The sequence below is a fragment of the Pongo abelii genome, chromosome 19 (assembly GCF_028885655.2).
Source record: "Pongo abelii isolate AG06213 chromosome 19, NHGRI_mPonAbe1-v2.0_pri, whole genome shotgun sequence".
Classification (NCBI taxonomy): Eukaryota; Metazoa; Chordata; class Mammalia; order Primates; family Hominidae; genus Pongo; species Pongo abelii.
Window position 1 is genome coordinate 13,107,551 of NC_072004.2, and position 144,179 is coordinate 13,251,729.

At 38.1% G+C, this 144,179-nt stretch overlaps 1 long non-coding RNA gene across 1 annotated transcript; it reads left to right on the top strand.

Moving 5' to 3' along the window:
* The first annotated feature begins 2,767 nt into the window (after positions 1 to 2,767).
* On the top strand, positions 2,768 to 66,437 carry LOC129051446 (uncharacterized). The gene is made up of 5 exons (XR_008515730.1): positions 2,768 to 2,871; positions 37,624 to 37,722; positions 38,481 to 38,603; positions 63,083 to 63,269; positions 65,850 to 66,437. It is a non-coding gene; the product is annotated as an uncharacterized LOC129051446 (long non-coding RNA).
* The last annotated feature ends 77,742 nt before the right edge of the window (positions 66,438 to 144,179 follow it).

Below are 144,179 nucleotides of genomic sequence, written 5' to 3' on the forward strand. Positions count from 1 at the left end.
TCTAATTATTGACTATTGCCTTTCTGCGTGACAGATAAGAATTTTCATTACTTTTTTTTGGAGACAACATCTCACCCTGTTACCTGGAGACAGACAGGCTGGAGTGCAGTGGTGCAACCATGGCTCATTGCAGGCTTGAATTCCTGGGCTCAAGTGATCCTCCCACTTTAGCCTCCTGAGTAGCTGAGACTACAGGCACATGCCTCCATGCCTGGCTAATTTTTTGGAAATTTTTGTAGAGATAGACTCTCACTATGTTGCTCAGTCTGGTCTTGAATTCCTGGCCTCAAGTGATCCTCCTGCCTTGGCCTTCCAAAATGTTGGGATTACAGGCATAAGCCACTGTGCTCCACGAAACATTTTCATTACTTTTACCACCAGCAATCTGGTACACTAATTATAAAATGCTTATATTATTTCCTAGCTCCTTTAGTCACATCTGCAAATTCAAACGTTAGCCTTCAATTCCCATTTCTCCATTCTGTAGTATCGCAAAGTTGTCTCTCTTATCCTTTTCTCTGCTAGTTCTCTTCCCCTGCTACCTCCCAAACTTTATTCAGGTTTCTATTATCAAAGTTTATAATATTTACATGCTGTTATGTAAGTAACACTGCTTCCTCTGCCAGAATTGATTCTAAAAGTTGAAAACTAACCCACAACACTTATCATTCATAGGTATGCAATTACTGTTCTCTGCAGAACGAAGTAATGTGTTGTGATTACATTTTGTGGCTATATGTAAAATATGATGATCCTTGGGACACTTACAGGACAATCTTTCTCTAGGTTCAAGTTCAAATGTGGTCTGCTTTTTCTCTATTCCATAATTGCCTTTATCATCTTCTCACATTTCCCCAGTTTTCAATCCTGAGAGATAGCCTATCCATTTCCCCTACTCAGCCCCTCCCTAACCTCACTCTGTATCTTAATTGGTTATGATCCAAACCTGTTGCTGTCATCCTGAGATGGTTATCATACAGAGCTAGGTAATTCCAGAGTTTACCCTCTTTTTCCCTTCCTTCCTTTCTCTCTCTCCTTCCTTCCTTCCTTCCTTCTTTCCCTCCCTCCCTTCCTTCCTTCTTTCCCTCCCTCCCTCTCCCTCCCTCTTTCTTTTCTTTTCTTTTTCTTTCTTTCTTCCTTCCTTTCTTTCTTACTTTCTTTCTTTCTTTTCTTTCTTTCTTTCTTCTTTCTTCTTTCCTCCTTTTCTGCATTGGATTGATTGTCTGAAGATTCCACATCTTTCTCTATCTTGGTTTATCCTCTTGTTTTATAAGTCATTTTGTAAGAATAGGTTCATTGGAGGTAAACTTTCTGACCTCTTTAAAATCCTGAAAAATATGTTACCCTTACATTTCATTGATGTGTGAATCAGTCGGAACACAAAGAAAATGGATGTTATTCAATTTGTTTATAAAGTCACTTACTCAACAAATGTTGAATAAGTATTATGTACCATGCACTAGAAACAAAAAGATGAATAAAACACAGTTTTGCCCTGGAGTTGTTCCTAGTGTAGTGACAAAGACAAATATACACACTTAATTATAATACAGTGAGGTAACTGCTCTTTCAGAAACATGTAATATTAAAATATGTACTCTAGATAATTAGATAATAAATGCATTGGCCAATCATAAAGAAAAAGGTGTGACTGTGACTTGGTTTTTGAGAAATATTAATAGCTATGTTCTAAATATTTGACATATCTCATTTCATTCTCACAACAATCCCTATGGGGTAGGCTTTTTCTCTTTTTTCTTTTTCTTTTTTTTTTTTGAGACAGAGTTTCGCTCTTGTTGCCCAGGCTGGAGTGCAATGGTGTGATCTTGGCTCACCACAACCTCTGCCTCCCAGGTTCAAGCGATTCTCGTGCCTCAGCCTCCCGAGTAGCTGGGATTACAGACATGCACCACCATGCCCAGTTAATTTTGTATTTTTAGTAGAGATGGGGTTTTTCCATGTTGGTCAGGCTAGTCTCAAAGTCCCGGTCTCAGGTGATCCACCTGCCTCGGCCTCCCAAAGTTCTGGGATTGCAGGTGTGAGCCATGTGCCCAGCCCTTTCTGCTTTTGTTTAAAGATGAGAGGATAGGGTCTCAGAGGGATTGAGTATATTGCCTATTATTATAGAACAGGTACATGGAAAACAAATGGCTATCATACAGAGCTAGGTAATTTCAGAGTTTACCCTCTTTTTCCCTCCCTTTCTTCCTTCCTTCCTCCCTTTCTTTCTTCCTTCGTTTCTCTCTCTCTTTCTTTCTTTCTCTTTCTTTCTTTTGCTTCCTTCCTTCCTTCCTTCCTTTCTTCCTTCCTTCTTTCCTTCTCTTTCTTTCTTTCTTTCCTTTTTTTTTTTTTGACAGGATCTGGCTCTGTGGCCAGACTGAAGTGCGGTGGTGCGATCACAGCTCACTGTAAACTCAAACTCCTGAGCTCAAGCGATCCTCCCACTTTAGCCTCCTGAGTAGCTGGGACCCCAGGTGTGTGCCACCATGCCTGGCTAATTTTTTAAAATTGTTTGTAGAGACGAGGTCTTCCTATGTTGTTCAGGCTGGTCTTAAACTCCTGGCCTCAAGTGACATCCCACCTTAACCTTTCAAAATATTGTGGTTTTGGGGGTAACCACTGTGCTGGGCAAGAGTTTACTGTCTTATTCACTCCGTTATTTTATATCCCAGTAAGTGTTCAGTAGAAGAAGACAGAATGGTGGCTGTTGTCCTAGAGATGGTTTCCTGGAGACAGTGAGGTAGGAACACAGTCTTGAAGGTTTTTCAACATTTGAATAAACATAGAAGATGCAGGGCAGAGGATTCCTAGTTAAATTCCCTGGCAGGGGGTTTAACTAGGGTGAACCGAATTGCAGTGGGTGAAATTCAGGTGTGTAACTATCTGTATTCTTTTTTAAAAAACACTTTTACAAGAACTTTCTAAGCTCAAGAAAATGTCTTAATGAGGATTCTTCCTTCTCTCCTTCCCCAGGGTTGTGTAGTGATCCTAAAAGTTCAGCTGCCCAGACCATCAGAGAGGTCCCTCTTCTCCCCTCCCCCTGGGTGGTGGCTGGGATGTTTGTCCTCTCCATCCACATGGCTTCTGGAGTTTGGCAGCTCAGCTGGTTTTGTTTTTCCTTGAGAACCTTACTGAGCTTTTCCTGGGTTCATCACCAGCCATCCCTCTGTGGTCTGACCGCATTCTATCCCAGAGAACTAAGTGAGTCCTCACTGCTCAAGTGATCAACCTGTAGTTGCTACAGTCTGGGGAAAATCTCTCCCCTTCTCTGTTGGCCTTCAAAATCTCTCTCTCTTTCTGTCTCGCTCATATACACACACATCTCCTCTCTCTGAACTCCAAACATGATCTTTTCAATGAACTCAGGCTTCTGAAAACATGCAGATCTGTTGACTTGAAGCAATGTCTGTTTTCAGCGCTACAAGAGTCACGAAGGCGAGAAAATGGGAAGGGAGAACACTGAGAAACAGAACTGAGGGCAGGCTAAGTGGGTGCAGCCACTCAGGGAGGAATTTGACCATATCTGGTGATGCTGAAGACACACGTGTTCCAGGAGGGCAGCTGGCGATTTTACTGGGGCACAGCAGCATTCGCTGGTTTTTGTATTGTCTACAGCTGCTTTCAGGCCACAGTGGAGAGTTGAGAAGTTGTGACAAAGACCATTTGGTGTCAAAAGACTGAAACATTTCCTATCTGTGTTGCTGACCTCTGCTTCAGATGAACAACTCGACTTCTAGATATGCACGGTTGACTCTCACAGATGTGTTTTAGGGGACACGTTCCCTACAGTGCTGCTTGTAGTAGAAAAACCTGGAAACAAAAGAAGTATCTTTCAATGGGTAAATACATTATAGTGTTCTTCGGCTGTGGAATACAACAAAGAAAGAAAAACGAGTGAACTAGGACTGAATCCATCAACATAACTACAAATACCCTGAACAAAATGTTGGCCAGGCACGTTGGCTCACGCCTGTAATCCCAGCACTTTGGGAGGCCAAGGTGGGCAGATCACTTGAGTCAGGATTTTGAGACCAGCCTGGCCAAGACGGTGAAACCCCTTCTCTACTAAAAATACAAAAAATAGCTGGGCGTGGTGGTGTGCACCTGTAATCCCAGCTCCTTGGGAGGCTGAGACAGGAGAATCGCTTAAATCCAGGAGACGGAGGTTGCAGTGAGCCGAGATCATGCCACTGGGCTCCAGCTTGGGCCGTAGAGCGAGACTCCATCTCAAATAAAACAAAACAAAACAAAATTAAAAAACCAAATACTCTGAACAAAATGTTGAGAGAGAAATGTGTACCATATGATAAATTTATTTAAATTTTAATGAAATCAAAAGGCATTATACATATTGTTTACCAATATATGTATTTATATATGTACTCTCTATGTATGCAATATATATTTTATATATGTTATAAAGAGAGGGAGGAATAGAGACAGGAGAGAGAGAGAGTAAGAGAGAAAAAGAGATATATTAAACATCTGTGTAGACTTTAAAAAACACAAAATATTATCCATACTGTTCATATATACATATATGGGTATGTGTATATGTGTGTGTGTGTGTGTGTGTGAGAGAGAGAGAGAGAGATCTCCAGAAAAGGTGAGGAATAGTATTGGTGAGAAGAACAAAAGGTGATCTACCTATAATGTTTTATCTCTATTATTTAAAAAAAAACGAAGCTGAAATGGCAAAACTTTAACATTTGTTAATTCCGGATAGCGGGTACACAGATATGTAAGTTTATCATTTTCCCCGCCCCTGTACTTTAAAAGCTTCTTAAAAAACTCACTAAGGGCTTAGCAACTTGTTAGAAACTCAGGCCGTGAGAAGGAAGAAGACAGGAGAAAATGATCCTGGGACATACTTGTAATTTTCTTCCCTGGTTCAGCTCCGTGGCTGAACACAGTGGGGGAGGTCACCCCTCCGCGTCTTTCCGTCTAGATACGCAAGGGTGTTTGACATCCTATTCCCATTTCTCTTGAAGAAGCCCTGCTGTTTTACTGCAGTTTCTCTGCAGCAAGGACAGCAATGCAGCTTTACAAGGAAGACCTTTTGTCTGCTTGACTTTCTGTGCTTGGATGTCAGAGACCCACTCTGCCCTTGGTTTGCACTTGATCAGTTGCCTCCATGTTTAAGAATCGTCAGTGGAAATCCTCCAATCCTCTGTGATAAACCTGCTCTCTAAGGAACCCAGTGGGGGCAAAACTGTGTTTATTTATATCTCTGAGATCATCAGAAGTGTCTACAAGGTACTTTAAAACTGGTAGAGTGAAAACAGTTACTTGAGCTTGATGAGTTTTGTAAGAGCTGTTCCTGAGGGCTAGTTAGGTTCTCTAAATTTCCAGAGCTGTTTAACCGTGTTAACAAGCGTGAAAGAAAACTAGATTCTAGCTTAGGCCTGCTTTATACATTAAAAATACGAAACATGATTTTTTTCTTTTTTTTTTTTTTGAGACGGAGTCTCGCTGTGTCGCCCAGGCTGGAGTGCAGTGGCACGATCCCGGCTCACTGCAAGCTCCGCCTCCCAGGTTCAGGCCATTCTCCTGCCTCAGCCTCCTGAGTAGCTGGGACTACAGGCGTCCGCTTCCCCGCCCGGCTAATTTTTTGTATTTTTAGTAGAGGCGGGGTTTCACCGTGTTAGCCAGGATGGTCTCGGTCTCCTGACCTTGTGACCCGCCCGCCTCGGCCTCCCAAAGTGCTGGGATTACAGGCATGAGTCACCGCGCCCGGCCTAATTTTTTTTTTTTTAATTGAGATTTGGGCTCACCTACCTTTTGAAAAGTTTAAAAAGCAAGTATAGTGAAAGTTCTAGTTTCATCAACTTGGACAGAATCACTGCTTAAGTAGAATTGAAAGAAGCTTTGGGAGAAAGAAAGTGTGTCATCTCACAAACCCCTAGGGAGGGGGCCCTAGACACAGTTAGATGTGAAACCTTGTCCCTAGGTCTTCAAATTTCAAAAGCTTTAGGGAAGAAAGACCTGTTATTCCAAACCTGAATCATTATGAGGGACAAGAACCAGGAAAGAAAAGAATGCCCTCAGAAATGAAATTCTGATAATATAATTACAAATGATTTTTGATGAAGAAAAGAGGGAGATATCTTTAAAAATCAAAACGGCTGTACTGTCTGATTAATTCATAGTTTAAGAGAACATGTACAAGAGATATAAGCGGAGGCATAGTACAAGGGACAAATGGAGAATAGTGGCTGGTATGAATGTGCAAAGGCAGAGAAGCACCGAGGCTTGGAAAAGCCTCAGAAGGCAGGAGCTTCCTCACAGATGTCAGAGAATTACGAAGAATGGATGAAGCCTCTCTTTGAAGTGAATGTGAAATAGATAACACAGAAAAAACAGAACGACTATGGTATTTTAAAACTTATTTTTAATCTGTTTTCTGTATTTACCAATCTCCAAATTTGAAAGAAACTGAACAAAATTCTTAAAGTGGGAATTGAATCTCTGCGAGATAGTAATCATATACGCAATACGAACATTTTAATTTCTTTCCTTTTCATGTTTTTGTCATCAGAATCATTCTTAGAAAATGAATTGACAAGTTTTCTCTCTTTTCTATGCTCTGAAACCATTGAACTGACAAAAAAGGTAACTTTTAAACACTTGACAGAATTCATTTTTTTTTTATTGAGATGGAGTCTCGCTCTGTAGCCCCAGGCTGGAGTGCAGTGGCAGGATCTCGGGTCACCGCAACCTCTGCCTCCCAGGTTCAAGCGATTCTCCTGCCTCAGCCTCCCGAGTAGCTGCGATTACAGGCGCCCGCCACCAAACCCAGCTAATTTTTGTATTTTTAGTAGAGATGGAGTTTCACCGAGTTGGTCAGGCTGGTCTTGAACTCCTGACTGCAAGCAATCCACCTGCCTTGGCCTCCCAAAGTGCTGGTATTACAAGCATGAACCACTGTGCCCGGCCCATCAGAATTCATTTTTTTAAAAATTTTATTTATTTATTTATTTATTTTTGCTCAGAAGACTTAGACCAAAGTAACCTTGGTTATGAGCTTCCAACAGAATTCGTTTTTAAAGCTGCTTAAAATTAGGACTCTTTGTATGGACAGGTCTTGAAGAGATTTCTTTACTATTTTTTCTATCATTATTAGGCTTTTAAATTTTACATGTATTTAGTGTCCATTTTTATAATTTATGTTTTCCTGGAATTTTTTTATTTATTAAAATAAAAAGCATTTTTCTTTATTAAAATAAAATATGTAGCGTTTGTTTAGGGTTTTAAAAATTGTCTCTATCCATGGTTATAAATGGCTATAATATTCCTGTTTTCAGACTCTGACTTGTGTACTTCTGTTTTTCTCTTTTTGATTCATTCAACATTACTTCTGTTTTTCTTCAGTTTATTGACACTTGCCTTTATCCTTATTCATTTCTCTTTTTACTGGATATGTGTATATTTTTAGGCCTCTCACATGAAAAGATTTTAGTTCTTGTATTTCCATTTTTCCTTTTGATAATGAAAGGCATTTAAGAATAATTTCTCTAACCTTAAACGCTATTGTTATTTCCTAAAGAGTCTGTAATTATAGGTTTAAAATTTTTTAATTTCAAAATATTTTTGAGTTTATAGAAAATAGCAGGCTGGGCATAGTGGCTCACACCTGTAATCTCAGCACTTTGGGAGGCCAAGGCTGGTGGCTCACCTGTGGTTGGGAGTTCGAGACCAGCCTGACCAACATGGAGAAATCCCGTCTCTACTAAAAATACAAAATTAGCCAGGCATGGTGGTGCCTGCCTGTAATCCCAGCTACTTGGGAGGCTGAGGTAGGAGAATTGCTGGAACCCGGGAGGCGGAGGTTGCGGTGAGCTGAGATTACGCCATTGTACTCCAGCCTGGGCAACAAGAGCGAAATTGTGTCTCAAAAAAAAAAAATACACAAACTAGATTTTTTTTTTTTTTTAAAGAAAGTAAGAAAATTGCAAAAATAGAGAATCCCCCAACTTTTTTTTTTTTTTTAGGCAGAGTCTTGCTGTGTTGCCCAGGCTGGAGTGCAGTGGTGTGATCTCTGCTCACTGCAATCTCTGACTCCTGGGTTCAAGCGATTCTCCTGCCTCAGCCTCCCAAGTAGCTGGGATTACAGGCACCCGCCACCACTGGCTAATTTTTGTATTTTTAGTAGAGACAGGGTTTCACCATTTTGGCCAGGTTGTTCTCCAACTCCTGACCTCAAGTGATCCACCCACCTCGGCCTCCAAAAATGCTGGGATTACAAGTGTGAGCCACCATGCCAGGCCAGTCCCCCAAATTTTTAAATATAATAGTTGGAGATGTGTTGGAGATATGTGAAACAGGCCTGATTTATACATTGAAGATATGAAACATGAATCTTTTCAGAAAAATTTCTATAATCATGATACAGTTATTAAAGCCAGGAAATTAACATTGGTACACTAACACTAAGTAAACTACAAAGTTTAATCAATTTTTTCAGTAATGTTTTCCAATCCAGGGCGCCATATTGCATTTAGGTGTCAAGACTCCTTGACCAAACTATATTGTTTCTCAGTCTTTTTTTTTTTTTAATTTTGAGACTTTGATGCGTTTGAAAAGTACCCATAAGTTAGTTTGCAAATTGTTGTTCCATTTGGGTTTGTCTGATGTTTTCTCATGATTAGATTGAGGTAATGAATTTTTGGCAGGAATACTGCAGAGGTGATGTGCTTTTTCAGAGTACATTACATCAGAAGGCACAAGGTATTAATGTGTCTTATTACTGGTGATGTTTATTTTGACCACTTGGTTGAGGTCTACTTGGGTTTCTTCAAAATAAACTTACCATCTTCCCTTTTGTCATATATATCATGGAATATACCTGTAGAGTATTCAAATATCCTAATTCCCCTCAAACTTTTACCATTCATTTTATTATGCATTAAAGGATTTTGTCTATAATTACTATTGGTTACTTTCCATCTTCAAATATCCTATCTCCCCCCAAACTTTTGCCAATTAATTTTATTATGCATTAGTGGATTTCATCTATAGTTATTACTGTTGGTTATTTTCCATCTTCCTCATTTCTTTTGCATTTATTAGTTGGAATTCTCCTGTAAAAGAATAGCCGTCACTTCTCTGCCATTGACTTATTTATTCAATTATTTATTTATACCTGTATGGTCTCATGGATATTGATTTTAATAGATTGATTATAATCTAATACTACTGTTGTTTTCTTTGTTGTTCAATTGCTTCTAGTTTGGGCTACTAGGTGCTTTCTCAGATTGGTTCCTATGTCCTTTTTACAAGCCCCCATCCTTGCTTCAGCACTTTCTTACTTTCTAGCACCACAAGATGTTACAGGTTCATCATGTATTTTTCTTGTCTCAACCCAGGAATTAGCTACTTCTCCAAGAAGCCCTGTCACCTTTTATTAAAGAATAGTATTTAGAAACTAAGGTCTAGGCACAGGATGTGCTCATTGTTACTAAGATTTCATTGCTTCTAGGCTCACTCCATGGAAGGAGCTTAAGAATACTACATGAATATGTATTAACCCGTGTAGACACAGAAACCTGTACCTATCAGTCTACTTACATAGCTATTAAAAAACACCCTATGAGTTCATTTTGATACCTTCAATTCAAATGCCACACCACAGGGCTGGGCACAGTGGCTCACCCCTGTAATCCCTTTGGGAGGCCAAGGTGGGCAGATCACCTGAGGTCAGTAGTTCAAGACCAGTCTGGCCAACATGGTGAAACCCTGTCTCTACTGAAAAAACAAAAATTAGCTGGGCGTGGTGGAGTGTGCCTGTAGTCCCAGCTACTCAGGAGCCTGAGGCAGGAGAATTGTTTGAACCTGGGAGGCAGAGGTTACAGTGAACTGAGATCGTGCCTAATTATTGTCATATATTTCTTTTTTCTTCACCCCTGAAGAGTTAGTGATGGTGACAACTGCAGCTGTGGGTTTGATGGCTATAGCAATGGTAGTGCGGGCAGTCATTGTTTTTTTGGTTTTTTGTTTATGAAATGATTGAGGGAACTTAAAGTATTGTTCCTGAAGAGGTGAGAACTTGGGGTAGTGACAGTTGCCTTCGACTCTATGATGTGCTTTTTATGTAGAGAAACTGCTGGACTTTTTCTGTATTGCTCTAAACTTTTGAACAATAGGCAGTGGGCATTGAAAGGCAGGTTGATGCATGGTGTGGTGGTTCATGCCTGTAATCCCAGCACTTTGGGAGTCTGAGGTGGGCAGATCACAAGATCAGGAGTTCGAGACCAGCCTGGCCAATATGGTGAAACCCCGTTTCTACTAAAATTACAAGTAATTAGCCAGGCGTGGTGGTGGGTGCCTGAGATCCCAGCTACCCAGGAGGCTGAAGCAGGAGAATCACTTGAACCCAGGAGGCGGAGATTACAGTGAGCTAAGATCTCTCCACTGCACTCCAGCCTGGGCTACAGGGCGAGAGGCCGTCTCAAAAAAAAAAAAGAAAAAAGAAACACAGGTTGATAACAGCTTAATATGTGGAAGAATTTCTAACGATTGTAAGTGGCCAGCGGTGGAATGAGCTTTCAGTGAGGAAATGGGTTCAGTGTTAGATGTAGGTAGATAAAGAGGGTCACTTGCTAATGGTGACATAGAAAGTAACCTATATGGGGCAGGAAACTGGGAGCGAGAGTGATCTCTGTGATCCTGTTGGACACGAAGATTCTCATAGTCCTATATATAGTCCTATATAAGTTGTTACAAAGTGAAAAACATTATTGGGAGTTCAGTCTTCTGAGCCACAGGCCACCTCTCACCTCTTTTAGAGTGACGTCATGCTTAAGAGCAGGGGCTACATAATCAGCTTGCCATGGGCCACATTCTGGCTCTGCCTCCCGCTAGCTCTGTTGAACACGAACAGATCACTTACCGCTTTGTTGTGTGAGTTAAAGGAGATAATGCATGTAGGGTGGAGTGTCTGCCTGGTGCATAGGGAGGGCACTATTCATCACAGCAATTGTTATAACAAGTTCCCTCCCTCAACTGCCTTAATCTCTTTGCCTTCATTTTAGCATGTTCTATTGTTTTCATTTTGTATTACCTGACAGTCCTCGCTACATTGGGGAAGACGTGATATCTTGGTTCTTTTGTCCAGAGACTCGCTGCGTATCTTGGAGCTCCTTTTGGGGAGACCCATCCCTTAGACACATTCTGACTTACTGTAGTCTTACTTTTTCAGCTCTGCTACATGCAATATTATGTTCTCCAAAATTGGGCAGGTAGGAAATCCTTCATTCTTTCCTTCACCTTTGTGGGCAATGAAGGAGCCAAAATTCTCTCACCATCGTGAATATCTACCAAGAGCTTTCATAATGTTGCTTGACATTGTTGTCTGCTCTGGGAACCAGATAAACAAGTTTATTGCACTTCAGCCTAAATAACCTAAGTCATGTGTTCATTATCTTGTCTTGGGCCTAGCTTTGGTATTAGTGTTGGCTTAATATCTGAAGAAGATATTTTGTTTAAATTCTCACTTTGATAAAATTTTGGACCCAAGGGGATTTTTTTTTTTCAAAGCAAAATTTTACAAGCTCTCATGCCTTGCTCCTTAGAGCTCCATCCAGTCTGCATCCACGCCTCTTCATTTACCACCAATAGAAGCCTGGTCTCAGGGTGGGCCACACAGTCTGTTTCCACTTTCTGCACTTTGGCTGACACCTAAAGGGGAAAGTTCCCTAAAACCATGACTTGGTGAGATATCTTAGCTGCCACTTCCGAGGGAGTGTTTCATAATATTGTCCAATCACCTGGTGTCTGGTATAGGAGGGCCAACACAAGTGTCTTCAGGCTTTGTTTTTCAGAACCAATAATTCCATGAAATGCGAAAGGAAAGGTTGATTTCTGCAAGTCCCTGCTTTCAAGTTTCACTGCAAACCATTTGCACAGGAAGTCAAAACATCTGTATTGGAAGGGTTTGGTCATTTTCTGAAAAATTTTATCTTTTCATTAATCAAACATAACATATTTTCTTCCGCTTGGCAGGACTAAAGCAATCTGGAAAACTGGAATTGTAGGATCTTAGAGCTGGACGGAACCTTATGAATCATCCAGTCTCATCTTTCCTCAGTGCAGGAATTTCCTTAGAAACATTACAAATGGCTCTAAATTGTTTCCTGGGTTGAGGTCTCGGTGCTTCCTAAGACAGAACATCTAATTGTAGGCTGATTTTTATTGTTAGATACCTCTTTCTTTTTTGCCATGGGTAAAATGTCACTAATAACTTTCTAGTAATTCATAAGGATGGGCAAAGATTTCATGACAAAGAGACCGAAAGCAATCGCAACAAAAGCAAAAATTGACAAATGAGATCTAATTAAACTTAAGAGCTTCTGCATAGCAAAGAAAACTACCAACAGAGTAAACAGCCTACAGAATGGGAGAAAAGTTTTGCAAACTATGCATCTGACAAAGGTCTAATACCCAGCATCTGTAAGAAACTTAAATAAATTTACAAGAGAAAAACAAACGACCCCATTAAAAAGTGGGCAAAAGACATGAACAGACACTTCTCAAAAGAAGACATATATGAGGCCAACAAGCATATGAAAAAAAGCTCAATATCACTGATCATTAGAGAAATGCAAATCAAAACTGCAATGAGATACCATCTCACACCAGTCAGAATGGCTATTATTAAAAAGTCAAAAAATAGTAGATGATGGCAAGGTTATGGAGAAAAAGAAATACTTTTACACTGTTGATGGGAGTGCGTATTAGTTTAACTAGTTCAATTAGGTTTCTGGAAAGCAGTATGGCAAATCTTCAAAGAGCTAAAAGCAGAACTACCATTTAACTCAGCAATCCCATTACTGGGTACATACCCAGAGGAATAAAAATCATTCTGCCATAAAGACACATGCACACAAATATTCATTGCAGCACTGTTCACTATAGCAAATACATGGAATCAACCTAAATGCCCATCAATGGCAGATTGGATAAAGAAAATGTGGTACCTATATTGCATGTAATATTATGCAGCCATAAAAAAGAACAAGATCATGTCTTTGGAGGGAATATGGATGGAGCTGGAGGCCATTACCTTAGCAAACTAACACAGAAACAAAAAACCAAATCTGCATGTTCTCACTTATAAGTGGAGCTAAATGATAAGAACACATGGACACAAAGAGGGGAGCAACAGACACTGGGGTCTACTTGAGGTGGGAGGGAGAGGGGAGGAAGAGGAGCAGAAAAGATAACTGTTGGTACTGGGTTTAATACCTAGGGGATGAAACAATGTGTAGAACAATCCCCAGGACCCATGTTTACCTATGTAATATGTACCTTCACATGTACCTCCAAACCTAAACTAAAGGTTAGAAATAAATAAATAGGGCCAGGCGCAGCATCTCATGCCTGTAATCCCAGCACTTTGGGGGGCTGAGGTGGGTAGATCATGAGGTCAGGAGTTCAATACTAGCCTGGCCAAGATGGTGAAACCCCGTCTTTACTAAAAATACAAAAATTAGCTGGGCATGGTGGTGGGTGCCTGTAATCCCAGCTACTTGGAAGCCTGAGGCAGAGAATTGCTTGAACCTGGGAGGCGGAGGTTGCAGTGAGCCAAGATCGTGCCACTACACTCCAGCCTGGGCGATAGAGCGAGACTCTGTCTCAAAAAAAAAAAACATTAAATAATTAGAAAAATGAGTGGGAACACACACATACAACACAACACACACACACACAACACAACACACACACACACACACACACACACACCCCTTTCTAGTCATTTGTGTTAGGCCAAAATTTGGCCCCAGTGATCTCTGCCTCTTGGTGTTATTCCTGTGAATGCATTATATTACAAAGGGACTTTGCAGATGTAATTAAGGTTGCTAATCAGTTTTTTTCTGAATTATTGTGCAGGCCTCATCTAATCACATGAGGCCTTGAAAGCAGAGCTCTTTCTCCAGCTGGTAGCATAAGGGAAGGTCAGAGATTCATGGCGAGAAAAGGATGGGATGTGCTGTTATTGGCTTAAAGATGAAACGTGTCATGTGCCAAGGAGACTGGGACCTCAGTCCTACAAGAACCAGAAACAAAATTCTGCCAACAATTCAAAGGGGTTTGTACCCTTTGATTTCAGCCTTGCAGGACTCTGAGCAGAAGATGCAGCTGAATCACACCATGCCTGGACTCCTGACCCACGGACCTGTGAAATAATAAATGGGTGTTCTCGTTACTTAAGACAGGACCCCCAAAGTCATCAGTGACTCTTGACTGTCCTTCGCATCCACATGCTAGTTATGACCTGTGCATTCTGCTTCAGGGTAGCTCATACAGTGCCCCTCCTGTCCCTCCCAAATGCCACTTACAGTACTTCAGCCCCTTCCTGAGACTATGGCCATGTCCTTGCCACCTGGGGTACTCCTCCACCACACTACACATGAACAGTATAACACATGGGTGGCCAACCATCCAGTTTGCACAGGTCTGAGGGGCTTCGCAGAATGTGGAACTTTCCGTTTTAAAACTGGGAAAGTCCTGGGCAAATCAGGATGAGTGAGTGGATCACTCTGCTGTTGGTTGTCTGCACATGACTGAGATGCCTCTGTCAAAAAGGCTGGTCATGCTAGATATTTGTTTCTGGATCCTTCTTTGCAGCTTGGGCTTTGGCATATAATTTAATGTTGGTCAATGGTATCAAAGGGAAATCTTCTGGGATGTGAATTAACAGAGATGCGCCAAAAGAAATGACCATTCTTGTTGGTTTCAAGTGTTTTTGTATAAAGTTATGATGCCTGGAGCTGATCATGAGCAGTTAAGCATAAGGACCAAGTCAATATGCTGATGAGAAGAAAGAGGGAAGGAGCCGGGCTCCTTGAACGCATGGCTGGCCTACTGCACCAAGCCTTCAGCCATTTCCTTCTGGACATTGTGTTATGGAAGAGAATATCATTGCAGCCACCTTTAGTCAAGGATTTTGTTTCTTGAAGTTGAAAACATCCTAATGGGTAAGATACCATGGCTATTACTCATTCTGCCTCCTGAACACCTGTTTATATATCTATGAGCACTGCAGAATACAGCCTTTCATAGTACTTTGGTCATATTTGCATTGCCATTTTGAGTCCTTATTTGAAATTCTAGTGTACAGAAGTAGTTTTCTCTCAAATACAAGTGCAGTAGGTGCAGCAGATAGCAGAGCAACATAGAGACTTTGATAATGAAGATTAGGAGAGACAAGGGAAGTTGAAGGGAAGCAAGCCAGAACTTCAGAACTGTTCTCTTCCCTCTTTAAAGACAAAAGGTGCTGAGGAGTATATGACAAGTTGGCAGTTCATGTGGGGCAAGACATTATCCAGAGCAAGGCTTGGGGGATACAACCCTGCAAATTGGGGGAAGTGGGTGGAAAATATTACCTGGCATTGGTTAATGTGTATTTATGTATTCAGCATATCTAATTGCCCTATTCTGAGTCTTAGAGACAGGCAGTCAAGGGAAGAGGGGGCCTACAACTCTGGGCCATAAGTGTGAAGTTACTGAACATTTAGATCCAAGACGAGTTCTGAGGGGAAGCTGCAACTCCATGTGCATTCCATCAGCAACAACACGCAGTAGATTTACAAGCATCTCGACGGATGTGTTAGTAAGCACCAAATATGAATGAAAACTAATCTTTTCCATTTCAGAGAAATGGTAATGTTCATATTTGGTGAAGAGCATTTATAATTATGAATGTAAGCATATTTATAAGAGCTTTCATGAGCTCATTTGTGACTGCGATCCCCCAACTGTATTTGAAGATCTTAAGTTCAGATATGTCAGATTTTCCTTCTGTGAGGTTTTCAGGGGGATGACCCTCACATTTGGGCATAGGGTTGCAGAGCAGAGAGCGGATTTGTCTCTGCCTCTGCAGGCACGGTACCGTCTTTGTGTTTGTGTCTTCAATGTTTATCAGGGACAGGTGATAAATATTTTTCTACAACCTAAATCTTGTTGGATCTTATTGCTCCATTGCCTAAAAACTTCCAGTAGCTCTCACTGCCTATAGAATTAAACCCTTAGCATGATGTACAAGGCCACATGTCACATCTCAGCTTATCTGGCCAGTCTCCTCCCCAGATCCTCTGCCATTGCCTCCTGTACCCTCTGATGTTGTATAAGGAGTAGTCACTGTTCACCAAATACAGCAGGCACTTCCTCACCTGTGTACCTTTACTTATACTGCCGCATTCGATGGCGTACCCTTTAGTCCATGTATTCCTGGTAAAGTCCTACACATCAAGCTGGACACTCAAGTCCAGCTCCTCTCTTTCTCTTTGTGCATACGCCTTAAAAGCAGGTGAGCACCTGGCAGAATGCCTGGTATGTCTGGTGTACTCAATAAGTGCCTGTGGCATTGAGTTGAGATGAGATAAATTGCAATCCACCTCTTTGCAAGTTTGAAGATGGGCACTAGCTCTTTCCTGAACATACACAAGACAAATCCATTGCCTTTTCCACACAATCAATTCAATATTTGAAGGTAGCCATCCAGCATCTACTTAACCTTTGTTTTCCAGACTCTTCCAGTTATTACAATGAATATATGAGTCACTGATGATCAATCCTTATTAGTGTGCAGAGCTTTTTATGAATTTATGTCATTTGACTCTCAGACAACTTCATGAGGAAAGTAAAGCAGATATAAATCTGTCATGATCCCCATGGTAGAGATGAGGAAATTCGGTTCTACAGAGGACAAGTGACTTGTGCAAGGCCACATGGCTATTCAGTTGAATAAGGGGAATCAGAAGAATGACATTCTCATGTTCTTTTATTTGCCTTTTTGAGTCCTAACCGTCCTGGCCTTTCTATTCTGAGGCACCTCTAGTGTGGATTTAAAGGGTTTTTGTTAGTTTGTTTGTTTACTTTTGGTCCTAAAGTTAGACAGGAGTTCTGTTTTTCTTTCTATGGTTGTCTTATTTGGCATTGGATGGAAGTTGAGGGGAGATAGAAAGCCTGGTTGTGACTCAGCACTCTGTGTCCTAGTGCAAAATGGGCACGAGGGCTTGTGAACATCAGGGTGTTTGCTAAGTGTTACTGATCAGTACTGGTGATAGAAATTTTTGCACTTTTTTTTTTTTACTCGAACCACATGGGGATCTCCATCTGAAAGCTGCCAGGCGGTGATTAGAGCCAACTTCTGACAGAGTTTCCATGTATAAGCACCCTAATTGTTCACAAGTCCCGCAACAAATGTGCATCATTTTAGCCAGGTGATCTCAACGGCCTCCCAAAGTTTAAGAGTCGTTCTTTGGAGTCCATGGAAATACCACCTTTTCATGTGACAACCAACAGGCTTGAATTTCTCTTTCTTCTCCTAAATTGTGTGTATGCAAATGTGTGCTTTTGTGTGTGTTGTTTTGTGTGTTGTATCTGTGTGGTTAGTGCGTGTGTGCTGTATCCCTGTGTGTTGTGATGTTTTGTTGTGCATGCTGTGCATGGGTACATGCATTGTGTTGTATGTGTCTTGTTGTGTGTGTGTAGGGAGTATATGTGTTGTAGCTCTGTGTCCTGTTGTGTGTGTTGTCTGCTTGTATGATGTTAGTTGTGTGTGTGTGTGTGTGTGTGTGTGTGTTGAATTTGTCTCTGGTGTCTGTGCGTTATATTACTGTGCGTTGTGCTGTGCATGTTGGGTAGGTGTGTTGTGTTGGGTGTGTATATGTTGTATCTGTGTTGTGTTGTGTGTGTTGGCCGCTTGTATGATGTGTGTGTGTGTGTGCGTGTGTGTGTGTTGGTGGCAGAGGGAGAAAGGATTGAGGAGGACGAATCTGTCTTCTTCTTAGGAATGGCAGGGATGTTGAAAAATCTTCTCTAAAGACCCTAATCTTTTCACCCAAGATTAAGCAAATAAAATTGTTGGCTTGAAGAAGTCAGATTCTTGATGACTCCAAAGAGACAGCAGCAAAGTGAGTCAAGAAGCTTAGCTTCCTATCAGCAAAGAGATAAAGGGGCTTCAGCTCTGAATGACAGTTTGAGCAATATACCCTAATCCGATTACCAGGGAATTCAGTGTCACTTTATATTAATGGTAGATTTTTAAAAATGAGGGCTAAAGAGTTAGTGTTCATTATCCAAAGACTTCAGTTATTCCTTAGGATGAAATCACCCTTGCCTGAAACTCAGGGTTAAGGGGCAGGAGACTGGGGTGAGGCTGGGGCGAGGGGCAGTGGCGGCTCATCTCCTAGAAGGGTCCTTTGTTCCCCCAGGCTTTGTTTAAGCTGTCAGCTTCTCCTCTGCTCAGAAGAGAGAAGGAGGAGTGGAGCCCAGGGGGATGTGGCAAAGTGAGGGGGCTGAATGAAACACCAAGTAAATTCTGCTTTGAGTTTTCTAGCTGGAAAATTGTCATATTGAGTACATTTGCTGCCTCCTTTAACCTCCAGCCTAAAACAATTCCTTATTTTAAAATTGTCCTATGGGATTTAGCATCTTTTAATACTTTATTTGGTATTTGGAGGAAAAGAAAGGCAATGTGGTGTGAAAGAATAGAAAAGTATTTTTCCATTACAGAGCTAATTAATCTCCAGGGATTTCAATGGAAAGCCTAGTGTGAAACCGGGCAAAAGAATACAATTTGCAGGTAACCAACATACTCTTGGGTCCTGAATTCTGGCTTTTTGGCTTCTCTGTTTCAAATCCAAACCAAGTCCTTAAAGACCAAGGCTCACTGCTTAGCTGGAGCACTGATATTTTGTGTGTTTCCTTAATGAAAGACTGATTTCTAGACCAGGTACCCAGAACTTTTATGGACTGGATTATGCTTTGAAAATAGTCTCACCTGGAAAGTGATTGGCAAACATTTCAACTATTTCTACCCTTGGCCTTAGTTGGGAGGGGATTCCTTGTGAATCTTGGGCAGTAAGCTTGAATGTGGTCTTTATGAAAGTGACTCCCAATATTCCTCTAAGATTCTAATATGACACTAGATTTGGACTGAGCATTCAGTTCACTTACCTGAGTGAAAATAATTCGCTTTTAACTCTGGTTAGAAATCAAACTTATGAAGACAAGGAGGAAGCCTTATATGGTTCCATGGAACTTCCTGATCTCAGAGAACCCTTAACTGGAGTCTGTTTTTCCTAACATACACAAAAGTATGTGAAGCAGTCTCATGTAGAAGGTTCTCTTGTTTTAGCAGCTTGAGGGTAAAGGCAAATGTCTTCCCTAAACTCATAGGAATTCCCAATTTGTTCTATAGGGAGATTGGTAATTCCCAAATCTTGTTGATTATCATCACCATGAGGGTACTTACCGAAATACGGAATCCTAGTTTAATTCTAGACCTAATCAAATTTTCATGGGGCAGGGCACATTTTAAGAGCTCCCCACTTGAAGCTGGTGATGAACCAGGTTGGGGAGCCACTGAGGCAGGACATCTTGAGGCAGAGGAGGACTCCTCAGGGAATGTAGCTGAAGTCCTCAAGATGGTTTGGTCCCTTATTGTCTAATGATCTTGATCTTTAAAATTTTTTAATATTAAAACCTTATTTTGATATATATAACGTCTAGTTTGGAAAATCTATAAAGGGTGTAGCTTATGTCAGAAATATAAATATTTCTATGGTTCAAATCATTGCCCTTTATATTTTCCAGCTGATGAATGTAAGGCTTACAAAAAGCAGACAACTTGGTCAGGCTCAACCATGGACTAAGTGGCAGAGCCATATTTCAAACTCAGTTTTGTTAGATCCCAAAGAGTCCATGCTCTTTCTCCTACATCATGCTTACAAGTAAACAGGAAATACATGGGTCCTGAATTCCATGGCTCCTCTTGTCCAGGTGGATTTTTAACTAAGGGTGTGTCTTTTTACAGCCTTCTAGTTTTCATTGTAGTTGTTGCTTATGATTACAGATTGCTCCAGAGGAGAATAGGGTCAATTCTTTCCGTTTGGCATGCAGGTCCTTAGCTATTTGTGAGGGCTGAACCAGAAGCTGTAGGCACTGATGTTACTGGCTGAAGTCCCACTGGAACATGTTGCTCTTCATATTTACGTATGCTATTTGCTACATTTCTCATTATCCTGAATGTAAGATGTGTGCTTGCACTCAGTGCAGTTGAAAGAAGTTAGGCTGTTTGATTCAGCAAGAAAATCCTCTTCTTCCCTAAGGAGTTCATGGTTTACCTGACAGAGCACTGTAAAAATCGGGTGAGGTATTCTGCATTCAGAAATAATGGTAGGGTCTCAAGTCAGGGAAGGGAGTCACTGGGCAGTGCAGATGTGTACTTTGAAATAAGGCTGGTTTGATTCTAAAGGCTGGAGAGAAAATGGATGTCATGATAGAGAATAACCGTACTGATATGGTTTGGTTGTTTCTCCACCCAAATCTCATCTTGAATTGTAGTTCCCATAATCCCCATGTGTCATGGGAGGGACCCAATTGGAGATAAGTAAATCACGGGGACAGTTTCCCCCATGCTAGTCTCATGATAGTAAGCTTTCACAAGATCTGATGGTTTCATAAGGGGCTTCCCCCTTTGCTCAGCTCTCATTCTTCTCCTTCCTGCTGCCATGTGAAGAAGGATGTATTTGCTTTCCCTTCTGCCATGATTGTAAGTTTCCTGAGGCCTCTCTCAGCCATGCTGAACTATGAGTCAATTAAACTTCTTTCCTTTATAAATTACCCAGTCTCAGGTATGTCTTTATTAGCAGCATAAAAACAGAATAATACAGGAAATTGGTACCACAGAGAGTGGGGTGCTGCGGTAAAGATACCTGAAAATGTGGAAGTGACTTTGGAACTGGCTAACAGGCAGAGGTTGGAACAGTTTGGAAGGCTCAGAAGACAAGAAAGATGTGGGAAAGTTTAGAACTTCCTAGAGACTTATTGAATGGCTTTGACCAAATCCTGCTCCTCTTAGATGGAGATGAGGAACTTATTGGGAACTGGAGTAAAGGTCCCTCTTGCTATGCAAAGAGACAGGTAACATTTTGTCTCTGCCCTAGAGATCTGTGGAACTTTGAACTTGAGAGATGTGATTTAGGGTATCTGGTGGAAGAAATTTCTAAGTGGCAAAGCATTCAGAGGAAACAGAGCATAAAAGTTTGGAAAATTTGCAGCCTGATGATGGGACAGAAAAGAAAAAACCATGTTCTGGGGTGAAATTTACATCAGCTGCAGAAATTTGTATAAGTATGAGGAGTCAAATGTTAATCCCAAGACAATGTGGAAAATATCTTCAAGCCATGTCATAGATCTTCATGGCAGCATCTCCCATCACAGGCCCTAAGGCCTAGAAGGGAAAAATGGTTTTGTTGCTGGGCCCAGGTCCCCCTGCTCTATGCAGCCTTGGGACATGGTGCCCTGCATCCCAGCTGCTTGAGCTCCAGCCACGGCTAAAAGTAGCTAATGTACAGCTCAGGCCATTGCTTCAGAGGTTGCAAGCCTCAAGCCTTGGTGGCTTACATGTGGCGTTGGGCCTGCAGATGCACAGAAGTCAAGAATTGAGGTTTGGGGAGCTCTGCCTAGATTTCAGAGTACACATAGAAATGCCTGAATGTCCAGGCAGAAGTCTGCTGCAAAGTCAAAGCCCTCATGGAGAACCTCTGCTAGAGCAGTGTGGAAAGGAAATGTGGGTAGTAGCCACTACACAGAGTCCCCACTGGGGCACTGCATAGCGGAGCTGTGAGAAGAGGGCTACCATCCTCCAGATCCCAGAATGGTAGATCCACTGACAGCTTGCACCGTGCACCTAAAAAAGCTGCAGATATTTAATGCTGGCCTGTGAAAGCAGCCAGGAGTGGGGTTGTACCCCGAAAAGCCACAGGAACAGAGCTCCCCAGGGCCATGGGAGCTCACCTTTTGCATCAGCCTGCCCTGGATGTGACATATGGAATCAAAAGTGATCAGTTTTGAACTTTAAGGTTTAATGACTACCTTACTGGGTTTCAGACTTGCATGGGCACCTGTAGCCCCTTTGTTTTGGCCAATTTATTTTATTTGGATTGGGTGTATTTACTTAATGCCTGTACTCCCATTGTATCTAGGAAGTAGCTAACTTGCTTTTGGTTTTACAGGCTCATAGGTGGAAGAGGTCTTGTCTCAGATTAGACTTTGAACTTGGACTTTTAAGTTAATGCTGGAATGAGTTGTGAATTTGGGGGATTCTTGGAAGGGCATGATTATGTTTTGAAATGTGAGGACATGAGATTTGGGAGGGTCAGGGGTGGAATAATATGGTTTGCCTGTGTCCCCACCCAAATCTCATCTTGAATTGTAGTTCCCATAATCCCCACGTGTCATGGGAGGGACCTGATGGGAGGTAATTGAAACATGAAGGTGGTTTCCCCCATGCTATTCTTGTGATAGTGAGTAAGTTCTCACAAGATCTGATGGTTTCATAAGGGGCTTCCCCCTTCATTTGGCTCTCATCCTTCTCCTTCCTGCTGCCATGTGAATAAGGACATGATTGCTTCCCCTTCTGCTATGATCATGAGTTTCCTGAGGCCTCCTTCAGCCATGCTGAACTGTGAGTCAATTAAACCTCTTTCCTTTATAAATTACCCAGTCTCAGATATGTCTTTATTCGCAGTGTGAGAATAGACTAATACATGTGCAGTCTGAGTTGATAATGAGTTGGTGAAATTGAGTGGAGACCTTGTTACAAATGCAGCAAGGGAGAACAAAGAATGAAGAAGGGAACAAAATGGGTGAAGCTGATTGGAGACGAAAGTTACAAATTGAATCAGTGGGAACAAAAAATGGATTGGAGACAAATTGTTAAAAATCGAGCCAGTGGGGACAAAGTATAAAGAAAGAAACAGAGATGGATGGTGGACTTGGGATTAAAAGAGATGAGGTAATGAAATGGCCATATGCTTCAAAATGGAAAATTTAGAGGAGAACTAACCTCTGTCAATGTTTGGAAAAATTCTCCAGATTTACTTCAAGAGTTGTGGCAGTTGCCCCCCCAAAAAGAACTTTCCCATCTTTACTATTCTGTTGATGAAATAATGAGCACTAAGTAAACCTTGGATAATAAGTAGATAACATATAGTATACTGATGATAGTATATTCCAAAATGACGTACTCTCTGCATACTTTATACATATAAACTTTTTCCCTTTATATGTCTGAAGCAAAGCTGGGTGGAGAATGAGATTCTCATGGAAAAACTAATGCAGGAAGTGCCTAAACCTGGGTTGAACTGGAGGGTAGGGGACAGTGGCTTTTGATAGGAGAATTTTTTTCTCCTCATTAACTCTGGGGGGCAGGAAGGCAGGCAGTCCTTGGAGCACCATGTTTGAACAGACAGTAGGTTTACTACTGTCTTTTCAATGAATTCATTAAAAAACCTTTTAAAAATATGAGAATTGGAACAGTTAAGTAAGTAAAGGAAAGGAAACAGCAAAGCTAAGTCATAGCCCATAGATGTCAGTAGAATCAAAAGGATCTGGCTAACAGGGAGTGGGATTCCAAGCTGCTTCCACTAACAAGAATAGGGTTTCATTGATGCTGCTTCTATGTTTTGTTTGAGGCAGAGGCTGTATAAGCCCATTCAGCAGGAATCTCGGCCTTTGGATTTCCATATCAAAGACAGACTGTAGCTCTCTGCTTGCCTTGGTGGCAATTTGACAGCCAATATCCTACCTCAGATCAATGCACTCTGCCAGTCATGACCACAATGGGGACTTCCTAAGTTATCTGTGCTGAGAAATGTATTCTTTTCAAATTATTTGCGAGGCAAATTTCAGCAGGGAGGAAAAACCCTCCAGCCTTTTGGCTCTGGAGGTGAGATGAGACTCTATTACCAGCTGAGCTCACCTCCCTCTATGTTTTCTTCTGGCATCAGAATTAAGTAGCATCTAAGAGTAAATAACTGCGAAAGAAAGGTATTTTGACATTTCAGCTTTAACTATTGTTTCCAGCACTTCAGTTGATTTTGTAAAATGCACAAAGGCTCAAATGAGGATAAATTATTCTCTGGAGGCAGGCCACACTCAGAAAAAGTATCTAGTTTTCTTTCCTTTCCATCTTTCCTTCTCTCTTCTCTTCCTCTCATTCTTCCTTCCTCCTAATTTTTCTCCTTCCTTTTTTTAAAAAGCACAGATAACTTAGGAAGTCCCCATTGTGGTCATTACTGGCAGAGTGCATTGATCTGAGGTAGGATATTGGCTGTCAAACTGCCACCAAGGCAAGCAGAGAACTACAGTCTGTCTTTGATATGGAAATCCAAAGGCCGAAATTTAAAAAAAATTCTTTTTATCTTGTTCTCTGCATAAAAAAGGGCACAGGAACAACAACACATCATACAAATGTGATTATTATATTCCAGGAACCACTAGATGGCTTGGCCACAATGGGCTTTCTCTAGGAAGGTTAAGGAGAACTTCATTTATTGTACCATGTTTCGATTAGTGTTGCTCCACTACACCCTCAAATAATATTTTTAAGGCTCGAATTCTTATCGTAGACATAACTTTTAGATATTGGACTATTAGAAGAGCCAAATCTTTCAAAGAACTCTGGCTGCATTTGGATAGCAAAGAGGCTTCTATGTCATTGAGTAATTAAGCCATGCATTCTTGTGCATGATTATATGATAACCATTCATAACTTCTTAAGATCCTTTCTTCCTTTTGTTGCCATACCTTTACATCAGTGTTTCTCAGACTCTAAGTATCTAGGAACACTGGTGCTCCTTCTATAAGAAGTAAGTAAGGGTAACTCTAGATAAGCAGTCTCTGGTTGTGTAAGTTTGGGAAATGTCACAACATAGTCTAAAGTCCCACAAGGCAAATCTATGTATCAAAGCCTCCATAAAGACCTGCAGTAAATAAAGCTTCTTAACTAGGTTAACCCACTGTTTCATTTAGAGATTTGACCAGAGAACATTAACTTGTGTATTCTCCGCTAACAATTGTAAATCTAGGGCACTGTTTCAGTCTACTTTTCTCTTCTCTGCTACTTCTTGCCTCTGAATCTTCTTTCTCCTTTAATACCAAGACCTGGAATTTTTCCAGTACTCAACTTTTGCTTCTAGGTCTTTTCTCCTGTGCATTGTTTTGAGAGTTTTATAAATTTCTGTGCATTTATACAGAATATAAACTCAACTCAGTGGAAGGTCTTGGTCCTTCTCTTTTGTTCCCATTTGCATTTCCAACTGATTTTCTTATAAATCCATGCAGAAGTCCCACCACTTCACTCTCCTCAACTGAACTAAATTCATCTTTTTTCTGCAATCTACTTTTCACTTCCAGTCTCTCTATATGTTAATGATACCACCATGCTGCCTTGACAGGAGGAAATCTTGAAGTCATGTTTAACTCCTTTTTCCCCTCTTGGAAATATGATTACTGACATTTCCCATACATATCTTAAGACCTCTTGCTTCTATGGAGAAACATTTAACATTAAAAGGATGATAGCAATCTTTATTTATTTACTTAAATCTTTATACAAGTTTGAGGAGTCCAATCTGTGAAATTAAATAACTGCAACTAATGGTTGGTATCATAAAATGTAAGTTAAATTGGAATAGCATTACTTAGGGAACTCTGTTGGAATTCTCTATCCTCCAGCCTCCCACCTACCCCAACTTAGAGTCCAAATAAACACATGAGGAAAATGAACATCAGAATAAAATTAAAAAGAAAGCAATACTCTTTCCCAAACTGGGAAAAAATGGAAGTTGGTGAGGCATACATTTTGAGCAACTGTAGGAACATAGGGAGGGGGGAATGCATTGAGTCAGTCATTGAGTCCAATGCTGATACATGCACTGCTCTGCCACGCAGCAGGGAGTCCTGGTGTCTGTGGCTGTAGGTTTTATTGGGGCAGCAATGCTTATTAATTGGGTTTCATAATATTTGAACTCTCTGTGTGGTCTGGTGAATGGGGGGCCCCCTGCGTTCCCTTCAGCTTGTTCTTTAAAATGTACCTTGGCCACATTAGCTAAGCTCCTCATAGAAATTATTTCTTTGAGTTCTGGAGTTCTGTTGCCCGGCTGCCACCTCCCACTGCTTTTTTTTTTTTTTTTTTTTTTTTTAACCTTATGCACAAAAGCTGTGCATGGTCACCAAATAAAAATACAAATTCACCAAGAGAACAAGTAAATAACACCTGTAATTTTATGCAACCAGGTGGCTTGGTTTGTATCTTGCCACCTATGTCTCTGCTCCTGTGTATATATGTGTGTTTCTTTACAAAGATCATTCTGCTATCTTTTCCTAATCTGCATTTTAAGATTTATAATATATTTGAAAATCTTCCCACACAATAAATGTACTTCCACAGCCTTATTTGTGAGGGCAGCATAGTATTTCATTTCCAAAGGTCCTCTGATGTTTTCTGGACGGTTCAATTAATGAAATTTCTTCTGTCATGAACAGTGTTGTTATGAATTCTCACAGCTAAAACTGTGTGCATGATTTTGGTTTTTTATTTGGATGAAGTATTTAAAGTGAATTTTCTAAATTAAGGAGGCAAACTTTTAAGTTTTATAAAGTATATTCTGAGAAATTAACCTCCAAAGAAGCAATTATTATTGCTTCTTTCTCTTATATAAATGTTTCATATGCTTCAAATTAAAAAAAGTCATTTTATTGTTATTTTTATTTATAATTGTTTTATTACTTATTGTGTTGAATAAACCATTACATCTTCATTCATTATTAATATTACTTTACTAGTTAGTAATTCATGGGAACTACTAGCTCAAGTCTTTTCTCCTTTTCTACTGGGATATTTAATTTTTGTTACCAAGTTTTAAGGGCCTTTTCTATATTAATGGCAGATATTTTATAGTGAGTAAGGATTTGTTTGGCATTTATTCTGTGCCAGAAATCATTCTAAGCTTTTACTCATATTATCTTTGTTTTAAGCCTTATGGCTTCTTATAAACCAGGTACAATTGTTATTTCCTTTAATTTTGGATGAAGAAATGAAGGCAGCATAAGAAGCTTGTTGAAAGGTACATGGTTTATAAATTTAAGAGCAAAAACTTTACAGAAGCAATTTGGTTCTTATCCTGCTTGCTATCCAGCCTTTTTAAGAACATGAATATGTGTGTATATACATATACATGTATATGCACATCTTTACACACACACACAAACATTTCCTTTCTGATTGTGTTTGCAAGGACGTCCAAATTTAATAACAGCAGTGCTGATATTCATGTCATTTCTGATTTTCTCTTTTTAATTTTTTAGAAATGGGGTCTCAAGCTGTCATTCAGGCTGGAGTGCAGTAATGTGATCATAACTTCCTGCAGCCTCAAACTCCTGGGCTTAAGTGATTCTGCTGTTTCAGCCTCCTGAGCAGCTGGGACTACAGGAATGCACTTTCGTGCCTGACTAATTAAATTTTTTTTTTTTTTAGAAATGGAGTCTTACTATGTTGCTCAGGCTGGTCTCTAACTTTTGTCCTCAAGTGATCCTTCTGCCTCAGTTTCTGGGGTTTCTGTTACAGGTGTGAGCCACTATGCCCAGCTTCTGATTTTAATAAGAAGGTCTCTAGACTTCCAAGGTTAAGAATGATCTTTGTGAGGTCGAGATGGGCATATCACCTGAGGTCAGAAATTTGAGAGCAGTCTGGCCAACATGGTGAAACCCTGTCTCTACTAAAAATACAAAAAAAATTAGCCGGGCATGGTGGCGGGCACCTGTAGTCCCAGCTACTCTGGAGGCTGAGGCAGGAGAATTGCTTGAATCCAGAAGGTGGAGGTTGCAGTGAGCCAAGAATGAGCCACTGCACTCCAGCCGGGAGACAGAGCAAGACTCCGTCTCAGAAAAAAAAAATAAATAAATAAAAAGAATGATCATTGCTGTTGGTTTCAGATAGATATATGGTTTCACATTAATTTAATATATTTTATTCTTATTTTACAAAAAAACCATGATTTTAAAGACGTTAACAGCAACTTTTTTATTTAGAAACTTTTTTAACATCTAAGAAAATGACTATCTTCACTTACCCACAGTGGATAGTTTCTAAGACCTCTGGTCTGAAACTGAGGATGGTACTGTACTCTATATGTATTGTGGTTTTTTTATATCTTCATACCTATGATAAAGTTCAATTTAAAATTAGACACAGTAAGAGATTATTAATAATAACTAATAATACAGTAGAAGTATTATACTGTAATAAAAGTTCTGTGAATCTGGTCTCTCTCTCTTTCAAAATATCGTACTGTACTATACTTCCCCTCATACGGTGATATGGTTTAGCTCTGTTTTCCCACCCAAATCTCATTTCAAATTGTAATCCAGGGGAGGTAACCGGTGAGAGGTGATTGAATCATGAGGGATGGATATCCCCCTTGCTCTTCCCATGATAGTGAGTGAGTTCTCGTGAGATCTGATGGTTTAAAAGTGTGTGGCACTTCCCCCTCACCTCTCTCCTGCCACCATGCGAGATGTGTCTTGCTTGCCCTTCACCTTCAGCCATGATTGTAAGTTTCCTGAGGCCTCCACAGCCAAGCAGAACTGTGAGTCAATGAAACCTTTTTTTTTTTTTTTAATAAATTACCCAGTCTCAGGTAGCTCTTTAGAGCAGAGTGAAACAGACTAATACACCTGGATACACTGGAAAAAGGGATGATTCATGTCCTGTGTGGAATAGACTGGATAGCAAGAAATTTCATTATGCTAATCAGAACAGCACCAACTTTAAAACTTATGAATTGCTTGTTTCTGAAATTTTCCACTTAATATATTTGGACTGTGGGTAACTGAAACTGAGAAAAGTGAAATCGTGGAAAAGGGAAAACTGCATATGCTTTAGAAAATCTTCTTAGATTCATTGATATAATTAATTATGTTCATAGTTTTTAAAAAAGACTGATCCATTTTCACAATTCTGGAGAAAGACTATTGTGCTGTCTTCAATGTATGTAATTGATTGATTGATTTTCTTTATACCCTTGTCTAAGACTATGTGATTTATTTAATATGTGGCTAGGTTTGTTTTGCTGATATTTTCCTTACCAGTTTTCTTGTATATTCATAACTAAATATTTGTGTAAGTTTTTTGTTTGTTTGTTTGTTTGTTTTTGAGGCAATGTTTTTCAGATTCTGTTATCAGGATTCTGCCAATTCTCTGTCCATTTACTTGCTTTGGAACAATTGCAATGCCATATGAAGTATCTGTCTCTTGATATTAGCTAGGACTCACTAGTAAAATTCCTGAGTCCAGGTTTATTTGGAGTTCCTTAAAATCATTAACGACTCTTTTGGCAGCTATTTCTGTTTTCAACCTTGTGTCAAGTTTGGAACCTTAGTTTTTGCTGGAAAAATCTCATTTCATTGAAATATCACATCAGTAGATTTGTACATAGTGTTTTATATTAAAATTTTCTCTTATATCTTGGTTACATGCCCTTTCGCCTTTATGATTTTTTTTTTGTTTTGGAGTTAAGCTGACTTAGAGCTCTGTCCACTTTACTGTCAGTAAATCAGCTCTTGGACTTATTAATCAATCCATCTTTTATTTCTAGTGCATTACATTTTTCCTTTATCTTTATTAGTACTCTTTAATACTTAACCTGTTTCCTTTCTGTAAATTTCCTGTGTTGTATGCTTAGGTCATTGATTTTCATTCTTTCTAGTTTATAATGAAACAATTTAAAGCTTTGTTAAAGATAAATAATGTCTTTAACTTTTATTTACTTTATTTGGTCTAAAATATGATGAATAGTGCTAATTAAAGCAATAAAAAAACTGAATCTAGCCATCTCCCTACTCATACTTACTAATGATATAACTCATATCTTTTGTAAACTTTTTAAGGGTACTACTTAATCTTACAATGACTTAGAGAGTTTAATTACAGCTTTTCACTTCAGTGTTTTGTCAGTTTTTCCAAACATTCAAGCAATTTTTCCTTTATACATTTCAATATATGCCATTTTGTTCATACAGATTCAAATCAACTAACTTCTCTGTTAATATTTTCTGCTTTTATTATTATTTTTAACTGACACCTAATAATTGTATGTATTTATGGAGTAGGGTATGATGTTTTGCTACATGTATACAATGTATAATGATCAAATCAGGGTAATTTGCATATCCATCACATCAAGTGCCTGTTAATTTTAAAGTTTATGAGTTTAAAGTGACTCTCCTTTTCCCATTTTATAGCTTTTGCTCAGAATTTCACTTGGTTTAATACTAATTTGGGGACTCCTGCTTCTAGGGGTGCCAGTTGTCTGATTCAACATTTTCATCAGTTTAATCTTTCTGATGCCCTTTGTCGAGTATGATACAAAAGTGCCTGCTGGATTTTGCCACAAGAAGTCCATTGGCAGTGGTGAATCAGGGGGTTTCAGTGGAAACAAGCCTGCCAAACTTCAGAGTACTGAGCGCTCCTGGCTGTGTGGAGCTACTGCAAGCGACTCTTCCCATGAGTGTGTCTGTGAAGAGGGTGTGATATGAGAATGAGAAAGGATGAGATACATAAAAAGAAAAACAATTTGGGGTAGAGGGTGCAGGGAGAGAATTAAGCACCTTTAAATGCTGATGGGAAAAGCCCCAGTATAGAACATGTTGAAAGCTCAGGTGAGAAAGTAGATCATTCATGAAATTAAATCCCTGGAGGAGCTGTTGAAAATAGGATCTAGATCATAAGGGGAGGGATTAGTTTTATGCAGGAAGAGAGATGCTTCTTCCATCGTCCTAATTAGGAAGGTGAACACGACCCTTTAGAAACACCAGGAAGCTTGAGGTGACAGCAAAGGAGAAAGGGTTTCCTTCTGTCTTGTGACTTCTATTTTACCATAAAATAGAAGGCCAGTTTTCTGTTGAAAAGAAGAAGGGATATGATAATGTACAGATTTTCAGTGGTATAAGTTTGAAATAGTCACCCTGAAAAATAAGTGGTAGATTTTTGTTTTGTTTTGTTTTGTTTTGTTTGAGATGGAGTTTCGCTCTTGTTGCCCAGGTTGGAGTGCAATAGCGCCATCTGGGCTCACCGCAACCTCCTCCTCCAGGGCTCAAGCGATTCTCCTGCCTCAGCCTCCCGAGTAGCTGGGGTTACAGGTGTGGGCCACCGTGCCTGGCCAAGAGGTAGATTTGATGAAACAAAAACAGACAAATTGTCACAGATTGCTGAAAACTCAAGAGAAGGCAGAAATCATGGATTTGAGGTCATACTGCTTGATGAGGTTGTATAATTTCCTTCACTGTTATTTAGGAGCCTGGAAGTAAGAGTGGAGAAAGTGAAAAGTTAAGTTGATCCATGGTGCATGGATTTTGCAGGGCCGATGGAACAGAATCACAGCACAAGGGAGCTGAAGATATTGCTGAGAGTGGCTGAAATGATAGTGGGATACAGAAGGAAAAAGAACGAGGGCTGGGCTCAAAGAGTGAACTGAAGTGGGGGAGGTTCTGGAACTCAGTTCTTCATGAGATCAAATAACATATGCCATGAAGTAAAGGAGAGAAAACTGAAAACGTAAGAAGTGTATTTTCAAAAGATAATTTTATTTGAAACATAATGATAACAGTTGGTCCTGCTGTCTTCTGTTTTTCTGTTCTATGCGATAAGATGCTTTACTCAGAGTCCTTGAAATCTACAAATTACCAAAACTTACTCAAAAAGAAATAGAAAAGCCAGTCCAGGTGTGTTAGGATACGCCTATAATCCCAGCGCTTTGGGAGGCTGAGGCAGATTGATTGCTTGAGCCCAGGAGTTCAAAACCAGCCTAGGCAACATAGTGAGACGCTGTCTCTACAAAAAATAAACTAGCTGGGTATGGTGGTACACATCTGCAGCCCCAGCTACTCAAAAGGCTGAGGCAGGAGGATCAGTTGAGCCCAGGAAGTTGAGGCTGCAGTGAGCCATGATCATGCCACTGAACTCCAGCCTGGGAGACAGAGTAAGACCCTGTTTCAAAAGAAAAAAAAAAAATAGAAAAGTTAGAAAGCTCTATATAAACAAAATAAATTTAATTTAGGATAAAAACTTCCCACAAACAACCTTCAGTTCCAGATGGCTTGTCTGGTGAGTTACATAAACATTTAAGAAAGAAGTAGTACCAATTTCACACAAACATTCAGAAAATACAGAAGGGAAAAATTCCTAACTAATTCTATAAGGCCTATACTACTCTGATATACAAATCAGAATAGGATTACAATGAAATAAAAATACAGACCTATATCTTTTATAAAATTAGGTTAAAAATTCTTACCAAAGTTTCAGCAAATCAAGTTCAATAATATAAAAAAAAAAATAGTATATCGTGACCATTATCCTGGTAATAAAGGGTTGATTTAACATCTGAAAGTCAATCAATATATTTCAACACAGTAAACAAGCAAAATAAGCCAGATGATTATGTCAATAGATGCAGAAAAAATATTTGACAAAATTCAACGCTTATTTTTAATGAAAGCCATCAGTAAGTTATTAAGAGAGAAAGCTTTCTCAACCTGAGAAACTAAGATGGTACTCAGTGATGAAAGCTCAATTCTTTCTACAGGAACAAGGCAGGGATGTCCCCTTTCCCCACACCTATTCAAAATTGTGAAGTTCTATTCAATGCAATAAGGCAAGAAGAAATAAACAAATGGCATTCAGAGTGGAAGGAAGTAAAGCTGTCTTTATTTGTAAATGTCTTGTTGGCATATATAAAAATCCACAAATGAACAAAAAGTTACCAGAATTAATAAGAAGTTTAGCACATTTACACCAAGTCAAAAATATAAGAATCAACTGTATCTCTATACTAGCAATTAACTATTAGAAATTGAAACAAAATTTCACTACAGTAGCATCCAAAGATAAAATATTTAGGAGCTAACTAAATGAATGATTTTCATGACCTTATATATTAGAATGTATACAACATTGTAAAGGAAAATGAAAGGCCTGAGAAAAATGATTAGATGTACCATGTTTAATATCCTAGCAGGCTTTTTGTTGTTATTTTGGGTTAATTTTTTAATAGACTATTTTTTAGAGGAGTGTTAGGTGCACAGGAAAACTGAGCAGAAACACATTATACTTCCTGCCCCAACACAGGCATAGCCTACTCCACTACCAACATAAACACCAGAGCGGAACAGCTGTTACAATTGATGAACCTACATTGATATTTCATCATCCAAAGTCCATAGCTTACATTAGGGTTCACTCTTGGTGGTGTATAACCTATGGATTTTGAAAAACGTATGATGACATACATCCACCATTATAGACCATGCAGAATAGTTTCACTGTCTCAAAAATCCTTTGTGCCCTTCCTATTCATACCTCCCTCCTCCTACTCTCTGGAAACCACTAATTTTTTACTGCCTTTATGGTTTTGCTCTTACCAGAATGTCATATAGTTGAAATTATACAGCACTTAGACTTCAGATTGGCTTCTTTCGCTTAGTAACATGCCTTTAAGTCTCCTCCATGTCTTTTCCTGGCTTGGTAGCTCACTTATTTTTAGTGCTGAATAATACTTCATTGTCTGGAGATACCAGTTTATCCATTCACTTAAGGCCTCTTTTTTTTTTTTTTTTTGTTTTTTTTTTTTTGAGACGGAGTCTTGCACTGTTGCTCAGGCTGGAGTGCAGTGGTGCGATCTCGGCTCACTACAACCTCCGCCTCCCAGGTTCAAGCGATTCTCCTGCCTCAGCCCCCCAAGTAGCTGGGATTACAGGCACCGGCCACCACGCCCTGCTAATTTTTTGTATTTTTAGTAGAGACGGGGTTTCACTATGTTGGCCAGGCTGGTCTTGAGCTCCTGACCTTGTGATCCGCCAGCCTCAGCATCCCAAATTTCTGGGATTACATGCGTGAGCCACTGCGCCCGGCCCACTTAAGGACATTTTGTTGCTGCCAAGTTTCAGAAATTATGAAGAAAGCTTCTGTTAGCATCCATGTGCAGGTTTTTATGCGGACATAATTTTCAACCCATTTGGGTAAATGCTAAGGAACGAGATTGTGAAATCACATGGTAAATGTATGCTTTATTTTGTACAAAACTATCAAGCTGTCTTCCAAAGTGATTGTACAGTTTTGCATTTCCATAAGCAATGAATGAGAGTTTCTGGTTTCCCACATCTTCATAAACATTTAATGTTGTCAGTGTTTTGGATTTTGGCCATTCTAACTGGTGTGTGGTGATATCTCATTGTTGTCTTAATTTGCAATTCCCTGATGACACACGGTGTTGAGCATTGTGTTTTTAAATCTATTTGGCATCTGTATGTCTTCTTTAATGATGTGTCTGTTCAGATCTTTCATTCATTTTAAAATTCATATTGCTTATTTTCTTATTACTGACTTTTAAGAGTTATTTGTATATTTTGGATAACAGTCCTTTATGAGGTATGTCTTTTGCAAATATTTTTATTACAGTTTGTGGCTTGGCTTTCAATTCTATTAATAATGCTTTTTGCAGAACAAAAGTTTTTAATTTTAATGAAGTCTAGTTTATTACTTCTTTCATGGATTGTGCCATTGGTGTTTTATCTAGAAAGTCATCACCAAACCCATGTTACCTAGATTTCTCCTATGTTATCTTCTAGTTTTATAGTGTTTCATTTTACATTTAGGTCTATGATGTCTTTCTAAGCTAATTTTTGTTAAGGTTATAAGGCCTGTGTTCGGATTCACTTTTTTTGCATGTAGATGTCCAGTTATTCCTGCACCATTTGTTGAAAAGTCTGTCTTTGTTCCATTGATTACCTTTACTCTTTTGTCAAAGATCAGCTGACTATATGTGGGTCTATTTCTGGGCTCTACATTTGTCTACTCTTTCACCAATATCACACTATTTTGATTACTGTAGCTTTATAGTAAGTCTTGAAGGCTGATAGGGTGAGTCCTCCAACTTTGTTTTCTTCTCTTCTAGTACTGCATTTATTCTGGCTCTTTTGCCCATAATATAAATTTTAGAATCAGATTGTTAATTCCCATAAAATAACTTGCTGGAATTTGGATTGGGATTAAATTGAATCTGTAGATCAAATTGGGAAGAATTGACATTTTGATAATATTGAGATATATGAATGCAGACTATATCTCCATTTATTTAGTTCTTTGATTTCTTTCATCACAATTTTATAGTTTCCTTCTATAGATTCTGATTATATTTTGTTAGATTTATATTTCATTTAAAATTTTAAAATTTTCATTACATATTGAATTTTCAGTGCTGCTAATGCAAATGGTGATGCAGTTTTGTTCATTTTTTTCTTGAATGCTGTCTGTTTTCTCCAATATAATGCTTAACATATGAATAATAGTTGTTTTAAGTTCCAGGTTTGATAATTCCAACATCCCTGACGTGTCTGTGTCTGATTTTGATGCTTGCTCTGTGTCTTCAAACTGTGTGTGTGTGGTTTGTTTTTTGTTTTCGTTTGTTTGTTTGTTTTTGCCTTTTAGTATGCCTTGTCATTTGTTTTGATGGTCAAAGATGATATACTGTGTGAGGGAGGGAGAGGGTTCTGTATTCCCATGGTTAGGTCTCAGTGTTGAGTTAGCTTGTGCCTCTGGATTGTGAACTTCACAAGTGCTTCTCAGTCTTCCCTTCCCTCCCACATGGGACAGAATGGCTAGAGTGGGCTGACATGGGGTATTTCCCCTCCTCTAGGTCAGCTAGCCTCTGATAAAACCCAGAAGGTTAGGCTCCAGCTAGTTTCTCCTAGGGGCAGACGTTGTTAAGAACAGAATGCTCTGGCACATTTCAAAATGGTTTCTTTTACCCTCTCCCTGATGGAAGCACCAAGGGATTTTTTGTGATTGTTTACATCAGTGAATTGAATCAGTTCATTGAATTCAATGAATTCAATTCAATTCAATGAATTCTTGTAGGTAATAATCACAAAAGTGTGTGGGCTTCTTGATGACTGGGTCCTCTGGATTCCTAAACTCTCAGACTTGTCCATACTGAGCCTTCAGAGATTCTTCAATTACAGTATAAGTTTTCCTATCTAGGCACTCTTTCTGGAGCAGGTTTCTGCTTGTGGGTTTCTCCTCTGGTGAGCTGTGATTCTCTGCATCCTCCTGTCTCTTTCCAACTTTGGGGCATGCCCTGTGATCTCACTCTGATGAATCTAAGAAAAGTTGTCAATTTTTCTGTTTGTTCAGTTTTTACTTATTGTTAGAATAAAGTGACAATTTCTATGCTCCTTGCATGCCAGTTGGAAACTGGGAGTCAGAGAAGTATAATATATTTTTATAAATGAAGAATTTATCAGTTGTCTTGTCATACCTCTCTACAAAACATATATTTAAATTATTTCTTTTCCTTTGACTACAAGGCTTCAAATATTAAGTTACCATCATAGTCAGAAAGTAATTAATTAAACAATATAAACATGTTGCAAATTTGGTAAATAATTGTTAACCATGAAGAATAAAATTTTCTAATTTAAAACAATTTGTTAACCCAGTCCTTTGCCATTCACCTTCTTAATTTCAGGGAGGTACACCAAGAAGTCTTTACTGAGGCTATTGAAATGATACTAATTTTACTTGTTTTTCATTTATAGGCACTTTTTAAAAAAGTTAAAATTAGATGGAGCTCAGTTTGAACATCCCTACAAAAATTGAAATCATGCCTTTTAGTATTTCCTCCAGAAGCCAGTGAACAACTACTTATTTATTCATCTCAAAGTTTAATTCTCTCTATCATCTCAAAATGCCTTTACAAATAATAGCCAGATACTTGAGAATTTATATATAAATATACATACAAATTATATATAACATATATACAAATTTTATATAATATATAATATATGATGTATGTACATATACATGTGTATATATATACACACATAATTTTATTTTATGCTTGAAAACAATTTCACAGAATTAGAATAATATTTAAAATTTGAGAAGGAGCAAGTAATTCAAATTAAATAAAGGCATTTTCTAAACTTTAGGACATCACTGGATGTATCATTTACATTGCATACTGGAATATTTTGTCTTTATATACATACATTAATAGATAGTCTCTTTTTCAAGTGGGAGGTTACTGTGCTTGTGGAAATAATATGCAAATAAAGGAAAGAAGATTTGGGGTCACTAGTAAGCTAGTAAATGAGGAGCTTACAACTGACATATTCGTGGTTGCTGTAAAGTGCTATGTAATATACCAATGAAACAAATACAAATCTGAGAAGTACATGGTCAAAGTGGATGAATAAGCAGATGGTGAAAAGCAGTCAGCAGGAGACTCTTCACCAAGTAAAAAGTAAATATAGATTTACAGTAGCTCATGACCTACTATCTGAAGTGAATGCAGTTATTTCTTTTGTGGAGCCTGAGTATTTACACAAGGATTTATTCAATAATCAAGAAAACATAAAATTGTGTCTTACTTCTAATCTACTCTTACACTCAAAGTTGCAATATTGATCCTTTGAAAGAAATCTTGAATGTTTTCACTTCCTTTTCCTTGAAATGACACAAAATGTGCCCTCACTAAGCTCTTTGTTTTTCCTGAGAATGGTAGCCACGCAGAGGGGATGTGCTCGTGCCAGGTTGGTATTCTCACTGATGTGGGCATGTGTGCGTGTGCAAATTCTGACTACCCTAATATTATGACAGATAGACAGAGGTAAGGCATGGATCCCTGCCCTGAGTTTGTGGCTTTGTTAAAACTAAGATTCCACTGCCTTTAGTATGTCATCCTGACAATTTCTTTTCTTTGCTTTCACCAGATTCCCTAAGGAGTGATGTATGCATTGAACTTGTCAGAGGATAGAAGAGGTGAAGTCATTAAACAACAATCGCCATGTCTCCTGCTGCCCCAATCTATAGTATGTCTGAATTCAGATATCTCAACATAGTTCACAATACCCTGCTTTGACTTTAATAGAAATATTATAGCATGAGAATGACTCGAAACCCTGCATGAGTTTCTGGGGCCTTGATTAAAAGAAGTTTTGCAGACACCAACCTTTTGAATGATCTGCCCTCGAGACATTTTACACCCTGGGGTACTGCAACACAGTAAGATTTGGGATGAATGAGAGACATATCTTTCTTTTATAAAATGGGAGAAAGTGACACTAAAAGGAGCAGTGATAAAAGAAATCACCTGACACGGTACATTTTTAGGCAGCTTCATTTCAGGAAGGAGTCCAAGGACATTGGGAATCTGCAGTTTGAGTCACTTAAATTCTCCTTGGCTACATACCTCTTGGGAAGTGCTTGCATCCCCCCAGAGGAAAAATGCCTCAGCTTAAAACAACTTCTCAGTAGATACCAACCTTCTTCTTTACCTATGTTAGTTTCCTAGGGCTATTATCACAAATTTCCACAAACTTAGTGACTTAAAACGACAGAAATTTATTCTCTCACATTTCTGGAGGCCAGAAGTCTGAAATCCATTTCACAGGGATAAAATCAAGGTGACATCAAGTAGGGGGGTGCTCCCTAGGGAGGCTCCAGAGTACAATTTGTTCCTTGCCTTTTCAGCTTTTGGTGGCCGCCGGCACTTCTTGGTGTATGACTGCGTCACTCTCCAATCCCTGCGTCTGTGGTCACAATATTTTCTTTTATTCTTCTGTGGCAGATCCCCATCTTGCTTCCCCCTGTATAAGAACACCTGTGACTACATCCAGATAATCCAGGATAATCTTCGAATCTCAAGATCCTCAACATAATCAAGTCTGCAAAGACCCTTTTTCCGTGAAAGGTAACATTTATAGGCTCCAGTTGATTAGGACCTGATGCCTTGGAGGCCGTTATTCAGCATACTGCTGTAATTAATACATATTTTTCATCTGCTTTAATTTATTTTCTGCTGTGCCTTCAGCACAGAAATGATATACACTGAAAGAAGATAACTAACAGTTACATTAATTTTTTAAGTTCTGGCAGTGGTGAGTTTTCTTGTGTTCTGGACAAATGTTGCTTGTTGGTCTTTATTTTTATAAAAGTTATGAATTTTGGTCTGTGTATGTGCGTGCACACATGTATGAAAGATGTCCTTATGGATATTTAATGATGCATTGGTCAATGTATCACTAAAATATCAGGTGCTCTTTAAAATTTTGGAAAGCAAAGTAAAGCGAGCCATACCAAAGAAAGATAATGCTCATCAAGTCAATGTACCGGGTTCTGATTTTCACAAAACCTTGAACACTAAATTACATTTCCTGGTGCCCAGGCCCTTTTTAGGTACTCCTTAATTCACTCGCTCCTTAAGGTAGTAAACCCCAATAATTATCAATGATCCTAGATACCATGGAACCAACGCCCAGTTCTTTGCTGGGCTGTTGCAACCATAGATACTTAGCACCATTTGGTCCTGGGTTTTTGGGGTTCAGAGGCATTTACCCCATAAAGATCATGCATTCTAGAGAAAGCCAAACTCTCCAAGAAATAGAAATGATAATAAAATAAAAGTGTTATTTGGGCATGAAAGGCTTCTTATTAACTAAATAGGCCTGTTGCATACCAGACAAAGTACAGCAATGGTATCTTCAGCACACAGCCCAAGACCAGCTATAAATGATCCATTCAAGTCACTTAGGGTCCATGTGTTAAAGGACTTCCAGATGTCCTTGAAGGCAGACTCTCTGTTCTATAATCTGGATCTCATCCACCATATGGTGCTGATTTGGTTGTCGTGATGGAGCAAGGATGAAACACAGGCTGCTTTGCAAGCTCCCAAAGAGTTGGAAAATTGTTTAAGGCCTCATCATTTATCAGGTTGGAAGTCCCTATGGCAAACACTTCCTGACTTCAGTGAAGTAAGGAGATGCATGGTACACTCTAAGGACAGGCTGTTTATGAAGAATATAAATTATTATCTCAATGCCCTAGAAAAACCCCAGATATTTTGGGATCTTAGCAAAATTCTCAGTTCTTGGCCAGATGTTTTTAGCTAAATTGGAATTGTTAAATGTAAAATAATTATCAGAACCTTCAGCACCTATTCATCTTTAGGGATCTTACTTCATCACTAAAGGTACTTACTTCTCTTAATTATGGCCAATGGCCACTCACACAGCAGTGTTTCAGTGATACTTAAAGAATTAGAGACAATTAGAATCAAATGGGGCATTTAGAGAATATCTATTTCAACACTCCTATTTTCCAAATTAGGAAACGGGCATGAATAAGGTGAATAATTCATCCTTGACTCACAGCTGGAGTCAATGCCTCCAGATTTCTGGCATAGAACCCATTATACTCCTAGGGATGACCTCTCTGCCATGGGTGTCCTCTTAAACAAGGTTATCTTGCTGGGCGCAGTGACTCAGGCTTGTAATCGCAGCTGAGAGACTGCAGTGGGAGGATCACTTGAGGCCAGGAGTTCGAGACCAGCTTGGGCAACATAGTAAGACCTCATCTCTACAAAAAAAATAAGAAGAAAAAAATTAGCCAGGCTTGGTGGTGCTACCCTGAGTAGCTATGCCTGTAGTCCTGACTACTCAGGAGGCTGAGGCAGGAGGATTGCTTGAGCCCAGGAGTTGGAGGCTGCAATGAGCTATGATTACACCATTGTATTCTAGCCTGGGCAGCAGAGTGAGACTTCATGCCTAAAAATAAGTAAAATTAAAACGAAAACAAACACACAAAAACACTGAAACCCTCTGATTCTGAACTGCAGGCAGGTTGAGTTAGACACGCTCATTGGGAGGAAAATCCAGAGCCACCTTGTCTAAGTCTGTTATTGCTGCTATAACTGAATACTACAGACTGGGTAGGTTATAGAGAACACATTTATTTCATATAGGTCTGGAGGCTTGGAAGCACAAGATCTAGGTGCCAGCATTTGGTGTCTGGTGAGGGTCTTCTTTCTGTGTCCTCACATGACAGAAGACAAAAGGGCAAGCTAATATAATGCTAATATAAGGGCCTTAATCCCATAAACGAGGGAGGAGCCCTCCTGGCCTAAATCACCTCTTAAGGACCCCACCTCTGAATACCATCACCTTGGCAACACCTAAATTTTGAAGGAGACACATTCAAACTATAACACAACTGTAATCATATTCTTGTCTGCTTTGCTAATGTTTTCAGCCATCAAAGTCCATGAAGCAATGTTCTGACCCATCTGCCTGCTTCCAGTTGCTTGCTCCTTCAGCCTCATTTTCACTTTTCTACCAAATATAATGTCCTCTATTCTTCAGTCTTCCCCGTCAAAACCCATCAGTGGCTTCCTGTTGAATAATGATCAAACTTTGTCTTAGGGCATTCAAAGCCTAGCACCAAAACTGGCAAGTAGGTTTTAATTAGTGCACAAGCCCTGATGGATTTTTGTCCTTTCTGCCTGGAGCTTTGTGTTGAAAAAGGATCTAAAGGTACATCTGAATTCAATGAGAAGGTGTGTTGTGATTGATTAGGGATTGCTGCCATGACTTTTGTATCTGAGAGCAAAAGCCCAAGGCCAAGCATTTCTTATCCCTGCCCAACACGAACGACCCAGTCTCATCTTCTCATCTATCATTCCATCTCTGTGTCTCACTGTATTATCAAACTGTTTGCTCCAGCAACTTCAAACTATGTTCAGTTAAGGGTGAGTAAAAACGTACAGCAATATATTCCTCATTAGAGTGTCAGATATTTAAGAATATCCATATATTCTACTTCTTTAAAACTTTCATACCTGCCCCTTCTTTGCCATCTCCACTGCCTCTGACTTAGTTCAGACCCTTGTTAACTCTCCCTGTTCTGTTTTACTATTGTCCTACCTGACCATCATTTATTGTGAATTAAGACCCTCAGTGACTCCCATTTCAACTTCCTTAGCTTGGTTGGAAGCCCCTACCCCCTAAGCTCACACACACTTTAGCCAATGCTAACTTTTCCAACATTATCTCTGCCCCATTTTCCAATGCAACCTGCAATGGCAGTCAACTTTCAGTGCTATTTCCTTGAAGGCAAGGTTCATTTCTTACTTATCTTTGTATCCCACATCACCTATTATGTTGCTTATAATACTGTGGATATTCAATCACTATTTGAATGAATGGATTAGTGAATGAAGAATCTTGAGGATCTAGGTTTTGTAGATCTGTTCTAAGTATAAGAAGTGCTGAAAATATGCTATAACATCTGAGACTTGGAAGTGGGAGGGGATATTGAGAGCCTTGGCCGCACAAAGAATGGCTCACCAGAGGTAAACAAAAGTTCTGGAAAAATTACCTGGCTAGGTAAGCCAGACCTAGACCTGCCAGCCTGGGGAACTCTAACTTCTGTAAGGAAGGCTCAGACGTTAGACTTTTGCAAAGCCAGCTTCTTCCTTTCACTCAGGTCTCACTTCAAACACTACCTCCCCTATCTATTGCATTACCCCATTTATTTTCCTCAAGGAACCTTTCATCTATCTTCCTTATTGTTTTGACTCTTTATCTATCTTCCATCTTTCCCAGTAGTGTAATATCAACATGAGAGCACAGGCTCTTTTGTTTTGTTTACAGCAGTGTCCCCAGCTCCTATGTCTAGTACTATTTAATTTGTCGAATAATTGGATCAATAAATTCTCAGTACTGGTATTCACTCAGATAAGAGAAGGGGGCAAATGAAGCAATCTGGGTGTTGACCAATAACTTGGGGATGGATAGGAAGAGAATGATTATCAAGAGAATTAGTCAATGCGTTCTTGCTCCTAGCCTCAGGAAGAGGGCTGGCAATAATTAAGTCAAGCCCCTACGAGGTCTAGAGCTTGGGGAAGGGTGAGGCTTGGAATGCTTTGAAGGGAAAGTGGCAAGATAACTCCTGCGGGTAAGCAACCTTGTGGGGATAGCAAATGCTCCACAGGTATCAGATTCTGGATCAACTTGGCAGTCCAGAAAAATTGCAGCCATGGGACCTGGCTCTGGGTGGACCATGGTTTTTAAGTCATGAGATTAATAAGAGAGCTTTGATGTGGGTATTACATATGTCCCAGTGTTGCTGGTCTTAAATCAGGAATTACAGGAAGCTTAAGTCCACTAATGGAGTCACATACTTCTAAGATTAGGGGGCTGGGGAAGGCTACAGAAAGAGAAAAACAGAGAGGGGATGAGATTCAGAGAAGGAAACTAGTAACTGTTGAAGCTTACTGTGTGCCAATCACTGTATCTGGTTACTTACATGAGCCATCCCATTTAATCCTCTTCAACCCTGCAAGGTAGATACATCAGCTCCATTTTATAGATGAAGAAACTACATCTCAGCAAAATTAAGGAAACTCCTAAAGGAGGTAACACAAATAATAGAGAAACCAGAGTTTAAGCCCAGACTTAGACGACTCCCAAATCCATGCATTTTCTTTTCATTCAAATACAGTAGTTTTCTATATTGCTCTGCCCCTTTTTCTTCTGTGATATGTGTGACAGATAATCACACCACTGACATACTTCTATGTGACTATAAATCATTGAAGGTATCATCTGAGACTCTCACTCTTTCTCACGCAATAGTGCATATCAGAATGTGACTATGATATCATGGGAATAACCTTAAATTTGTGTTAAAAAATAGATGATTATTAGATTTCCAATCTGCAATAAAAACTGGGCATGAGACACTAGGATTTGAATAGGCAAAGGCTGGAAATGGGACATTTAATTGTTCAAATCTTTTTGGGTCACCATACTTGGTATGGAGTTAAATTTTCAGGGGGAGCTGGGATTGCTGTCATTAAAATTTATTAAGACAGGCACAGTGAAAAGAGGAATTGGTCTGAATTTGGTACTCAGCCTGATAAAGTTGTCCTGGATCAATAAGTGGGAAATTAGCTGGACTGAATCCACAGTTTGGGCAATTAGTGAGGGAAAGCTATTGTTTTTTTTGATAAGTCGGAGTGTATCATGGATTTAAAACAAGAGTCAGGCTTCGTTTTGATGCAAAAAGTGTCTGATTTGGGCTCTAAACCTACACATGGACGACTTCACCTTGTTTGAATTGCTCTCTGAGTTCTATATAAAAAAATTTTGGGAATTTGTTGATTTCATATACAATAACAACAAAATTGCAATGGTCATTTTGTGAGCTCCCAGAACTGGAATAAAAAATTATCACAAATTTGGTGACTTCAAATGACAGAAGTGTATTCTCTCAAAGTTCTGGAGGCCAGAGTCCAAAATCAAGCTGTGGGAGGGCTACACTACCTCTGAAGGCTCTAGGGGAGGAGGTTTCTTTGTATCTTTCAGCTTCTGGTGGCCCCAGATATTCTTTGGCTTGTGGCCACTTGACTCCAATCTTTGCCTCCATCTTAATATGACCATCTTCTCTGTGCCAGTCTTCTCTTCTGCCTGTCTCTTATAAGGACGTTTGACAAACCTCACTTGTTACTAGATTTTGGTCTCATTTGGATAATCTAGTGTGACTGAAATATCAAGATCCTTGAGCTAATTACATCAGCAAAGACTTTTTTTTCTAAATAAGGTCACATTTACAGGTTCTAGGGATGAGGAGGTGGACATATTTTTTGAGAGGCCACTGTTCAAACCACTATTGTCATATTTTTCCACGTAGAGGACATTAAAATACAAGTGAACAAATTTACATAATGTACAGAATGTACAGAAATCACCTGATTTTTTTTTTTGGAACGCAGAATGTATTATAACAGAGACCAGATATCACAAAGGGTATTAAAACAAATCAGGTGACTGTAGACGTCTGGAAGTACGATTCCAACCAGGAGTGAGACAATGATGCATCTTCTGGAGAACTTCTTGTTGAAAGGCTTGGTAGAAATGTGAGAAAGACTTGACTTCCAAGTAAAGAGAAAATGAATGAAGTGGGTTTTGTAGCAGACAATGTTAGCTGCTAACCTAAAACCCCCTCTTCATGCCACCTGACTTCACTGGGGCAGCTGGACCAGCTAGAAACTAGCTTTCCCAGCCATCTATGCAATAGGGGTTGCCGTGCAACTCAGTTCTGGCCAGTGACACATAGGCTGTGTATTCCTAACTTATCATTTGAGAAAAAGAAATCCTTATTTTTCAAGCCAGTGTTTGCCAGGTGTTCTGGTCCTTGTAGTTCAAAGCATTCCCTATTGATAGAGTTGCCTTTCTAGAAGAATTCAGTCCTTTTTTCTAAACAGGAAAATTCCTAACTACATCACAATCTCCAGGCTTAGAAGATGAGAAACCTGAGAATGGAAATGTTTCCTTCTGACTTAGACTGACAATAAGCTTACCATTGGGTTTGGTACCTGGATTTACTGACCTCTCATCTTCAAGGTGCTGGTCGGTTGCTCACTACATATAGTCTTAGGGTAGCCTACTTGTAATTAAAGGCAAACTGTCCATACTGAAGCTAGTAGAGGAAGCTTTGCCAGAGAACTCTGCTTATGAAATCTACTCTCATCATCCAACTAGCATTTTAGATAACCAGCAGTTTAAAGAAGGTGACAAAAAGGGAAAAATGCACCTGGGAAGAAATATGTGAATTCATGATGGTCCTGAGAGTGGCCTTCAAGTTTTGTGATTATACCTATGTCTCATGGTATGATCACATTTACTCAATTTTCACATATGCATATTTACCATTCTTTTCCACTGAATATTCTGCCCTCCATTTTTGTGTTCACATATGTGAGTTAATACATATATATGTTTTTAATTATATGGGAGTATTATGCCATTCTTGCAAAGAAATACCTGAGACTGGGTAGTTTATAAAGAAAAGAGATTTAATTGGCTCACGGTTCTGCAGGCTGTAAAGGAAGCATAGCAGCTTCTGCTTTTGAAGAGGCCTCGGGAAACTTACAATCATGGTGGAAGGCAAAGGGGAAGCAGGCTCATCTTAGATGGCTGGAGCAGGAGCAAGAGATGGGGGAGGTGCTACATACTTTTAGACAACCAGATCTTGTGAGAACTCTATCACACTATACAGTACCAAGAGGGAGATGATGCTAAACCACTTATGAGACACCTCCAACACTGGGGATTGACTTGACCTGAGATTTGGTGGGGACACAGATCCAAACCATATCAATAAGTAATACATAAATACCTTTCTCATTGTAAAAAAAAAAAATCAGTAGCGCAGATAAAATTAAGAACGTCATTGATTATCCTACCCTCGATTCCCAGTAACCAGAGATAATGACTCATAACTCTTTGGATACTCTTGTAGGTTTTTATTTATGTATTTATAAAATACATGTCTAAAGAAATTTGTAACTCTATTTTCAGATGTTTGCATGCAAGCACTTAATAGAAATGATGTCATGTAGTAAGTACTGTTGCAGTATCTTGCTTTTTAAAAAACCAAATGTCTTGTATGTCTTCTCATATCCATACATATGAATCTTGATTATATATTTTTAACAGTTACATAGTATTACCTAATGTGGTGATTTTAAAATTTGTCCACAAATTCTTCTATACTCCCTTTTGCAAGACGTGGAGCATAATTCCTCTCTTGTTTATTGTCAGTTGAACTTAATGACTGTCTTCTAATGAATAGAACAAAATAGAATAATAGCGTGTAACTTCAAAGACTAGATGGTAAAAGAAAGGCATTGGGATTTCTTCTTTGCTCTTCTTTCTTGAATCTACTTCCCTGGGGTAAGCCAGCTGTTATGAACGTTCAACAGCTCTATGGAGGTGCCCACTTGAAGAGGAACGGAGGCCTCCCTCCAACAGCCATGTAAGTGAAGAAGACTTCGGTCCCAGTCAAGCCTTCAGCCAACTGCAGCCCTAGCCAACATCTTTACTACAAACTCATGAGACCATGAGCCAAAACCACCCAACTACCCAGCTTAGCCATTCACAAATTCCTCACCCATAAAACTGGAATATAATAAATATATGCTGTTTAATGTCATTAACTTTTGGGATAGTTTGTTACATAACAATTGATAAATAATACATCTAGTATGGTTTTAATTGACTTTATTGATCTATTCCCATATTGATAACATTTATATTTTTGTATTATAGGGGTACTAGCTGCCATCCTTTTCTTATTTCTGATCGTAAGAAAATGTTTCTAATATTTCATTTTTAGGTATGACACTTTTTGCTGATTTTGTTTGATACTTTTTACCAGGTTAATAAAATTCCCACAATAGCCCAAATTTGGAAGCAACCTAAGTGTCTATCAACAGATGAATGGATAAAGAAAATGTGGTACATATACACAATGGAGCACTATGCAGCCATACAAAAAGAATGAGATCCTTTCATTTGCAACAACATGAATGGAACTGGAGGTCATTATGCTAAGTGAAATAAGCCAGGCACAGAAAGAGAAACATTACATGTTCTCACTTATATGTGAGACCTTAAACTCAAAGCAATTGAACTCATGGAGATAGAGAGTAGAAGGTTGGTTACCAGAGGCTGAGAATGTAGTGGGAGGGGGAGGGGGAGATGGAGATGGATGGTTAATGGGTACAAAAAATAGAAAGAATAAATAAGACCTAGTATTTGGTAGCACAACAGGGTGACTATAATCAACAGTAATTTAATTGTACATTTAAAAACAACTAAACAAGTATAATTAGATTGCTTGTAACACAAAGGATAAATGCTTGAGGGGATGAATACCCCATTTCACATGATGTGACTGTTATGCATTGCATGTCTGTATCAAAACACGTACTCGGTAAACACATACACCTACTATGTACCCACAAAAATTAAATAAAATAAAATTCCCTCATAACTTCAGTTTGCTAGGTCTCCTACATAAATGATAAATGAATGGTAAATTTTATTGGCTTCTTTTTCTTTACTTATTGAGATGACCAATTTTCCAAACCTATTAATAGGTGGAATATATGAATAGATTTTATATTAATTAAGGTTAAAAATACTTGTGTTTCTGGGATATATCCAGCTTGGTCTTGATGTTTTTTATACATGTATAGATTAGGCTTGTTTTATAATTGAATCAATTTATAATTTTTAACCCTATGATCATAAATAAGGTTGGCCTTTAATCTTCTTCTATTGTCTAAATCAGGTTTTTGTATCAAGATAATGATAGTCTCATAAAATGAGCTGGGGCTATACCCTCTTTATTCTCTAGAAATTTCCTTTTAAATAGGGAATTTTTAAAATAGGTTTGGAAAAAATTTGTGTATGGTTTTCCAGTAAGATTTTTTGTTAATAAGCTTTTATTTTGAGCTTATTTTTGATTTATGGAAAAATTACAAAGATATTACAGAGAGTTCCCATATATCCCTCACTCAATTTCTCCATCTCATATAACATCTTAACATCTCATATAATAATATTACATTTGCTAAAACTAAGGAATTGACATTGGCATATTATTATTAACTGAATTTCATATGATATGTGAAATCTCCCAGTTTTTATTCTGGGTTCTTTTTCTCTTTCACGATCTAATTCAGAATAACACATTGCATTTAATTATCATGTCTCTTTAGTCTCCTGTGGTCTGTGCAAGTGCCTCAGTCTTTATTTGCTTTTCAAGACCTCGACAGTTTTGAGTAGCACTGGTGAGGTATTTTGTAGAATGTCCCCCAGTATGGGCTTGTCTGTTGTTTTTCGCTTGATTAGACTGGTGTTATGGGTTTTTGAAAAGCATGCCATGGAGATGAAGCATGCTTCACATATCATCTCAAGGTGAAAGGTGGTATCCATGTGATATCACTGGTAATGTTAACTGCATGCCTTGTCTAAGGGTTTTCTACTGTAAAGTCACTGTTTTTCTCTTTCATATACTATTTTGTTTTTTGAACCAAATCACTAAGTTCAGCCCATGCTTGGTGGGCAGGGGAATTAAGTTTGGCCTCCTGAAGAGGGGGCAGTATCTACGTATATTATTTGAAATTCTTCTGAAAATAAATTTGTCTCTTCTCCTCCATTTGTTTGTTTATTGATTTATTCAATCATTTATCTGTATCAGTACAGACTCCTGTATATTTATTTACACTTTGGGTTATAATCGTATATACTTTATTTTGTTTCTCCCATTGTTCCACTTTAGGCTATTGGGAGATCTTTCGGGTTGGTTCCTGTGTCTCCTTGACATTCCCCCATTCTTTTATTCTCTTGAGTACTTCGTTATTTCATATTACTACTGATGCTCCAGGCTTGTCTTCTCGTTTCCCTGCCCCAGTCCTAGAAACAATTTCTTCAAGAAATCTTTGCTCCTTTTGTTGAAGAATGCTATTTAGGAAGCAAATTCTGGTTTTAGGGTGTGCTTGTAGCTACTGGGTTGCTATTATTTCTGCTCTGTGATTTTTTTTAAGCAGATTTATTGAAATACAATTAACATGCCATACAAATCAACCATTTTAAATGTACAATTCAATGGTTTACAATATATTCACAGAATTGTGCAATCAACATTAAAGATAATTTTAGGATATTTTCATCACCTCAAGAAAAAACCTCATGCCTGTGTTGTTGGGCTAATTAAAAAGAAGAAACCCTGTCATATTTGTGTATCACTTCTTTATTTTGCCCTTCCCTTAGCTCCAAGCAACCATTAATCTACTTTTTAATCTTTACAGATTTCTTTATTTTGAACCTTCTTATGGGTTGAGTCACATAATATGGGGCCTTTTGTAATCGACGTCTTTCACTTAGCATATGGTTTTCAAGGTTCATCCAAGTTATAGCATGTATTAGTACTTCATTCCTTTTTTGGATGAATAGTATTTCATTGTATGTTTTTACCACACATTGTCTATTCATTCATCCACTGATGAACATTTGAATTCTTTTCACCTTTTTGCTGTTGTAAACAATGCTGCTATAAACATTTGCATAACTTTCTGCATAGATGTATATTTTGGGGTTTATACTTAGGAGTAGAATTTCTGTGTTTTATGGAACAATATGTTTAATCATTTGAGGAACTCCTAGACTGTTTTCCAAATAAACTGGACTTTTCTATATTTCCGCTAGAAGTGTATGAGGGTTCTGATTACTCCATATCCTTGCCAACACTTGTTATTTGACATGTAAATTTTACACAATCTAGTGGGTGTAAAGTGGTATCTCATTGTGGTTTTGATTTTGCATTCCCCTGAAGGCTAATGATGTTGAGCATCTTTCCACATGTTTGGTGGCCATTTGTATGTCTTCTTTGGAGAAATATCATATCATATCATATCATATCATATCATAATCTCTTCATATACTTTGCCCACTTTTTCATGCATTCTAGAAATTTAAACATAAAGGCACTCTCAAAAATGGTGAAGGTATTTTGGGAGGACAATCTGGGAGGATCACCTGAGCCCAGGAGTTCACTAACAGCCTAGGCAATATAGTTAGAACTTGTGTCTACAAAAAATAAAATAAAACAAAACAAACAAAAAATGGTGTAGGTTGTAGTGAAGGGAATTGACAGGAGATTCATAAGTGTAATGAAGGTATGTCCTGAACTGTAGGCCAGCTAGTTTACAGAAATAAGATAGCTGGAAGGAGCCTTCTGCAGTCAGGATAAATATAGATTATTTAAAAATTAAAATAAATATAAACAGAATAAATATCTTGGTACATATTTATACAATCAATCTCAGCCGAGTGTAGTGGCTCATGCCTATAATCACAGCACTTTGGGAGGCTGAGGCAGGCAGATTACCTGAGGTCAGGAGTTTGAGACCAGCCTGGCCACCATGGTAAAACCCCATCTCTATTAAAAATACAAAAATCAGCTGGGTGTGATGTTGCACATCTGTAATCCCTGCTACTTAGGAGGCCGAGGCGTGAGAATCGCTTGAACCCAGGAGGCAGAGATTGCAGTGAGCCGAGATCACGCCACTGCACTCTGATGGCATCAGAGCAAGCGTCTGTCTCAAAATAAATAAATAAATAAATAAATAAATGCATACATATTTTAAAAATCAATTTCTTTGCCATCTCTTTAATATCTTGTCACTGGTATTTTCTAAAGAATGTGTTTTTAAATGTGACTCTTTGAATAAATTTCTTTCAATTACCTTCAGAATTGGTAAACTTTGGCAATTATTGCTTTCATTTCAATTAACATAATAGCAGAGCTTATCTGAACTCAATTTTAAATGATATGTTCACCAAAGATATTTTTAAGTACATTTCTGCTTCTAGATTATTAATTTAGTAGAAACATTATTTTTTCATGGTACTATGTTCCATCACAACTTATATACCTATAATCAATGTAAGCGAAATTATTTTATACTAAAATTTTAATTTTTAAATACAATTTACAACGTAATTCACAATAATGTCAGACACTTTATTTTTTAACAAAATAAAATTCCAAAAGGTTTACATTGATTCCTGGTTTTCCAGGCAGTTCATTGTGTCATTTATAAATAACAAAATCTGTGTCTTTTATTTTTCTGTCTGTATTGGTCTTTAGCATCCACGTGGACCTTCTGAACAAAGCTGAGTAAGAGAAGTGATAGAGGATTGCCCTGTTTCTAACTTCAGCTGGAATGCTTCTAATATTTCTCCATTAAAACTGTTGTACAGGCCGGGCACAGTGGCTGAAGGCTGTAATCCCAGCACTTTGGGAGGCCAAGGCGGGCAGATCACGAGGTCAGGGGATCGAGACCATCCTGGCTAACACAGTGAAACCCCGTCTCTACTAAACACACACACACACACACACACACACACACACACACACACACAAATAGCCGGGCGTGGTGGTGGGTTCCTGTAGTCCCAGCTGCTCGGGAGGCTGAGGCAGGAGATTGGCATGAACCCAGGGGGCGGAGCTTGCAGTGAGCCGAGATCGCGCCACTGCACTCCAGACTGGGCGACAGAGCAAGACTCCATCTCAGGAAAAAACAAAAACAAACAAACAAAAAAAAACTTGTACATACTTTGGTTTAAAGAAGATACTCCTTTTCAAGTAGAAGAAATGCCCGTTGACTCTAAGTGAAGATTTATTTTAAATCAGGACTCAATATTGGATTTTATCAAATGTTAAACCTTTGTTTCAACAAGTTACATTAATGCCTTTCAAAAATATTAAACCATCTTTCTATTCCTGAGTGTATCCAAGTAAATCCCCCATAGTAGTGCAGAGACTAGGTTTCCTTTAAATGTGGAACAAAAAGCCAGACAATCTTTGGTAAAGTGTTGTTGAGGTGGAAGCGGAAAAGATTCCTATGTAACAGCAAAAGTACAGAAAACAGACTAAATATCTGTCAATATGACAAGAGTTAAATAAATTATGGCAGTGCTCATACAATGTAATAAATTATAATCACAAGAATCGTGAGAAAGCTCTCCAATTACCTAAGTGGAGAAATTGCCAAGATACCTTGTAAAACCCAATAGGTAGTTTTAGAACAGTATGCATAGTGTGCTAGCATCTGTGAATTTAAAAGGGTTTAGAAAAGACCATCTATAAAATGGGAGAAAATATCCATAAACTATGCATTTGACAATATATAAGGAATTCAATTGAATAGCAACAATCAAATAATCCAATTTAAAAATGGGTAAAAGATCTGAATAGACATTTCTCAAAAGATGATATACAAATGGATAACAAGTAGATGGAAAAAGTTCAGCATCGCTAATTATCAGAGAAATGAAAATCAAAACCACGATAAAATGTCACCTCACCCCAGTTAGGGTGGCTATTATCAAAAAAACAAAACAAGACAAATGACGGTAAAGATGTGGAGAAAGGGGAACTTTTACACACTGTAGGTGGGAATGTAAACTAGAATTGCCACATTGACAACAGTATGAAGGTCCCTCAAAAAATTAAAACTACAACTTCCATATGATCCAAAAATCCCACTACTGAGTATATGTCCAAGGAAATGAAATCAACATGTCAGAGAGACATCTGTATCACCATGTTTATTGCATAATTATTCACAATAGCCAAGATATTGATAGACACAGGAGACAGTCAAATGCCACCCAGGTCATTGAGCACAGATGTTCTACTATGCCAGGACCCCAGCTATCACTGTTCATATTCTCTGTATCACTGTTTATATTCTCTGTAAAGTTTTGATTATGAAAAGGGATTTATGAGGTTAGTCTTAAGCTGTAGCCAATCTGGTGTGCTTTGCATGTCTTTCTGTATGGTTCTGCCAGAAAGAGGGGTACCTTAGGATGGGGCACAAGCCTAGGACTCCATATTCCTACTGTTCACGCCAGCCTGGCAGACTGATCAGTAGCAAATTTTGCTGCAGCCCTCCATCTTGTTTTATGTCCTTGGGAGAACCACGTGGCAGTGTTTGTTTTAGCCTCCACCATTTTACAAATGCAGCCTGGGTTCAATCTTGGCTTAGGGAATGAGTTCTTTCTAGTTAGATATCTTTGTGACCTTTGCCATTTCTTGATTCTCTTCCCCTCCATGAACTGCCTTGAACTTTTCTTTCTCTGAGCACCTGGGAGGTTACCTTTGTAAAGTTTGAAAGCTGGAAATATTGGCTACTTGGTGCGGCTAAAGTTGGGTAATAAGGGATTTAAAAGGATTTTCTTAAAGAGGGCTCAGCTTAGTTAAAAGTGGATATCCAACATATAGGTATATTTAAAAGGCCTTTATGTTTTTCTCTTCTTGGATCTTGTTTGGCTGGAAAAATGTTTTTTCTCAGTTGACTGAACTCTTTCTTCATTTTGTCTTTCTACTCTTAATGCATGCATAAGGGACCCTAAGATAATTTCTGATGGCCTGGGACTGCTTGAGAAAAACAGAAAAGGTGCCATAGACTCCATTTTGGAAGAGATCTCTGTTTTCCTCATGGACCTCCTGGAATTAAAGGTGGTCCATGCTCTCAAAATGTTTTTGTCTTCCAGCTATACCTCTTTATTAGGCCCTAGAAACTGCATGTTTTCTTAGCCTTGCTCTTAAAGGGCTGAATCCAGATGTGCTAATTGGTCCTAATAGTCCAATTAGGAGATTGGCAAATGAAAAATCTTATAGCTGCTGAATCTTCTGCCTATGTAGTTATATATGTGTTGCGTGTGTGACATTAATAAAAAAAGAGCTCTAATTAATTGACTTAAAGAAGGATAAATGCTTGGATCAAATATTCTTTTAAAGGAAGATAAAAGCCGTGGTACCTTTTGGTTCACATGAGTTTAATATTTGAGAAATAAAAACAGCCTTAAAGATTATTGGTAAAATGTAGATGTCATGAAAATGCAAATTTGTGCCTAGGGTTAAAGGATTGCTTTGAATTAGATGAGATAAAGCTAAGTTTAAACAAGTTGTAGATGGATTGTAAAAATTAATCTTGCAAAAGAAATTCCATGTGTGAACATACTGACAAAATTCAAAAAGGTATTATATAGCTTTTCCATAAATTGAGCATTGAAATAAAAGCACAACAAGGTTCTTCTAAGGCACCAATCTGCTGTTTAGCAAAATTTGTAAAGAGTTATGAAAAGTTTTTGCTTTTTTAAAATTTCTGAGTCATCATTTTGGCAAAATGAATAATTTATGGTAATCTGGAATTCTATTTCTTAACATCAAGTGTTTTAAACTTCTAACATATTTAGCAGACTTCTCCAAATCAAACTTCAGTTTCAAAAATTGTCTTTTTTGATTCCTACCTTTTGGATGCTACAGAGGGCCCTTGGCTTCTCCAGAATTTGGTAACTAGTTGTGAGCATTCTTAACTTATGGCAATATAGTTGTTTGCATTAGTGCAATCAGAATCTATTTTCTTTTGCAACAGGATGCAATTAGAGAAACTGGTTGTTCTCCCAAGGCCTTGACTGGAAAGGTATGCTTCCCTTTAAGGAGTCAAACTTGACTTGCAGAGCTAATAAAAGCCATTTGGGAAAACTGGACTTATACCTTGTCTACACAGTCTCTGTACAGGGTTCCTAACCTGTGGTGAGTAAAGAATCTCACTTTCTAACAGGCCCAGGAACCCCTTGTTCTTGGGACCTCAAGAAGAGAGGAGTTTACCCATCTCACAGGTATTTGAGGATACAAACCCATGGCTGGGCTCGGCTTTAGAAAGTCCTATCTGAGATTCCTTGTGGAACAGAGTTCCATCAAATCCAATCTAAAATGCCTATGTAAAAATAATTATTCTTTCTGCCCTTTATGCAAATAATCAGGTCAAGTATAAGACTGAAGACTATTTTGCAAACAACTCAGTCCTATCATGATTTGTTTTTAATAAAAATGAGGTCTGAAGAGAAAGAAATTATGTTTCAAAACTTAAATGTTTGCCATTAAATCCTAAACTCATTAGTTTTTAAGTTTTTTGCCTACATTTTAGACTAACCCTGCATATTCATGTGAATCAACCAGTGATCTCCGACTGCAGCTGAGAAGGAACAAAAGGGATGGGTAATTTAAAAATCTCGATTAATATTCTAGTTCTGAGCAGTTATCCTAAAATCCTGCTGGATGAAGGAAATAAATAGGGATGTCCATCACCCAGAGATTTTTTTTTTTTTTTTTGGGAAACTAAGACTAAGGGAACTAACTGAAGTCAAGCCTCATGCATCCACATCTTAGCAAACGTAACTATAGCCACCAGTTATCTGGGCATGTCATGGAACATCCTGTTCTCTCCCTTTTTGGAGGCAGACTGAATTCCACAACTTCATCTTAGCATTTGGCCTATGATAAGGAGTCTATGTAACCTCCCCAAGCACACTTTTGTCCCAATTTCAAGCTTTGGGTGGAAGCTGTGGGAAAGAAAACTGGAGGTGAGGGATCCAGAGGCAGACAATAACAGAAGTTAAAAGGCACGGTACAGATGAGCATGACTGATTCCCGCTGATTAAGCCAAGCCTCCCATTTCATTGATAAAGATCATGCTAGTATCCATGGAATAAATTAGGTCTAGGGAACTCAAAGGTTACTGACAGCAGGGGAGATAGCACATACATGGGTAAGATGGACAGTCCCACCCTCTAAGCCCCCCTGTTAACATGGGTGAAAGCTGCTTTGACACCCATGGGTGGCACCCTGTCATGCTTGCTGGGACTCAGGGATACAAGGGCAGAAGAAAGAAAGAGGGACCCCTCACTTTCTCTCCCTCATGTATCTCAGGTATTTGCTAGGAAGAAAAAGGAAACAGGGATGCCAGATCCCCTCTTTCTAGATGAGTAGCCATTCATCTTCAGTCTGTACTCCTTTCAAATGCATCTGGAACCCCTGGGACTCCTTTGAAAAAATGGCTTCTTTTTTTTCTTTTTCCTTCTCTGTCCTGTCTTCACTGATAGGTAATTGTGTCTCCATACTATAGGACCCTCCCCTCAGATGCATTCTCCAAACTGGGGAAAGTTAATTTCCCAAACCTTAAACTGGTTGGTTTAGGATTGGGTTCCTAAGGGAACCCAGATTTTTTTTTCCAGTCAGGCTTTTGGCCTCCCTCTCCCTGTTTCAATTGGTAAAAGGTCTTGGGATTTTTCAGCTGTCCTTACTCCACCCTTGTTTCATTTTGATACATGTTTTCTAATAACCTGGTTGATTTCTTCTCGCCTTCAGTCTGTCAAACTCTAAACTGTCATGCAACCGGAGCCTCGGATGATGGCCTCTTTTGCCAGGGACTCTTAAATAGTCCCCTGAGGGAGATCTGACTGCTGTTTTCCCAAAACAGCACCTTCTGCTAGCAGGGAGCAGTTAAGATTGGTCTTCAACCTTATCCTTATTCTAATGGCAGTTAGATGCACTTCTTTTTTTTTTTTCTTTTAATTATACTTTAAGTTTTAGGGTACATGTGCACAATGTGCAGGTTTGTTACATATATATATATACATGTGCCATGTTGGTGTGCTGCACCCATTAACTTGTCATTTAACATTAGGTATATCTCCTAATGCTATCCCTCCCCCCTCCCCCAACCCCACAACGGGCCCCGGTGTGTGATGTTCCCCTTCCTGTGTCCATGTGTTCTCATTGTTCAGTTCCCACCTATGAGTGAGAACATGTGGTGTTTGGTTTTTTGTCTTTGCGATAGTTTGCTGAGAATGGTGGTTTCCATCCTCATCCATGTCCCTACAAAGGACATGAACTCATCATTTTTTATGGCTGCATAGGCATGGGCAAGGACTTCATGTCTAAAACACCAAAAGCAATGGCAACAAAAGCCAAAATTGACAAATGGGATCTAACTAAACTAAAGAGCTTCTGCACAGCAAAAGAAACTACCATCAGAGTGAACAGACAACCTACAGAATGGGAGAAAATTTTTGCAATCTACTCATCTGACAAAGGGCTGATATAGAGAATCTACAATGAACTCCAACAAATTTACAAGAAAAAAACAAACAGCCCCATCAACAAGTGGGCAAAGGATATGAATAGACACTTCTCAAAAGAAGACACTTATGCAGCCAAAAGACACATGAAAAAATGCTCATCATCACTGGCCGTCAGAGAAACGTAAATCAAAACCACAATGAGATACCATCTCACACCAGTTAGAATGGCGATCATTAAAAAGTCAGGAAACAACAGGTGCTGGAGAGGATGTGGAGAAATAGGAACACTTTTACACTGTTGGTGGGACTGTAAACTAGTTCAAACCATTGTGGAAGTCAGTGTAGCAATTCCTCAGGGATCTAGAATTAGAAATACCATTTGACCCAGCCATCTCATTACTGGGTATATACCCAAAGGATTATGAATCATACTGCTATAAAGACATGTGCACACATATGTTTATTGCAGCGCTATTCACAGTAGCAAAGACTTGCAACCAAGCCAAATGTCCAACAATGATAGACTGGATTAAGAAAATGTGGCACATATACACCATGGAATACTATGCAGCCATTAGAACAGGGAATGATAGATACAAGAGACAGCCAAATGCCAACTGGTCATTGTGCACAGGGGGCTTGCCCAAATATGTCCAAAGTGAAAATTCCATCCCTTAACACATGTGCAGGAAGGGAAATAAGTTAATGTGGAGTGGCTCAGAGTGAGGACTCACCTGTGCACTGGGAGAGTGGGTTGGAGCCACAAGGAAATCATATCTTATGTAAGGGGGAGGAGCCTGGCCTCTCCAGCTTGTGTGTGGTGGTCTGGTATTGAATCAGTGATGTGGAAGCCTGTTGGCAGGATGCCCTTTTTTTCACTGAAAGCTTTCTTTTAATAAATTCCCGTCTCCTCACCTTTTAATATGTCCATGTGCCTAATATTTTCTGGTCATGAGACAAGAACCCAGATTTTAGCTGACCTAAGGAGCAAAAAATCCTGCATCAATATAGAATAAATCTTAATGTCCATCAATGGATAAATGGATTAAACATGTTGTATATAGACACAAAGGAATACTATTCAGCTGTAAAAAGAATGAAATCCTGTCATTTGTTACAACATGAATGAACCTAGAGGATATTATGTTAAGTGAAATGAGCCAAGCACAGAAGGATAAATACCATGTGATCTCACTTATATGTGAAACCTAAAGAAGTCAATCTCATAGAAGTAGAGTGGAATAGTGGTTACCAGGGGCTGCGGAAAGTAGGGGGCAGAGGAACGAAGAGAGGCTGGTCAATGGGTACAAAGGTACAACTAGATAGGAGGAATATGTTCTGGCGTTCTACTGCACAGTAGTGTCACTATGGCTAACAAGGATGTGTTGTATATTTCAAAATAGCTGGAAGAGCAGATTTTGTGTATTCCTAACACAAAGAAATGATAAATATTTCAAGTGATGAATATGTTAATTACTTAGATTTGATCATTATACATTGTATATGTATCAAAATGTTATTCCATTCCTCATAAATACGTACAATGATTATGTGTTAATTAAAAAAAAACTTTTTATTTTATTTTATTTTTTTAATTACTGGGGAATGTATATATATTTGCCACTTTCAAACTCTGTCTGGAATTCACCTTATTCTTACCACCCTCGTTGTGGCCACTCAGGTCCAAACCCCCCTCATCTTTTACGGGGGTCACAGAGATAGTCTCCAGAGGGTCACTGCTTCTACCTTTTCACTCCACTGTTTGTTGTCAACAACGCAGTCAGGACGTCCTTAAAAGAAAAATCAGATTCTGTCCCTCTTGTGCCCTCTGAAGTCTTCCTACTTTCTTCCAAGTAAGAGCCAGAATCCTTAGTTGGCTTACGGAACCTCCTCTCCCATTGCTGTCATTCCATTCCCCCTGATCTAGCCAAACTAGTTTTCACAGTCTCACTCAAGCACACTGGGCATGTTCTTATGGGGTTTTGTTGTTTTTGAAAGAATCCTGTTGTTCCCTTCCTGGACGTCTGGCTCTTCCCAGGGTGGCCACATAATAGCTCCCCCGGTGCCTCCAAGTCTTATCTTTAAGTCATTTTCTCAGTGAGGTCTATCTTTACCTCCACTTCTAACATTTCAACCACTCCCACATCAATATTTCACAACTGTCTTTTCTGCTTTTTTCCCCCTTTGTAACACTTGTCATCAGTTTTGGTTCTTACCTCTCTCTCTCTATTCCTGTCTCCCTAATTGGAATGAACATTCTACGACGGCAAAATGATTCTGAGGAAGCCTCTTTGTTTATTACTGAATTGTCGCAGTGGGTGCTCAACAAATGTTGTTTTGAAGGAATAACTGAATGAAATAATAAATATAATTAACATTTCAGGAAAACTACAAAGGAAACTGATAACATAGTTGCCTTTGGGGAAAAGAACTGGGTGGTCATTGTTAAGAGGAAGATTGGCCGGGTGCGGTGGCTCACGCCTGTAATCCCAGCGCTTTGGGAGGCTGAAGAGGGCGGATCACCTGAGGTCAGGAGTTTGAGACCAGCCTGACCAACATGGAGAAACCCTGTCTCTACTAAAAATACAAAATTAGCTGGGCATAGTGGTGCATGCCTGTAATCCCAGCTACTTGGGAGTCTGAGGCAGGAGAATTGCTTGAACCTGGGAGGTGGAGGTTGCAGTGAGCTGAGATGGCGCCATTGCACTCCAGCCTGGGAAACAAGGGCAAAACTCCATCTCAAAAAAAAAAACAAACAAACAAATAAAATAAAATAAAATAAAAGAGGAAGATTTCTCACTGTGTATCCTTTTGCAGTATATTACAAAATTAGAATATTTTACCTACTGAAATATATATATAGAATTAATTCAAAATTTTAAAAATATTTCTTTAATTGGCAACCACTGTTACTCAAGAAGCCAGCCTAATTGGCTTATTAATTTTCTGTGTGTTGCCAATCGAATTATGAATAGTGTTCCTTGATTCTAGTTTTAATATACATTTGTATAAGGAGTGAGCTTGAGGGTATATGAATATATTTCAGAGTCATGTATATTTTCTGTGAACTGAATGCATATACTTTGCTCATTTCTTTGTTAGGTTGTTTTTTTTAGGTGTATTGATTTGCAGGAAATCTTGAACATTAGTGATAATAGATGCAAATATGTTTTTCCATTTGTTGTTTGTTTTTTGCCTTTACCAATAGTAGTTTTGTCATGCATAAAGTCATGGTTGTATGTAGTTCAATTTATCTTTTTTTCCTGAAAATAGTTTATTCTTTCCTATGGAACAGTTTAAGTAAAATTGCAGTTATCTGTCCTTCAAAGATTTGGAAGCTTTTTCCCGTGAAACTTATGCAGAGTGTAGCTCATGACACCTATCTCTATTTCTTCTACAGTAATTGGTATGTTTAGAATTTTTATATGTGCTGGTGTCAATTTTTTAATAAATTATATTTTCCTAAAAAGATTTTGAGTTCTCAAATTTATTTTCACAAAGTAGAACAAAGTAGTTACTTGTCATTCTTTAATTTCTCATTGTATTTGTGGTTATTTCCTCTTGTTTCTTGTTTTGATACTTGAGCTTACTTTAAGTTAGATAAAAGTTAATTTATTTTAATTTTATTTCCAAAAGAACCAGATCTTGAAATTATTTGTTAATTCTTCTATTTTATGTTTTCTTTTCTTTCTTCTTCTTCTTTTTTTTTTTTTTCTTTCAGATAGGGTCTTGCTCTGTCATCCAGGCTGGAGTGCAGTGGTCCTTTGATGGCTGACTGTAGCCTTGACCTCCTGGGCTTAGGCTATCCTCCCACTTCAGCCTCCTGAGTAGCTGGGACCACAGGTGTGCACCATCACACTTGGTTAAGTTTTGAATTATTTGTAGTAACAGGGTTTCCACATGTTGCCCAGGCTGGACTTGAGCTCCTAGCCTTAAGCCATCCTCCTGCTATAGCCTCCCAAGTGCTGGGATTACAGGCATGGGCCGCCATGCCCAGCTTGTTTTGTTTTCTAGTTCCTTACTTTCTTTTTAAATTAATTTATTTCTGTTTTTCTTAGCTTTTTGTAATTTTTTAATTTTTTGATTTGAATGTCTAACTTATTTATCAATCTTTTATTTAAAAATGTTATTGGAGACTATACATTTTCCTCTGAGCACTACTGTAGCTGTATTTCATAGAATTTAATACACAGCATTTTCATTATTGTTGATTTTCAGGAATTATACAGATTAAGTTGCATTGCATCTTTGATCGAATAATTGAGTTGAGAGGGTTTTAAAATTTCTAAATGGCTTTTTGTTTTCTGGCTTGATATTAATTTATAGTTTTCTTCTTTTTGAAATGTCTTTCTGGGCCAGGCGCGGTGGCTCACGCCTGTAATCCCAGCACTTTGGGAGGCCAAGGCGGGCAGATCACGAGGTCAGGAGATCGAGACCATCCTGGCTAACATGGTGAAACCCTGTCTTTACTAAAAATACAAAAAGTTAGCTGGGCGAGGTGGCGGGCGCCTGTAGTCCCAGCTACTCGGGAGGCTGAGGCAGGAGAATAGCTGGAACCCCAGGGGGCGGAGCCTGCAGTGAGTCGAGATCGCGCCACTGCACTGCAGCCTGGGCGACAGCGAGACTCCGTCTCAAAAAAAAAAAAAAAAAAAAAAATTTCTGTTTACTAATGGCTTAATAGATGGTTAAATTTGAAAAATATTGTTTTCACATAAAAAGGTCTAATTTTTTTCTTTATAATATACAGACCATGGTATGTTTTGTTAACTCCATTTTATATTATTTTTTCTTCCCTCTTCTTATTTATTGTTTGTCTGTTTTTATCCTTACAGTCTGAAATAGATGAATTGAAACATCCTCTCCATAATGACTGTCTCTTATATATCTCCAATAGTTTTTGCTTTATGAATATTGATGCTATGTTAAGAACAGTCACTCATAAGTGCTTTGTTTCATTAATCCCAAAGCACTTTTTGTCCTCCTCTAAGGTTCTTTGCACAATTCAACTTCTTTTCTTAAAGACCACACCCCCTTGGAACCAACCCAAATGTCCAACAATGATAGACTGGATTAAGAAAATGTGGCACATATACACCATGGAATACTATGCAGCCATAAAAAATGATGAGTTCATGTCCTTTGTAAGGACATGGAGATGAAATTGGAAATCATCATTCTCAGTAAATTATCACAAGGACAAAAAACCAAACACTGCACGTTCTCATTCGTAGATGGGAATTGAACAATGAGCACACGTGGACACAGGAAGGGGAACATCACACTCTGGGGACTGTTGTGGGGTGGGGGGAGGGGGGAGGGATAGCATTAGGAGATATACCTAATGCTAAATGGCGAGTTAATGGGTGCAGCACACCAGCATGGCACATGTATACATATGTAACTAACTTGCACATTGTGCACATGTACCCTAAAACTTAAAGTATAATAATAATAAAAAAAAAAAACGAAAAGAGCCAAATCAAAATAACCAAAAAAAAAAAAAAAAAAAAACAGACGACACCCATCCTTCCCTTTCATTGACTTTTGTCAGTCTACGATAGTCAGTCTTTCAAAATCATGTTTTAGTTAGGTTCCATATACAGAACATTTGTTTTGTGATTCAATCCAAATGGCTTTTTTCTATTGATGGATGAATTTAGTTCATTTTTATTTAATGATATGCCCCAGATTTGGTCTAAGTTATGTTATCTACTTTATGTTATGTTTTCTGGTTTTGTAACTTTAAAATGTTACCATTATAAGTCTACGTGTTTTGTTTTGTGGGTGTGTTTTATCAGGCATTGGAAGGGTTTGACTACTTGTTCTAGTGGTTACTTTAAAAAGTATAATTTTTGCAATCTTACTATGCTTCATAATTTTTCTAAATTTTGTATTATGAGGAAGGAATAACTTTCTTACCACTCATCTCACTTAATTTTAATTGATCATATTATTTTTTATGGTGTATATTATTATTCTTTTAAATATACTTACACATCAATTGCTAGATTTGTGGATCTTAATTTTTATCTTTGACCCCTAGTTGTTAAAGATTATGAACTCATGCACCTGTATTATACAGAACTAATCCTGAATTTCCACCCAGGGATAAATACCTGAGGCAAGTGTGAAGTATAGTAGTTACATCATCCAGTGTCACTGTCCTGGGGACACAGAAGGGAACATCTGGCTACCAAGAATGGACTCTGGCATTCTGTCTGTTTTTACAGACCTACCACCTGGCCTGACTTGTGCTATGCAGATCCTACAGTTATGCTAAAATCTGGGGTATGGTGAGTAAGCAGTGGTGTGATATATTTTGTGGGAGTCCAGTTTTCTCAAGTAATGAGAATCCAGCAGTGCCTAGCCTTAAATTCTAGTTATGTATTGCATTAATATAGCATATCATTAGAAGCAGGAAGAAGGTAAAGGAAACACCAAATACATTTTCTATTGTGCCACTTCACCTGAGTTTGCTGCTGATGGAGGCCCAGCACTCCCCTACTATAGCTTTAAAAGGCAACACAAAGCTTATTATGGTTGTGGCTCATCCAGACTCCCACCCAAGTACAGCAAGCAACAGGCAGTGACTCAATGTTCATTTTAAAAAATCTAAGTCTCGGGCCGGCCATGGTGGCTCATGCCTGTAATCCCAGCACTTTGGGAGGTCGAGATGGGCAGATCATGAGGTCAGGAGTTTGAGACCAGCCTGGCCAACATAGTGAAACCCTGTCTCTACTAAAAATACAAAAAATTAGCTGGGCATGGTGGCGGGTGCCTGTAATCCCAGCTACTTGGGAGGCTGAGGCAGGAGAATGGCTTGAACCTGGGAGGCAGAGGTTGCAGTGAGCCGAGATCACACCACTGCACTCCAGCCTGGGTGACAGAGCAAGACTCCATCTCAAAAAGAAAAAAAAAAAGAAATATTAAAGTGTGCATATATTTAGCAAAGAACTCATGTCCAGAATATATGATTCAATTTTACAAATCAACAAGTAAAAATGGGCAAAAGACTTGATCACGTACTACCCAAAAGAAGGTAATCCAAATTGTCAATAAGCATATAAAGTGTTGGTGCTGAACATCATTATTCATTGAGGAAATGCAAATGACAACCCAAATGAGATACCACTACCCCCCACCTGAATGGCTAAAATTAAAAAGTCTAACAATATTAAGTGTTAGCAACAATGTGGGTTAACTGAAACTCTCCTACTTGACTATTGACACTGTAAAGTGGTTCAGCCACTTTAGAAAACTGTTTGGCTGTCTTATTTTTATTTTTTTCAAAGTTAAACATATTCCTACCCTACCTGATCCATCAAATCTCCTTCTAGCTATGTACCCAAGAAAAATCAGTGCATATGTCTCAAAACACATTTGCAGAAAAAAATGTTAAAAGCAACTTTATTTCAAAAGACAAAATTTCAACAAATGTAGTTTAATGATCTAATTGGCATTCATTTGTGATTCATGAGTTGGGCAGCATCTCATCTAAAAATAGAGAGGTGCTTTGCTGTGCATGGCAGAATAGCCAGTTTTGATCAGGTAGCTTGAACAACATAGTATAAAGGAGCAAGAAAACAACATAGTACAAAAAGTGGATTTGTTACTATCAGGTTACTGAAGTTTACTTTCCTTATAAGGGTTAGAGCAGAGGAGACTTCCTTATTGTGTTGACAAATGCCGGACTGTTCAGGGATTTGGCTGTCATCTCTCCTGACTTCTTGGAAGGTCAGATAAACTTAGTTTTGATTTGATGACATGGAACTTGAGCACAAGTGACTTAATTTTGGTTTTGTATGTTGGAGCCTAGGGCAGGAGCTGAGTCCAAACCAGTGGCCTCCCATATATTTTATTTAACAATTATAATGGCCCAAACTATCAACAACTCAAATGTCCACATCAACAGGAGAATGGATACACTGTGATGCATTTGTGCAGTAAATACTTCTCACTGACAAAAAAGAATGAACTGCTGATACATGCAACATGAATGAATCTCAGTCGTTAGGTAGAATGAGAAAAACTCAGCCACAAAGGCATGGGTACTGTGTGATATCAGAAGAGACACCACTAATCCATGATAATCAGAATCAGAATAGTGGCTTGTTCTTGGAGAGGAGTGGTAAAAGGACACAAGGAATTTTTTTGTAGAAATAAAATATTTTATATCCTGTGACATCCAGTGTGCAATGTGCAATGATAACATGCATTTTACTGTTTACAAATTATGTCAATTAAAAAAAGACGAAAGGAGAAAAGAAAAGAATAAAGTATATGCCCCAAGCTTATAGAGCACCTACAAGACCTTGGGTTTATACTAAGTTCTCTTTGGCTTCAGCCCTTTTCCCTTCCTGTTAGAACACAGAGCTTTCCAGGGGTCACCTGGTTTGTTTCCTGACACTGCTGCTGGGTGTCACCTCATCATAAATCCATCCAATGTTGCTGCACATCACTGCTTCCTGGTCCTCAGGAGGCTAATGTTCCTGACGGGTGCCATCTGACCATGTCACTACCTGAAGAGCTGGCCTGCTTCACAGGCAGGGGGACAGAGTGGCACATCAGAGTGGCTTTCTGATGTGCACTGCTATGCATTTTACCTAAAATTAAGTGCTAAGGAATAATAGTGGGGCTTTTATGCTACACGCATGTTTTCCTTTCCATTAAATCTCAGATATGCTGTTTGCATATCTTAGTTCAGGCTGCTTTGAAATCCATAGGGGGAAAGAAACCCTTCATTAAGTTCAGCAGCATAGTCCGGCAATGCAGCAGCACCCCTATTTATTTTTCCTTCTGTAAATATTTGTGCTCTCTCAGGCTAAGGAGTGGCCTGTGCTAGAGACTAAAATATCCCCATTTATATCCTCCAGGTGCAGCAGGAAACGCCTGACCTCTCACCCTGCCCCTGCAATGACCTCAACCTCACTTATGGGGACCACCCTCTGGGCTGCCCTAACGCAGACCCATGATCACCTCTCCAGGTTGACTGCTGAATAGCAGGAGAAGATGAACCTGAAATTGAATGGTTATTGCAACCCAGTTTTTTCGGTCGAAAGGTGAAGGTTACTTAGCTTTTGTTGCTGCCTTCAAGCTTGTTAATGAAAAGATGGAAAAACAATATTGACAACAGTGAAGTCCAATTTGTTCAGAAATGGAACCTGATTTATTATAGAAATGAGACAGAAGACAAATGAAAAAGTAAGATATGAAATAAGACCAATAATAGGAAGAAAATTGCAAAAGTCTTAAAGAAATATTATTACTTTTTCTGCTAAGTCCATCCATCTGGGTTTTCAAATTTCTGCGATTCACAAGAGGATCATGACATGAATGTTAATCCAAAATAAGAGTTCCTATTGTAGCTGCTGAATGTATTTGCCTAACTATCTCTCACTGTTAACTCAACTTGCAGCTAAGGAGGTTTTGTTTGTTCATTTAATAAACATTTATTGAACTGCATAATAGTCCATGTATTTGGTTTATGAATTTAATTTTTAAACTTTCAATTTTCCATCTCTAGAAATTTACTTCCTTTTACATTTTCCCAAGTTTTTATCTTACTAATTCATGTCAAAGCTGTGATGCTCAATGTATTTCTAAGTTACCACTTATGTAAATTGCCCTATCTAGCTTATAAGACCATGATGAGGAGCAAATGAAGCAATCTTGGTAAAAATATATGAGAATATTTTTCATTTTGAATACATTATTTGACTTTTGATGGAAAAGAAAAACACCAAAGACATTAATTTATCTTTATAACTTTAATAATAAGCTTATACAAATTAAAACAAAAATACAAAAACAGAACAAAATAGGGAAAGTGAACTAATATGAGATCAAATTTTTTTTACTAAAAAATGTGATTGTGAATTTAAAAATGCAATAAAGTGTATAAACATTGGATGAAGGTCATAAACAGCAAATAGCACTTGGAAATATCTTGTCATATTCTAAAAGTCAAAGGAATTCTCAAAAAAGTCCAAAGACAAATAGTATAAGCCGTAATTTCTCATCACTTTGCAATAAAATTAAAAATTAACTAAAAAGGGATAAGATGGGAAAAAAACCCCAAATCAAATACAAAGAGATTTTAAAATACTTTCTGAAGTAACTTGTAGAATGAGAACTTCAATGATAGCCTACTTATGAAATAATGATTTATCTACCCATCTCCCTTTCTCTGGATGAGAGCTTGGCGGAGGGTAGTGAGTGACACATTCACCTGACTTCTTGTTTCTATAGCTCTTCCAGTAGCTGGAAAGGTACAATCTGCAGTTGACTCCTGAACAGCATGGGGGTGTGGGGCGCCAATCCCCTGTACAGTAAAAAATGCAGGCATAACTTTGGACTCTCCATAGTTATATGGACTACTAATCAACAGGACTACTAATCAACAGGACAGTAGTCAACAGGACTACTAATAGCTTCCTGTTGACAAAAAGCCTTACTGATAATATAAAGTCTATTAATACTTATTTTGTGTGTTATATGTATTACATGCTGTATCCCTACAATAAAGTAAGCTAAAGAAATGCAAATTTTCTTAAGAAAATCGTAAGGAAGAGAACATGTATTTACTATTCGTTAAGTGGAAGTGGATCATCACAAAGGTCTTCATCTTCATTGCCCTCAGGTCGAGTAGGCTGAGGAGGAGGAGAAAGAGGAGGGGTTGGTTTTGCTGTCTCAGTAGTGGCAGAGGAGAAAGAAAATTCACATATAAGTGGACCTATGCAGTGCTAACCCGTATTGTTCAAGGTTCGGCTATATTTCATTTTCTTCTGCAAGATAGGACCACTTGTACTAAATACTCAAAGTTTAGCCCCTGAAGCCTATATCATTCATTATGTAGGAGAAGGATGAATTAGAGACTCTTTTTTTCAAGACAAAGGTATGTCTTGCTGCAAAATCCTACACTTAAATGCCAGAAGCTGAACATTCATTGTTTCAGTCTTCTTATCTGAATTCCTTTCGCAACAATTCCTAATTACTTCCAGGGCAAGTGGGATGCCTGACGGGAACAGGGGTGAATGTTATTTTTTAGGCAAAATAGCAAAGCCCATTAAGAAATTTACAAATATTACTACTATTGTACTTTTTTATTAGAAAAATGGTAACATAAGAACTGAATTAAATGAGGAAGCAGAAGCCAGGGAATAATAAAATGAAAGTAGCAATTAATAAAACAGAAAAGAAAAAAGTGAAATTGATAAATTAGTCAAATGCTAGTTCTTTGAAAGGGATAATAAAATATATAATGTTAAGGTGGAATAGTCTTAATAAAAAAATTAGAAAAAATAGGCAATCTGAGAAGCAGAAGGGATATAAAATCAGATATCAAGAAGTATTAAAACTACACAAATAATACAATATAACACTTTATGATAATAAATTTTAATGTTGATGAAATGTTCACGTTTCTAGGAAGTATAAATTGCCCAATTAAAAAATCAGATTAATAATAATAAAACCTAGTTATCCATAAAAAAAAATTTATGAAAAAAAGAGGCTAAACACAGTTTTATGGTCAGTTTTTCTTGATTTTTATGAAACAGTTACTTATGTGCTGGAATAGGCTAAATCTTATTAAAAAAGTAAAAATCTTTCATATCTCTCATGCTAGAGCCTAACAATATATAATAAAAATACAACATAGGGAATGATCTGTTTGAAAGAGCAAAAATCTTGTAGAAAAATAACAACAGTCTAGGCCCGGCGCGGTGGCTCCTGCCTGTAATCCCAGCACTTTGGGAGGCTGAGGCAGGCAGATCACGAGGTCAGGAGGTCGAGACCAGCCTGATCAACATGGCGAAAACCCGTCTCTACTAAAAATACAAAAATTAGCCGGGTGTGTTGGTGTGCGCCTGTAATCCCAGCTACTCAGGAGGCTGAGGCAGGAGAATTGCTTGAACCCAGGAGGCGGAGGTTGCAGTGAGCTGAGATCATGCCGCTGCACTCCAGCCTGGGTGACAGAGTGAGACTCCGTCTCAAAAAAATAAAAAAGAAAAAAAAAGAAAAATAACAACAATCTACATAAAGCAGTACATTAGGAAGACAATTAATGCGTAATCAAATAGGATTTGTCATGAGACTCTAAAGGTAAATATATAATAGAAATATATAATAGGAAAGCTGTTAACATAATTACTCGCAATGCAAATTCACAGAATTCTATGATCCTATATATAAATATCAAAATATTATAGATAAAATTCAATATTATATTGAAATATTGTAGATAAAATTCAATATCCACAACTGATAAAACTTTTTGTAATCTAAAGAAATTTTCAAACATCACAGAAACCATCTACCTTAAATTTTGTCATATATGATGGTGAAGTGTGGTATGTGGTGAAGTGTGATACATGATATGATGGTGAAAGAGTGATATACCTTTTCAAGTCAGAAGCCAGATAAAGATGCTTTGATATGAACAATTTTTCTTAATATTTTTCTGAAAGTTCTTTTAATCAATTAGATTAAATAAGAAAACAATATGAGGAGAAGTTATAACTATTGAAAATAAGGACAGAAGTTTTTATCCATTGATAATAGGATAGCATACCTGAAAAATCCAAAATGAAATGAAAAGTACCTGAAGATAGTAAGCAAATTCAGAAGATTCTGGGAGTAAAGAAATAGAACTATAGAATGAAGGATGTCAAGCAAGACGGGAGAAATCACAGCATGTTTGTATGCTGATGGGATGATACTGAACAGAGTGAAAACTGAGTGACATAGAAGAGAATTGATTGGAAAAAGTCACAAGCATGAAGAGGGTGAGAACGAAGAGAGAGGACCCAGAACCTCATGGCTCATGCCGATAAACACATCAAGGATGAGGCAGACAGAATCACCAACAGAAGATCCAGTGAGGTTGAAGGAAAACCCACAGCATTCGGTCACAGAGGCCAGGAGAGGAAATGTTTTCAAGAGAGGGGAGTCTATTGCTGAAAGGTTGGAAATGTGGAGGCCAGAGAAAGTTGTGGATTTTTCAGCAGGAAGGTATTTGATGTCTTCACAGGATCGTGTGATGTGGTGGAACACCACAAGAAGAATCCCATCTAGGTAGGTTAAATAGTGAGTGGGAGGTGAGTATGTGTTATCAGTAATTGATTGCAGACAGCCCTTCCAGAGATTTTGATGTGGAGGGAAAGCAAGATTATGAGGATGTGAGGTTTTGGACAATATTTTTTTCCAAAGAGGATGGAAACTAGATCATGCCTATTTGCCAATGAAAATAATCCAGGAGGGGGTCAATTAATTGTGCTGTAGAGAGGGGATCATTGCTGAAGGGAAATATTTGAGAATAGGAAAGAGAATGGCTTCTGCACAAATGGCTAGAAAACCCTGTTCTTAGATACCAAGATACATGTTACTGCCAAATGAACCTCTGCAAAATAAATAGTAGTTTTCAACTAAAATTTTAACACTTAAAATATTTAATTTGATAAAATTAAATTCCTGAAAATAGGTAAGATGATTTGGAAAAAAAGGTCATAAGGAGAGTGTTGCTCTAATATATATTAATACACTTTATAAAGTTTCAATTATTTTATAATGTAAGGAATAAGCAAACTGCTCAGTGGAATAGAAGAGAATTCTAAAATAGAATTTCTAGAAGTGAGTCTCAAATAATAATAATAAGTTAGCATGTGTCAAATCAGTGGAGAAAACATTATTCATTAAATGTCATCTCACTCCTTGTTGACTCCCAACTAGTGACTCATTAAAAAAAACAAGGTTAGATCACACTGTTAAATCATATGTTAAAATAAATTCCAGATAGATTTATGCTTTAATGAACACTATAAACATGCTAAAATAAAACACAGTGAGTTTCTAAGCATACTTTCAAAGGCAAATTGAGTTGTAAATGGACTGATAGGTGGATTATGTAAAAATTAAAATCCTCATTGTAAGATCCAAAAATGGTAAAGTCTACATGGCTATGAAAAGCATGCTGTAGAAAAGCATTTTATGATAAGGGTAAAATAAATGACAAAAATAATGTATTTCTAAGCCACAAACTAAAAGATTATGAAAGAACCTTCTTGTATGATCCTTATTTTGCAATAAAAATATTTGTATATGTACACAGCAAAGACTGGAAGAAAATATTTAAAAAAATTAAGTATCCTAGAAATGCAAGTCAGAGACACTTTTCATATTTGCTCATACACTTCACTAAGGGTTAAAAATATTATGAAACCAGCAGAGAGAAAGGATATGTCTCAGTGGGGAAGGGTCCTCAGTTGCCTCCTATGCCTCATTAGAACACAGCCAGGGTAGCGGTGATGGTCAGTGATTATTTGGTGTTATCAGATCTGTAGGGACTCGAACAAGGGGACTCCAGGACTTTTATTGTTTACCCTGCTGGAATGGCTACACCAGGACCCAGAAACAATTTGTTACCATGGCAATTTTACTGCTTAAAAAGCTATTGCATGTAGGACTAATGTCTGAGTTCTGAGTTGTTAAATAATTGGTGGTTTGTATTTATGTAACCACCATTTTCTGTACCTGTACTATGAGTTATGATTCTTCCTTTTGTGTGTACCTGTTTCAGGACCTAGAAATTTTTATTACTTAGGGGCTTTCCATGTGCAGATGTGCCCATGATCTACCAATGTCTGATCTCCAGTCCAGCCTACCATCTAGCTCAATTCTCATTTTCCTAACTGATTATTTAACATTTATAGATAGCTGTCCCACCATCACTCCAAATACAATATGTTCTTCATGTTCTTCCCCAATAAAATTGCTTACATATCCTAATTTCTCTCTTTTCATCAAAGATTTCTATTGTTCATTTTGTAATAAGGCTCGGTATCTTGGTATTGTATCTGCTTTTAAAAATTCTCTTGTCCCCTATCTCCAAGCAGTTGCCATCCACTGCTGTTTATTTGTTTGAAATCTCTTCTTGGCTGGGTGTGGTGGCTCATGCCTGTAATCCCAGCACTTTGGGAGGCGGAGGCAGGCAGATCCCCTGAGGTCAGGAGTTTGAGACCAGCTTGGCCAACATGGCGAAACCCCATCTCTACTAAAAATACAAAAATTAGCCAGGCATGGTGGTGAGTGCCTGTAATCCCAGTTACTCAGGAGGCTGAGGCGGGAGCATCGCTTGAACCTGGGAGGTGGAGGTTGCAGTGAGCTGAGATCATGCAATTGCATTCCAGCCAGGGCAACAAGATTGAAACTCCTTCTCAAAAAAAAAACAAAAAAACAAAAAAACAAAAAAAAACTCTTCCCTCTGATTCTGGCTGTTTCCACTTCAGTCTCGTATCTCACAACTCCCCCACCCCATGTAATATTAAATGCTTTGTGCTTCCATTCTCCTTATTCCCCTAAGTGGGGTGGTTCTATACTTAGGTAGAGTGGGTAGGAATTTTCACGGCACTGAAGAAGCCTTCTACACCCAAAACTCTCAAGCTCAGTTGGCTAGAAATTCATCACTGAGTGCCCACTCCATTGACATCCAGCTGAGAAGCTGCTTGTGATCACCATTAACTAAAAACGATACACGGTGATCATGTACTCTGGACAGCTCAGCATGAAGAAAAAAATAAAAATAGGGTGAATTGAAGAATTCAGAACTTCACCTTACATAGTTTGGAAATGCCATGGAAATTCACCAACTTGATGCTTTGTTTCAACTTTAAGAGCCTTAACACAATTAACTTTGTCAGTCGTTTACATTTTAGAGTAAATGGATTTCTTAGGATTTTTTGGAAGAGCTAGTTATGATAAGGTTGAAGATAAAAGTAATTATAATTTAGTGTTGGAGAAAAGAAGTTATCAAAAAGGAGGATGAAGAAAGAGGAAAGCTGAAAAGCAGTCTTTTTATTCTATACAATTTTAAATGCTAATAATAAATATTGAACTCTATTTCTATTCATTCAACAAGTATGTAATAAGGTGTGCATTACGTGTCTGGCTCTGTTATAGAAAAATGGAAACAGAGAAGTAAGCAAAACAGACAAGATTTTACTTTCTTGAAGTTTATATTCTAGTAAGAGAAAGATAATAAACAAATACATAATTAGTAAACAAACAAATAATTAAATACACAAACTAAGTGAAGATAGTGATACTTAATATGAAGAAAAGAAGACAAGGTGCTATGATAGCCACAGAAAGTGGTCACCAAGTGGATTGGATGGTCAGAAAGGGCCTCTCAACAGAGCTTATTTTTAGCTGAGACCTAAATGACAAGAAGACACCAGTCATGGAAAGATCTGAAATAATAACACTACGAAGAGGGAGAATAGCCTGCCAAAGATGGGAAGGAGCTCGTTGGGTCTAAGGAGGAGGAGAAAGGCTGGTATGGCTGGAGAGAAAGGGAGAGAGGCATGTGAGATTAAGTCAGTGGCAATCAGATCATGCAGAGTTTTGACGAAGATGGTGATGAATTTGTGTATTATTTTAAATGAGAACTCCATTGAAGGGCTTGATAGCAACATGACATGCTATGATACGGACTTTGAACATAGCACGTGGGCTACTGTGTGAAGAATGGATTGTTGGGGGAAAGATGACAACTACTGAGTAGGCTATCAGAGGAATCTAAAGGAGGGACAGTGATGGCTTGGCTCAGAATTGTGGAAGTGGAGTCTGAATGTGGTTGGATTTCAGATATAATTTGGATTTGGGGTATTATTCCTGCGAGATTAGATACTGGTTGAGAAAGGAAGAGGGATCAAGGATGGCTTAATGTCTTTCTTTGAGCAACTGGGTTACTCACTTTCTGAGATGAGAGAGATGGATAGGAGTAAGGAAAAATAAAAAGTTTTATTTGGACATGTTGAGATGCCCACTTGACATTCCAGTGGAAATGTCAGGTTGTAGGTTATGTGTGTCTGGAGCTCCACGTAGAATTCAAGTCCAAATACATAAATCAGAGCACTACCAGCTTATTAAAAACATTAGACTGGGTAAGATTGCCTAGGAAGAGTGGAGGGAGGAAGTAGAGAGACAGAGAGAGAGAGAGAAGAGAAAAGGAGAAAAGTAGAGCTTCAGGATCACATTAACCTTCCAAAAATATTCTTTTTTCCTTTTATTAGGGCATTTTCCTACTCTCTTGCTCAAAGGTCTCCAAAGCTTCTATATTTCCATTAGAATTCTATTTACTTTAATGTTTAAAATGCTGAATGAAAATCCTATGTCCTTTCCAATTCTTCCAGTCTACACTGATCTTTCCATATTCTGGCAGTTTTTGTACCCTTTGGTATACTGAAGAATTGACCCTATCTAAAGTAAGTTCTGGCCTTTCCTCTTTGCTACTGAAGATGATCTCTAGCCCTTAGAATGTCCTGCCAGATAGAAGTGTTTATGTTTGCTTAGCTACAGATCTAACAATGTGATTAATGTTAAAGCCTTTGGGCCCACATGATATCGGTTCTGGCTTCTGGAGGACCAGGTTCTAAATATGTTAACTTGATTTCCAGGAGGTTTGTACACAGTGTATTAGTCAGGTTTCTCTAGAGGGACAGAACAAATAGGTTAGATGCATATATAAGGGGGAGTTTAATAACGAGTATTGACTCACATGATCACAAGATGAGGTCCCACAATAAGCTGTCTGAAAGCTGAGGAGCAACAAAGCCAGTCCGAGTCCCAAAGCTGAAGAACTGGGAGTCTGATGTTCGAGGGCAGGAAGCATCCAATATGGCAGAAAGATATAAGCCAGAAGACTAAACCAGTCTAGTCTTTCCACATTCTTCTGCCTGCTTTTATTGTGGCCATGCTGGCAGCTGATTAGATTGTGCCCATTCAGATAGAGGGTAGGTCTGCCTTTCCTAGTTCACTGACTCAAATGGTAATCTCCTTTGGCAACACCCACAGGGACACGCCCAGGAACAATACTTTGCATCCTTTAATCCGGTCAAGTTGACACTCAGTATTAACCATAACAGTCAGCCATGCAGGCAATATGGGCTTGGGCCTCAATACAAACTCTGGACACCAAGGACCTGCCTGGACTTCCCTGGCTGACCACACTCCCTGCATGTGGCCAAACATTGTAGGAGGAGTTAATGTTGTCTATGACTCCATGGGGAAAGGATGACTAGAACTCTGTGTATTAATATTTCCTGGGCACTGCCCAATGTGTCTCTTCTCTTGGCTGATATTCATCTGTGTTCTTTCCCTGTAATAAACCATAACCATGAGTATAAACAGCTTTCCATGAACTCTGTCAGTCTTTTAGTAAATTATCAAGCCAGAGGGAAGTTTTGGGAACCCTCCTGATATGGTTTAACTGTGTCCCTATCCAAATCTCATCTTCAATGGTAACTCCCACAATTCCCACGTGTTGTGGAAGGAACCTGGTGGGAGGTGACTGAATTATGGGGGTGGGGTTTTCCTGTGCTGTTTTCGTGATAGTGAATAAGTCTCATGAGATCTGATGATTGTATAAGGGGGAATTTCCCTGCACAAGCTCTCTCCTCTTGTCTGCTGCCATGAGAGATGTGCCTTTCACCTGCCACCATGATTGTGAAGTGTCCCCAGCCATGTGGAACTGTAAGTCCATTAAACCTTTTTTTTTTTTTCCCAGTCTTGGATATGTCTTTATCAGCAGCATGAAAACTGACTAATACACCTCCAAATTTGTATTTGGTGTTAGAAGTGAGGACAGTCCTGTGTGGGGACTTTCCTCTCTAACTGGGTAGTTGGCATAACTCTTTGCACCTTATTTTGGTAGTTAATTAGGTTTCTATTTTCTTTGTTATTTAGCTATTTTATGTGCTTTGTGTCCTTCTTCGAGGGAGCTGATCTCCTATAGGGCACTTATTTCTTTCGTATCCTAGCACCTTAACACCTAGCACAATCTGGGGACTCCTAGTATTTACATTCATATGTGTATTGAATTTAATTGTTGTGTTGAGTCGTTATCTTGCTTTTTCTTTTAGAAAAAAAATTGTATATTGCTCAAGAAATACTTGGAGAAATTTAATCTTTATTTAATTTCCTTTTTGTATTTATTAAAATGAGGGCATTGTCTATGTGTGTTTGACCAAAAGGAAGATATAGGAGGGAACAATTTTTCAGAATGTGATTTTCTATTCTGTTTGAGCTCCACTGGGTAAATAATGTAGCTGCAATGTCCTGATGCATAGGTTATAGATTTGGGGGCCTCCTGCAACACTATGAAGAGCCCCAGAAGTTCAGAAACAGGTACTGCTGTGTTTGGAAGAGAAGATGATTCAGGGGGAACCCCTGAACCCCTTAGTTCTCTGTTTGGTGTAGTTGTACTTGTCCTGTAAACCTGTTCTCTCCAATATGGTGGCCACTATCCACGTGTGGCTACTGGATGCTTGAAATATGGCTAGTCCGACTTGAGATGTACTATAAGTATAAAATGCACACTGGATGTTGAAGATTCAGTAACAAAAAGAAAGTAAAATGTTTCATTAATGATTTGTATAAACTGATCTGTTGAGATGATAATACTTTGGATCTATTGGGTTAAATAAAACATATTATTAAAATTAATTTCACCAGCTTCTTTTTACCTTTTTTTTTTAAAAAAATGTGGCTGCTAGAAAATTTAAAATTACTTATGTGGCTTACATATTTGAAGTGCATCATATTTCTGCTGGACAGTGCTGATCTAAACTCTGAAACAGTTGCTTCCTATCCAGTCCTGCGACTGGGGCATTTATCTTTCTTTCCAGGTGGCAATAACTCAAAGCCTGCAGGATGCAAAAAGTTCTCTCCCCTTGTTTGGGTGCTAGGAAAGAATGCACGGTTTCCCTGCCTGCTTTTTTGTGTCTAATAGTTATTTTCTTTATGGAATTTTTAAGAGATAGGGAAGATGAAGGAAAAGAGTGAGATCTTTGTTTTCAGTGGTCATCCTTCCAGATTTTCTTGAAAAAGCATCTCTAGAAACAAAAGTTTGAGACGCATAGCAAGAACTTAAAAAAAAAAGTCTAGAAATCATCTTAAACATATCAAGTCTTCTAAGACTTATTTAAAATAGAAGCTTCAAAAATGTTACTTATTTTCCCCCTTTTAAGTTTTCCGAAAAACGTTCCAGAGCCTAGCAGAGATTGCATATGCCAAGATTTTGTGAAAAGGACTTTTATTGCAAAGTTACTAGCTCTGAGAATTTGGTTTTAATAAAGAATCCACATAATCTTCCATGAAATGTCAGGAATGTGCTATTTCAGTAATAACCTTACCTGTGTCCTAGGGCACAATGAATGAGAATCTCCGTAACGGAGAAAAAAAAATTGAGAATTGGCAGGTGAAATGCTCTAGTCATGATATTAATGATTTCTTCAAAGAAGAAGTTGTCTCCCGACTTTATTGAAAACTCATTAAATGGTTGTCAATTTTATGAAAGGAAATATCTATTTTATTTCTCTAAGTGTATAGAGATAAGGAGATTTTTTAAATATATAACTGCAGAGGCTATCTCTGGACAAGTTTAACAATCACTAGTAAATAACCAGAAGATGATATGCTAGCCATGGCCAGATGTGAACATTCTGCACACGCCCCTCGTGGTGTGCAAATGGTTGGTCATTTTCTGGTGGTTATCAACTGTGAGTGGTCCTGACCCTCACAAGTGCAGCGAGTTTAATCATATCCCGTTTTAAAGCCAGTATAGTCATTCAAAATACATTTTTAAAGGCTTCCTATGAAAAGCATAAAAAGAAAAAAATCTTTTAACCATAATTTAGTAATTCTCCAGCCTTGATTTTTGGCTTTCCTTGCTGCCTAAGTGGTCATATATTTTATAAGCCTTGCTAATTTGCTGTTAAATTTGCTATTTATATGATCCTAGATGATTTGTTGGACTTTATTGAACAAAAAAGATTTTTATTAGCAGCCAGTGTTTTCAAAGAGGTGGTTTTTTCACACCATCAAGGCCACTTTCTCAACTTATTGACAGCTTTATGAGTGTAGCTGGATAAAGAACAGTTTCCTGTATCCAAAAGCGTTTTGCATTCCATGGGGCAAAAACTTGGACTTTTAATTAGGATATAAGAGCCTTCCTTTCTCTCCCAACATTCCCCGGGGGCAGAACGGCAACACTTGCATTTAGACAGTTAATCACTTTTCCAGACTTCAGCCCACTGAAATTAGGAAGGTTTTGAGGTCAAATGCTTACCTGGCTCTGGGCCAGCCCAGGATGGTATTTATTTCTGCACATCTGCATTTTGTATACATACACACACTGTTTCTCCTTTCTAACTAATTGAGGGTATTTTGCCTACTGCAGAAACTGTCAGATGAATCCTGTTTAGAATCTTATTTGAACCTGCATTTGATATTTTTCACAAGAGAATGAAATATACCCTAGACTTTTCCCATCTGAGATAGCTTTCTGCATTCTCCTCATTCCCTCATTCTTGTCCTGACCTCACTATCCAGCATGTTTAGAGGACTTTTAAGGTTTTATGTATCTGTTACATTTTTCTTTATTGTTATAATCCTACCCAGTACAATGTTTTTCCTTTTTCAACATGGTATTAGGGCTTTGATTGTGAAAACAATGAGACACCAAACAGTAAGTGAACATTTTGGGTCTCAAAGTGGTAGCCTGGTTGATATAATTTGCTAGCATTTGTGTGTCTTTCTCCCCTTTGGGGGAAGCACGTGCCTCCAGAATATGCCAGTTGGCTGGCTTGGTTTTCTTGCCCCATCCTTGCAGAAATTTGCTGTCAATATTCAGACTAAGTGGGCTTCTGTTGGGTATATGAAAAAGCATAATCTTAGAGTCTTGACTGGTGGCACTGAGCTAATAATAAAGACACTAGGACCACTTGAGACCTATTTACTTAAGAAACTGGTAGTTTTTTGATATAAAGATGCTCCTCAGGAAATTTTTCTGAGTTGCCCATTTTTTTTGTTTATTTTGTAACTATTTGAGAAGACCTATTTCTTGACTGAAAAATGAACAAAAATTAACAACCCCCACTCTGCCCAAAACATGAGTTTTTATCCATGGCTCAAAATCTGGTGTTTTAGCAGTGCCACTGGTAAACTTCTGCCAAATTTTACTATGTTTGAGATTGTAAAATAGAGACCTACCATATTATCTCAAGATTAAGATATGCATGCATCTGAGTACTTGGCAATAATTTTATTATTATTATTTTTGTTTTAGATTTAGGAGGTACATGTGTAAATTTATTACATGGCTATATTGCATGATGCTGAGATTTGGAGTATGATTTAATCACACTAATAGTGAACATAGTACCCAATAGATAGTTTTTCAACCCTTGCCCTCCTTTTCTCCTCCCCACATTTGAAGCTCTCAATGTCTATTGCTTTCATCTTTATGTCCATGTGTACTCAATGTTTAGCTCCCACTTATAAGTGAGAACATGCAGTATTTGGGTTTCCATTTCTGTGATAATCCACTTAGAATAATGGCTTATAGCTGCATCCATGTTGCTGCAAAGAACATGTTTTTTTTTCCTTTTTATAGCTGCATAGTATTCCATGGTTTATATTTACCATATTTTCTTTATCTAATTCACCAAGGATAGGTACCTAAGTTGATCCCATATCTTTGCTACTGTGAATAGTGCTACAATAGACGCATGAGTGCAGGTGTCTTTTTGTAGAGTGATTTACTTTCTTTTGGGTATATACCCAGTAATGGGATTGCTAGTCGAATGGTAGTTTTAAGTTGTTTGAGAAATCTTCAGACTGCTTTCCACAGTGGTTGAATTAATTTACATTCTCACCAACAGTGTGTAAGCCTTTCTTTTTCTCCATAGCATCATCAACATTTGTTATTTTTAGACTTTTTAATAGTAGCCATTCTGACTAATGTGAAATGGTATCTAAAATTCATATGGGACCAAAAAGAAGCCCAATAGGCAAAATAATCCTAAGCAAAAAGAACAAAGCTGGAAGTATTACATTATTGGACTTCAAACTATACTACAATGGTATAGTAATCCAAACAGCATGGCTTTGATACAAAAAGAGACATATAGATCAATGGAACAGAATAGAAAACCTAGAAATCAAGCCATATGCCTACAATCAATTGATCTTCAACAAAGTCAACAAAGTCAACAATGGAGAAAGGACACCCTATTCAATAAATGCAAACTAGATATCAAAGGAACATACCTCAAAATAATAATAGCCGTATTATGAAAAACCCACAGCTGACATCACATTGAATGGGCAAAATCTGAAGGCATACCCCCTAAGAATTTAGAACAAGACAAGGATGTCTACCACTCTCATTATTCAACATAGTACTGGAAGTCCTAGCGTGAGTAATCAGGAAAGAGAAAGAAATAAAAGGCATCCAAATAAGAAAATAGGAAGTTAAATTATCTCTCTTCACTGATGATATGATTCTATACCTAGAAAACCCTAACTATTCCACCAGTATTCGTAGACCAAATGACTTCAGTGAAGTTTCAAGATACAAAATCAACTCACAAAAATCAAAAGTTTTTAACTATCTTCTCATGCTTTTTATTTCCATCTTATCCTCGGTGAACACACCTACATATACACACATTAACACACAAACATTCGCAAACATCTAGGCAATTTACAAGTAGCAAGAAAACCCAAACTAATTCTGAATGTATTGCTCTATGAGCCATTTACTTAGAATGTGCTGACCACTGTGTTGAAGTAATGGGAAAAGTCACAGGATGCAGTAAGCACACTGAACACATTCTGATTTAGAGCTTGGCTGTTCAATTATTTGCACAAAGCTTTTAGAATGCCAATATTTGCAACTGTCACAACTAATGCTGAGAGTTAGTCTGTTTGCTTTTCTAACAGATTATGGTGAAAGTTAGATCTCTTCTAATCCGTATGAAATACATATTTTCTTTACAGGCTACTTTATATTGATAATCACAGAGCCTGAACTCCAGCATCTTTGGGGGAACCCACTCTGCTCTTCTTGAAATCAATAAGATAGTAAAATTGAATTTTAATATCTTCCATTTCTACCCTTATGATTCCGGAAATTACATTTTTTTTCTTCCTGCTCTAGGCAATCACTCTGCTTGCTCTATTTTTAGCAACTTATCTCCTGGTGTTTCCTTTTCTGCTACAAGTTCCTTCTCTCACACATGGGTGATCGTCATCCTGTAGAAAGGAAGTTAACCCAGGAGCTAGGGAGTCTCTGGTTAGCTCTGCCCCCTATTAGCTGTGATGACTTAGGCAGATCAGTTCCTCTGGGCCTCAAGTTCTTTACTCACCTAGAGAAAGGAATTAGACCAAATGTTTCCCATGGTACTTCCCAACTGTTAAATTTTGCTATCCCCCAAAGGCAGCTGCATACATTGGAATTCTTGGTGCAGAAATAGGCCTCCAGGAACAATACATCTAGACTGGTTTCAGAGCTTCACTTTCCACCATTTTGCTATAGGGTGTGTTTCAGAAAAAAACTCTCAAACTGTATTGTCCTCTGTTCTCACCACAACAACAATCAACACAGAAGACTTCTGTGTCCAAATGTGGAGGTTTCTCCCCACCAAAAAACATGCAGTCAGTTGTGCAGCAGACACCAGCTGAGTATCTTCCAATTCAATCCCGATGTTATCTACCTGGATCCCACAGGTTGAGGGCTCCATACCCAAGACCAACTCCTCCCTCCCACTAGTCATAAGTCTGGGTCTCTAGAACTTTTGATGTCTTCATTTGGCTTTATGTTGGGTTCATGGGAACCCCTCTGTGGGTTCAGTTAATTTGCTGGAGCAGCTCACAGAACTCAGGGAAACACTTACTTATGTTTACCAGTTTATTACAAAGGATATTTTAAAGGATACAAATAAACAGCCAGATGAAGAAATGCATAGGGCGAGATCTGGAAGGGTCCTGAGTGCAGGAACTTGTGTCCCGGTACAGCTGGGGAGTGCCACCCTTCTGGCATGTGGATGAGGTCTTGTTAGCTGCTGGTCCACTTTCACATGTTCAGACATCTGGAAGCTCTCTCAACTCTGTCTTCTTGGGTTATTATGGGCTTTATGATGTCAACATTCCTTCCCACACGATATAGAGCAGTACCCTGGAATGACAGTCATATGACCCACAATCACAAAGGCAGGGAAAGATCGGAGTCCTGACTTGGGTCAGGAAAAGGAAAAGCAGGAGAAGGATAGAGAAATTGTTTTCTGAGACCTAACACACCCAGCATTATAACAAAAGACTGTAACAAGAGCTATGAGAGTTATGAGCCAAGACCCTGAATGAAACTCTATGCATGTCTCATAATACAACAGTGCCCTAGAAGATTCTTGTAGCCAATTTAATGCATTTGATGTATGAAATATTTTGGAATTTTTTTTAAGATTCCATCTATGTATTTCACTTTAGCTCTTGGATTTTATGACCTTCCTAGTCAAACAGTGCACATTTTTCTTTTTTTCTTCCTTTTTCCTCTCTTTTTTTCTCTCTCTTTCCATCTTTCCTCCTTCCCTCCTTGTTCCCTTCCTTCCCTCCCACTCTTCTTTCTTTTTCCTTCCTTCCTTTCTCTTTTCCTTTCCTTCTTTCTTTCTTCTCCCTCCCTTTCTCCTCCTTCCCCTTTCCTTTCTTCCTTGCTTCTTTCTTTCTTTCTTTCTTTTCTTTCTCTTTCTTTCTTTCTTTTCTTCCTTCCTTCTTTCTTTTCTTTCCTCTCTTTCTTCCTCTCTCTCTCTTTCCTTCCTTCCTTCCCTCCCTCCTTTCCTTCCTTCCTGCCTTCTGTCTCTCTTTCCTTTCTTCTCTCTTTCCTTTTTCTCTTTCTTTCTTTCCTTTCCTTCCTTCCTTTCTTTCTTTCATTTTTTCATTCTTTCTTTTTCTTTCTCCTTTCTTTTCTTTTGTTTTATTTCTTCCTCCCTTCCTCCCTCCTTTCCACTAGTGACAAAACAAGCTATTCCCTCTTCACTCATTTCATAGAAAGATGCTCCTTGACTCACTGTCCCCTGCTTACGCTGATATATGCAGCCATATTCTCTCTAATAAGCCTACGTACCCTCGGATTATACATATAGGAGAACAACTGCTACCTCTATATTTACATAGATATAGTGCATAGGGATGTGTGTGTGTGTGTGTGTGTGTGTGTATGCACATGTGCATGTGAGGAAAGAATACAGCAGGCTTTTACTCCTTCATCTCATCCCAATTTTCTGCTGTACAGTTTAATGTTAGGTGTGCAAAAGACAGTCGTCACTTTGTTCTAGATATCTGTATTAGTTATCTATTGCTCTGTTACAAATTACCCCAAAAGGTATTGGCTTAAAGAGGTGAATCAATAAATCCAGTCCATACTCAAGGGGAAGGCATTACACAAAGCTATGAATACAAAGAAATAAGGATCACTGGGAGTCATTTTAGAGGCTACCTATCTCAGGTCTCCAGTATATAACAATTTATGTTCCTCCCACATGCAAAATACATTCACCTCCTCCCAACATCTTGAAAAGTGTGAACTCAGAGTCTAATATATCATCATCTAAACCAGGTTCTGGTGAAGAGGAGGCTCCTGGGGTGTAGTATCTTAAGTAATGCTCTTTGAATATAGTTACTCTTGGTCTGTCGACCTGAGAAACTAAAGAGACAAGTTATCTCACTTCCCTGTGCCAAACAAACAATGGTGGTACACATATAGAATCATTGCAGTAGGTATTCCCATTCAAAAGGGGAGAAAATGGGAAGCACAAAGGAATTACTGGTCCATAGCAATTCTGGTCCATAGCAATTACTGGTCCATAGCAATTCTGAAACTCAGACAGGCAAATGTTGGAAGTACTTTAACTCAATTTCATGGACTGGGCGACTTTTCTGTGGCTTTTGGCTCTGCCTTCTGGAGTGTTTGTTCTGAGTCATTTCTTTTCCATGAAAGGTAGCATATGTTTATAGCTGAGAAACTCTTTCAATCTGCTTCCTGTCAGTAGAATTCTGGGAAGCTAAAGGCCTCTTTTCATTTCCCACCATTTCTGTCCCCTTTTGTCTCTCACTGTCTTTATATCTTTTAAGAAGTCTGTGGCTCTTCTGTGCATCTTCTTCAGGTGCATTCCATTAAACAAAAAGACCCATCTACAAATCTCTTTGTGGTGAGTTCAGTCCTGTTGTTTGATTGAGACACTCTGTGAGGCACACATACTCTTAATTTTTTTTTAGAGGGCTTTTGTCTGAATAAACGGTTCTCTGAGAGATACTTTTAATCTTTCTCTGGACTTAACAAGATATTTCACAGTTGTACCTTCAGCCCCATCTTTGTAGCATATTTACTGATGGTACTCTGGATTTGGTCTTTTCCCAGAAGAAGCCATTTCTTAATTTTGAAGCCATCACTTGTCATTGGGAAAGGGTGGGACTTTTCAAAATCATCAAGCCTTAATGCCTTTTTATTTAAGTGTCCTCTTCTCAATTTATCTCTCTCACATTTTACCATAAGCATCAAGGTGAAAAAAATGGCAACCTCAACGATTTGCTTAGACATATTTGCTATATTACCAGTTGATTAGCCATGTTGTCCTCTCTCTATATAACCACAGACAACAGTGTTGCTATACTCTCTGCCCCTTCATAGCAAACATTTTTCTTACTATAGTTTCCAATGAGATTTTCTTCATTTATCTTTTCTTTTTTCTTTCTTTTTTTTTTTTTTTTTTGAGATGGAGTCTTGCTCTGTCACCCAGACTACAGTTCAGTGGCATGATCTCGGCTCACTGTAACCTCTGCCTCCCAGGTTCAAGTGATTCTCCTGCCTCAGCCTCCCAAGTAGCTGGGATTACAGGTGCCTGCCACTGCACCCAGCCAATTTTTGTATTTTTAATAGAGATGAAGTTTCACCATTTTGGCCAGGCTCCTCATTTTTCTTTAAGCCTTCAACTGTAGTATCTCCAAAGATTAATAGTATCTTCCAAGTATTTCATTAACACTCTCCATAAAGTCCACTGCCTGCTTCCAAAGCCATTCCTACATTTTAGGGTTTTTGGTTTTTAAAGCGGAAGAACAATTTTAATATTAAGGATTGAATGGACCTAAAGAGAAATATTGCCATGGCTCTCCTTGACTAAAGTGCTTAGCAAGACTCTATAACTTTTCTGGAAGTCAATAGGGTTAAGATAAAATTTCCAAGTATCTAGGAATGTTTAATCTTGTAATTTTTGAGGGAAGGGAAATAAACTTGCTAGCCTCTTACGTTTCCTTATGCAGACAGACTCAAGGATTCTGGAATAGCAGCTCACTGTTCTTTTTAGATTTTGAGATTTGGCGGATTTTTCTGAGAATAGTTTGACTGTGGGTAGTGATTAATGTAGATCATATATATTTAAGGTTTTGGCCATGTCAGACATTTAGACTGAGGGTGGCATAACCACCTTAGGATTTTCCCAGGGCTCCAGAATAAAGAATAGAATAAAACCAGGAACTTTTCTATATTCGACAGACAATGGTATGCTTCTTACATTTACCCATTTGTCTTATGTTTTCTCCTTTTTTTGGTTTTACATACGTCACACATGTTCGTGTATATATATCTCTGTGTATGTGTTAAGGGTGGCTCTGGTGGTCAGAAATTCACATTATTAATAGTTCAGAAATAAGTAATTTTGCTTGAGAAGTTACCTAGGCTTTCATGTTGTCAGTAGTAGCCTTCCTAACGTTCCTTCAAAAAACATTTATGCCTAAGCTCTTCCTGCTTCAATATATACCAATATATACATAACTATTTCTATTCAATAATGTAAATGTTGGTTTTCTGGGCATTTCTTTAGGAATGCAGTGCTACTGGGGGGTGTAGTAAAAATCACAACTATTTGCCCAGTAATTCAGGCAATTTATCTTCAACTGGTTTGTTGCTACTGCTCAGAATCTTCTCCTGAAATAAACCTCATTTGGTTTCAGCTCATTGTACAATGTCTTTCTCCCAGCCACAATTTCAACCTTTTTTTCTTTCAATAAATGTTTATTGAACACGTACTATGTGCTAGGTATAAACACTAACCAAGAGAGTTATGATCTCTACTCTTAGAGAGTTTAGCATATAATGAAAATGTAAAAATGAAAATAAGTATAGAATGAAAATAAATAAGTATAATGTGATAAATATTTTGACAGATAAGGAATATGTGTGGTGGGCAAGAATAATGAGGAATGTCCTGTTTACAGGTTAGTTAATCAGGAAAGATTTCAATGAGGAGAAAAAGATGAGGCAAAGAATTGCTGAGCCAAGTGTGTGGCTGGTGTGCAAACAGATACAGGGTTGGGAAGGCTTATTGCACTTTGCTAACTCCAAGCAATTTATTGTGTCTGGAATATTGAGTCTAACTTGGGGAGTGGTGAGAGTTCACACTAGAAATGATTGACAGAGTATGATCATGCAGTCATTATACATTATGTGAAGAAATTTGGATTTTATGTGAAGGTAAGATGAGGTGACTTAACCAAACATATATTTGGAAATAATCATTCTGATAACAGCAGTGCTAGACCCAGGTTTTGTGGGGCTTGATAATATACAATTTGGGAGCAGTCTTTAAGAAAAAAAATAGAACGAATTTAAAAATACAAAATTAGGTTTGCAGTGAATATTTGTTTAGAGTGAGAAAACATAACAAATTACAAATTTTAAACTGCTGAGACAAATCAGAAAATCCAGAAAATAAATATGTTTTATGACTTTATTGCCAGCACATGTCTGTTGTCTATAAAAGATTTTTCCCTGCTGTGTGCAGTGGCTAATGCCTGTAATCCCAGCACTTTGGTAGGCCAAGGCAGGCAGATCATGAGGTCAGGAAGTCGAGACCAGCCTGGCCAACATGGCGAAACCCGTCTCTACTAAAAATACAAAAATTAGCTGGGCATGGTGGCAGGTGCCTGTAATCCCAGCTACTCAGGAAGCTGAGGCAGGAGAATCTCTTGAAACCGGAAGATGGAGGTTGCAGTGAGCCAAAATCACACCACTGCACTCCAGCCTGGGCAACAAGAGCAAAACTCTGTCTCAAAAAAAAAAAGATATTTCCCCTATGTATGTAGACACAAGACCCTCTTATTCACTTCTTCATAGGCAGTGATTTTATTCTATCAGTTCCCACTGACAGAATAGAAAGATAATGTAGTTTTTCCTCCATCATGATTAATAGCAATTTTATTATTACTAACAGTTTATGTATTATTTATTTATGTTTTTTAGAGACAGGGTCTTGCTCTGTCACCCAGGCTGGAGTGCAGTGGTATAATCATAGCTCACTGCAGCCTCAAATTCCTGGACTCAAGCAATCTACATGCTTCAGCTTCCAAAATACCTGAGAATATAGACACATGTCACCATGCCTGGCTAATTTTTCTTATTATTTGTAGAGACGATACCTTGCTATGTTGCTCAGGCTAGCCTTGAACTCTGGCCTTAAGCCATCCTCCTGCCTTGGCCTCCCAAAATGCTGGGATTAGAGTTGTGAGCCAGGACGCCAATTATTAACAGTTTAGAATAATTTTTTCATCTTCACAATTTTTTGGTTGTGTTATACAGACTTTCCAGTTTGTCTGCCAAATTTGAGAAAACCACTAAAGGATTATTTTACATATTATGAATCATAAGACTTTGACTTGGCATATCAAGGTATCTTACCTTGGCAAATTTGACAAAACACGTGGCCATAGAAACATATTAAGAAGACTCTCCAATTCTCAGAAGGGGCTGGTGCAAGCCAGGGACCAGGAAACTCAAGTCTTAGTAGCTTTAGAGTACTTCTGCTGCTCAGGAGCCAAAGAGAAAATGGACCGAGGAGATGTTGCTTGAACACAGGAATCTCAGTGGGGCCATGGGCTAAGGCATGTTACTAGGAATGAAGAAGAAATACATATTTGATTTTCACATGTCTCCTTTAAGGAGGAATATAATTGATAGGATTTCGGTAATTGACTTTTTGTAGGTGTTATGCAAGGTGGAAAGGAAGCAAACACGGAAGACCAGCAACTTTCTGACTTGAGTCACTGGAGGAGCTGATGTCATTGAGGCTTGAAACATGACTAGGAGATAAGATCTCTGAGCATAATTAAACTTGAGGGTCTGTGTGGTAATTGAGTCAGCAATGTGGGTCTGGAGAGCAACCTGGGTGGTGGTGGTGAAACTGATGGGGTTGAGAAATCGATGGTGCCATCAATCAGTGGAACGTTGGAGCTGGAGTCAGGAATTTGCCCCTTTGCTGCAGCCAAAGAAGCCCTATAATTACTGAAAGCCAGGCTGATGGCCCTAGAAGTATCATAGAGGCTTGGCTTGCAGCAAGCCCTACCTCTCCGAATGTGCTGACTAGAGTATCTCATTCACTGTTTCTACTGCCGCCACCACACCCTCTTGTTAAACTTGATTTAATATGTCTCACGACAAAAAGCCCTGAGCACAAAGTTCATAGGCTTTTAGTGGGATAACTGTCTCAGTTTACAATCAGGTAACAAATCAGGGCATTTTTTTTCCACTTCTCTAAGTTCTAGTTGATTCTTTTTATCATCTTCTCTGGCTATGATAATCAGTCTTTTTTTCCTTACTCATACTCTCTTATTCTGACTTATTCCAAAATCATTTTAAACATTCTTACTTATGTTTTGTGTCTAATAAAAACAACCTCTGAAGTCTTTTCTGTTCTACTGTTCTTTATTATATTGGCTTATTCTCACTCATGGTGTCTTTTTTGTTGCATGCTTTGTCGTTGTTTTCTAGTTTAGTTTAGTTTTCATTTTGACCTTGTATTCACTGGAAATTTCTCAGTACTACAGTAGGAATTCTTTGAGGTCTGTAGTGGGAACAAATTCCCTGAAAAAGATTATGTTTGATCCTGCCTGGAGGCACTGTGAATTCCTGGAATTACTTTAGACTAACATCTCAATTTATTAGTTACTTTGCTTGTTTTTAGAATATGTTTTTAGATTTCCAATCCAAGTAAAAGCCAGCGCACAGTTGCAAATTATGAAGGGAGACTTTTTCTCTTTACCCAAAGACAAGGTAGCAGTAGGAAACCATCTTTGAGGTCTTTCTTCATAATGTAGATTTCCGTATTTGTCTTCCGATTCTCTATTTTGCAGAGGGTTTTCCAGATCCACAGAAAGTTTTGTATCCAACCTTTCACTTCATCAGGTATATAAAGGAAGTTTTGTTGGGAAGGTGACACGTTCCTAGACTTAGACTTCTTTCTCTGGACAGTTGCTAAAAGTGAAGATTTGGGTAACAGAGTAATACAGATGCCCTTAGGGTAATCAGCAGCTTCAGAGCTCACTTTGCTGGATTCATGAATTGGCTCTGTAATTGGCCTCTAAGGATTTTCCTCATTTTCTCGCCAGCTCAGCCACACATATAAAATGATCATTTTTAGATATTTCATTCCTGGCGGGTTAGTCAGATTATTGCTGGACCTGGAAGTCAACCATGATTTTCTTACACATTTCCCAGCCCTGCAAAGCATTTCTAATTGCTTTCTTTTCTCTTGTTGACAAGAGCATGGTGCGTCTTTTACCAATCACTCCAATTATCTAGCTTATCTTTCATATCTATACGGAATCTACTTCCTTCACAACCATTTCTTGGAGACTTTTTTTTTTGTTTGTTTCAGCTTTTATTTTAGGTCCAGGAGATACATGTGCAGGTTTATTATGTGGGTAAATTACATGTCATTTGGGTTTGTTGTACAGATTATTTTGTTATCGATAAAAGAAAAACCTTAGCTGAATTAAATTTAATGGAGTTTAATTGAGCAGTGAATGATTCCCAAATTGGACAGCCCCCAGAATCACAGCAGATTCACAGAGCCTCCAACGCAGCCATGTGGTGGAAGATTTATAGACCAAAAAAGAGAAATGGCTTACAGAAATCGGCAGTGAGGTACAGAAACATCTGGATTGATTACAGGTTGGCGTTTGCCTTATTTGAACACAGTTTGAACACTTAGCCGTATATGAGTGATTGAAATACGGCCACTGGGATTAGCCAAGTCTCAGTTATTGTTACAGGCACATACTCGTAAGTTATGTTTTCAATGTTGTCTGACTATTAAGGTAGGTTACAGTTCATCCATCCACAAGGACTCAAATATAGAAGTACAGAGTCCTTCTCAGGCCATATTTAGTTCGCTTTAACATCATCCAGGTAATAAGCACAGTACCTAATAGGCAGTTTTGCCATTCTTACCATTCTCCCACCCTATACCCTTACACCCTTAAGTAGGCCCCTTGTTCCCTTCTTTGTATCTATGTGTAGTCAATGTTTAGCTCCCACTTGTGAGAACATGCGATAATTGGTTTTCTGTTCCTGTGTTAATCGGTTAAAATAGTGGTCTCCAGCTGCATCCATTTTGCTGCAGAAGACAGGATTTCATTATTTTTTATGGCTGTGTAGTATTCTATGGTGTATATGTGTATACTACATTTTCTTTATCCAATCCACCATAGACGGGCACTTTGGTTGATTCCATGTCTTTGCTATTGTCAACAGGATTGCAATGAACATATGCATGAATGTGTCTTTATGATAGAACAATTTATATTCCTTTGGGTATACACCCAGTAAGGAGATTGCTGGGCTGAAAGGTAGTTCCGTTTTAACTTATTTGTGAAATCTCCAAACTGCTTTCCACAGGGGCTGAACTAATTTACATTTCCGCTAGCAGTATATAAGCATTCTCTTTTCTCTGCAATTTCTTATTTTTTGACTTTTTAATAGTAGCCATTCTGACTGGTGTGAGATGGTATCTCCTTGTGGTTTTGATTTGCATTTCTCTAATTATTAGTGATGTTGAGCATTTTCTCATATGCTTTTTGGCTGCACGTATGTCTTCTTTTGAGACTTCATTTCTTGGAGACCTTGAACCATCTACTCCACTATGAACCAGTGACTTTTCAACCACCATCCTGAGATCTCTTTTCTCTTGCTAGGGTGAACCTACTCTTTCCTGAATCCAATGGCTTCCAATATTTTGAATGTATGCATTTTCTTTATCATTTCATTAAACAACTTCTCAGTTATTGGACACTTTTAAGTCCATTCACTTCTAAAAATGCCTTTATTTTGCTCTCAAACTTGATGGATTTTTTTTGTATGAAATATAGGTTTAAAATAAATGACCTGAGATTCCAGTTTTACTTCCAGCATCTGAAGAGCTCAGAAGTCATCACTCTTGTCCTCACAACAAGAAGAAAGCTGAACACATTAATAATCAATAACTTTTCTTGGACCATATTGAGAATTGAAGTCCCAGGGCAAATCACCTTATAAAATCTGGAAAGACAAGCAAATTCAGAGTCACAGCCAAGATATTTCTACCTAGAGCAACAATCACTAAAGCCTTAAACTTAAATCTTTATCACTAAAGATATTCACGTGAAAGTTAATATCTCCCAGGGCTGCAAACTCATGGGTTTTACTTCCAGGAACCCCATCAGCTTCTTACAGTGAAGAACAAGGAAAGATCTCCTGGTTATTCTCGCAGGCAGAGGAAAAAAGAAATCTTTTGGAAATGCCCAGAGTATTCTCTATAACAAAGGACTACTTTCTAAGGGGCATGACTTCCAGGGCCTATGATAGCCAAGGAGAAGGTCATACCCACCTCTGGTCCTCTCTATCCTTTCTGTCTTACATAAGCAGAAAGAAGGAATGCTAGGAAACATTTGTGAAAGTCACAGCACAGCAGCATAGTTCCACTGAAATATTTAATCATAAGATTTTAGAGTGCTTTCACTACCCTACACCTTACTACCATATCAACAGGGCCCCAGTATAAAAACTGTATATTAGAGTTGTAAGAGGAGCAATGTGCAGACTCTATTTAAGAAGAAGTTCCTAGGGAATCCTAAAGACAATAGGGTAGACAAAAACAGGGACACTAGGAGAATTTGAAGCTTCTGCCACATACATCTACAGCAAACATTAAACAACCCAGCACCTGGCCAGATTAACATAAAACCTCACATTAAAGTGCTTTTACCTCAGTTCATACAACCAATACATAATGCCCAGCTTTCATTAAAAAAAATTACAAGGCAAAAAAATAACACACAGAGTGAAGACAGAAGGCAAGCATCAGGACCAGATTGTTACATGACATGTATTTGGGAATTATGAGACTGGGAATTTAAAATAAATAGGGTAGGGGCTTAAATAAAAAAATGACGAGCTGCAAGAATGATTAATAAAATAAGCCAAGGGATAAAAACCCTAAGAATCAAAATAAAATGTTAAAAACCAAAACACAGTAACAGGCATGGAGAATATCTTTAGTGGTTTCATGAGTAGACTGAATGTGGCTGAGGAAAGAATCAGTGAGCTTGAGGATACGTCAATATCAGCTTTCTAAACTGAAATGCAAAGAGAGAAGAATTTTTTAAATACAGAAAAAATATCCAAGAAATATGGGACAATTTCAAAGGTACAAAATATACACAATTGCAACACTAAAAGAAAGAGATTACAGAGTAGAAAAATATTTGAAATAATAGTGGCTGCAAATTTTCCAAAAGTAACGACAAATACAAAACCACAGATCCCAGAAGTTCAGAGAATGCCAAGATAAATACCACAAACTATGCTTACTAGGCACATTATATTCAAACTGAAAAAAACTAAAGACAGAAAATCTTGAAAAAAGCAGAGCTTTGATTTGGGAATTTACCAACAGAGGATAAGTTATACAAGCTAGAAGAGAATGGAGTGAAATATGTAAAATGTTGGGAAAAGAACAAAACCCACCAACCTAGAATTCCATACACAGAGATTATTGTTTTTTAAATTTCCAATTTTTAAAATTAGAAAATAGGTGCTCCTTTTTCTCCACAACCTTGCCAGCACCTGTTATTTTTTGACTTTTTAATAATAGCCATTTTGACTGGTGTGAGATGGTATCTCATTGTGGCTTTGATTTGCATTTCTCTAATGATTAGAGATGTTGAGCTTTTTAAAATATGTTTGTTTGCTGCATGTATGCATGTCTTCTTTTGAAAAGTGTCTGTTTACATCCCTGGCCCACATTTTAATAGCATTGTTTGTTTTCTTCTTGTAAATTTGTTTAAATTCCTTTTAGATGCTGTATATTAGTACTTTGTCAGATGCATAGTTTGCAAATTTTTTTTCCATTCTGTATGTTGTTTTCTTTGTTGATAGTTTCTTTTGCTGTGGAGAAGCTCTTTCATTTAATTAGATTCCATTTGTCAATTTTGGTTTTTGTTGCAATTGCTTTTGACTTCTTCATCATAAAATCTTTGCCAGTGCCTATGTTCTGAATGGTATTCCCTAGGTTGTCTTTCAGAGTTTTATAGTTTTGGGTTTTACATGTAAGTCTTCTAACCATCTTGAGTTAATGTTTATATATGGTGTAAGGAAGGGGTCCACTTTTAATCTTCTGCCTATTGGTAGCCAGTTATCCCAGCACCATTTATTGAATAGGGAATCCTTTCCCTATTGCTTGTTTTTGTCAGATTTGTTGAAGATCAGATAGTTATAGGCATGTTGCCTTATTTCTGGGTTCTCTCTTCTGTTGCATTGGTCTATGTGTCTGTTTTTGTGCCAGTACCATGCTGTTTTGGTTACTGTAGCCTTGTAGTATAGTATAAACTCAAGTAGTGTGATGCCTCCAGCTTCATTCTTTTGCTTAGGATTGGCTTAGGATAGGCCTTGGCTATTTGGGCTCTTTTTTGGTTCCACATGAATTTTAAAATATTTTTTTCTAGTTCTGTGAAGAATCTCAATGGTACTTTAACAGGAATAGCACTGAATCTATAAACTGCTTTGGGCAGCATGGCCATTTTAATGATATTGATTTTTTTGTATTCATGAGCATGGGATGTTTTTCCATTTGTTTGTGTCATCTCTGATTTCTTTGAGCAGTGTTTTGTAGTTCTCCTTGTAGAAATCTTTCAACTCCCTACTTTGTTGTATTCCTTGGTATTTTATTCTTTTGTGGTAACTGTGAATGTGATTACATTCCTGATTTGGCTCTCGGCTTGAGAACTTGTTGGTGTATAGGAATGCCAGTAATTTTTTGCACACTGATTTTGTATCCAAAGACTTTGCTGAAGTTGTTTGTCAGCTTAAGAAACTTTGGGGCTGAGATTATGGGGTTTTCTAGATATAGGATCATGTCATCTTCAAGCAGGGATAGTTTGATGTCCTCTTGTCCTATTTGGATGCCTTTTTTTTTTTTAACTTTCAGTTGTTCTGTCTGAGACATCTAATATGTTGAATAAGAGTGGTGAGAGAGGGCATCCTTGTCTTGTGCTGGTTTTTAAGGTGAATGTTTCCAGCTTTTGCCCATTCAGTATGATGTTGACTGTGGATTTGTCATATATGGCTCTTATTATTTTGAGCTATGTTCCTTGAATACCTAGTTTATTGAGAGCTTTTAACATGAAAAAATGTTGAATTTTATTGAAAGTCTTTTCTGTATCTTTTGAGATAATCATGTGGTTTTTTCTTTAGTTCTGTTTATGTGATGAATCACATGTGTTGATTTGCATATGTTGAACCAACCTTGCATCCCAGGGATAAAGCCTTCTTGGTCATGTTGGATAAGCTTTTTGATATGCTGCTGGATTCAGTTTGCCAGTATTTTGTTCAGGATTTTTGCATCAATGTTCATCCAAGATATTGGCCTGAAGTTTTCTTTTCTTTTTTTTTTTGTATCTCTGCCAGGAGAAAAATTAATGCTTATACACTGTTGTTGGGAAGGTAGATTAGTTCAACCATTGTGGAAGACAGTGTGGTAATTTCTCAAAGACCTAAAGACAAAAATATCATTTGGCCCAGCAATCTGATTACTAGTTATATACCCAAAGGAATTTAAATCATTCTATTAATAAAGACACATGCATGCACCTCTATTCGCAATAGCAAAGACATGGAATAAACCTAAATGCCCATCAGTGATAGACTAGATAAAGAAAATATGGTACATATACACCATGGAATACTTTGCAGCCATAAAAAAGAATAAGATCATGTTCTTTGCAAGGACATTATCCTTAGCAAACTAATGCAGGAACAGAAAACCAAATACTGCATGTTCTGTCTTATAAGTGAGAGCTAAATGATGAGAACTCATGGGCACATAGAAGGGAACAACACACACTGAGGCCTATTGGAAGGTGGAGGGTGGGAGGAGGGAGGATCAGTAAAAATAACAGTAATGGGTACAAAGCTTAATACCTGGGTGCTGAAATAATTTGTATAATAAACTCCCACGACAGAAGTTTACTTATATAACAAACCTGCACATGTACCCCTGAATGTAAAATACAAGTTAAAGAAAATTAGGAAGAAATAAATACTTTCTTAGGCAAACAAAAACTGAGAATTTATCATTAGTGGAACTGCCCTGCAGAAAATGCTGGAGAAAGTCATTCGGGAAGGAGAAAAACATAATAAGTTAGTAACTTGGATCTACATAAAGAAGGAAATAGCATCAGAGAATGCATAAATGAAGGTAAAACAGCATCTTTTACCTCTTAAGTTCCAAATTGACCTAAAATAACTTTATCTAAAGCAATGATAGTGACAATATATTAGGCAATTATAGCATATGAATAAATAAAATAAATGGCAGTATCTCGCCTGGGACAGGAAAGAAGAATTAAGAAAAGTCTGTTAAGGTAAATGCACTACACATAAAGTGGTAGAATGTAAAGGTGAAATTGTGCTAGTTGTAAATATATTGCAAACTGTATGGCAAGAACCAACATTTTTGTTAAAAGAAATTTAATTGATAGACTAAAGGAAGAGCTAAAATGGAATTATGCAAAATGTTTAATTAAAATCAAGGAAGACAGTAAGAGGAGAAAAAGAAGAAAAGAAACAACAAATACAATAAATAAAAAACTGCTACAAGCATGATGGATATTCATCCAAGTATTTCAATAATCACTTTAAATGTGAATGGTGTGAATAAGCCAATTGAAAGACAGAGGGGGCCGGGCGCAGTGGCTCACGCCTGTAATCCCAGCACTTTGGGAGGCCGAGGCGGGTGGATCACGAGGTCAGGAGATCGAGACCATCCTGGCTAACACGGTGAAACCCCGTCTCTACTAAAAATACAAAAATACAAAAAATTAGCCGGGCGTCATGGCGGGCACCTGTAGTCCCAGCTACTCGGGAGGCTGAGGCAGGAGAATGGCGTGAATCCGGGAGGCGGAGCTTGCAGTGAGCTGAGATCGCGCCACTGCACTCCAGCCTGGGCAACAGAGCGAGACTCCATCTCAAAAAAAAAAAAAAAAAAAAAAAAAAGAAAGACAGAGGTCTGCAGAGTAAACTAAAAAAAAAGCTTAACTGTATATTTATTCCAAGAAACTGACATTAAATATAAAGACAGACCAAAAGTAAAAAGAAAGAGTGACATATACTGTGGTAACACTAATCAAAAGAAAACTGGAATTGCTATATTAATTTCAGCAAATTTCAGGAAAAAATTATCAGGGATAAAGGGGATAATTACATAATAATAAAAGGGTAAAATTTCTCAAAAGATATAACAATCCTTAACCTAACAACAGAGCATCAAAATATGTGAAGCAAAAATTGACAGAACTGGAAGGAAAAAAATACATTACACCACTATTATTATTGGAGACATCAATACCCCTTTTTCCATACTGATAGATTAAGGAGGCAGAAAATCAATGAGGATAAGGTTGAACTGAACAGCTGTGTCAATAAACTTGACCTAATTGGCATTTATAGAGAGCTCTATGCAACAACAGAAGAATACAAATTCTCAAGCTTACATGGAATATTCACAAAATTCTGTGCCACAAAACACAGTTTAACAAATTTAAAGTAATAGAAATCATACAGAGTATTTTTTTCAGACCACTATGGACTTAAAATAGAAATCAGTAACAGAAAGATAGTGGAAATATCTTAAATATTTGAACATTAATTTTTATCTCAGTTCATTTTCTGCTGCTATAACAGAATACCACAGACTGGGTAATTTATAAATAAAAGAAGTTTATTTGGCATGTGGTTCTGGAACCTGGGAAGTCCAAGAGCATGGCCCAGCATCCAGTGTGGGTCAGCCCACTGGAGAAATGTGGAAGGCAGGAAGGCAAGAGAACTCATGTAAGAGACCTCACTTTTGTAACAAAACTAGAGCAGAAGTCAATGAATTTAAAAGCACATAATAATAATAATAATAATAATAATGATGAAAATCAACAAAAGCAAAAGCTAGTTATTTGGAAAGACCAATAAAAATGGGAAAACTCTTGCCAGGATAGCTAAGGAGAAAAAAGATATAAAACACAAATTACCAATAGCAGACATGAAAGAAAGATCATTGCCACTGATCACATAAACATCAAAAAGAATAATAAAGAAACAGTATGTAAAACTGCATGCCCACAAATTTGATAATTTAGATAAAATGGACCAACTCTTTGAAAGACATAAATTATCAAAACTCAAACAAAGAGAGGCAGATAATTTCAACAGGACTATATCTATTTTAAAATTAAGTCAATAATCAATAACTTTATGAAAAGAGAGCACCAGGCTCAGATGGTTTTAGTGGTGAATTCTAGCAAACACTAAGGAAGAAATAACACGAATTTTCTACAATCTCTTCCAGCAAACAGAAAATTTAACAATTCCTAACTTATCCTATGAGGCCAACATATTACCATAACACTAAAACCAGATAAACTCATTATAAGAAAGAAAAACCACAGACCAATATTTCTCATGAACATGTGGTAGATAGAATTATACACCCCTCTCACCCCTCACCCCCAATGGTATCCACATTCTAATCCCTGGAATCTGTTAGCTTACATGACAAAAGGTACTTTGCAGATATTGTTAAGGCGCTTGAAATGGAATGACTATCCTGGATTAACTGGGTAGGACTAATGTAATCATAAGGATCTTTAAAAGAAGAAATGATAGGGTCAGAGTCAGAGAGGAGATGTGATGACAGAAGCAGGTGTTGGAGTAACATTCTCTGAAGATGGAAGGCGGGGCCAGTAGCCAAGGAATACAGTAGGCCTCTAGAAGCTGGAAAAGTCATGTAAGTAGATTATCTCTTGAAAATTCCAGAAGGAATGAAGCTCTGCCAACGTCTCAGTGTTAGCCTGTAACACTCACTTCACACTTCTGACTTCCAGAACTGTAAGGTAATAAATTTTTTCTGTCTTATGCCATTAAGTGTGTGATAACTTTTTATAGTAGAAAAAGAAACTAATACAACATAGATGCAAAAATCTTTAACAAAATATTAGCAAAACAGATCAAAAAAATGTAGAATAGGAATTGTACACCATGACCAATTGGGCTTTATTCTAGGGCTGGCTCAACATTTAAAATGAATTAATGTAATTCACAACATCACCAGGATAAAGAAGAAAATCATCTGGTCATGTCAATTGATACAAAAAAAAAGCATTTAACAAAATCCAATACCCATTCATAATAAAATTCTCAGCAAACAAGGAATAGAGGGGACTTCCTCTACTCTGTAAGGAATACTTACAAAAATCCAACAGGTAACTTCATACTTCCTGGTGAGAAACAGATGCTTCCTTACTAAGATCAGGAACAAGTAAAGATATTCCTTCACAGCACTCCTATTCAACATATTACTGGTAGTCTTAGTGCAATAAGACAAGAAAAGGAAATTAAAAAAAAAAAAGATTAGAAAGGAATAAATAAAACTGCCTTTGTTCACAGATAATATTATTTTCTATGCATGAACTCTCTTCAAATTGACAAAAACAATCCCCCAAACCCTTCTGAAATTAATAAACAAATGTAGCAAAGTCATAGGATTCAAAGTTAATATATGAGTCAATTATTATTGGAATTTGAAATAAAAATACCATTCACAATAACACCAAAAACTGACATACTTAGGTATACATTAAACAAAATAACTACAGGAACTGTATGTGGAAAACCACAACACTATGTGAAAAAAAAAATCAAAGATGATCTGTTTATGGTTTGTAAATCTCAATATTGTTAAGACATCAATTTTTCCCAGTTTGATTTCCAGTTTTAATGGAATCCCAATCAAAATCTGAGCAAGTTATTTTGTAGACACTGACAAACTGATTCTGAGTTTACATAGAAAGGCAAAAGACCTAAAATCATCAGCACAATGCTGAAAACTGCGGAACAAAGTTGAAGGACTCACATTACCTGATTTTAAGAGTTGCTATAAAACTATAATAATTGAGAAAGCATCACATTGATGAAAGAATAATTATATAGATCAGTGGAACACAATAGAGAGCCTAGAAATAGACCCAATAAAGTATAATCAATTGACCTTTGACAAAGGAACAAGGTAATTCAATGGAGGAAAAATAGGCTTTCCAACAAATGGTGCAAAATATCAGAGAGGCAAGAGAAAGAAAATGGATCTAAACACAGACCTTAATACTTTCACGAAATTTAACTCAAAATGGACCATAAGCCTAAATGTAAAATGCAAACAATAAATCTTCTAGCAGAAAACACAGGAGATATCTATCTGTCTATCTATCTATCTATCTATCTATCTATCTATCTATCATCTATATATATATATCTTTGGATTTGATGAGTTTGATGAGTTTTTAGATACAATAAAGTAAGTACAATTCAAGAAAGAAAAAATGGTAAATTGTACTTTATTATAATTAAAAAGTCTGCTCTGCAAAAAACAATGTTAAGAGAATAAAACATAAGCCACAGATGGGAGAAAATGTTTACACAACACATATCAGATAAAGTACTTGTATCCAATATACAAAGAACCCATAAAACTCAACAATAAGAAAACAAAAAATCTAATGACTAAACATGCAAAAGATCTGAACAGATACCTCACCAAAGAAGATGGTGACATATAAGTTTATGAAAAAATGATCAATACTATTTGTCATTAGGAGACCCCAAACTAAAACAATAATGAGATACTACTACCCACTAATTAAAATAGCTATGCTTTTAAAAAATGATCATACAAAATTCTGGAAAACATGTATACCAACATTGCTGGGGTAGATACATAGTGATACAGCCACTTTGAAAGACAGATTGGCAGTTGTTTTTACCGTTATATAGTTTTGCCACACAACTCAGCAATGTACATATTTACAGCAGCTTTATTCATCATCACCACGAAATGGAGGCAACCAAGATGTCCTTCAATAGGTAAATGACTAAACAAACGTTTGTACGTTCATACAACAGAATATTATTTGCAAATTTCAACATTAAAAAGAAATGATCTAGCCATGAAAACACATTGAGGAATCTTAAACACATATTGCTAAGTGAAAAAAGGCAATCTGAAAAGGCTACACATTGCATAATTTCAACTCTATGACATACAGGAAAATATAAAACTAGCGAAAAGACCAGTGGTTGCCAGATGTTTGGGGGAAGGTGGGAAGGACCGAAGAGGTAAAACCTAGCTAATTTTTTAGGGTGATGAAACCCTTCAGTTTGGTACTATACTGATGGATACAGACATCATGCATTTGACAAAACCATAGAATGTTTAGTAGAGTAAACTTTGATGTGTGCAAATTAGACAAAACCAATCCAACCTCAGTGATGTTTACGACAGGATAAGTTCAACCTAAGCAACTTTGAAAATGGGTGGATTCTGTAATTCTAAAGGTAAAAGGAACTGCACAAAAGGACTATGCTTTAGTTGATAAAGTTGCTTCCCATGGGTGTAGAGTTAACAATTCTGATTCTGCATATGTATACTGGAATTGAACAATCAAGTAACTGGATGGCAGATAGTGGGAAACAGGTTTCTTACTGTGGGAATGGTAGTTTATAGATAAGCAAGGAGGGAGCTAGAATAATCCATATGGTAGTGAATTATAGCTGGAGACATCAGTATGAATTAATATTTAGCTTAATATAGACCCAGATTGTTACCTACAGAAATATTTATAGATGTGTGCATAAATATGTAATAGTATACACACATATATTTCCTTGCTCTGTCAGCTTAGAGAGCCTGGAAGCAGTAATACCTCAGTAGTAAGGAACACACCTTCCTCAGATCTTATTTTCAAATACCATCTTCAATAAAAGAGGCAAGGCTCTTTGGATAAATGACTGATTTTAGGATCAGGTCAGGAAATATACAAGATGAGCCTGGAGTAACTTGTCATGATAGAAAGTAAGGAGGTGCTCAAAAACCAAAAAAATAGAAACAAAAACACAACAAACACACATTGATGGGGTTATGTCAAAGGTACACAGAAGCCAAGGGAAAGAGCTCCTATGGCCAAAGCTGGAATAATTTGGGCAAAGTAAAAAAGTAACATTGGATTATAACTCAAACTATAAAGTAAATATCAGTGAGTTCAAACTGATATAAAGAAATGATTGATTAATGGGGAAAAGAGGCAAATCTCTCAGCAGACGTAGTCTAAATAACTTACATGGATGTTCTACTTTCGTGGAGGTGGATTGTGAGGCTCCATTCCTTAAATGTAGGCTGTGCATAGTACAGTATGAAAAGGGAGAAAAAGAGTAACGTTACCACAGGAAAGCCTGAGAACCTTACCCTAGCCAGGTAATAAAGGTCAACATCCACAGTGATGTCTTGTTGATAGTATTTACCCTTGGTAGGAAGTGATGAGAATGACGTTTTACTTCTGCGATCTTCTTCCCCTAACCCCATAATCTCAGTCTCTACATGAGAAAAAAATTCGACACCTTGTAAGAGAAGGACATCCTACAAAATCTGACCAGTACTCCTCAAAACTGTCAAGGTCATTAAACACAAGGAAGTTTGAGAAATGGTCACAGTCAAAGGGAGTCTAAGAAGACATGACAAGTGGCACACTGGATGGGATCCTGGAACAGAAAAAGGACATTGGGTGGAAGCTAAGGACATCTGAGTAAGTATGATCAGTATTGGTTCATTCATTGTAATAAGTGTACCATTGTAACAAATGTAACTAAAAGATTGTAAAATATTAATAACAGAGGAGGCTGAGTGCCAGGTTTATGGCAACTCTGTATAATATCTTATAAATTGTTCGGTACACTATCTTATAAATTGTTCTGTACATCTACATATGTTCTAAAACATGAGGTCTATCTTTAAAAATTACCCTCAGAACCATGAAGGCAGTGTCTTTTAGTAGTCAGTGTTGTTACTGAGAAATCAGATTGTTGCTCCTTTTGGGAGATAAGATTTTTTTCCCCCTTTCTATTCTGGAAGTTTTCAGACGTTATTTATTTTGTTTAATCCATGCTGTTCTTAAGTTTCCCGACAATGTTTCAGATGTAGTCTTCTGTCATTTATCGTAATCTTCACACTATATTCTTTTTATGCTGAATAATTTTGTATTTTTTTCTGGAGTTTCTTTTATTACACATTTGATCATTTTCTTTTCCTTTCCTTTTCTTTCTTTTTCCTGCCTTCCTCTCTTTTTTCTTTCTTTCTCAATCTCTTTCTCTTTCTTTCTTTCTTTCTCTTTCTTTCTTTCTTTCTTTCTTTCTTTCTTTCTTTCTTTCTTTCTTTCTTTCTTTCTTTCTTTCTTTCTCTTTCTTTTTTTCTCTCTCTCCTTTTTCTTTTCTTTCCTTTTCTTTTTTTTCTTTCTTGTACAGACTGGGATGCAGTGGTGTGATCTTGGCTCGCTGCAACCTCCACCTCCCAGGTTCAAGCAATTCTGGTGCCTCAGCCCCTTTAATAGCTGGGATTACAGGTGTGCACTATCATGCCTGGCTAATTTTTGTATTTTAGTAGAGATGGGGTTTTGCCATATTGGCCAGGCTGGTCTCAAACTCCTGTCCTCATGTGATGTGCCTGCCTCAGCCTCCCAAAGTGCTGGGATTATAGGCATGAACCATCACACCTGGCCTCTATTTTCTGATCTCTTTTCTAGTTACTTCTTTTACTAAGAGGTTTGACTGCCTGGAGCTAACTCTTACTTGCCTTCTTCAATCTGTCTACTATAATTCTGATCTATGTTTACCCTAACTCTATCTTGCAATCATTCTACTGATATTTTATTTTTAATTTCTAATAACGCTTTTATATATTTTTATTTTTCACTTTTTAGCACCCTATTTTTTCTTTTGTTAAGTTTTTTTTTTCTTTTTTTAACTTTCATTGTACATTCAGGGGTTTGTTATATTGGTAAATTCATGTCATGGGGGTTTGTTGTACAGACTATTTCATCATCCAGGTATTAAGCCTAGTACCAAAAAAGTTATTTTTTTTGATCCTCTCCCTCCTCCCGCCCTCCATCCTCAAGTAGGCCCAAGTGCCTGTTGTTCCCCTCTTTGTGTCCATGCGTTCCCATCATTTAGCTCCCATTTATAAGTGAGAACATGTGGTATTTGGTTTTCTGTTTCTGTATTAATTTGCTAATGATGATGGCCTCCAGTTTCTTTCATGTTCCTGCAAAGGACATGATCTTGTTTTTTTATGGTTGCATAGTATTCCACGGTGTGTATATACCACATTTTCTTTATCCAGTCTACCACTGATGGGCATTTAGGTTGATTCCATATCTTTGCTATTGTGAATCAGCATTGTATTTTTAATAGACTCATTTCCACGCAAATTTTATTGAGGCTAAGACATATAACAACCTTATTTATTATTTTACCTGATTTTTGGGGTTATTCTGCTCAATCATGTGGCCTCTCTTTTTTCCACGCTGCTGATTTTTATCATATACCTTTTAATTCTTGGTTTCCTTTTTATATGTAAGAATTAAGAGGCATGCTGATAGTTGTATGGAGTTGATGTAAGGCTTCTGTGCACATTTATAGGTAGGTCTGTCTTGCTGCTGGGCTTCTGGGAAGAGGGAGGCTGGTTTCCCTTCAAGGTGGCCTAAAGTAAGAGAACTTACTGCCTATGAAGTTAAGGTTATTCAAGTGCAGAACCATAAGGGCTTTACTCAGTACCAAGAGCAACTCATTATACAAACTCTTCCTGGGAAATTTGTTTAACTTACTTAGAGGAGGGATTTTTATATTTTTTACTTTTGGAGGAAACAATAGACTTCCTAAGCTCAGGGTGAAGGCAAGGTAAATGGCACTGCCATTCATGATTAAACCTTCAAATAATTACCTTCTTCCCCGTTCCTTACTTCCAGGCTTCAATCCACTTTTGTGCCTGTCATCTCCAACCTAGGATCACTTATAAATGGGAGCTGGGGCAGGTCATGGTGGCTCATGCCTGTAATCCCAGCATTTTGGGAGGCCAAGGCAGGTGGATCACCTGAGGTCGTGAGTTCTAGACCAGCCTGACCAACATAGAGAAACCCTGTCTCTACTAAAAATACAAAATTAGCCAGGTGTGGTGGCACATGTCAGTAATCCCAGCTACTTGGGAGGCTGAGGCAGGAGAATCGCTTTAACCCGGGAGGCGGAGGTTGCAGTGAGCCGAGATTGCGCCATTGCACTCCAGCCTGGGCAACAAGAGCAAAACTCTGTCTCAAAAAAAAAAAAAGAAAGAAAGAAAGAAAGAAAAAAAAAAGGGGAGCTTAATGATGGGAACACATGGACACAAAGAGGGGAATGACAGGCACTGGGGCCTACTCGAGAGTAGAGGGCGGCAGGAGGGAGATGATCAGAAAAAACAACTATTTTGGTACTAGGCTTAGCACCTGGGTGATGAAATAATCTGTACAACAAACATCCATGACATGAATTTACCTATATAATAAGCCCCTGAGTGTAAAAGTTAAAAAAAAAAAAAAAAAGGAAACAAAAGTAGCAAAAGAAAAAAATAGGGTGCTAAAAAGTGAAAAATAAAAATCATGGGTCCTCATGGATCCTCCCGGACGATGGACTCCTCCTTACCTGGAGGCTTCCCCCACCAGGATGTCCACTTCTCTTCTCGCCTCTATTTCACTCCTTACCTGCTCCCATCTGCCTCTGACACCCAAAACATTCTGGAACTGCTTGTCCGCTGGTGTCAGCCGTTCCCCTTCCTATGTGGCCATGGATTTGTTTCCTTGCATAATGACACTGACATTTCCCTGAAAGTTGAAAGAGAAGGGGAGAGGAGGCATGTGATGGACCCGCCACCTTGAATGGAAAGCCTCAAATTACTTCTCAAATAAAAAGGCTTCAAAAATCAATGACAAACTGGTGAAATACCAAACATAACACACATTGATTTAAGTTGCCTTTGTTTTCCAATGTATAAACAGATGGGAAGCTTTTCAAGGATTGCATTTTATATTTCTATGTCTCCTCATATTTTATAGGACTGAAGGGGCCCTTGGAGATCATTCTGCCTGAGGAGAATGATCTCCTCATTCCATGAGGAGACCAGATCTCTGAGCAGTGAGCTCTTAATTGACTGTGGAGAAGCCCTTCGGTTCTGGAGTAAGATCCATCCCACTTGAACTGTAGCTTTTAATGCTGACTGCGAGAATTTGAACAAGTACTGATTTCTCTAAGAGCCATTCTCTAATCTATAAAATGACATACTAATGGAACACGCATAAAGAATTGTTATGAGGATAGAATGAGATTACGCATGTCAAGTGTTCAGTACCATGCTGCACCTAATACATATTGCTGTTATCATTAATTATTGTTACTAAGCAGGTTTAAACTACTAGTGTACCCAATGAACATTTTTTTATGGTAAATGATCATCTAATTTGCTATCTCTTCACTTTGTGACATTATAAGTGATAAAAGTTGTATAAGTGAAATGAGAAAAGAAATTTAATTTTGTTAGGAAGGTAGATTAAGAGAAAAAAAATTACTGCTACAATGAGGCAAATAGAACAAAAAAGAAACTGTGAGCACAGTCCATGTGAGCAGTCCTCACAATCCATATGCGTTTGTTTGCTTCCCCTAAGCATTTTGGTGCCTTTGTAAATGCAAATTATTAAGAACAACTTTCGAATGTTTGACAACAGCAGAACTTGGAATTAAGATTGTAAGGAACTAGATGGATGCAGATACACAGCGTTTTAGAGCAGTTGGATGGAAGAAAGAGAAATATTAGGAAGCATTTTACTTTTCAACATGGGACTCGATAATAGTGTAATTATGCAAACAGCCTTCTGAGCACCAAAAGCAAAACAAACAAAACTTCTGAGTGGGAAACAAAAAGAAGCCTTAGGGCAACCATAAATGAGATAATGCAGTGGAAGGAGAGAAGAAGCCGTTGGAGCCAAGATGGAGAGCGGGGTCTTGGGACTGGACACATTTAACCTCAATGTCCAAACCCAAAGATCAATTCTATAGTTATGATTCAGGGGCTATGGGAGTGGTTGTGGGGAAAAGATACCAGATTCCCTCTTCTCAGTGTTGTATTCATTTTACAGGTTCTCTCTGTTGAGTGTCTGTTTTTCCCATTTGTTTGACCAACACAGGCAGGGAATGAGTAAGCTCCTCCTGGCGTACATTGTCCCGTTTACTGGGTCAGTGTTTACATTCACAACACACCACCCTATATGAGGTGCTCTTTCGGTTAACCCCACACAGCTGCTAATTAGCAGGTCACTTGCGGGTTAGAGGTGTGCTTGTGTTGTGCTTCTTGGCTGGCTGTTGTGTTATTATAACAACTGTAAATGCCATATGCAGCTGCCATACGGGCTGTGCTCAGAAGACTGTTTGTATAATTACAGGCATTAGCCAGAGATGGAGCCTGCCAGCTGACATTCAAGAGGCAATAATAACTTAATTTCCCTCACAGCAAATTGGCTCTCTAATAGGGAATTTAGTTATTCTCTGGACTTAGGGATGGTTTGAGAATTCCAGCGAGCACATTTTAGTCCAGTTATTATGATCAGGGCAGGGTAAGCACACTCATAACCAAGTCAGTTTCCTGTGCTAAGATCCACTAAGAGGTGCAATCACTTCATATTATACCATAACTCTTTATTTCCAAAGGAAAATAATACATGTATGTAAATAAATAAATATATATAATATACTTCAAAGAATACATAGGCATTCCAAAGGTAAGATATCTAAATATACAGGTGTGTGTTTGTGTGTGTGTTTGTACACAGTTGTCCCTTGGTATCCAGGACCTCCCCTGATACCAAAATCAGTGGTTGCTCCTCAAGTCTCTTACAAGCAATGTTGTAGTATTTGCCTGTAACCTTTGCATATGCTCCCTAACACTTTAAATCACCTCTAGATTACTTATAATACCTAATACAATGTAAATGCTATGTAAATAGTTGCTGTACTATATTGTTTAGGGAATAATGACAAGAAAAGGAAGACTGTACTTTTTTTTTGCTACAGAAATAATTTTTTTTGGAATATTTTCAATCCAAATTAATTGACCGAATTTCTGGATGTAGAACGCATGGATATGAAGGGCCAACTGTGTGTATGTGTGTGTGTGTGTGTGTGTGTGTGTGTGTGTGTAGTATTCAGGGAAATAAAACTTCAATTGGCTTCAGTGACGGATTTGTCACAATAAGTACAACTTTAAAGGTGCCATGAAAGGTTGTTGCCCACCTAATGTCTTAGTAGTGAGCACAGTTCAGTAAATTCTGTCAGTGTTTGGAATTGAATCAATTTGAAATTCATCTGGGAACACACCGCGACTGTAGCTGCACTGTGTCTTTGCTCATGTTTTCTCTCAGACAAAATATTTTTCCTTCCATTCTCCGTCCAACAAACACTAGTGAAAATTCCATTTCCTCTGTGATAGCTTTCTTTCTCCTCCTCTTTCTACCTCCAGAGAGATAAAAAGATAATATGATCTCTTTCTTTTTGGTATTTTTTAGTACAATCATTAAAACATTTTATGTCTCTTATATGATAATTATTTGTGCCCAGATCTGTCCCTAAGTGTTGACCAGGAGACTTTTCTAACAGCATCTGTTTCTTATCCATCTTTGTAACACCTATGATGTTTTGCTTTTAGCAGGTGCTAAAAGCAATTGTTAAAATGATTTAAATATGTACACATATGTATATATATAAAATATATAACGATAATCATTCTGCAGTTTAAAATTTGCATAGAATTTCAATTACATGGAAAGGACAGAAATTGTTTTAAAAAGTATATGGATTTGATTTATTTCAAAATAAAACCTACTTTTTGTGCAATATGTATAAATATATTTTATTAAATTGTATATGTTATATAATATTAATATTTCATGTAATGTTTGTATCTATATATTTATACATATATTTATTCCTATACACATTCCTAATCATATTTATTCATATCCATATCTATTATTTGGCTATTCTGTGCAATTTAAATAAGATTATAAAACTTTTAATGATCTAGAAAGATGTGATATCCTCTGAAATGACAAAAGAAAGTTACAAAACATTACACACACTATGAATATAGCTTTGTATTAAAATAATCTAGTAATAAATGTTTGCGCACCAAAAGTCTAGAAAGATAAGCATAAATGATAATATTGTGTGTTTCTATGTGGTGGGATTTAAATTGCTTTTTATTTTGGTAACTGTGTTTTGTAAAATGTTTACAATGTGTATATAATGCTTTTGCATTCAGAAAGAAATTATCATTGACATATAATTTGATTAATAGAGTCCCAAAATTCCATATGAAGAAAAATTTTAGCATATCTAAATTCTCTTTAAAATTATGTCCAGGCCGTAAGTGTTAGTTTTCTATGCTTAATGAACAGGCTTAATTTATTTTCTATATATTAATACCTCAGGGTTGAGGCAAGTGTTGTGTTTCAGAGCTCACAGGTGCAACAGGGGTTAGCGGCAGAAAGTCAATATATTTTGAAGAGAAAATGCTGGCACTGGAGTTAGAGCGATATTAAATGAAGCACAGGCTTTATGTGTTTAGCTATGTGTTTATTTCTTGTTTATTTTGTAAAAGGGTCAAACTTAGATTAAACACTGTCAAAGGAACAATCAGCTAAAGCTTGATGAGCTTATACCACATTTCAGACAATGCTGTTCATACTGATATAGGGTCTCTTTTAATCTTTATAGCTACCCTTTAAAGTAGGCTTTTACAAAATAATTGTATTCATTTTACAGAAGAGAAAATTTAGGCCAAAATTAGACAATTTTCCCATGTCATAGTTGTGGAGCTAGAACTCAAAACCAGTCTGTTTGACTCTATAGCCCAGGCTATGTTTGCCTTCCAAATGGCAAATATTGGTGAGTAAAGGGCTTCAGTGTATTTTGGTGTTGTGGTTCTTTATGTTTTGCTCTGAAGCTTGATTTTATGTATCATGTCATGAGCAAAGGCTGTACTGAGTGCAGTGGATGGGTTTGGTGTCCTTACCCACATCCTCTTCTCAGGGCCAGTGGTACTCAGGGGAATCACCTTGTCAGGAGATTGCATCCTCCCTCCTCACCCCAGTGGCAGAGAAGGAAAGCAACCAGAGGCAAATGATTGACATGGGAGCGTGAGGTGAGCACTTACTAAGTTCTTACATTGTTTTAATGGTGTTTTGAGCCAATCCTCTAGTATGTTTCAAGAGTACAATCATATCATATACTATGAGTGGCAAGTTTACCTCCTCTTTCCCGATGATTTCACCTCTAATTTCTTACAGTTGGTTAATAATATCGGCCAGTGCCTCCAGAATGGGGAAAAAAACAAACGTCCATGATCACTAATAATGAACATTCTTCAATTGTCCCTAATTTCCATAGAAATCCTTCAAGTATTTTTTAATGAAGTAACAGGCTGGCTTCTGGATTGAGATAGATGTACTTTTTGCATCTATGCAACTCTTTGTTTTATTAATTTGTTAAAACAATGGAATTGTTAAATTGCAAAGGTAGGGGAATCAACTCATCTTAAAAGTTGGTTAAAAAAAGGGAGACAATCAACCATTTATTGTGTGTTTTCCTATTTGATCTGTGCCATGGGTTGCTAATTAGCAGACGAGAGAAAACATCTCTTTTCAAAGTATTTCAGCTGATTCATGAAAAAAAGAAATGAGAGAATTAGATTATCGGTGTTTTGCAATCTCCAATGAATTAACGGATCTAAGCACTGGGCATCGATGACTGAACATTGTAAGGAGAGAAACAACTAGATATTACATGTCTTCTGATGAGAGACCACAATCCCACCTTTATCTTGCTGAAGTATCAAATCCAAGTCTGATCAAACCGTTAGATCTAGATGCTAATGTGCAGGAAATACAGAGGACAGAGGGCTATGTTAAATTGCACCATGAGTGTGCAATCTGTAAAATTCAGACTGTGGGAATATCCATGTGGCTTATGTTTCTCAAACAGATAAATTGTAAGAAAAATAAAAGAATAAAAGGGGAACTTTTCAATTAAAAGAAACTTAACAGGAGTACCATTTTTTTTTAAGTTCGCAAGTATGGTAAAATGTATAGATATATACACTTCATAATCAAGCAATGCAGAAGTGCAAGGAGGAATTACTCTAAAGGTTAGGACGGTAATACTTTTATGGGGAGGGATAGGCTTATAATTGAGATAGAACACATGAATTTGTGAATTTGTAGAGGACTTGGTCTGGTGAATATTCAAAGCAGCCAGCTTTACAAAGCTAAGATTACCAGGAAGATAGTTATTTAGGAAGCAAAGCAGATGCATCTTTGGCACAGCAGGTTGCTGGCAAACCAGCTTTCTGATAAAGGAAGACCTGATTTGTAGCATCTTGCTCATTTTTATGATGTAAACACTCCAACCATGGCCATTTTGAAGCTACCAAGGAGATGTCACTAAACGTGGAGATGGGAGATGTGTTTATGTGTTCATCCATCTGACATTTCACTGGCATGTGAAAGCCAGTTCCAGGAGACTGCTGAGAAAACGGTCACCGAAGATAAAGCCCATGATCTTCCACCTTTGCACTTGTGGGGTTTATTGAAATATGCTTTTATGAACATAAACTTTGCTCTGTTTTGATCAATGCTCAACCTAAGATAAACGACCTTTGTAAGAATCAAGCCAGGGGATCAGCGGACCCTTGATCCTTTGCTTCCTTTGTCCTTTGCATTAAGAGATGTCCACCCTTCTACTGGAAGAGGGCCAAGAGTATTTCTGAACCCTGGTCTTATGTTGTAATGAAAAAATTCTTAGAAGAAAGTGTAGAGGGTGAAGTTGAGCTGGTAAATAATTTAGGATGCCTGAGTTATTGAAGGGCATGGGGAGAGATGGCTAGGAAGTGAGATGCTGGTGACTTGAAGGATTAAATAATATCTGCCTCTGGGTGATATGAGGGTGGAAAACAGAAGGCATGCAGCAAAACTCCAAATGTCTCTATGTACTACCCTGTGGATTAAGCCAATGTATACCTTTCAGGGAAATCAAATTTTATGGCTTAATGACTTTTGAAAACTGATTTAGAATACATGAAATATTAATACAGCCTCCCCGCGCGTCTCAAAGATTTCGGGGCACTGAGAAAGCTCATGAAGCAAAGTTGCTCCAGAATTGCTGTATTGCTGTTTCCAAGGTCACCAGAAGCTGGGAGTCTGGCTCTACCTCTGAATCACTTAAAATCCAGCTTCCTGGTCCCTACTCCAGAACTACCAGATCAAAGGATTATCGGAGCAGGGCCTGAAAATACCTATTTTCCAAAAAACTTCTCCCCGTGGGTTCTTAGATAACCAGTCCACAAACTGGCATTTTGGAAAAGCAAAGAAAGTGGTAAAACCCTTAGAAACATTAAATTTAACAGAGTTTAATTGAGTAAAAAAACATTCACAAATCGGGCAGTCCCTGAAGCAGAATAGATTCAGAGAGGCTTCAATCCTGCTGTGTGGTTGAAGATTTATGGACAGAAACAGCCAGGTTGGTTACAGCTCAGCGTTTGCCTTATTTGTACAGGGTTTGAACAGTTGGCTGCCTGTGATTGGCCAAAGCTCAGTGATTGGCACAAGAGTAGGTTACAGTCGGTTTACATACCCAGTTAGGTTAGTGTCCAGTACGTACAGATAAAGTTTTAGGCTGGGCATAAAATACAGAAAGAGGCAGCTTTGGACTAACTTAGTAGAAGTACTAACAGCTCATAGAAACATATTTTGGGGTAGAAAACATGGCAGGAAGGAGGAAGGATTGGAGTGAAAAAGAGAGGACAAAAGGAGCAACTATTTGCCACAAAGCTCAAAATGTGGTCCAGGGACTCAGCCTGTGGTTCAGCGTCTCTGGCACCCTTTCCCACGCGGATGACATCTCTTTGTCTCTGGTCTGCACCATTCTAACTTCACGTTGAGTTTTTCTAACCACATATATCCAGATCTAAGATAAATATTTCTAGCATGACTCTGCTACCACTCCTGGGCCCCGACACTTTCACAGGGGATAAGCGATTTAAAGCAGCCATTAATCTTGAATTATGGACCATCAGACATAGCGAGCACAGGGGCAGCGGGGGTCGCGGACTTGACTCAGGGACTCTCTCTGAGATGGTAAAATCACACCTCATAAATGCCCTTCTGTGAACAAAATGTGCCTTTCCTAACACTAAGGAAAATCAGGTAAGGAGTGAGAACAACACAGTGAAGAAACTTTTTCTCTCAGTTCCCATTAGACCGAAGTTTCACTTTGTTTATTTCACTGAAGGAAATGCAGTGTGTTAAGTCTCCAGCCCTGTTCCTTGCAGACCTTAAACCCTCGGTACGGGAGAAGTGCCTTCCCATTCTCTGTGAATCCAGTGGACACTCAGAAAACATGAACAGTCTGCAGTTGCTTCAAGAACAAGATCCGGGAATATAAATATGCAATATACTTCAGTACTTGAATTTTGCCTCCGAGTCAAAGGGGGACTGTGGAGTTGAGTTTCTAACTTCAGTAACTACGGAGGATCTCACTGAAGTACTCGAACGACTGCAGGGCTTTCCACACTGGCCTCTATTTTAATATCATAGAACTGTGGAGAGTTGTGGTTAAGAGCACAGGTTTTGGAATCAGAAGGTGCTGAATTTGAATCTTGACACTTTATGATCTTAGTTACCTTTTTTAACCTTTATTATTATTATTATTTATTTATTTACTTATTTATTTTTTGAGACAGAGTCTCGCTCTGTCGCCCAGGCTGGAGTGCAGTGACACGATCTCGGCTCACTGCAAGCTCCACCTCCCGGGTTCACGTCATTCTCCTGCCTCAGCCTCCCGAGTAGCTGGGACTACAGGTGCCCACCACCATGCCCAGTTTAACCTTATTAAGACTTTCTTGCTTGTAAGATTGGTATGTGTAAGTATGTGCACACCTGTATATACATTGGTAATTATATATAACAATATATTCACACATATGTATACATTTGCTTCATGGAGCTATCATAAGCAACACATAATGTAATTCAAGCAGAGTTCTTTGTACTTTTCCTCAGTAACAGTCATTGCTGTTTACATGTTATTGCCTTCTAAATGTGCTCCTAGTACTCCACCATGTATAAACTAGAAGGAAGAAAAATCTATCCTTACCATCTTATTTTGAAAACCAGGTGATTAGAGGCTGTTAGTCGCAAATTGATGGTATCATTCTTTGCAGTATCATATACTATTACACGATTCTTTCTTCAAAATTATGTTCTTGTATTATTTACATATTTAGTCAATTACTGTGTCTCTGTGAGCGCGCGCGTGTGTGTATGTGTGTGTGTGTGTGTTACATGAATAACTGAGGGGTTTGATTTTCTGTGTCCCGTATCTGTAAGGGGAAAACATTGCAGACAGCCTGTAATTTTAACAAATCTCCCTGGCGATTTTTTTACACATTAAAGTTCCAGAGTCTTTCTGAATTCTCTTCTTTTATGTATTCATTCATCTGACAACTATAAACTGAGTGCCAACTTTGTCCCAAAAGTTGAAAGGGTTAAATATTGCCGAGAGAGTCCAAGTTCACTTAGGCTATTCTCTAACCCTCAGAAACCTTGACTTTATTGCTCAGGAGATAAAACCACTTCCTTCACCCTGGGGCCACAGTAGCATTCTCTTTGGCAGGCACATATGAAACCATGACAGCAGGAAGGGACTCATGTCTGCCTGAAACAAGGACTATTTCAGTGTGGATAGACATTAAGGTGTGCTGGACCAGGCCTCAGGGAGGAACAGAGTCCTGAGAAATGAGCCTGGAAAAGGTGGGTAGAGGGCAGATTGTAAATAACCGTTCTGATTTAGACAGTGCCACCGTGTGTCTGGCACTTTGCTTTACAAATGTTATTTTATTTAATCAGCATAACATATACGTATTATTATAACCTGACATTAGCACATCAAGCGTCTACTTTTAACTCCAGCCAGGGCAAAGAAACTTGGAAAACAGAAGCATTCCCATCAGGCGGCCATGCTGGGCAGCAGAAAACTGTGCAAAGCGAAATGCAGATCCAAAGTCTGAAGTGTCAATTATATTTCTAACAATTGCATATGGACTTCATTAGCTGGCTAAATGGTACCTATTTTAGCATCCCGCCAGCTGGAGGGATTTCCAGTAGGAAACGTGAGAAGGGAATAAGTCTAGGAATCTCAGGTTCCCCAGGGCCTTCTGGAATTCATACAGATGAAGCAAGATAAGGTCAGCTCTAACCTCCCTTCCCTTCTTCCTGCACCCTCTTCATAGTTAGCTCATGAATGAGTAAGAGCAGAGCACCTGTATCTGTCTCTAGGAAGCCGGGGCTGCTTTTCTTGCATCCCTTTGGGCCTCTGAGGCTGAGTTCCCCTCAGGAATGGTAGGCAGAAGCAGAAAGAATTCACTCAGCACCAGCTCTCTGTGGGAAACTTGTATCTCTTTAACATGAGGATTCTTTATTATATGCTTCCTATTACATCTTTAGCAGAGCTTTGTGTTGGCTTTTCCCATAGGTTAAATATAATGATGGGTAACCTAATCCTGAAGGTAACAGAATAATCTTAGAGGACACAAGGCTCTATTTAATTCTTGCCAAATGACAGAATGTACCCAAACTTTGAACAGGCCCCTGCAGAACTCCAATAAGTTTTTGTGTCTTGCCGAGCTTGGAGCCAGCGTCTTCCCTTTCTATTCTTTTTCCCACTCCCAGGCAGGATCTGATTTCACACCAATTGGTCTGTAAGAGGATAATGGTATCACAATTCAAGACAGGCAACCATGGAGAATTGTTTTATATGCTTCTGATACTCAAGAAGTTTCAGTGGCCTGGGCTTGGTCTCAGTTTTCAAGGAGAGTCAATTCCAGGGCAGAAGACAGTGTGGCAAAGTAGAAAAAACACAGGTTTTGGAATCAGGTTGACATGGGTTGGAAACACAACTCAGTCTCTTGTTAGCTATGATCTTCGTCAGTGTCTGGGCCACAGTTTTTTAATTAGTAAAATGATGATAAAGACATACCCAGCTAGTAGAAATTATGCAGGAAAAAAATTAAGGAAATGTGTAGAACGCCATTTAGCGGCGGGGTTGGAACATCTTTTCACACGTGGGTTCATCTGTAAGATCATTTGAAAATAGAGTGTTGTCCAATCAATTCTTCCCATACTTAGGATTGCAGCTCTGTTCTGCACAGTCAACAATCATTGTGTTTGACATTGGAAGAGTAGGAGGTAATAATTTTGATATGTTTGGAGACAGATTTTCTACCTGAACACTCTCTCTCTTTCTCTCTCTCTCTATGAATATGTATATATATGTATACACACACACATATATATAAACACACACATATATCTGTGTGTATATATATACACACATACATATATACATATATGTACACACACATATACACATAAGTATATATTGTACTGAGGGCTTTTTATATAGTGAAATAGACATTGTTTTAGGTGCTGAGGGTTTATGTAAATAAGAAAAGCACAGTCCCTGTCCTCAAGGAACTTACAGACTGATAGAGGAGCTGAGTGCTACAGAGATGGTGATAGATGGCAGGTGCTTGGGCTGCAGTGGTTGACAGAGGAGGCTGAAGTCAATTCTGTCAGCAATGGGAAAGAGTCAGGAGAGGCGTCAAAGAGAAAGTAACTCTTGAGCTAAGACTTGAGGATGATTTGCTGTTTTAAAGAAAGACAATCAATGACAGCAAGTTCTAAACAGAGAGAGCTGCTTGGGCAAATCAATGAAACTGCCTGGGCAGATCAGGAAATAGTTAAAAGTTCACAGTGGCAGGAGCATAGAGCAGGAGAGAGCCCACGGATGAGTTTGAGAGTTGTCCTGGGATCAGGTTCTGAAGGGTTTACAGAACAACTTAAAAGTTAGACTATGATCCCAAGTGCTGTTATGGAATAAACAGAATTTTCTCTGTAAGGAAGTGGGATCATTATATTTCCACTTTAGGAAATTACTTTGGCTGTAATAATGAAGAGCCTTTCTTAGAAGTTAAGTTGTCTGATTCACATTTTCTGCTTGGGATTTGTAGTATTTCTTGTGTCTTTGGCTTGAAGTTTTTAATCCAGTTTGGAACATTCTTAGCCATTATCTTTGTGAATATTACATCTGCTTCATTCTCCCTCTGTTCTTTTTCTGTAAATTTTGTCATGTGCCATACGTCTCTTAGAATCTTTTCCAAATTTTTCTTCCTTCTTTCTTTCGGTGATGATGTAATCATTGATGTTATCTGTTTTTGTAAATAAAGCTTTATTGGAACCCAGCTATGCCCACTCATTTGTTTATTGTGAATGGCAGCTTTTTGAGTCCAATCAGAGGTGAATAGTTTCAACAGAGACTGTCTGGCTACAAAGCCTAAAACATTTACTAACTGGACCAGAAAAAGTTTCCTGATCTCTGGGCTAATCTATTGTTAAGCAATCTATTGTGTTCTTTGTTTCAATTATCCTTTTGTTAAGCTATGCAATTTCTAGTTGATTCTTTTTGTTTCCAGTTCTTTGCTTAAATTCTCCTTCTTTGAATTTTTAAACATATCAATCAATTACAACTATTTTAAAATGTATGTCTGAATAACACCAATCTCTTTTTGGCATCTCTTCTTGGTTTGTACTGACATTTTTTCTTCTCTTGTATTTTGGCCATTTTGTGTCTGGTCCTCTGGTGTAATGCTTATTAAATGGTGACTGGTTTATGATATATTCCAGGTAATTTTGAAGCTTTTGTCTAGATGAGATTTTTTTTTTTTAGTTTAGATAGGATCCACTACAGTTTATTTATTTATTTATTTATTTTTTTGAGACGGAGTCTCGCTCCGTCACCCAGGCTAGAGTGCAATGGGGTGATCTTGGCTCACTGCAACCTCCACCTCCCAGGTTCAAGCGATTTTCCTGCCTCAGCCTCCTGAGTAGCTGGGATTACAGGTGCCGACCACCACTCCTGGCTAATTTTTGTATTTTTAGTAGAGATGGGGTTTCGCCATATTGGCCAGGCTGGTCTCGAACTCCTGAGCTCAAGTGTTCTGCCTGCCCCAGCCTCCCAACGAAACATAAAGGACTATTTTGCATACAAATGAAGACCCTGAATCATACATTTGGTTGAACAATGTGCTCACAAGATCAGAATGTAAAATACTTGCAGATAAGAGACCCATCAGGATTGGCTTTTTTAGAAGCAATTTCAGAGCCATTCCTACTACAAAAACAGTGGTCCTCCACATTATAGAGTAGTGAACATTGCACCTGAGATTGTGTAAGGAAGTGGCATGTGGTCATCATGGAAAATAGCGGGGAGTGATCAAGACCTGGGAGTAACTGCTACCATATTTGAGCCCAAGGAGACAGTTCTCCTTAAAGCCTGTCATGTAGGAACAGAGCAGAAAGCTGCAGTGATGGTCATGGCTCAGGGAGATATCTCTAGAGAGTCAAATTCTTCAATGTAGTATAAAGAAAACCATACACTCCCAGAATGAAATACTATCTTCTGCTTAAATTCTTCTGTCACCTGACCTAGTAGTGACCTCACTGTGTGTTCTGTGGTGTCAATTACACTTCAGCCTGAGACTCAGTCAAATGGAGCCCCATCTCACATATGCTCAACCTGAGTGTCCCTACTTGTCCAAACCCCTTATAGATTTGATTCTCCATGAGTATGGCTGAAAGTCATAGATTGAGAGCTGGAAAGCACCACCATCACCATTTTCCTCTCCTCTTTCTCCTCTTTCCCCAAAGAGCCCTGAACACATACAGTGAACTTCCAGGGAAAGAAAGGACAGAATAAATATGTATCCTATTTGATATTTAGGGGAGGAAGAAGAGGTGCAACTGTTTATCCTGGCCATTAGCATGGGAAAGTCTATATCTTTATATATTTCTTAGTGTAGAGTTTATTCTTCCCAACTTATTTGGGTTCTCCTTCTTAAGAATTTCTGGGCCTGGCATGGTGGCTCACACCCGTAATCCCAGCACTGTGGGAGGCTGAGGCAGGGGGATTGCCTCAGCTCAGGAGCTCGAGACCAGGCTGGGCAACACGGTGAAACCCTGTCTCTACTAAAATACAAAAAATTAGTCGGGTGTGGCGGTATGCACCTGTACTTCCAACTACTTGGGAGGCTGAAGCAGGAGAATTGCTTGAACCCAGGAGGCAGAGGTTGCAGTGAACCAAGATCACGTGGCTTCACTCTACCCTGGGCGACAGAGTGACACTCCCTCTAAAAAAAAAAAAAGAGAGAGAGAGAAAAAAAGAATTTCTAAGTGTGTGTGTGTGTGTATGTGTGTGTGTGTGTTCTATACAGGGAAGGTTAAGATTGGGGTAGTGGGAGCACAGAGAGCCATCACCTACTCACTACTATCTGGGGCTGCCTAAACATCCAGCTTGAGCAGATGGAGCTTTCCAAATAACCATGTTAGCAAATAATTCTTCACGTAGTGACTATAAAATTACACCAAGTTTTCCTGTGTTTAAGAAAAAGATACAGCTCTTAAGAAACATAAACTCAGGAGCCAAATAACGACTGAGCTGGAGGTGTAGAAACGGATTTCCACTGGGGATGATAAAATTACAAAATATCATGAGGACTCTCTCCACCAAAATGTGAAACAAGGGAGCAGTAAAGAAATAGCAACTTAAATTTATTTTCTTCAGAGACCGAATCAAAGTTTCCGTTAACTTTGTTTGTTAAGACAGAAGTAATGGATGCTTCATAACTTGTTTGGCAGCTCCTAACAAATATTAATTTTTAGATTTCAGATTCAACAAACATTTATTGATGCCCAGACTTTCTCAAGCATGGAGCACATAATTTCGTTTAAACCTCACCAAATTTCCTTGAAATAAGTAGTCTTTCTAGTGAGGCCACTGAATACCACTGAGTTTAAGTAATTTGTTAAAGGTCACATAGCTACTAAGCCATGGAGCCAAAGTTCAAACCAGGTATGGGTCCAAGTAAGTTAATGAATCTTTTGATAGAAAGGGAAAAGTAATGAGTTATTTCTGGAAAGTCGTCTAAGAAAATTGGTTCAAATACTACTATTACTTGAGGTGAGACACCCAGAGAAATGGAAAAATACTATGAGCAAAAGGTGGCCTGGTCATTCCTTTCTGAAGTTTATCTTCTGCCATTTAAAAAAAAAAAAAAAAAAAAAGCTCCATGATCCCCAGACAAAGAATAATTTTGCAAAAGCTCAGTGGGCTTACTTGTATCCTAACTGGACTTAAGCTTAACTTTGACTTTCTAACACATAAAAAGTTAAGGAGGTTCTAATTATCTGTGCTCAAAAAAATTAAAAAGCAATAAATAAGGATAATTGGTTTCTCCTATTGTAAGATCATTGGAAATGCCCTTTCCCTATGGGTGCCCAATTTTCCGCTAGTAAAGCAAGACTTATATTTGGTGGTTCTGACATCAACAGTTTAACAGTGGAACACTAAAGATTTGAGGCTATCAGGCAATGAAGGCAGTACCAGTATTGGCAATGTAACTACAACAATTGTTGGGGGCCAAATCCTCAGAACACCTGAGTTCTGGGTTTCAGATGAAGTCAAAAATCTCATCTTGGGGGGTGGGGGTAGAATATGTAACTTTGAGGTCTTTTGCCATAATTTTTATTTTTTTCATAATATATCACAACTATTTTTAAACACAGGTGCTAAAATTTGTTTTACATGGCTTTTCAAGGGAATAAATATTTCTTTTAAAACACCAAATACAAAGTCAATAAAAATAAGTAAACAATATTATTTTAAAAATACAAAGATGTTTATTATTAATTTATAATATTTTTAACTATGCAGACTTTTTATATAAAAATATTTTTAAATTATTTGAACATCAGAAAAATACATATATAATAATCTATCTTTTGATTTTCCTCCTATATCATAGATGCTTATCTGGTCCAAAATATGGTTTGTTTCAACTAATTGTCTCAATACATTTTAACACCACCGTGTGTAAAAAGTTTAAACTGTGTGTAAAAAGTTCCACTTAATAGTACAAATTATGTTGTTTCTCACATAGGAAATGAAGCTAGAAATTATATAAAGCAATCTTTTGAGCAAAAGCATAAATTAATTCAATTTTTATTTCCCATGTAAAGCTTCATATATTTTAAAATAGAGTTTTAAGACATTTTATGTACTAGATATTCTTACAATTAAAGATGTAATATATTCTTATTAATTAAAGGATGTCTAGATTTTTTTTAAAAAAAATAATAAAACTGGCAGTTGATTTTCTTTTTGCTCCTCCATCTCCAGGTAATCAGTGTATAAAACTTAGTATGTGTTTTTCTACAACTTTATCCTTGTTCAAACAATTATACACAAACAATTATATAATACTTACTAACTTTTTTTTTTTTTTTTTGAGACGGAGTCTAGCTCTGTCACCAGCCTGGAGTACAATGGTGCAATCTTGGCTCACTGTAACCTCCGCCTCCCGGGTTCAAGCGATTCCCCTGCCTCAGCCTCCCCAGTAACTGGGATTACAGGCTCCTGCCACCATGACTGGCTAATTTTTGTATTTTTAGTAGAGACAGGGTTTCACCATGTTGGCCAGGATGATCTTGATCTCTTGACCTAGTGATCTGCCCACCTTGGCCTCCCAAAGTGCTGGGATTACAGGCGTGAGCCACCGCTACAGCACAGAGCTACTGTTTTATGTCTTTTTATTAAAATTGTTTTATATTGGAAAAATTTAAAACTAACTGAAGCTGTAAAAATGATACAGAGAGATTCCATGAGCCCTTTGTTCAACTTTACATGACCACAGTACGTTCCCAAAGTGAGGGTATTGCCATTGGTATAATACTGTTAACTACCAAACTAGAGACTTCATCTGAGTTTTACCAGTTTGTACATGCACTTTTTTAGTGTATATTTCTCTGAAATTTTATTATATGTGTAGATTCATGTAACTATCACTGCAACCAGGATACAGAACTCGTCCGTCAACACAAAAAAACTTCCTCATCTTACCCATTAGTAGTCACACTCTCCCCACATCTGTAACCCCTGGCAACCACTGATTTGTTTTCCATCATTACAACTGTGTTACTTTGAGAATATTACATAAGCAGAATCGTGGAGAATTTAACCTTTTGTGATTCCCTTTTTTGGTTCAGTATAATGCCCTTGAGCTTCACTCAAGTTGTTGTGTGCAATAATTTGCACACTAATTGCTGAGTAATATCCTGTTGCATGGTTGTACCAGTTTTTATAGCCGCTCATCCATAGAAGGTCATTTTAGTTGTTCCTAGTTTTTGGTTATTACAAGCAAAGCTGTTATGAACATCTGTGTACAGGTTTCAGTAAGAACATACATTTTCATTTCTCTAAGATAAACATCCAGTAGTGGGATTGCTAGATTATATGATAGGTATATATTTACCTTTATAAAAAACTACCATAGTTTTTCTAGAGTGCCTGTATCATTTTGCATTCACACAAGCAATATATGATTCACATCTTTTAAATCTGTATCCTTTATATAAAATTAGGTGCTTGTTATGTAATTTTATATCACATTTTAAAAATTCCTTGGGTATTCTTTGAAATCATTATTTTATTGTCTGCAAACTATTTTATCACGTGGATATACCACAATATATTCGATCAAACCACTTATTACTAGATCTTCAATTTTCAAATTTTTGTTAGGAGAATTATCATTATGATCAATATCTGTGTTAGTCAGAGATTGGCTGGGAAATGAGAAATCACTCTAGGTATTTTAGAAGGAATTTAATCTAGGGAATTTACGATACAGGAGGAGCTGAAAAACCAGTCACTGAGCAGCCCAGCATCTAGAGAGAGCAGGAGGTTGCTAACAACCCTGGAGGAGGAGTGATAATATGGGGAAGGCAGAACTACTGAGTGGGAACTGGAAATATGACAAGGACTGCTCGGAAAGTACTGGAAACACAAGAGATTTCTGTCTGCTAGCAGCTGAAGCATAGAAAAGACAGAGCTGCTTCCGTTTAGGTCACAAAAGCAGAGACAGAGTTGAGAAGTATCTTGGGTTCTCCCTTCCTCTGATCTGCTTTTCTGCCAGTGCCTTCTACAGCAAAAACTATCCAGAAACCTGAGGACATGAGAGCCTGGGAACAGTTTCCCAGCCGCGGGAAAAGCCTGAGCAGTTTCCTCAGAATGGCAAAGGTGGGTGTGAATTGATAGCAAACAAGCCTGACGTTGAAGAGCACATCATCCTTGCACACAAGTGTTTTTGATTATTTCCTTAGGATGCATGCTTAGAGATGGAGCTGTAGAACGACCAGATCAAAAGAAAAACCATTTTGAGGGCTTTGATATGTATTTGGTATGTATCACTAAGGTGTCCTCTGGAGAAACTGTACCATTTGCCCATGCCTCACAGTGCCTGGCACTGAAACTGCCATTGGAAACAATACCCCAGTGTGACAGAAAAATAAATTATTGGCCAGGCGCGGTGGCTCATGCCTGTAATCCTAGCACTTTGGGAGGCTGAGGTGGGTGGATCACCGGAGTTCAAGACCAGCCTGGCCAACATGGTGAAACCCCGTCTCTACTAAAATACAAAAATTACCCACGCATGATGGCGGGTGCCTGTAATCCCAGCTACTCGGGAGGCAGAGACAGGAGAATCGCTTGAACCTGGGAGACGGTGGTTGCGGTGAGCTGAGATCATACCACTGCACTCCAACCTGGGCGACAGAGCCAAACTCTGTCTCAAAAAAAAAAAAAAAAAAGAAAAAAAAGATATTCAAATATTTTTAATGTCTTTTACCAAGACTTTATCCTTTTCATGAGAAGTGATGGCTGACATTCTTTCTCATTTCCTTTTAGACGTTTACTCATTTTAAAAGTAGGTTTATTGAGGTATAATTGACATATGACAAACTGCACATATTTAAAGTGAAAAATTTGATAAATTTTGCTGTATATATACACCGATAGAACCATCAACATCAAGAAAATGAACATATCCATCAGCTCCTAAACTTTTCTTTTGCCCCTTTATAATTCTCCCTTCTACCTCTGTGCACCTGCCCACACTATCATCAGGCAACCACTGATCCACTGTGTGTCACTCTAGATAGCTTTGCATTTTCTGGGAACTTATATCTAATTGAATCATATAGGCTATTCCCTCTACCTCTGTCTATCTTACTCTCATTTTTTGTTCTGGCTTATTTCACTCAGCATGATTATTTTGAGATTTACCTGTGTCATTTTTTTGTTCATTTAGTTTTATTCCTGAGTAGTATTCTATTATATAGATGGACCATGTCATCCATCTACCTTTTGATGGACACTTGGGCTGGTTCCAGTTTTTGGCTAGCACAAATAAAACTGCTATGAACATTTGTGTGCAAGCGCGTGCATGGACAAATGCTTTTTATTTCTCTTGGATAAATAATTAGAGTGGAATGAAAAGTATATGTTTAACTTTTAAGAAACTGCCAACTGGCTGTTTCAAAGCGGTTGTGGCATTTCATATTCCCTGCGGCGTCTGAGAATTCCAGTCTCTCCTCATCTCTGCCAATGCTTGGCATAGTCAGTCTTTTATATATTTAAACATTTTTCCTCATGTATGTTGCAAATGTCTTATTGTTTTGAAAGACCTGCTTTTTTTAGCTCCCATTTGATTATTCCATTCTTAGTGTGGACTATGTATTTTATCAGGTTTTCTAGGTTGGTGCCTGGCCTGAGTTTACCTTCGTCCCACCCAACAAATTCCTCATTTCCCTCAGGGATTTCATAAAACTCTGTGTTCTTCTACAAAAGAGATCATTCCCATTATCTTCATGGGTCCTCAAAATAATCATGAATTTTTGTAAGCTAGAAAGCATGCTAGTGTAATATCACAATGTGGTACTCTCAGTTTCTTCTAAGTGTTTTTATATTGCCCCCAGTTTTTGGTCAGAGACAAGGTCTACAACTTCAAACATGGCCCTCATAGGCAGTTGCACAGTCAAACTTCATTTTTCATGACAGCGATACCCAAATGCAGAATGTAAAGCATCTGATAAACAACACCAAATTCTGGATGTATTCCCCATGTCACAATGGGACATTTGCAAATTGAGTTGCAGAGTTAGCCATAGGGAATTTCTCATTGGTCTCCAATGTAAATGTAAAAATGTAGCTCTCTGAACAACCATAACTGTTGATTTGTGGTATGTGTTTGGAAAGCAAAGCATTTAGGCACTGACCCAAATGTAAAGTGAAAATAAGGCCTACAAGGCAGATGTTTACTATCCTTAAACAAATGGACCATAGGGCTCCATGGATACTCCAGCTGTTGATTTGATCCAGTTTCAGAGAAAAGAGAGTTCCTTCATATAAAATCACATTTGCTTTTGCAAAAACACAGTTATGAGTGAAAAAGACATTTTCTTTTAGAAATATAACTGATGATGATTTGTTTGGAAATACATTGAGTCCAAGCTCCTTCCCCATTCTCACAGGGAACAGAATAGCATTTTCTAAATAAGTGAATTAGGTTATTGGAATGTATGTTACATATATTAAAAATTCATTTAGCAAAAAATTATTGATAATGTATGTCATACACTTTCAAACATAATCTTTGGACTCATGTAGCTTAGATTATAGAAGTAGAAGACGGATGTTATCTGAAGAACATACAAACAGATATATAATTGAAATGGAGATGGATGTCTCCATGGGAAAGTAGAGAGTGTTATGTGAAGGTATATATCTGGGACTTGCCCTCGTCTGGGGTTTTTTCTGAGAAATGATATTTGATTTGAAACTTGAATGATAATTAACTGAATGAAGAGATGAGAAAGTGAATTCTAGTCAGAGGAAACAGCATACCCAAAGGCCCTGTATCAGGAGGGAACAGGGCCCTTTTAGTCCCTGAAGACGGCCAGTGTAGATGGCATGAAAAGGAGGGTGATAGAAAAGGCAGGCAGGGGGCTGACACTGAGGGCTTTATTGACCTTGTTAAGTTGCTTTGGTTTTGTCCCAAAAAAATTAGAAAAGTCACTAAAGGGTTCGAAGTGATGGTGATTCATCTGATTTCTGTTGCTGAAAGATTGTTCTGGCTGCATTGTGGAGAGCTGTTTACAGCGGTATCTGATTGAAAGCAAAGAGATCTGAAAGCAGGCTGGGGCAGGAAAACCCCGGAAGAGCAGGTTTGGGAGTTCAGTTCAGTTTCAGTCATGATGAGTTTCAGGTGACTTTGAGGCACTCTGAGGGAAGACAAATGGGCAGAGATACATGTGGCTCTGGAGCTCCGAAGAAAGACCTGGGTTCGAATGATGAATGTGGCTGTCACTGTCACACAGATGGTGGCGGAAGCTGTTGGTAGGTATGCCTTGGACTTCACAGACTTTACAGAATTGAGAGTAGGCTTAAAACCAAATCATGACGGATCTCAGTATTTAATATCTGGATATTTAGGGCTTGGGAGGTCAGGAGCATGAGAAGTGTTCTGGAGGGTGGGGAAGTATCAAGGGAATGTGGCATCATGAAAATCAAGGGAGAAAAAGTGTCTTCAGAAGAGGGTGGTTAATAACATCACCAATTGCTGAGAGGTTAAGAACTATGAGGCCTAAAAAATAACATACTAAGTTTAAAATATTTTATCAATTATTATTAAAACAGGTAGGTTTGTTTTACCCCTGTAAGTTTGTTTTATGCTATATCCTTGTTATTTCCTTTAAGTTACATTTTGGTCTATATGGATTTTTGTTGTTGTCGTTGCTGTGATCTTTTTCTGTGTTTTGGAAAGAATATATATTGCATACAGTGGTATATATATTTTTAAATCTAGGTTTAATTTCCACTTTTCCTAATTGCTAGAGTCATTCAATAAGTATTCTTAAGTCCCCTTATAAAAAATGAGAAATTAAGCAATTTGTATGGTTTCTTCCTACTTTCTGTATCTATTGTGCAAAAAAATTGTATCATCTGGGATTATTTAGTACATTTCACATTTTCTGTTAAAGAATTTTTTTACATTTACTTTTTTTGCATTTACAACAAATAAGCATCCTCTCTGTGTATGTTTATTTTTCTTTCATTTTCTCTTTTCTCTCTTTCTTTTTCTTTCTTTCTTTTCTTTTCTTTCTTTCTTTCTTTCTCTCTTTCTTTCTTTTCTTTCTTTCTTTCTTCCTCCCTCCTTCCTTCTTTCCTTCCTTCCTTCCTTCTTTGCTTCCTTGCTTTCTTTCTTGGTTTCTTTTTTTATAGGGTCCTTTTCTGTCACCCAGGCTGGAGTGCAGTGGTGCAATCATTGCTTACTGCAACCTTGTACTCCTGGGCTCAAGCCATACCATACCATACCATATCTGCCTTACATCTTTTAGGCCATATCTGCCTCATTCTTGTCCTCTGCATTTTTTTCATTTCTTGATTAGATTGCATCTTTAATTATATTTAAATAAAAATATTTTAAATGTCTGGATTATAACATAATTGTGAAAACAAAATCCAAATAATGTAGAAGTATAGACAATGAAAAATGAAAGATCTTTACACTTCCACCCCCAGGACAGAACTATAATTAAAGTCACAATTTCTTAGTTTCTTTTTTCTTTGAAAACACAGGGGATGGGGATGTCTAGATTTTAGCGTACTTGGCAGTTTGCGGCCCTATTTAATGTGACATTTGTATCTCTCTAAACTTGTAACTGTTCATCCCTGGAAAATTCTACTTTGATGATTTCTTTTCCATTTTTTCACCCTTTCTGGAACCCTTCAGCTGCTTGTGGAATCATCTTCAGTCCTCAACTTACATCAGGTAACACAGTTCTACACCACCTTCCCTCAGTTCCACCTAGTTGTTGCAAGTTGCCACCCTGGAATGGATTCAGGCAGTGGGACTGAATAGACACAGTGATCCGTAACATGGCTGCCTAGAAAGTGACACCCCCGTGAGAAAAGGATGGCTGCCTGGTGTTCTGACTGGTGTAGCCCTAGATTTCTGAGTTGTTTGCAGAAAATTGGAAATGAAGAATCTTCTTCATTTGTAGGAGGTTTGTAGGAGGTCTCTGTTTCAGGTGAAAAAGTCAAGATATTTGTTTCTCAATTGAGTTCTATGAGTCTCATAGTCAGGAGTGACTCCTTCAGGTTTCAGGCATTTATATTGCCTATCATTTTTAGTATAGTTGCGAATTTTTATATTTCTGAATTTTGGATAATTTTAATGGACTGCCTTAGGCTTAGTATTTTAAATGGGAAATCTCAAAACATGTTTATTGAGTACAGATTACAGAAGTGACACATGATTAACCTCTTTTACTTAAAATGTATATGTGAAGAATGATAAGAGAAAGGTACAAAGCTCCCGATTTTATATCAGAATAATATTTTTGCCATTCTGGTAACTTTTTCCCTTGTCTTAGAGTTTACTACAGACAAAAAAAAAAATCCCCTTAAAATATCTATTGCTTTGACGTTTTTAAGTAGCAGTGAACTGGCCTACAAATGTATTCTAACAGCATCCACAGCTTTTTGCTCTCACAACTGTCCTGCTGGAATCAATAAACTGTTGATTAAAAACCTTGTTACTTAATACATTTAGTAAGCTTAAACTGTTTTTTAGAAACCTAATCACTTTCATGTCACTAGCTGCAGGGATAGAGACAAAAGCTGTGGCTAATTATTAACAACTTCACAAAGCTGATATTGAATTTCTAATGTATCCCAAATGCCCGTTTTCTCTGATTAGTTCCTGTGTCCCGCTAGCTAGCACATTGCTAGCTTGGAGAATTGCTTCATGTTTAAGATCCTAAGGTTTCAGAAAAACTTGAAACAGTAACAATTTCTCTGGTCATTTTGAAACAGTCTTGTACTGATGCAACATCTGGATACCAAGGGGAATAATCGCTGGCTGGTAGACCGCCAACAGCATCCTCATACACCACCTGCTTCAAGATGGCTGACTCCCAGCTGCTGAGTAAAGAGGAGAAAGAGGATCAGAATTGCCTTGTAAAACAGCCAACCTGGTTTAGACATATTCTAACTCTGAGATATCTGTCTCCTCCCTTGAATTCTCTCCTGAACCCCAGAACTGTATTTCCAATGGCCAAATACACAAATATTCCCTAAGATGCAGGGGACCACAGCTATCTGCCTGAAACACTATATTGAAAATTGGAGACTAGAGACTGAGATTTTGAAGTGAAAACCCGTCGTCAAGCTGTCCCTGGGGTTATGTCCTGGGAGTGAAGGTGACATAATTAAGACATCCAATTAAGTTGGCGTTTATTGGTGAATGCTCTGACTTCTGAGTAGCTCACCTGCGTACGTCGTATAATCTTATACTCAGAAAGAGCGTGCTGGAATCATTATGCTTCAAACATGAGTCTCACTAGTAGAACAAGGTCTAAGGGCAAGACAGAAAGATCATTTTCCCCTGAAATCTGCCTATCTCATTAGCCTTTTCATGGGTGATAAAACTTCTCCTTCTCTCCAAATATGCAGGGGTCCCATGGCTATCAATACTAAGCATGCCATTTCCATTATTGTTATAAATTATGTGCCAAGTCCCTGGAGACCCTTGTCCCAAGATACAGATACTTACTGAAGATGATCTATTATATGACAGCACAAGCGAAAAGGAACTTTAGGAAGTAAAACTAACAGACTTTTTAATAAACCATTAATCCATTTAATATGTGTAAAATGGGCAGTTCCAGAAAGTGGAGTACCTAGTTCACAATGATTATTCCTGAAATTACACCACACAAATACACACGCCCACACAGACACACACCCCTCTCAAGTAAATATGACCAACAGTTTAATATTCTAATTTTTATTAATGGTTTTTGTTTGATTTTTCTACCTTTTCTAATTTTTCCAATTGAATAATGTATTAGATTCTACCCATCCCCCCAGATTAATTTTTGGTTTTCTATTTTTCAGGATCTGAAATGCAACAGGACTAAAAGTTGATCCTGCTAGTTGTATAACAAAGATACTGTAGAATTATATTATCAAATTATTTATGAGCCTTTATTTATAATGGCATTGGAGGTACTTGGTTAAAATTTGATAAAGTTGCCACAAAATGAGATTGGTACTCCTATCAAAGTGCTGTGCATTACATGCTTTGGTCAAATGACAAAATCAGCTCCACAATTTTACACAAAATGTTTATTTCAAAATACTTATTTAAACAACTCATCTTATATCTTTACTTTCTATCACCAATCACTGTCTTGAAGGTATTTTACGTAAATATAAGTAGTCTTAAATGAAACTAATACATAAATAAGGCCAATTTCCTTCCTAAAAGCTAAATATTAGTTTTCTTTCATCTCATGAAATTTTAAGAAGAAAAGTACTCTTCCTCAACAAACAATGAAAGAATTTGTTGCTGGTTGATCTGCCTTACAAGCAATACCAAAGGAAGTCTTTCAGCTGAGAAGGAAAAATACCAGATGGTAACTCAGATCTGTATGAAGAAATGAAGAACACTATAAATGGTAAGGGAATAGTGAACACATCAGATTGCATAAAGGTGGGCAGATCACCTGAGGTCAGGAGTTCGAGACCAGCCTGGCCAACGTGGCGAAACCCCGTCTCTACTAAAAATACAAAAATTAGCCACGTATGGGGGCACAAGCCTGTAGTCCCAGCTACTTGTGAGGCTGAGGCAGGAGAATCGCTTTAACCCGGTAGGTGGAGGTTGCAGTGAGCCGAGATCATGCCACTGCGACAGAGAGAGACTCCATCTCAAAAAAAAAAGTTGCATAGATATATATGGTACTACCTTTTCTCTTTTAATTTCTTTAAAGATTTATAATTATGCATTGTATTGCCGAAATTATAACAGAAAGGTGAAATACATATGACAACATTAGCACAAAGAAAGAAGAAAAGGGAGCTATATTGGGGCAAAGTTTCTGTATTTTACCTGAATTAAGTTAGTATTAATTTGAAGTACATTGTGATAAACTAAGATGCAAATTACTATTCCTGGAGAAACTACTAAAAAATATAAAAATATTTATAGCTAAAGAAGATGAAAGAAAGTAATACACTAAAAATAGTCGTTTAATTTAAAAGGCAGCAAAAAAGGGATAAATATGTGAGACATATAGCAAACAAAATAGTATAATCACAGATGTAAATCTACCCATTTTGAAGATTCTATTGAAAGGTGAATTAACTAAATAATTCAATCAAATGGCAAATTGTTAGACTTAATTAAAAAAAAAACAGGATCCAAATATATGCCTTCTGTAACAGATACATTTTAGATTTTAAGAAGTTGAAAGCAATATCCAACAGTAAGAGATATAAAATATTTATATAAATAACAGACAAAATAGGCTTGAAGACTACAAACATGACTAGAGACAATGGGGCTATAGCATATGAATAAAAGGATCAATTCATCAGAAATATATAATAATTATAAGTGCATACACAATTAAAACAGAGCCCCAAAATACATTAAGCAAAAGTTGACGGAACTGAAAGGAGAAATAGATAACGCAACAATAATAAACTTTAATATTCCACTGTCAATAATTAATAAAACAGCTAGACAGAAAATCAGCAAGAATATATGGGATTTGAACAACACTATCAACTACTTTGACCTAACAGACATTTGTAGAACAGTCCATACAATGACAGGAGAATACACATTGTCTCAAGTGCCAATGAAATATTCTCAAGGATAGACCATAAAACCATTAATAAATTTAAGAGGATTCAAATGATTAAAAAATATGTTCTTTGGCTGCAATGGAATTAAAGAGCAATGAAAAACAACAATGGATGCTTGAGGGGATGGATATGCCATTCTCCATGATGTGCTTATTTCACGTTGCATGCCTGTATTGAAACAACTGTTGTACCCCATAAATATTAACATATATATACACCAGCCGTGTCCCCACAAAAGTTAAAAAATAAATAAACAAAATTTGAAAAAAGAAAAACAATGGAAAGAAAACTGGAAATCTTCAAAGTCTTAAATAAACCAAGGGTAAAGAAAAAAATTACAATGGAAACTAGGAAATATTTTGAACTGAATGAAGATAAAAACACAATATATCAGAATTTGTGAGATGCAGCTAAGTTTAGAGGAAAATTTAGTGCTTTAAATGCCTATATTAGGAAAGAAAAAAGATCTCAAATTAGTAACTTGAGCTTCTACTTTAAGAAACTAGAAAAAGAAACAGCAAACTAAGCCAAAAGCTAACAGAAACAAGGAAATACTCAAGACTAGAGGATACGTCAATGAAATTACTAACAACATAACAGAAGTTAAAAGGATTACAAAGAAATACTATCACCAAATTTAGGCCAATAAGATAACTTAGACAAAACTGAAAAATTCTTAAAAAGATTCAAATTACCAACATGAGTAAAAGAAGACACAGAAAATCCAAATGGACCTATTCGGTCCATTACAAATAAAAAGCTGACTTAGTAACTAAACTCTCACAAAGAAAAGTCATATTCAGCAGGTTTTGTAGATGAATTTTATTAAATATTTAAATAAGAAATAATATCAGTGTTTTTTTTTACAAACACATTCATGAGTCAAAAGAGGAGGAAGAACTTCTTATTTATCCTGGGGTAATATTAACTTAATATGAAAATCAAAAAAGACATCATAAGACTGGAAAACTACAGGCTAACAGTCTTCATGAATATACACACAAAATTTTTAAAAGAAATATTAGCAACCTAACTCCAGCAATATATAGATAGGATTACACACTATGGCCAAAAGGGGGTTTGTCCCAGAAAGCAAAATTGCTTTAAGATCTAAAAATCAATTAATGTTGTATACCAATTATTAATAGAATAATAGACAAAAACACATAATTATCCAAATAGACTAAAAAAAGTATTTGACAAAACTTGACACCTGTTTATGATAAAAGCCCTTAACAAACTAGGAATAGAAAGAGAAAAAAAAATCTATGAAAAATCCGCATCTAATATTATACTTAAAGGTGAAAGACCTTTAAGTATACTTTCCCCCTAAAACTGGGGACAAAGTAAGGATAATTCTTTCACCGTTTACCTTCAAACATTGTATTTGAGGTTCTATCCAATGTAATAAGGCAGGAACAAGAAATTGAAGGCATGTGGATTAGAAACGAAGAAATAAAATCATATTGTTCATGGACCATTTGACCTGAATGTAGAAAATTCAAGAAATTCATCAAAAATCTACTAGAAATAATAAATGTTTTCAGCAAAGTTATAGGATACAAGATCAAAATATAAATATTAATTGTATTTCTATATGCTAGAAATAAATAATTTGAAGTTAAGAAAATAATTTAGTTCAAATCACATAAAAACTAAGAAGAATGTTAGCACATGAATTACAAGAATTTTACACTGAAAACTATAAATCTTTGCTGAGAGAAATTAAAGAAGATTTAAATAAATGGAAAGGCACACTGTGTTCATGAATTGGAAGACTCAATATTGTAAAGATAATGAGTCACTGAAATTGAGTTGTAGATTTAATACAATTCTCATGAAAATCTTAAACATAACACAGTATAATCCCTGATCAAAATACCAGTAGGTTTTGTGTAAACCTTGAAAAGAAGATTCTAAAATATATATGGGAATGCAAAGGACCAAGAATAGCCAAAATAATTTTGAAAAAGAACAGAATTAGAGGATTTTTATTACCCTATTTAAAACATATTGTAAACCTGCAGTGTTTGAGACAGTGTGCTCCTGGCATAAGAAGAGGCATTGTAGATCAATCATACAGAATTGAGAGTCTAGAAATAAATTCTTGCATTTAGTTCAATGTGTTTATGACAAGGTGCCAAGGCAATTCAATGAGCAAGAATAATCTTTGTAACAAATATTGGACAATTGGACATCCAATGGACAATTGGATAGTCACAGAAAAAGCTGTGAATTTAAACTCTTACCTTACACCATGAATATACATTTACTCAAAATGAATCATATACCTAAGTGTAAAGAGCTGAACTATAAAAATTCTAGAACAAAATCTTATGAACTTGGTTTAGACAATTCATTCTTAACTATAACACTGGAAGCATAAAGATGAAGAAAAAAATTAAGCTTCATTAAAGTTTAAGAACATAAAAATACAATGCTGAAACCAGAAAAATAGTTACAATCATGTATCTAATAAGAGATTTGTATCCAGCATATAAAAACATTTACAACTTAATATGAAGACACACAACCCAATTTTTAAAATAGATAAAAGATTTGAATATAGATTTCACCAAGAAGATATATGACTGGCTAATAAGTACATGAAAAGATGCTCAGCATCATTAGTCATTAGGAAAATATAAATTAAAATCATATGATACCACTTTACATCCACTAGGATGGCTGTAAGAAAAAAGTCAAAAGGAGAATAACAGGTGTTGGAGAGGATGTGGAGACACAGGAACATTGCTGGTGGGAATATGAGATGGCACAGCCATTTTGAAAAACAGTTTGAGAGTTTTCCAAAACAGTTAAACTGTGGATTAGAAAGAAAGAAAGAAAATCATTGTATTCATAGACTATTTTACCTGAATATAGAAAATTCAAGAAATTCATGAAAAATCTACTAGAAGTAATAAATATGTTCAGCAAAGTTAAAAGCTACAAGAAACCACATACTATCTGCAAGCACGTGTCTACTCAAGAGAAATGAAAATATATGCTTCCAAGAAAGATATGTCTGTAAATATTCATAATCTTGTGATACATCATAGCTAAAAACTAAAACTTCCATATGTCAGCCAATTGGCAAATAAATAAAACATAGAATATCCATACAATGAAATATTAGCAATAAAAGCTAAAAAATTATTGATACATACTAAATATGGATAAATATGGATAAACCATAGTCAGGCACAGCCAGGGTGAATCAAAACCCCAAGTTGCTGAAAAGGCCCAAGAATAGGAATTGGAAAATGAGTGTTTGAGTTGTGACTCTGCCACCTGCTGTCTGAGGAAGCTTCAGTGAGTCGGGCAACTAACTGGAAGAGCTTCAATATCTTCACTTAAAACATGAATGGCTTGAACTAAATTGCATCTAGCCTTCCAACTATAATATCATAATATAATATTTAAAACATTCATATTTAATTTAACAATGTATCTGTAGGCAATGTCATTCTACCCTGCAACATAATTTTTACTCTTCTCCCGTTTTGCAGTAGCCACACATGTGGGGTGGATTGAGCCTACCTTCTGGCCACTGCAGTTGGTTCGGTGATGTGAACTAGAATCCAAGCCTAAGCCAGTTGTTTGTTGCTTGTCATTTTGCTGGACAGAGAACTGGTTCTAAAGCTCAGGATGTCTCTCTCTGTCTCCTGGAATTTCAACTATAAGGCTTGTCTTGAATTGCTGCTGGCAGCTGTCTCTGCCCCACAACTGGAAGACAACCTGAGGGCACAGCTGAAGTGTAGAGAAAAGCAGAGGAGAGAGGCATGCAGAGCAATAGTGCTAAGGGCCTTGATCAAGCCATGTCTGAAGCCAAACGTATCTCCAGATATTTTATTCCCATGATTAAGTATATGCCTCTTATTATTTAAGAGCATTCTCTATTACTTGCAATCACATGTATTATGTCTGATAAAATGGCTATGCCTTAAAAATCTAAGTCCTAGGTCATTAGAATCTTAAACTAGAAAGGTTGAGGATGAGACCTTATTCTCCCAAACATAATATAGTACTGGGTTTGGCTCTCTGATATGTGACTGCGAAATGATGGGGTGAGTGAATTTACGCGACTGAAACCAAATATTTTGGATATATATTTAGATTACAGACTCCAGGACAGGGTGGGGATTTTGTACGTATTAATACCTTAAAGATGTTGAATAGTTTTTAGACCCTATTTGGCAGCTGGTTGGTTGGCACCTGGCTACCTGGAATATCACAGCCACTCAATAAATATTTGTTGAATAAATGAATAAATGGATGAAAGGAGATGAGGCAAGAAAGTGGGGGGATGGAGAAGAGTATGTGCTAGCATCATAGTTGTACTAATGTGGGCAGTTTTGTAATGCAAAAGTGGGCCAAACCAATCTGAAAGTTTCCCGGTAATCCATGACCACAGCCATGATTTGCAGATCTGAGACTTGCATCTCTAAAAACAAGTTATAAACATTATGACGAAGAAGATTTAGCTGATGAGACAACTTGATGACAAAAATCAGAAAAGAAAAAAGTTGGCTCAGTTAGAGTCTTTCATGATGTATATAATTCAGGACATTCTTTAGTGAGCCCTTCTTGCTGGCTCACATTGCAATCCCACATAATTATATTATGAGATTGAGCTCCTTAATTCTGTCTCCCACCTTGGTTTCCATTGCAACTCTTAGCATGATTCATTCAAGAGCAGGATATTTGCTTATTGACTCTGGTCTTCTCTTCTTATAAACAAAAGGTCCATTTGCTTCAGAAATTTCCCATTTGGTTCTCTAGGACTATGTACAAAGTAAGCTCACAAACTCTTGAAACAAAAGAACTTTAAAAACATATATTTGAAAGACCACACAGGTGTCATCAGACATGAAGATGAAGTTGCACTTTTATAGGATATGACAACAATCTGCCAAAAGACTGGGCCTTAAATTTGAAATCTCAGGAGGAGAAAAGCCATATAAATAAATTAAACATGTTAACTGAACCTTGGTATTTATGACATAAAGTGGAACAAAATTTTATAGCATTCGATTCCACTTTTTCTTCACAAAAACTATGTACTGAGATATTTTGGACTCAATTTTCTTTTAGTCATTCAGAAAAAGAAACACAATACCCCTGTATCCATTTCTGCCAAGCACTCAAGATGGAGTGTTTTCTGAAATGTTAAAAAAAAATGAGTCCAACATAAACTTATTATTAATACAAATAATTTTTTTTCCTTAGACTAATCCTTTCACCTACATGATCTCATTCTTCTTTACAGCATTTCATGTGATAGGATATCATGCAATAAGGCTACAAAGCTCAGAAGAATCATATTTCAGATAAAAATGGAAGTTGGTAATAAAAAAAGCTGGCTTGTTTCACCGAGGATGGAGCAGTATACTAAAATGTAAACACCCCGAAAACTAAGCCTGGGTAGAAGGGTTGGAAATCCTCTCTAACACAGGCAAAGACAGCGACTCTTTTATCCTTCCACTAGAAAGAAAGAGTGAAGCCTCTGATTTGCTGATGACACTTAATACACCCAGAATTATCTCCACTACCCCTGTGATTGCCACTCACCTTAGAATGACAAGACTTGGCCAACTGGCTTCTGTGTAATGAGCTGAACGCCATTTTAAAGTTTTATTTTGCTGTTGCTATAAACCCAGGGGAAGACACCAATCCCAACTGAAATCTAAGAAGAAGGAAGAAAAGAAATGAGATCTCAGCTATGAACAATACATCAACTTTTCCAGAGGGGAGATGTTGGCAGAGGTCACTCCGGTCAAAGCTGAGAGTGAATCCCTCTTCTTCTTATAAGAAATCTGCGGGCTGGTGTTGCGTTCACTTGCCACAAAAGCAAAGCCTTAAGTCTTCCATCAGTAGCACCTGGTCTGCTCCTGATGGACGAGCAGAAATAATTAAAGGTGTCAGAACTTTCTGGAAGAAATCCAGATGACAAAATTCTCTGGGGTGAGTACATGAGTACAAAGTGAACAGAGCCTAGGAACACATTTCCTCACTTTCACTTTATGTCTCTCCTCATGTCTCCCCAGGAATATGCAATCATTCGCAAATCACTCGTCATGGCAGGAACTGTGTCTGGGCTGAAAGCCTAGGGAAGAGAACAGTGTGGATATGGCCTCCTTCCCACAGCCCATGCACTTTCCACACCTCAATGGCACGTTTCCTCTCAAATAACACACAGTGCATGCAAGCTGTGAGAAGGGATGGATGCAGGTAGGGAGTGATATTTAAACCAGACCTAGCTTATGCCTGAAATTGGAGGCAGCATGTATTGGTTGGCATAGCAATGACCTGGGTTGACAATTTCTAAGCTCTACAAATATAAGGAGATGACTGTGCTTTATTAACAGGACTTTTGCCCTCCTGCAGAAAGTCTGCAAGGTTTCAGTCCAGACTGAATCTACTGAGCAACAGAAGAGACACGTTGCTCAGCAGGTAGGTCCTGCCACCTCTTCTCCCATACAAGGCTCACGCTCTTCTCTAAATAAATGTTGGACAAATAGTTAAACAGTACTGACTTGAAGTGATGGAAAATGCATGGCTTGACTAGAACATCTACATTTCTCTCTCACCTTCAATCCAGGAAGACGGTTGTGTGCTTTTCAGCACAGAAGGAAACAGCATGAAAACAAACAAGCAAGGAAACCAACAAATGTAACAACAAAACCGATTATGTTGGGAACCTGAGGAAGACTTGAGGAGGAGGAGGACTTGAGAATATTCTGGCATTGGAAAATCTTCACATGAAGGAACTAGAAGGCAGGGAAAGAACTACCCCAGGAACATTTAACTATCTAGACTCATCCACTGTTACAGTAGGAAGAAACTTGAAATTCTGGTGTTTGGAAACATTTTCTTAGTAGATTCCTTCTTGCTTTGTTTTGTTCTTCAACATGGTATAGAAAGCCTCATATTGAAACAGAAAACTGGGTACTTTTCTTGTTGGAGTGAAGGAGGGAGCAGAGACTTGTGTCTGGATAGTCTTCTTAGATGACTCTCAGTGGTGGAATTCCACAGGACCAAAAGTTTGAAAGAATGCAAATTGGGCTCATTTTCAGATGAGAATAAAAGGCCTCAAGGTTCTTATCAGAAAGAGTTATTGATCTATTAAATAAAAATAAAACCAAATAAATCCAATTCAATGAATTAAGATTTTCAAGACACATCAGATGTGGCTCCTGTACTCATGGACCTGTTCATCTGTCAAGGAGGAAAGACGTGTATGAAAACACGCTATGGGCCAGGTATGGTGGCCCACGCCTGTAATCCCAGCACTTTGGGAGGCCGAGGTGGGTGGATCACCTGAGGTCAGGAGTTCGAGACCAGCCTGGCCAACAAGGTGAAACCCTGTCTCTACTAAAAATACAAAAATTAGCTGGGCGTGGTGGCGAGCTCCTGTAATCCCAGCTACTTGGGTGGCTGAGGCAAGAGAATCGCTTGAAACCAGAAGGTGGAGGTTGCAGTGAGCCGAGATCGTGCCGTTGCACTCCAGCCTGGGCAAAAGAGTGAGACTCTGTCAGAAAGAAAAAGAAAGAAAAGAAAGAAAAGAAAAGAAAAGAAAGAAAGAAAGAAAGAGAAAGAGAAGAAAGAAAGAAAGAAAGAGAGAGAGGGAGAGAGGGAGGGAGGGAGGAAGGAAGGAAGGAAAGAAGGAAGAAAGGAAGGAAGAAAGAAAAGAAAGAAAGAAAACATGCTATGAGCTATGCAGTGAAGAGAAGCAGATCATATACTCCGGGAGCTTACACTGGGGAAAGTTTTCATTCAACCATGGAGATACTCAGGGTGACCTTTAAACAAGGTCTGATATCATGGGTAATGTTGGGGTCTATGCGGTGGGGGGGACATCAGGTGGGAAAGGGTCAAATGGAAGAGCTGAGAAACAAAAATGCAAAGAGTGTACAGACTGCAGTAGGTAATTGGGATTTATATTTTGTATGAAGAAATTCTTGGAAAGTAACATTTAAGATTTTTAAATGTGAGCTTAAAGAATGGAACTTTTACTCTGTGGGTGAATTACCGTTTTGAGATGGGAAGTGGCAGAAAATCAGAGCTGAGATTTAGGAAGAGTAGTCTGGCAGAGGTTTTCAGAATGGCTGATTGTGGGGATGGACTTCAAAAAATTGAATAGTGACAGAATAGAAAGAAAAAGACACGTGTGAGAAGAGTGACCACTGAGTTATTGTTCCAACACAGTCAATATAATGCAACCATGACTCAATGAGATGGCACATGAGAAAAAACTCCATTAACTTTTAGTGCTAATTAAATGGCAGAGAAAGAAGTCATTAAGGGAAAGAGTGCTATCGGTCAAAAATTTGGAATTCTAATCTCAACTTTGAGGCCCTGATTAATAACTATGTGTAACAATTTCCTCGTAAAATTTGGAGGTGAAACAGTGTCTTGGGAAGAATCAAGTTAGTAACACAGGTTTAACCTGACTTTCCCAGAGCTTACAAGGCTGGGTGCAATGCGGTCCAAGTAGCATTAACACCAAACAAACAAACAAAACCCAGAACCTCAAGGCTGAATCCACCTCACTGCAGGGCTCTATGACCTCAACTCCTTCTGAAGTCTATGCCTCTTACTTATAGTACTTTCCAGAGAGGGCTACCAGATTTAGCACACATGTACAAAAGTTGCAAAATGCTCAGGTAAATTTTAATTTCAGATAAGCATGAATTTTTTTATATAAATATGTTCCAAATGGGATATCTGCCTTGGTCACCTCTCTACTCCATTGGTGAGGGAGGAGTCTCACCTTATGGTTATGGGGATGGTGAAACATATGACACCTGACATTAGAGAGATGAGATTGGCAGCAGCTTATTAGTCACGTGCAACCTGGTATGGGAGAACTCTGCACGCCACGCAGGGCCATCTGGAGGTGAAACTTGGGAACCGAGTAAACATAACAGGAGCCCTGGGAAGCAGGCTTTGTAGTATCAAGAGGGTGAGGTAAGCCCTGTCTCTGGCAGGAGAATGAAATCGGCTTGTTTGAACAATTCCATGAGCTGGCAAGGAACTGAAGCCCATTATCTAGGGAAAGGTAGGCACTGTGCCTGGTTTTCATGATAAGGAGGGCTGATTGGCCGATAAATTGTATCTGTGGAATACAGTGAAGAGGGGAACTTCCAGTTAGGCCATTTAAGACCATCTTAGTTTTAAACATTATGGCAACACGTAATACTGATTTTAGGTCTCGTACCACAATATCATTCATTGTTCATCTGAAATGAAAATGTAAGTGGGTGTTCTATATTTTATTTGACCAACTTGTTTCTGTGGGTTGCTTCACATGAATATCCATCAGCCTCATTTTCCTTAGGGAGAGTTGGCCACTTGAAACGCTCTGCTACTAGTGCCATTCATAAGAACCTGCTCTGAGGCCTCTCTTGCCTATCATTAACCACAGCATCTCTGCAGGTATGAGCCTACACTCCCGGCTCTCAGGGCCAGATGCTTTGAAACCTGTGGCAGGATGTGTTAGGACCGTTCCATATTGATATCTCATTCTTTGAATGGGCATGAAGAATCATGGAGCCTATAACGAAGACTCAAGCATCATCCAGAAACACAATTACCCTTGCTTTTGTCCTTAACCTCTTTATCCTCAGAGTTTAAATCTAATTCCTCAGGCTGACCTAAGACGTGGATGCCTCTCCAATATACCTTTGTTCTTCCCCAAGTTTTTCTTTTTCAAACACAACTCCTCTTTCGGCCACCAAACATGCAAATGCCTATAAGACATCTTTGGGGGAACAACTCTGCATCTTCTCTACACAGCCAAGATTCCCTGTAACCTGGGTGAGAACCCCTAAAGAGCTACTTACGGGTGGCTAGATAATCTGTAATTTCTCCTCCTCCTCCTCCTCCTCCTCCTCCTCCTTCTTCTTCTTCCTCTTCTTCTTTTTTGAGACAGGATCTTGCTCTGTCTCCCAGGCTGAAGAGGACAGTGGCGCACGTTCTTCCTCTTCCTCTTCCTCTTCTTCTTCCTCCTCCTCCTCCTCCTTCTTCTCCTTCTCCTTCTCCTTCTTCCTCTTCCTCTTCCTCTTCCTCTTCTTCTTCCTTTTCAGACAGGATCTTGCTCTGTCTCCCAGGCTGAAGAGGGCAGTGGTGCACGATCATAGCTCACTGCAGCCTGGAACTCCCAGGCTCAAACAATCCTCCTGCCTCAGCCTCCCGAGTAGCTCCCAAGAACCACAGGCACATGCCACCATGCCTAGGTAATTTTTAAATTTTTTATAAAGATAGGGTCTCACTATGTTGCCCAGGCTGACCTGTAAGGTGTTAATTGGTATTTTCTTTCTGGGTCTGTGGGAGGCTGAGGGAATCAAGCTTTGTGTTCTGCGTTCTTAGTGCTTTGTCTCAGTGGGTTGTTAATGGTTTTGGTGTAACAGGGCAAAATGTCTCAAATCTTAGAAGCAGAGATTTTGGTGGGGAGTGTGCTCTGATAAGCCTAAACAGGTTAAAGGCTTTAAATTTTTTGTTTGTTTTGTAACTGATAGAAACTCCTACTCCTGAGAGGAAAGAAGATCTTTTTTGGGGAGAGTCAGGGATGCAGGGTTATGAGAGCTGTGACTTTGGAAGCCCCAGGGAAGGACCCACTTGCTTCTCATAGAAACAGCTGAGCTACCTGACTTTAAGCAACTGTGTGTGCTTGGAAAGTAGCCCACTGGGGAGGACCTCAATTGTTATTCATTATTTACACAACAAATACATATTGAGGACCTTCTATGTGTCAGCTCTCTGGTGAGTGCAAAAGACATATTTTACTTTTTGAAGTCTACAGTTTAGTAAATCATAATCAATCCAAGCAATGAATAGTGTTGGCCTTCTGTAGTTGGTCAAAGAACTCAGTGCTTCTACCAATAATTTATATGGAAACATAGAAAGTAAGGGAGGTTTTTAAATATGGCCATGTCATATGCTTGCTTAAAATCCTTCACTGGCTCAGCATTACATCCAGATAAAAGTAATTTTTTTTTTTTAGACGAAGTTTTGCTCTGTTGCCCAGGCTGGAGTGCAATGGCACAATCTCGGCTCATTGCAACCTCTGCTTCCAGGGTTCAAGTGATTATCCTGCCTCAGCTTCCCAAGCAGCTGGGATTACAGGTGCCCGCCACCACACTCGGCAAATTTTTGTATTTTTAGTAGAGATGAGGTTTCACCGTGTTGGGCAGGCTGGTCTCGAACTCCTGACCTCAGGCGATCCACCTGCCTCGGCCTCCCAAAATGCTAGGATTACAGGTGTGAGCCACCATGCCCAGCCTGAGATAAAGATAAAATTAGTGAATACATCCTTGAAGTCCTGCTTAATCAGGCCCACCTACCTCCTCATTCTCATCTTGCTCCAAACTGGCTTTTGTTGTCTCTCCCACAGGTCTTGTTCTTCCTGCCAGAAAGTCAGGACACACACGGTCCCCTCTGCCGGAGGGCCCCCGTCTACTTCTCACCTCATTAACTTCAGTTGCACTGCCCCATGTTGAAACCACAAGCCACATGTGGCTATTGAACATTTGAAATGTGGTTTGTCTAAATTATAAAATAGACTCTAGATTTGAAAGACTTAATGCAAAAAAAGACATAAAATACCTCAATAGCTTTGTATTGATTATATGCTGAAATGATATTTTGGATGTAATGGATTAGGTGTAATATATTATTAAAATTAATTTCACTTTTTTCTTTTTTAGTAAAACAGCTCTAACAATTCTAGAAAAAGCTTTAATAAAGAAGTCATAAAATCACACCACTCAAAATTCTTGCCCTAGATTTTGTTCCCTTTCTCCCATTCTTTATTTTGAATGTATTTTTTGTTCATTTTTCCTGTTTTTTTAATTGATAAAAATGGCTTATATATATGGTGTACAACATTATGTTGTAATATACATTGTAAAATGGCAATTAACATAAAGAATCATCTTACATACTTACCATTTTTTGTAATAACAACACTTAAAATCTAGTCTCTTAGCATTTTTTTTTTCTTTTATAGACAGGGTCTTACTATGCTGCTCAGGCTGGAGTGCAGTGGCACCCCAACTCAACTCACTGCAGCCTTGACATTCTGGGCTCAAGCAATCCTCTCACATCAGCCTCCTGAGTAACTGGGACAATAGGCATAAGCCACAATGCCCAGCTAATTTTTAAAACTTTTGTAGAGATGGGGTCTCGCTGTGCTGTCCAGGCTGGTCTTGAACACCTGGGCTTAAGTGACCCTTCTGCCTCAGCCTCCGAAAGTACTGGGATTACAGGCATGAGCTACCACATCTGGTGGCAATTTTCAAGTATACAGCTATTGTACCATGCTGTACAATAGATTTCTTGAACATATTCCTCCTGTCTGGCTGAAATTTTGTGCTCTGGGACCAGTATCTTCCCAATCCCTCGCACGTCCCTCAGTCTAATTTCACTTTAAAAAAATATGTTTTGGCTGGGCGCGGTGGCTCATGCCTGTAATCCCAGCACTTTGGGAGGCTGAGGCGGGCTGATCACAAGGTCAGGAGATCAAGACCATCCTGGCTGACATGGTGAAACCCCATCTCTACTAAAAATACAAAAAAAAAAAAAAAAAAGATAGCTGGGCGTGGTGGCGTGCACCTGTAGTCCCAGCTACTCGGGAGGTTGAGGCAGGAAGATGGCATGAACCCAGGAGGTGGAGCTTGCAGTGAGCCGAGATCGAGCCACTGCACTCCAGCCTGAGCGACTGAGCGAGACTCTGTCTCAAAAAAAAAATGTTTTAATGTGACTACTAGATGATCTAAAATGATATATGCGGCTCCCATTATAGACCTCTTGGACAGCTCTGCTTAGCTCTCTACCCTGTCTTCATTCCTTCAGAAAAGTCTTCCCTGCCCTCCCAGACTAGATAACTTCCTCCCATTTTACGTCCTCATGACCTCTGCTGACCATAGCTCTTAGCACACTCACCTGTGTGATATTTGACTTATGTCTGCACCATCAGTAGACCATTGGCGCCGTGAATGTGGGAACCAGTTTTGCTCATCATTGACTCTCCAGCACCAAATGCAGTTCTTACTCCTTTGATCAATTCAATATGTATTTAAATAAGTAAATGAGTGACGTTTACACGAAAGGACATTTACAATTGGCTGTTAACACAGAGCTAGGGATGAGGTCTGATAACAAACATATGGAGACTTAAAAGTTCTCATTTGGCTAGAGAATGTGGTCAAATCATGAAAGATAAAGCTTACTAGAAATAAAAGCATAGTCCAGTGCATAGATTTTAAAAATCAATTGTATCAGTTAAGGATGGGGACAAGACATGTTTGAGTTTATGTCGGCCCTGGGCTTTTAATTAACTACAAACTCAATGCTAACCATTACTGTGAGGCTATTATTGCACGTGATAGTATAAATCCTA